The 121,896-nt window shown below is 37.3% G+C and overlaps 6 protein-coding genes across 13 annotated transcripts; 3 read left to right on the forward strand and 3 right to left on the reverse strand.

Moving 5' to 3' along the window:
- Window positions 1–71,585: 71,585 nt before the first annotated feature.
- LOC106054500 (leucine-rich repeat protein soc-2 homolog) lies at window positions 71,586–74,349 on the reverse strand. The gene has a single exon (XM_013210386.2). The coding sequence runs from the start codon at window positions 74,001–74,003 to the stop codon at window positions 73,128–73,130; it is 876 nt and encodes a 291-aa protein (XP_013065840.2). The 5' UTR covers window positions 74,004–74,349; the 3' UTR covers window positions 71,586–73,127.
- Window positions 74,350–79,385: 5,036 nt separating this feature from the next.
- Window positions 79,386–83,822, forward strand: LOC106054509 (uncharacterized). 4 transcript variants are annotated; one of them, XM_056022600.1, is made up of 3 exons: window positions 79,386–79,470; window positions 81,509–81,724; window positions 83,095–83,822. In XM_056022600.1, exons 2-3 carry the CDS (start codon window positions 81,562–81,564, stop codon window positions 83,715–83,717), a joined length of 786 nt encoding a protein of 261 aa, XP_055878575.1. In that variant the 5' UTR covers window positions 79,386–79,470; window positions 81,509–81,561; the 3' UTR covers window positions 83,718–83,822. The 4 variants fall into 4 exon arrangements, with proteins under 4 accessions (XP_055878575.1, XP_055878577.1, XP_055878576.1 ...); XM_056022602.1 differs by lacking the exon at window positions 79,386–79,470 and adding an exon at window positions 79,503–79,601 and having other exon boundaries at window positions 81,527–81,724; XM_056022601.1 differs by lacking the exon at window positions 79,386–79,470 and adding an exon at window positions 79,655–79,751.
- A 143-nt stretch (window positions 83,823–83,965) lies between these two features.
- LOC106054499 (post-GPI attachment to proteins factor 4-like) lies at window positions 83,966–92,175 on the forward strand. 2 transcript variants are annotated; one of them, XM_056022597.1, is made up of 2 exons: window positions 83,966–84,034; window positions 89,337–92,175. In XM_056022597.1, exon 2 carries the CDS (start codon window positions 89,389–89,391, stop codon window positions 90,655–90,657), a length of 1,269 nt encoding a protein of 422 aa, XP_055878572.1. In that variant the 5' UTR covers window positions 83,966–84,034; window positions 89,337–89,388; the 3' UTR covers window positions 90,658–92,175. The 2 variants fall into 2 exon arrangements, with proteins under 2 accessions (XP_055878572.1, XP_013065838.2); XM_013210384.2 differs by lacking the exon at window positions 83,966–84,034 and adding an exon at window positions 88,471–88,597.
- A 1,912-nt stretch (window positions 92,176–94,087) lies between these two features.
- Window positions 94,088–100,848, forward strand: LOC106054498 (post-GPI attachment to proteins factor 4-like). Of its 4 annotated transcripts, none has more exons than XM_056022603.1 (4): window positions 94,088–94,231; window positions 94,798–94,943; window positions 95,505–95,687; window positions 96,154–100,848. In XM_056022603.1, the coding sequence occupies exon 4, from the start codon at window positions 96,205–96,207 to the stop codon at window positions 97,480–97,482; it is 1,278 nt and encodes a 425-aa protein (XP_055878578.1). In that variant the 5' UTR covers window positions 94,088–94,231; window positions 94,798–94,943; window positions 95,505–95,687; window positions 96,154–96,204; the 3' UTR covers window positions 97,483–100,848. The 4 variants fall into 4 exon arrangements, with proteins under 4 accessions (XP_055878578.1, XP_055878580.1, XP_055878581.1 ...); XM_056022604.1 differs by lacking the exon at window positions 94,088–94,231 and adding an exon at window positions 94,238–94,387; XM_056022605.1 differs by having other exon boundaries at window positions 95,505–100,848.
- Window positions 100,309–108,708, reverse strand: LOC106054502 (uncharacterized). Its single transcript, XM_056022608.1, has 4 exons — window positions 108,483–108,708; window positions 106,842–106,991; window positions 106,065–106,116; window positions 100,309–102,997 (listed from the first exon to the last, which is right to left on the reverse strand). The coding sequence occupies exons 2-4, from the start codon at window positions 106,890–106,892 to the stop codon at window positions 102,063–102,065; spliced, it is 1,038 nt and encodes a 345-aa protein (XP_055878583.1). The 5' UTR covers window positions 106,893–106,991; window positions 108,483–108,708; the 3' UTR covers window positions 100,309–102,062.
- Window positions 108,709–115,420: 6,712 nt separating this feature from the next.
- Window positions 115,421–115,951, reverse strand: LOC106060363 (cytochrome P450 2D10-like). Its single transcript, XM_013218205.2, has one exon. It carries the CDS (start codon window positions 115,949–115,951, stop codon window positions 115,421–115,423), a length of 531 nt encoding a protein of 176 aa, XP_013073659.2.
- Between the last annotated feature and the right edge of the window lie 5,945 nt (window positions 115,952–121,896).

Below are 121,896 nucleotides of genomic sequence, written 5' to 3' on the forward strand. Positions count from 1 at the left end.
CCTTTGTTGTCAGGTCAAAGAAATAAAATGTGCGAAATTTCACCTTGGAAAAGAGACCGGATGTGGGAGAAATAACGTGTACAAACTTTTGGCCAGACAGACACACAGACAGACAGGCAGGGTGAGTTGAAATAAGCTTTGTAAAAACACATTTTATTTATTTTTTTACTAGACATTATATAGTGTTGTTTTTTTTTCTTTTCGAAAATGTGAAATAAAGAAACACTAAACACCAACTCAACAGCATAGACTATAACAGTCACTGGTTTGAAAAGCTTTGAACCTACACCGCTATCTTATTTGCCGCGCTTTAATACATATCAAATCAGCAGACGCAACCAGTAGTGGAACAGAATTGAAGAATTCAAATGCGTAAAATTACAATTTTTCAATTGTTATTAAGCGCTATAATTTTATAATGTAATTGAAATTGATATTTAAAAAAAAATTTTATTACAAAACCTATGAGAGGGGGGGGGGGCGTATTAAACCTTTAAACTGGCCGAACTTGGCACGCGGGCCATAGTTTGCCCATCGCTGATATTAAGGAGACATCAGCAAGGGGAGAGTACACTGCAGTTTGTTTGCTTTAAACAAATCTCGAGCCCAACAGTTTATGGACTAGCGGTCATGTGACAATTTTATAATAATAACTTTAAATAAAAATAGTCATAGAAGATGTTATTAATAGAAAGTGAACTTCTCAATTTAGAAGATTGAACTTTTACATTTGAATAAGAAAGACAAAACTTATGTGTTAAACCGTTTCAGTCAATTAAAGAAAACTTATAAGAAATGTGTGAGATTAAACTAGTTGTTATTGGAACTTGCTTACAAGGTCTTTAATATTTTGACCACTCTCTAATGCTTCTATGTCTGCGACTACAAGATAACAGAGCCTGTATACACAAGACTCCCCCATAGTTTGAGAATGACTGAGTACTGACAACACACCCTCTATAAAAACTTCTGTGTGTGTATGTGTCCCTGAAATGTTGGACTTTACTAGTAAATAAAGACATTGACCTTCAAAACTCCGTAGATCATGCATTTTGTTTGAGATGTAAGCCCATGTATGCGGACTTTCACGCGTCTAGGGCAGGAAAAAGGACAAGCAAATGAAAGCAAGAACTATGAACAATTTCTGAACATGTTTTGTTGTGATACCATAAAATTAGTTGTTATTTTTTTATTTTTTAAATTTTTTTTTTGCAATATATCTTTAAAAAGAAAAAGAAGGCACAAAGCAAAACCAAAAACTAATTAAAAACATATTTGCCGCCTTTAACTGATAAGGCATTTTAAAAAAATGAAACAAGTATTTTTAAAAATATAAGCGGACCACACTGACTGCCTTTTATCTCAATACTAAAGGAATAAGCTCCATTTTCTTTATTTAAAACAAAATTAGCTAACATTAATTGATTTACTAATTGGTATTTGTTTTTTATTGAGTCAGGTATTGTCATGGACTATGAATAATCATGCACAATAATCATGCACAATAATCATGCACAATTTTAACAATCCGAGAATGGAAAGTGGGTGGACACCGTACGCAAAATGTAATAAGGGAAATAGCTCCACATAAACAGCATCTCTCAATAGGTAGCATTTATTTCCCTTATTCGGCACCAAAAAAACGAATAAATTATCAATAATTAATTTAAATAATTGTATATTTTTTCATGGATATATGTTTCGTTGGGTACAATAAATAATTGTACAAAGTTTTAATGGACCTCATTCCCCAATCGTAAACAAACAACATTTAGCACGTGGTGCTCTATCTCTTCTATATTATTTACGATCTCATGTTTATTTCATGATGGTTGTCACGTGACAGTTTTTTTCCGTTGTTTTATCAATAAGATCACGTGACTAAATGTTGTTTGTTTACGATTGGTGAATGAGGCCCATTTGATTCGAGAAAGGGCGTGGAAGAGACAACGTGTGCACAACTTATACTAGACAGACAGACAGACAGACAGACTGAGTTGATATAAGCCTCGTAAATAAGATTATGTTAACTAAATACACTCATTTCTACCCTTTACATTAATGTGTTGCAGTTTTCTACTAAGTTAAAAAAACAAATGCACCCTCTTCAGACCTTGCGATCTACGGGGCAGATGATGCAAAAGGTCTTTGGGCAACTGTTAGAGAGCAGGGTGTCGTGTGGCCAGGGCAACGACCAGCCGTCTTTACTTTCCCCAACTAAATTCAGGTTACCCGTTACATTTTGGTGGACTAGGTGACGTCAATGAAGTCCCTAAATAAATAAAAAAATCCAAGTCTTCACCGAAATTCGAAACAGGGACCTCTCGATTAGGAAGCCAAGAGCCTTAACCCCACGCCACCTAACTGTTGACTAGATCCAAGTACTATTTATTTGTATGTTCATTTCATTTTTAACTTTTGAATGTGTTTACATTGATCTACAAACATGCATTATGTACATTAGTTGTTTCATGAACGTGTTTACCATCGAACGGCTAGTTTGAGCTAACTATGAATGCTGTCATAATTATTTCCGGAAGCGGGACGACTAAACTTCCGGTGTTTCTAGCTGCAGGTCAAGGATGACCCTTTACGTGGACAATAAGATTCATTAGTGTTTTTTTTTTTGCTTGTTTTTTTTTTTTTTTTTGCGGCCGTCGTTGACCAAAAAAAAGTAACCCCAGTCACATCATCTTCTTTTCAGGCAATATTAGTCTTTAGTAAACAATGTACTAGATTATAGAGCAGTATTATTAGTAAACAATGTACTAGATTATAGAGCATTATTATTAGTAAACAATGTACTAGACTATAGAGCATTATTATTAGTAAACAATGTACTAGATTATAGAGCATTATTATTAGTAAACAATGTACTAGATTATAGAACATTATTACTTTGTAGCTTCAGTCTAGTAAAAATAATATTTAACTTGTGTCAGATAACTTGTTTCCACAGAAGGCAAACTTTTTAAGGTTGCATTATTATTGTTATTATTATTATCTTAGAAATTGATTAATTTTCGTTCTCTGGCCATGCTAGGACCAAGCTTCGTTACAAAATCTGCCCTATAGACCGCATGGTCTGAAATGGTGACTTTTACTTTGAATTATAATGATTTTTTTGAAATACTTAGGGAATTTAAAGGCGGTTGGTTGTGGTGCTGGCCAGTTGAAACCCTCGTAAACCGATGACTATAGAAACAGAATACCAATACATCATCTGCCCCCTTTGATCACAAGGTCAAAAATGGGTACTTTTACCTACTTAACATGTCATTAAATGACCAATATCTGACCTGGCCTGGTCAGCTTTCATTAGAACTAAATATACTATATGTATGGTATTTCCATTTTGACCATGTTATCATTTACTAATTTATCAAAACATCTTTTAGTGATTTGGCCAAATAACTCTCCACTGACCTGAAGCATAGATCAAACTAGTGTCATTTTTGTTTTCTTTTGTAATTTAGATAATGATCTTAATGGATAGTTTTTTTTTTGTTTTTTTTTCCAGAGCAGGAAACTATTGGGGTCACCTTAGCTCTTGGTATGATAACAATACATAGGTCAGATCATTGGTTGAGCTTGCTCTTTTGATTCGCTTCGTGAAATCAATAGAGGTAACATGTTTCACTCTTGAACTTAGTCTTTGTATAGTCAACAGAGACTACTGCTAGACAATGCAAATTGTTTTTAACCACAACTGTATCAATTAATATTTTATCGCTTTGTTCTTCCTTTACCTCCCTTCTCCATTGTAAAAGTAGAAGCATTCCTATAGTATATAAATAGAAAGAAAAAAAAAAAGGAGAAAGCTGATCGATGCTGAAAACTATATCAAGGGAGATAATTTTAATATCGCTTTTTTCCCCCTTCCATTTCCTTTACATTTCTTTGTATTTTTATTATTTTTTATATTTATTAAAACCCCACGAACGCACGTTGGCTATTCAACACCATGGTCAAGCCAGTGTCCTGCCTGGGACACCTTTTGGTCAGACACACGGGAGGATCCCCGAGAACAAAAGGACAATAAATTTTAATTGCTGCCGGCCAAGTCTCGAACCTGCCTACGTAAATTTTCTTTCAGCCCTTCACGAGGGCAGCGTGAGTAGTCATATTTCATCACTCCTGACCGGGCTGGCCATTGTCCACGAGACGCGCGTGGGAGGGGCGGCAATATTTTAAGGAATATCTTTTTTCTTTAAATTTTTTTGTGTGTGTGTTTTGTCTCTTTCACTAAAGAAATCCTCAATTGATTTAAATGGTCACCTCCGTCCACTCCACTGGTCACGTTCAACTTTTTTTTTTTTTTTTTTCAACTCGGAGGGTCAATACACAGAAGATATTGTTGGGTAAAAATTAGGCCACGTTGTCTGGACGATAGCCTCTGGGGGTCATTCTTTGAACCATATGTCCTGATAGAATAGCCACGAGCCCGAAAGAAAGAAGCTGAAGTGTCCGGTCAATTGATTTAATGGGAGTGTATGTCCACTAGGGGTCATTCTCAATTTGAACTAGAATAGAACAACAGTTTAAGAAAAAAAAAAGGTATTGACGCTTTGAGCTTAGCCTTTGACTAGGCAGCTGGATAGGAAGTTTTGAACCCTAAACCACAATATTGGATTCATTCATGTTGATCAAATCAATATGTTTTTTCAAGGTCATTTTGATGATCATTATTCGTTTCTTTTTTATTTGTTTGTATTGGATTTTTTATTAGCCGCTAGTCTTTTCTTTTGTCCATCTTGCCGCAATAGTTGCGATTGTAAAAAAAAAAGGGAAGTAATTTATCTTTGTTTCATAATTGAGGTTTCACGGATTTGCATATTAAGTTTATGAAAGCTAAGACATGGTTTATACGGAGAAATGTGAAGGCAATGTAATGGAATCTAAAACAAAACTTACAATAAAGAAAAGAGGAAATAAAGATTATAAAATTAAAAAATCACACAATTAATGTCTTGGACTCAAAATTTAAAATTATACCGTTGCCAAAAAAATATGAAATTGTCAATGTTCTGTAAAAAATGTATACTCTAATATAGTGGAGCGTAACAAAATTTTATATGCTTTTTTAAAAATAGATTATCACTATTTTCCGTATTTTATACACAGGAGACTCAATTTATGAAAAGGTAAAGAAAAGTTCCATGCTTTTAGAAGACATTGTGTGTCAAGTGCAACAAACTTGGTCACGACACCAATAGGTCTTTAAACAAGATACTCCATACATTGTAACCTTTGGCGTTGCTATATTTGAGCCTGTTCCCTTTGCTTAGCCGCTCAGTGCACTGCACCTCAACCACAAATCTCCACTGAAGATTTTTTGTGTGTATAGACTATCTTTTGTGCATAGCATGCTGAGTGCACCCTGGTCCAATCTCTTTTTGTGCATAGCATGCTGAGTGCACCCCGGTCCAATCTCTTTTGTGCATAGCATGCTGAGTGCACCCTGGTCCAATCTCTTTTGTGCTCTAGCATGCTGAGTGCACCCTGGTCCAATCTCTTTTTGTGCATAGCATGCTGAGTGCACCCTGGTCCAATCTCTTTTGTGCATAGCATGCTGAGTGCACCCTGGTCCAATCTCTTTTGTGCATAGCATGCTGAGTGCACCCTGGTCCAATCTCTTTTGTGCATAGCATGCTGAGTGCACCCTGGTCCAATCTCTTTTGTGCTCTAGCATGCTGAGTGCACCCTGGTCCAATCTCTTTTGTGCATAGCATGCTGAGTGCACCCTGGTCCAATCTCTTTTGTGCATAGCATGCTGAGTGCACCCTGGTCCAATCTCTTTTGTGCATAGCATGCTGAGTGCACCCTGGTCCAATCTCTTTTGTGCATAGCATGCTGAGTGCACCCTGGTCCAATCTCTTTTGTGCATAGCATGCTGAGTGCACCCTGGTCCAATCTCTTTTGTGCTCTAGCATGCTGAGTGCACCCTGGTCCAATCTCTTTTTGTGCATAGCATGCTGAGTGCACCCCGGTCCAATCTCTTTTGTGCATAGCATGCTGAGTGCACCCTGGTCCAATCTCTTTTGTGCTCTAGCATGCTGAGTGCACCCCGGTCCAATCTCTTTTGTGCATAGCATGCTGAGTGCACCCTGGTCCAATCTCTTTTGTGCTCTAGCATGCTGAGTGCACCCTGGTCCAATCTCTTTTGTGCATAGCATGCTGAGTGCACCCTGGTCCAATCTCTTTTGTGCATAGCATGCTGAGTGCACCCTGGTCCAATCTCTTTTGTGCTCTAGCATGCTGAGTGCACCCCGGTCCAATCTCTTTTGTGCATAGCAGGCTGAGTGCACCCTGGTCCAATCTCTTTTTGTGCATAGCATGCTGAGTGCACCCCGGTCCAATCTCTTTTGTGCATAGCATGCTGAGTGCACCCTGGTCCAATCTCTTTTGTGCATAGCATGCTGAGTGCACCCTGGTCCAATCTCTTTTGTGCTCTAGCATGCTGAGTGCACCCTGGTCCAATCTCTTTTGTGCATATCATGCTGAGTGCACCCCGGTCCAATCTCTTTTGTGAACGCTTGGGGGAGGGGGAAGTTGGGTATATGGGTGAAGGCTTCCGTGCTTCCCTTAGGCGTTCATCAAACACAACTCTCCTCAAGTCGGGAATCGAACTCAAGCTACTGGATAGGTAATCAAACGGTTTATACAGCTACACTCCCCTCCACCATGTTGTTGTTCTTGCGTAGAAAGGGGACTATCCAATATGGCGAGACTTTAAATTCATATGTCATTGTCTGATAACTTAGTAAATCTCTCAGTTGTCAGCCGTGAATTTGTCATTCTCTCACCTCCCCTTGAAAAATAAAGTACCGCTTATCACAGCTTCGTTTGACTGGCCAGGTTGTATTAAATGTTGCCAGATACAAAGTGACAAAGCATGCTAAGAAAAAAAAAACAACAGAAAGCCTGATTTCAAGTTGTACTCAACAAAGAAAAGAAGAACAAACAAAAATTGGTCCTAGAAATATTGATGCTAAAATATTGATGTTGAACTATTGATGTATCTTAGCTTTCCCTCTTTAATAACACAGTCTTATCTCATTATTTGAGCCTGCAGACCCACTTCGATTGAACCATTAAATAAAGAGGACACCCGTCTCTGAGTTTCTATTGGTCTAAGCCAGTTCCACCTATTATTGAGGTCTGAAATGACTGTCATTTATCGAGCATGACTTAGATAAACACCGCAACATTATCTTGGAGGCTACGACAGACCAGCTTCGTTACATCCCTTTATGCGTTTATCTTTTTCTCATTCTGTTTTTCCGTAGACTGTCTTGCTTCGTTGCCAACGGCAATTGTAGACTAAACATTTTGAGGTTGAGTTGGGTTTTTTTTTTTGGTTTTTTTTTTACGCGAAAACTGATTTTTGTTTTTCACTTCTGCTACGTGAGTAGTCGCCCCTGACACGGGTTGTCCTCCTGACCAATTATGATATTTGTACAGACCCGGACAGACCGTCTTTGTCTAAAGGGTCGTCTGCTTCCAGTGTCTCGCTGGCGCACAAATTAAATGGATCTTGGAAATGTCAGCTAGGCATAATTGCTGTCAAGGTAAATCTATAAGACATGGCTCCCGGGACAGTTCGTGAGAGTCAGGCATCGATCTTTGATACCTTCTTGTTGGCCTACTCGGGGACATCTACGAGAAACATAAACTTAAGAAAACACACACACGCGCGCGCAAGCACTAGGCAGAGTCCATTTTTTGTGAGCTTATTGCGCATGTGGGAGCGTGCTTTTGATTATGTCGATAAATATAATGACATATTTTTTTATTTTTTTTTTGAAACGCGCTTCGCCATTGGTCGGAAAGATGAGTTCAGTGGGCGTGGGCAGTTTTAAGACTTGGGAGATTTTTGATCATTTATCGATTAGTTTGTACATACATTAAATTGAATGGAAGGGGAAAAAAATGTGGAATACGTCAAAGAGAAGAGCAGTACAAAGCACTGGATCCATCTTATGATCATGCTATTGTTTCAAGCTTACAAAAAATTGGTCACAGTTGTAGTGTCTTGTCATGACACGTCCTCTTGTTATTATTGGGTCGGTTTAGTCATGTTTGTGTCTATCTAGTCACGTCTTTGTCTAAGCAGACATGTATGTGTCTGTCTATGTAGTCAGGTCTTTGTCTATGTAGTCTTGTGTATGTCTGTACCTATCTAGTCATGTATTAGTCTGTGTAGTCTTGTGTATGTCTGTACCTATCTAGTCATGTATTAGTCTGTGTAGTCTTGTGTATGTCTGTACCTATCTAGTCATGTATTAGTCTATGTAGTCTTGTTAATGTCTGTGCATATGTAGTCATGTTTTAGTTTATGTAGTCATGTCTTTGTCTATGTAGTCGTGTTTATGTCGGTGCTTATTTAGTCATGACTGTGCCTATAAAGTCATGTCTTTTGTTTAAATAGTCTTGTTAACGTCTGTACATATCTAGTCACGTATTAGTTTATGTAGTCTTACCTGTGTCTTTGAAGTCTTTTTTCATGTCTTTGCCCATCTAGTCATGACTTTGTCTACATAGTCTTCTTTATCTCTGTGTTTATTTAAAAGATTTTACTTAAGACTTTTACTTTAGTCGACTGTGAATATTCGTTTGTGATTTATACTGCGTCCTCTCTATCTCTCTGCATCCTCCAGATCTTGCCATGTTTCATGTATCTACTAATGTGTTCCCGAAAACCAATGTTCCCACTATGTATATTGCCACACTAGTCTATGTCCCATGTCCTACTAATATGTTCCCTAAAACCAATGTTCCCACTATGTATATTGTCACACTAGTCTCTGTCCCATGTCCTACTAATGTGTTCCCTAAAACCAATGTTCCCAGTTCCCACTATGTATATTGTCACACTAGTCTCTGTCCCATGTCCTACTAATGTGTTCCCTAAAACCAATGTTCCCACTATGTATATTGTCACACTAGTCTCTGTCCCATGTCCTACTAATGTGTTCCCTAAAACCAATGTTCCCAGTTCCCACTATGTATATTGTCACACTAGTCTATGTCCCATGTCCTACTAATGTGTTCCCTAAAACCAATGTTCCCAGTTCCCACTATGTATATTGTCACACTAGTCTCTGTCCCATGTCCTACGAGTGCTAGCAGACATCGCACGGAGCGTCACTAGTCTGATCACGTGACACTGTATTGACGAGAGCACAGTTGCAGAGAACTTAGGACTAGGGATGTTGTACTGTTGAAAAAGGTTGATACATCTTGAATCAACACTTGGATGTGGATGGGGATGTTGGGGGGGGGGCGATACTTTCTTGTGATGAGTCTTCTAGTGGAGTAGGTCAATGTTGTACATTCAGGAGTGTAAGATCAATTTAAAATAGAACGAGAGAGAGAGAGAGAGAGAGGGGGGGAGGGGAGATAACATGCGGAGAAATAAAGAGAGAAAGAAGGAGTGAGAATGAATGAAAGAAAGAGTCAGAGGGAGAAAAAAATTAAAGAGAAAGAGGGAAAGTGGAGCAAAAAGGGATGAGAGAAAGAGAGAGAGAGAGGGGGGAGAGAGATAGAGAGAGAGAGAGAGAGAGAGAGGGGATGGAGAACGATAGAAAGAGAGAGAGAGAGAGGGGATGGAGAACGATAGAAAGAGAGAGAGAGAGAGGGTGGGGGAGAGAGATAAAGAGAGAGAGGAGAGAGAGAGGTGGGGGGGGGGAGAGAGAGGGGGGAGAGATAGAGAGAGAGATATAGAGAGGAGGAGAGATAGAGAGAGAGATAGCGGAGAGAGAGAGGGGGAGAGATAGAGAGAGGGAGAGAGAGAGAGAGAGAGGGTGAAGAGAGATAGAGAGGGGGAGATATATATATAGAGAGAGAGAGAGCAGAGAGAGAGGGGGAGAGATAGAGAGAGGGAGAGAGAGAGAGAGAGGGTAGAGAGAGAGATAGAGAGAGAGAGAACTTGTTGACAGTAGCAAAAGAGCATTGAAAATCCATATAGTGAGAGGCGAGGTGGCTCAGATGTAAACTTCATGACTGTCCCGACTAACGTTCCTAGTTCTAACCAGATATTTCTTTCCCCTGAGATCTAATAGGAAAGCGAAACACGCAGAGCATTGTGCTAGCCACACGATCACCCGGAAGCATAAACAATCAAACACTTGTCTTTGACAGCTTTAAGTCACAGGGGAAGACGGGGTCAGAGCCTGTTGATTACATTCTCGCCGCAGACAAAGCAAGAAAAAAAGTTTGCCATGCACGACAATTATTGGATTTTAAAACGCAGACGATCGTATTTTTCGTGCGAGTAAGTTCCCTTACTCCAGTCAATTGCGTTTAGCGAATACAATCGTCTTTGCACATAGATCTATGTTTTAAAACCTAACTCTTCTTTTCTTCTATGCACATAGATCTATGTTTTAAAACCTAACTCTTCTTTTCTTCAAGCGCAGACAATGGCAACCATAAAAGACATTTTGTCTTTTCATTGCCTTATGTAACATTATTTATTTCATTATGTCGTGAACGGTTTAGATCAAGGACCGCAGCATCTCGTGAATAAAGAGATGATTGTAACCCTTCTTGTCCACATGTGGCGACTAAACAGTTATTAGTAAGGAGGAAAGGAAGGTGTGTCTGTGTGTATGTGGGGGGGGGGGGGATCGATACCTGAACAATGATACGGCATTGCATCAAGCAGTAAGACAAATTTAAATATGCGCTCTGATTGGTTGAGAAAAGGTTCCAGGATGTCGGCAAGCAAAAATTAACGATTGTCGTCTGGTAACTAACAGGGGAGATAATCATTGGTCGTTTGGGTATTTAATGCTTTTGGCGGGTGTTATTTCAGTGTGCTTTCATTTTAAAAGTTTATGCCCTGTAGTTAGATTTTATGGATTATTCTTTATGAAGAGTTGTCTCCACAACTCCCCAGCACACACACACACACACACACACACATACACATACATATAGAAAGACAGAAAAAAAAAGGAAATAAAAAAAAAAAAAGAAAAGAATAATAATAAGAGAAAGTTTTCGACAAAGTTGACACAGAGCAAAAGTGAGAAAAAGAGAGAGAGAGAGAGAAATAGAGATAGAAGAGAAAGACAAATAAAGATAGAAGAGAGACAAATAGAGAACGAAGAGAGAGACCAATAGAGAGAAGAGAGACCAATAGATAGAAGAGAGATGGACAATTAGAGAGAGAGAGAAATAAAGAGAGAGAAGAGAGAGAGACTATGAGAGAAGAGAGACAAATAGAGAGAAAGATAGACAGAGAAAAAAATTATTGAGAGAGAAAGACAATAATGTTTATTATTGCTTGATATATATATATTGAATCAAAAAGAGAGAGAGACAGAAAGAGAGAGAGAAGGAACAAATAGTGGCCATGAAAAAAAAAAGATATCATCCTTAAGCAAGACATCAAAAAGAGATATAAAGAGAAGTAGAGACTTAAAAAGTAAATGAAACATTAAAATGTCCTCCCATTGTCACTACATTACACTAGAGAACGTCACAATTAATGTTCGGTTAAGTCCCCTGATCTCTCTTGCACACTCCAAATAATGGATTTATCACCTGTGAGCCCTCTCTGATCAACTCTTACTGCTCCCTCCCCCCCCCCCTTTTTCACTCTTCGCTCCGATCTAATAGCAATGCTCTCCCCCTGCCTGCTGCCACTCTTCACTCAAGGAATTCAGAAAACACTATTGTTTAAAAATAGAACACGATTTTTCTTTTTGCGACATTTGGTTTCTAACGTAAAATAAAGGCAATCGTAGTGTGTGTGTGTGTGTGTGTGAGAGAGAGAGAGAGAGAGAGAGAGAGAGAGAGAGAGAAGAAGAAGGGTATGTGTATGCGTGTGTCATTAAAAGATGAATTTGTATATGCCTATGTGTAAGAAATCATGCGTGTGTGAGTAAATATATATATACGTATGTTTGTGTTCGAGAATGGGTGTATAGGATGTTGCAAGTTGCGAGTCAATATCTGTTAGCGACCAAAAAAAAAATGAAATAGTTAATGAGAATGGAACCGCTGCCAAATAGATTTTTGTTCTCAAAACCGAGAAATATTTCTTTTCTTTTTTTTCATGGCAATAACAATCAGTCTATCATCCGCCTCAGCAAAGCCTCAAAGATTTTTTTGACACTGAGGCATGAAAAATGTTAGTCCGAAGTTTGAACAGGTTAAAGATAAATAAAACAAGGCATACAGTCAATGACTGTTGTGCATTTTTAACACAAGACAAATACATAGCACTAGTCATTGGCCTCGAGAGTCTGGATCTAGTTCAGTCTAACTCAAAATAAGAATCCACTACAACTTCTGACCGTTATTTGTAGGCATAATTGGCGAGAGAGTTGAGTCTTGAAATAACTCTAGACCAACGAAAGCTCCCTCCTCCGGCCTGTCAGAGAAGGGGGGGTCCAAACAGTGACCTCCGTGACCCCCTATATCGAAGGTGCCGTCTAAATTGATATCTCTGAATCACATCCCTATTATCAGTGTCTCAAAACTAAAGACGCTTAGGACTATGGACGAGGCCGAAGGCCGAGTACACCGATGACCTCCACCTTTTTCTTTTAATGTACCACACTAACAGTGAGAATGTCCTTTATTTATAAAAATTTCCCTTGAGGAACGGCGTATGGATCGTGACTAGGTTGTTGGGGCTCTTTTCAATACCTGACCAGTGAAATGAGACAATGCATAGGAGTAGTAGGAACCCCAACGGTAGTCTTTGTTTTGCTACCCTGTTTCCCTAGACGACTCCTCAAACGACGGTTTCCTCCCGTTCGCCTCGTTGCGGCTGGGTAGCGTAGACCGTCAATCCCTGGATGCAGTGACTCAATCAGTGCAATACTTTCAGAGCTATCAATAAACAAATATACCGAGGGAGGGAATATGGAGGATCTCTTTCGTTGAGGACAGATAACAAACTAACAATTAGGACAAATCTAAATGTCCACGCTCCTTGTGGTCTAGTTTGTTGTAGACTGAAATTTCACCTTACATTTTTTTATACTAGGAGACACTCACTATTGCTTTGTGTCAATCTACAGGCGATGATGTCACGTGGGGTATGCGTCAAGGTAGCCACATAAATGCATCCTCTATTTTGGATTTCTCAGCTCAAGAAAAACATAAGAAACAAAAACAGACGCTAACTAGAGACGTGGGGTTTATAACAAACGAATTTTCCCATTTGATAAGAGTAATACCATTAGTCAAATCACTAAACTCAGAGACACTTCAGGATAGAATAAAAAGTAAAGTAGCTATAATACATAAAATACTTAACAATAATTTACAAATAGAAAAAAAATATTATAAAATACTCAGAAAGACACAAAGACAGAGGCACATTCCTCGTTCCATATGCTAGGACAAATTCGTTCAAATGCTCCTTTTCCCCTAATTCTGTTAAAGCATGGAATGGGTTGCCTGAATCAGCCAGGAAAAAAAAAACGACTTAGCAGAGTAGAAGTCACTGATTAACATTCATGACTAGATTGACACATAAAATGTATAGGGCGTTATTAGCTTTTATTTCGAAGTGACGTCTGTAATTATATAAGATAAGATAAGATAAGAGTAACCGAAATATTTTGTTTCGATTTGTCATACAGTTTGTCTACAGAAAGGTGAACAATCTAAGGGGAGATAATGGTTCCCGGAAGCAGAAAAATTGGTGAACCTTGGATTTCTAACTGAACTTCTATTTATATCGAGGAAACAGAATTATATATCAAAAGTCCAGAAAAAACAGTCTATTTAGTTCAGAAGTTACAAGCTTCATGTTCAGTCGTGTGGATAGATTTTTGAATTTGCGATGATGCCGCACTCATATCTCATTCACAAGAAGGATTGCAGAGGCTTGTGAATACTCTGGCAGCTGCTTGTCAAGAGTTTAACTTTATAATAAGCCTCTCCAAGACTGAAATCCTGGCACAAGATATCGCAGAAATACCAGTGACACATTTACGGTGGTGCAGGAATTCACATATTTGGGAACAACAATGCCTGCGTTCTGAGCTCAATTTTTAATGGCGGTGAGAGCTGGGCAACTTACATGCGTCAAGAACACAGATTAAATAGCTTCCACCTACGCTGCCTGCGACGCATACTGTGCATCTCCTGGAGGGATCGTGTCACCAACCAGGAAGTTTTGACACGGGTCAACATACACAGCATCTATGCTCTCTTTCAACAGAGAAGACTACGCTGGCTTGGTCATGTCACTCGCATGCCAGATGGAAGAATCCCTTAAGACATCCCATTCGCTGAGCTTGCAGAGGGAGTCAGATCAAAGGGCAGCCCAAGACTAACCTACAGAGACGTCTGCAAGCGAGACAAGAGAGCCACGGGCATCGACCAAAGTATGTGGGAGGAGATAGCCCAAGACCGGATAGCATGGAGACAGACTGTACGTGCTGGTACGACCTTCGCCGAATGCAAGAGAAACAAAGCTGAGTCAGCCAAGAGAAAGAAAAAGATAGCTGCCCTGTCAGCTAGCACTAGGACAGATGATACATGCACGAACTGTGGCAAACTCTGCCGCTCCAGAATTGGCTTGATCAGTCACTCCTGATCCTGACCCATCTCAAGACGTAACCAAAGCCAGTGACTTGTCTGGGCGCATCCATTGTCTTCCGAGACAGAAGGAGTTATAAACCTGGTGGTGACACAGATGGTGGTAGGCTGTGTGTGTTTTTAGCCTACGCAAATCGCCCCAGACCAGCGCTAGACGAGCGGTCAACCGTGACCGGTGACATTACACGCCAGTTCGGCAACGACCTTTGTGTAAATATTACGCACGGCGATTGTAATCAACCTGAGTGGTCAAGCGACGTTCCATCCGGTTCTGGAAGGCCAGTAGAGACCCTATATAAGAGCAAGTGTGTTTGACTTAAGACACTTCACGACACTTCACGTTACTTTGCAATGTGACCAGTACGAGGTGAAGTTAGAAACAGCACGATGTGTGAAGTCAGGCGGAGCAAGGCTAGGTGTTTGGACAGTTAGTGTAATGTTGTTGCCAACTGTACAGTGTTGTAATGTATTTGAAATTAAATTGCTACTGTTACTTTGGAGCCCTGAGTTGTGAGGTTCTTTAAGTTCGTTATGTCGTGTGGTGCAGTGAGAAGAGAGCTAGGGTTATATGTGTGTGTGTGTGTGTGTGTTTATATAGTATAGTGTTTACTTTTTCACTGATTTCTGCTTGAGAAATATATATATTTTTTTTTAGTATTTCTGTCATTTCTTCATCTAAAAAAAAAAAGGGGCTTCTTGGCATACAGTCAACACTGAGTCATCAGTTCTACATTTTGAGAACACCTGGGCGTATAAACCACATGATTTATTGTAACTCTCGTCTTAGACTCGTCTATTATCATATGTACTCCTTTCAGACCTGGCCATCTATAGGGCAGATGACGCAAGCACTTTGACACTCACTCGCTAATCTTCTTTCAAAATAAATTGCCGGAATATGTCACATGACTCAAAAACAGAAATCTAAAATTTACTAATTATCACATAAAAATTGGTTTTTACATATGTGCATAAATAAATACTAGTAATGTACCTTTAAGTCATCTACAACTTTAATCGAGCAGTTTCTAATAAGTAATCAATTCCCTTCTTTTGTGAACAACTTGTAACTTAGTTTCAAGAATGGTTAATGTTACTGTCTTTCCAGAAAGATTCGATACTTCCCTTGTAAAGCCGCTGCCTTTCTAGTAAGATTCGATACTTCCCTTGTAAAGCCGCTGCCTTTCTAGTAAGATTCGATACTTCCCTTGTAAAGCCGCTGCCTTTCTAGAAAGATTCGATACTGCCCTTGTAATGCCGCTGTCTTTCTAGAAAGATTCGACACTGCCCTTTAAATGTCACTGTTATTCGCATTTAAGGCAATGAAGAAAAACTCAACAACAATAGCTACGGATATAGAATGATATAGAATAAATATAAAGGAACATTTAGTACTGCAAGGGAGGTAAGCGTGAATATCTCTGACAACTCATGGGAATTTCATCGTCTTAATTCATTCTTTTCTTAATAACTACACGCCATTGTTAGTGGTCTCTTGGCTGTCGAGTGGGACAGAGACTAGTCGTCATAGAAGGCCTGAACACTGACCTGCAACGTCACAACCTGTGGGCGGTTTAGACCAATTCGTTGCCACATCACAGCTCTGTACGACGTGGCAAATTTAGAGTTCAGGAGGGCACCTAGATTTATTGAGGTAGCTGCAATTTTTTTTTTCTGTGGAAAGGGGGAAGAGTGATACAAAAAGACAAAAAGATTAAAAAAAAAGAGAGAGAGAGAGAGCAATGGAAGAGATAAAAAAGTCTGAAATAGATAAAGAGAGATGGAATTAAAAAAGAGATCGAACGCTCAAAGAAATTAATGTTCAATTTCAGGAGTAACTGTTTCCCAAAGGACAAGACCTGAATAACTTGCCAGGAAATTATTCCAAAAACAAATTAATTATCAACTTTCTGGAAAGTCTGGCCATAATCTAGGACCGTATGCTGTTGGACTCGCGAACAAACACAAATAAAAAAAAACAACAGCAAAGAAAATGAAGAATAATTTCAGTTTTTTTTTAGTGTAAGTTATCTGTTGACGCTCTGTAGGCTATCTCTTGGCTATCTGTGGGTTATCTGTTGGCTATCTGTAGGCTATCTCTTGGCTATCTGTGGGTTATCTGTTGGCTATCTGTAGGCTATCTCTTGGCTATCTGTGGGTTATCTGTTGGCTATCTGTAGGCTATCTCTTGGCTATCTGTGGGTTATCTGTTGGCTATCTGTAGGCTATCTCTTGGCTATCTGTGGGTTATCTGTTGGCTATCTGCGTGTTATCTGTTGACGCTCTGTAGGCTATCTCTTGGCTATCTGTGGGTTATCTGTTGGCTATCTGTGGGTTATCTGTTGGCTATCTGTAGGCTATCTGTTGGCTATCTGTGTGTTATCTGTTGGCTATCTGTTGGCTATCTGTTGACTTTTTGTTGGCTATCTGTTTTTTTTGTGTGTTGGCTGTCTGTTGACTTTTTGTTGGCTATCTGTTGGTTATCTTCTGTCTATCTGTTGGCTACCTGTTGATTTTTTTGTTGGCTGTCAGTTGGCAATGGGGATACCAATTACTCTGATTTACTTTTAAAAGCAAACAAGCCAACTGAAGGTTAAAATGCAGGTGATTATACTTGTAGACCCAAGAGACTTTATCAGACGTCTATCAAGCCAAAATACAGTCTTGCAGTAGAGAAAAAAAGTTTAAGATTTGTACGGGATTCGACTTATGCCAGTCACTGGACATGCCAACTGCTCGCCAATGTACCTCACAATAATCAAAAGAATCGAAGTTTGATAACCTTTAAAAGAATGTGAATAATTCATTCTGTATATCTTTTCTTTCTACCTCCTCTTTCTCTCTCTCCCCACCCCTTCTCTCTCTCTCCCCACACACACACAGTGACACACACACACACATATATATAAGCTATAAAAATATATATATATATATATATATATATATATATATATATATATATATATATATATATATATATATATATATATATATATATATATATATATATATATATATATATATATATATATATATCACTGGCGGATCCAGGGGGGGGGCGGTAGGGGCGATCGCCCCCCCCACTCGGCCGACCCCCCCCCCCCAAGTGGGGGGGGCGGACGAATTTTAGTATAGAAGTCACACAATTTGTATACAAATTTATTACTTATGTTAATAATATATACTAATTATTTATATTTCAAACTATGTTTAGATTATTTCGCCCCCCCCCTCTAGTATGTTGGCCGATTAGGTGGGGTCGGAAGGGGGCGATAGCATCAATCCGCCCCCCCCCCCCCAACCATAAACTTTTGAGTGGGGGGGGGGCGGTCCAATTTATTTGTAGAAATCACAGCTTGCCAAAAGAATCAATTAAATATCTATATGATTAAAACTTGTTATTGGTATTTTAACCGATCTTTATATTATGTCGTTCCCCTGTTGTCCGATTGGTGTGTGTGGGAGGGGGGGGGCGAAACCTCTACTGCCCTTCCCACCCTTTGAGTGGGGGGGGGCGGTCCTACTTTTATGGAGAAATCATAGTTTGTGAGCAAGATTAGTTGCATTGATATATAAATTTGATATTATGTCGCTCTCCTTCAGGTATCTTGGCCGATTCGGTGGGGTAAAGGGGGGGGAGGGGGCGATTGCATGTACTGCCCTCCCCGCTCTAGCCCTCTGAGTGGGGGGGGGCGATCATATTTTTATGGAGGAATCATAGTTTGTGAACAAAAATAGTTGAATTTCTATATAATTGATATGTGAAACCATTTGTATATTATGACGCACCACACTCTAATCTCAAATTTTATGATTAGTAAATATAAAAGGAAAAAGGTGGAAGGGGCGATACATGCCATCTCCTTTCCCTCATCGGACGAAGCAATAATTTTTCTTTTTGTATTATAGTTTAGAAATTACAAAATGTAAAAAAAAAAAATCAGCCACTAATATAATTTATATATGCTATAAATTAAATTCTCGTATCGAGTGGCCCCACCCTTATTCTTTAATGCCAAATGCAATTATTAGCAGAAATTATAAAAAGGAGCGAGGATAAATCGTTTTCATTCTACCGCCCCTCCCATTTCCAGACAGAGTTTATGTAATTTCACATGAATTTATCATAATTATTTTAAGAAAGACTTTGCTTTGGAAAAGTTAGAATTCAAACAAAAATTTTCATTATAAGAGTCACGATTTAGATGAGTAGCCTTTTTTCCAACCTCTACTCAATCTAATATTTTTCTAGTTAAATTTGGGACTTTAACTCACAATCTATGCTTGAATTTTATTGAATATTATTTATCGAATTTTTTTTCGGCGGCGATCCTCAAAGCCTTAATCTAAATATGTGGGGTATCTGATCTTTTCAAGGAACAAATCGGTTTTATTTGCAATGTATTAAGGGCGTATACATTCAAATTAGAATATATTTCAAGTACAATATTATTCAAAAGGTCTTTTTTTTAATAGGATGAATAATGAGCTTTAGGTAAGGAGAATGTGTTTCTTCAATAAAGAATGCAAGAAAACGCTTTTAGCGTCGGGGCTTCGCCCTGAAACTCACTGATGAATAGTGAGCTGTAGTTGTCAGGAGCAGGCGTTTCTGCAGTAAAAAATGCAAGAAAACGCTATTTGGCGTCGGGGCTTCGCCCCGAACTCCACTGATTAATAATGAGCTGTAGATATCAGGAGAATGCGTTTCTTCAGTGAAGAATGCATGAAAACGCTTTATGCGTCGGGGCTACGCCCCGAAAATCAATGATGAATAGTGAGCTGTAGTTGTCAGGAGTAGGCGTTTCTGCAGTGAAAAATGAAAGAAAACGCTTTTGGCGTCGGGGCTTCGCCCCGAACTCCACTGATTGATAAAGAGCTGTAGATGTCAGAAGCAGGCGTTTCTGCAGTGAAAAATGCAAGAAAACGCTTTTTGGCGTCGGGGCTTCGCCCCGAACTCCACTGATTAATAATGAGCTGTAGATGTCAGGAAAATGCGTTTCTTCAGTGAAGAATGCATGAAAACGCTTTATGCGTCGGGGCTACGCCCCGAAACTCACTGATGAATAGTGAGCTGTAGATGTCAGGAGCAGGCGTTTCTGCAGTGAAAATCCACTGATGGATAAAGAGCTGTAGATGTCAGGAGAATGCGTTTCTGCAGTGAAGAATGCATGAAAATACTGAGAAATACTGCTTATTTATGCTTATATATATATATATATATATATATATATATATATATATATATATATATATATATATATATATGTGTGTGTGTGTGTGTGTGTGTTTGTGTGTGTGTGTGTGTGTGTGTGTGTGCTGTACGCACGTTTATGTATAGGGTTAGGGTTTACTGGGCGTTAGGGTTAGGGTTTGGAAAAAAATCGCCCCCCCCACTCCAAAGTTCTGGATCCGCTAGTGATATATATATATATATATATACATATACATATATATATATGTATATAATTTCGAGCAGCAATACAAAATCTACTAAGCCCCACATCCCAATAAGCCCAGGGAATTGAATGTGTCATAAAGCATGTCCGTAAGCATGGGACAGCCAATTGGTATTAATGTCAAATGGAACAACCTGAGACTAGGAACTGTCTCTGCGCCATAGGAGTAGCCTCGAAAAAAGAAAAATTGAAAAGACACATTCGTATCAACCATATCGCTCGTCCTGAGACCCTCTCCTGGTTTCTGTAAGCGTCCACCTCTGCAAATCTTCTGCAGCGCACTCTAGTTCCAGCTCACAATCTCGTGTTATCCCGTTGGCTCGCCCCTGACACTACTTAAGCTAATACAAGAACGAAAGACAAACCTCGCGAGGCCAGGTATTCGGAGAATTATAATGATCTTGGCACGGTGACAGGACGCGAGCCTCTTTCTGACACCAGATCTCCAGAGCTCTACGTCATCAGTTTTTACGTACTTTTCATCCGCAAAGTTCCTCAGAAAAAAAAAAAAAAAAGAAAAGAAAAGCATTTAACACTTTTTGTGTTTAGCAAAAAAGAAACAATAAATATCGGAACAATCACAACAACAAGGAAATAATGAAAAACTCGAAGTTATGTAGCGAGAATATCAAATTCTATGGAGTCTAAAAATATCGCTAGGAAAAAAAAAAAGATTTCAAGGGAGACAAAAAAAAAAGAGCATAATCCAAAACGCGGATTGATGAGAGGGTCTTCTTCCTTGTGAGCAATGTAACAGAGAATGATTTTTCCATCTTTTCTCACCTGAGTGATAGACTGATAGAGAAACGTGAGGCTTGGAGCAACGGTCATTGGCTACCACTTCTGCTCCATTCCACGTTGCTCTAAGAAATTTTCGTACCGTTATCCAAAAGTTTGTTGTTGTTTTTTTCTCATATGTTTCTCTATTAAAGTCAAAAATATGCACATGCTACACATCTACTTCTGACACCAATTTTAGTCAAAATAAAAGCGTTTTTTTTTGTTTTTTTTTACAGTTTATAGTTTCATATTGACCCCAACCAAAATTTGTTTCAATTTTTAAAAACGTGATAGTGGGATGTTATAAATAACTTGTTATGGTGTACTAATAGACATAAACACACATAACAGTTTTATTGTTTACGATATTGAGCATTGAGGGCCGAGAAAGGCGACTTATCGAAGTGTCTACTTTTAGAATATCTACCGTAAAGTGTATACTTTCTCTTACTTGATAAACGAGCCTGACATCTATAGTCTTGAATACTCGCAATATTTAATGTTTGTTCAGATTACTGTAACACATTTATTTTTTGTTGACGTAAAAGTTAAAACAAAATAATTCTTCTTCTTCGTTGTTATCATTATTATGTTAGAGCGTTCAGATGACTAGACCATTACATGAGATGAACTGGACATTGGTTTCCAAATCAGGGAGCTCTCCATATAGTTTTCTTTCTATAGGGGTGTTTTGGGGGTAGTGTCTTTTTCGGGGCTCTCGCTAAAGAATGCAGTTTTGAAGGATATGGTCAGCATTCTCTGGTGACACTACACATGAGCAGATTTTGCTAGTTCCGAATTTCAGCTTTGTCCTATTCTGTTGTGTCCGATTCTGAGGCGAAAGATTAGACGCTCGTCTTTACTTTTCCCCAACTAATACCAGGTACTCATTAGAACTGTGTGAACTTAATGGCGCCCTAAAGATCGTAGTATAGAACAGTGTTTCCCGCACTCTTTTCCGCGGAACCCTAGTGTTCTGCGACGCCGGAATAAGATTTCCATGAACTACTTGAGTAATCAACTATTAGGCCATCACGTGAAATATCTCTCTAAAAAAGAAGCAAAATGTTCCATTCAATACTCAAAATGAGAGAAGTGTTCCGTTAAGAAAACAGTTTGGGAAGCACTGTAGTATAGTATAGTGTTCAATATTTCACTGATTTTTGCTTGAGAATTGAAAAAAAGCTATTTTAATGTTTCTTTGTTTCCTTTTTTAAAAAAAAACAAAGCTTATCTAAAGGGGAAGAACTCGTCCTTAAAACTATATCTACTAATATTTATTTAAATGAACAAGTTATCTACCTTATTCGATAGCAAACAAACAAACAAAAATAATTAACAATAATGAATTGACTAATTGAGTAATTTCTGTTTATTAATTCACGTTTTGTTAGGTACAATAAATAACTGTTTAAAGTATAAACTTAATTGGAGAATTCGTGAGGGAGAAATAGCCTTCACAATTATTTCATGGGACTAAACCCAACAAATTTAGCCATTTCAGTGCAGATTTAAATATTAGTTTCCCTTGTTGGTATCAAACAAAATAATTAATTACCAATTGTCTAATAGGTTACTTTTAAAAGAAAACTGATTCATGTCTAGTCTATGCCAATGAATAATTGTGCGAAGTTTCAACTTGATCCGAGAATGGGTGTGGGAGAAATATTTTTTACCAGACAGACACATCTTGTTGTCACAACCTTGCTGCCACACACCTCGCTGTTAAAAACACCTTGCTGTCACACACCTTGCTGTCACACATCTTGTTGTCACACACCATGCTGTCAGACAATTTGTCGTCACACATCTTGACATCTTAATGTCACATGTCTTGTTGTCACACGTCTTGTTGTCACACATCTTGATATCACACATCTTGATGTCACACATCTTGATTTCACACATCTTAATGTCACATGTCTTGTTGTCACATATCTTGATATCACACGTCTTGTTATCACACGTCTTGTTGGCACACGTCTTTTTATCACACATCTTGTTGTCACACATCTTGATGTCACACGTCTTTATGCCACACATTTTGATGTCACACATTGATGTCACACGTCTTGTTATCACACATCTTAATGTCTCACGTCTTGTTATCACACATCTTGATGTCACACGTCTTATTGTCACACGTCTTGATGTCACACGTCTTATTGCCACACGTCTTGATGTCACACGTCTTGATGTCACACGTCTTGTTGTCACACGTCTTGTTGTCACACGTCTTGATGTCACACGTCTTGATGTCACACGCCTTGATGTCACATATATTGTTGTCACACGTCTTGATGTCACACGTCTTAATGTCACACGTCTTGATGTCACACGTCTTGATGCCACATAATTGTTGTCACACGTCTTGATGTCACACGTCTTGATGTCACACGTCTTGATGTCACACGTCTTGATGCCACATATCTTGTTGTCTCACGTCTTGATGTCACACGTCTTGATGTCACACGTCTTGATGTCACACGTCTTGATGCCACATATCTTGTTGTCACACGTCTTGATGTCACACGTCTTAATGTCACACGTCTTGATGCCACATATCTTGATGCCACATATCTTGTTGTCACACGTCTTGATGTCACACGTCTTGATGCCACATATCTTGTTGTCACACGTCTTGATGTCACACGTCTTATTGCCACACGTCTTGATGCCACATATCTTGTTGTCACACGTCTTAATGTCACGTCTTGTTGTCACACGTCTTGTTGTCACACGACGTTTTGTTGACACACGCCTGGTTATCACTTTAACTTTCCCACCAGCATTTATTAACCTAAACTACGACAGACCAGCTCGTGGTTTGATCAGAGGCTCTTCTAACTACTCAACCAGTGCCATCCGCTCACTTCACGATTGCAAAGGAAACTCGTACACACACCTCAAGACACTATTCCTTTCGTATTTTTAAAATCTCATTAAATTGTGTAACTTAATTTTTTTTTTCGCCCATATTAATTAGTTTTTCCTATTCTCGTTTACAGGAAATGAGATTTAAATTTTTTTAAATTTAAATTTTAATTTTTTTTATTCACTTTCCAAAATGTTACATTGAAACGAATTTCATGGTATCACAACAACAAATGTAAAAACTTTGTTCAGAAATAGTTCATAGTTCTTGCGTTCATTTGTTTGTCCTATTTTCCCGCTCTAGACACATGAAAGTCCGCATACATCCCACAAGGGCTTACACCCCACACGAAATGCATGATCTACGGAGTTTTGAAGGTCAATGTCTTTATTTACTAGTAAAGTCCAACATTTCTGGGACAATATACACACACAGAAGTTTTTATAGAGGGTGTGTTGTCAGTGCTCAGTCATTCTCAAAACTGTGGGGGAGGCTTGTGTCTACATTGCAGGCTCTGTTATCTTGTAGTCATAAAAATATTGAGGCGGACCAATGTGCGGTTGTTATCAAATACACTGTTCATTATGATATATCCGCTGGAGTTCATCAACTATAAAGTCATAGTCACAGATATAGGAGCATGAGCGAGTGGTCAAAACAAGATCAGTTTTTCATGTTCATTACAAAGAGCGAAGATCCAAAATTGTTTCATAGTTAATGATTTTGTTGGGTCGTTTACCAGCTGACAGATCAGCCTGAAGTCCTATTGGTCTGATGTTTTTATGTCCAACTCTATATACTTAAAGCTGGGCTAATCAACAATGTTCCTGGACATCATGTTCCGGAACTCCACAAGTGGACAGACCGGTACGATTTCCAGATGTTAACTTATCGTCAACCCAAGAGTGAAGCCAAACAGCAATGCAGTGAGCTCATAAGGAGTTTAGAGGACTAGATATAATCTAAGATTGATTAGTCTTTACAAATTATCAGGTCTGGCGATAGGTTTTTCCCCAACTAAGTGCCGGGTCAACTAATGTCTTGAATTAATACTTTTATTATAATTAAAATGTATTTCTGTGAAAACCATTGATGTATTTTCTAATTTCGGTGCTTATCTAGGTGTATGATTGATTGCGTGAAGGCTATATACATAATGTTAGTACTGCTTATTACGCTAGTGTATTGACGCCCAACCTTCTACAGCCCGCGAGCAAATAAATTCCCCACACACATTGTGAAAATGGAAAAAAAATAAAGCAGACGACATTTTGATTAAAAAGAAGTTGTATTCAACATTTTCTCTATAGCAACTAGTTTCAAGTTGTTTTACCGAAACCAACTTCTGAATAACGGGCTGCAATGCAAATACGCCACTATAACAGAAATACTTTATGTATGCTGTACAGAGAGTAAAAAATCTGGCCACTTTTCTTCTTAATTGTGTCCACTCAAAGCCAAATTTTTATTTTCTTCAGCAGTCCCATTTCAGCAACACTCACTCTGCTATCTAAGGAAGTCAACTAAAAATGACAAGGAGATTATTAATATTTTTTACCATATATTTTGCATTTCCATTAATTGTATTGTGGACAGTTCTGACGGGCCGGATAGACCTGCTTCGCGGGCCGGATGTGGCCCGCGGACCGTATTTTGGGCATCACTGCGCTAGTGCAAGGAGAATCTGAGATGTGATGTGTTTGTCCGGTAGTCTAGTCCTAGGTAGGTGATGCTTATCGATAACTAGGTATGACTGTTTACCAGTCTTACAGGTATGTTCCAGGCCACAGGTATGTCTTGATCTTAGAGCCAGATGGAGGGGGGGGGGCGAGGGCCGGGTGGGGGGGGGGCTGGGTAAGCGAGGGTGTCGTGGAGAGAAAGTAAAAAAACTAAATAAATAAATCAACCATCAAAGCCTCGTTCCAGTTCACTTGTTGAAATGTGCAGTGCGGGTGGGGTGGGGCCTAGGGGAGGACACCCCTGCTACACACACACACACTGCTACTCAAGCACACGTGAGTAGATTCACGTGAACACATGTGTGAGCAAATAAACGTGAGAACACGATGATGAGGTCAGTAATGCTACACGCGTTTTGGTCTTTGGGCTAATAATGGAGGGGAGGTGAAGGAGTTTGAACCTTTAAAGCCCCCACCCCCCACCCCCACCCCGCGGTCTACTGCCTCCCTTCCCACGTGTAGTAGTTAATTAATGCGCTAATATTAAAGACATATTATGAGCAATTTATTAGTAAGGATTTACTTCTTTTTCTTCACTCACAAGACTAATACAAAACTTAAGACTCTCTCTCTCTCTCCGTGTCTCTCCCTCTCTCTCTCTCTCCTATCTCTCCCCCTCTCTTCCCTTCTCTCTCTTTCCTCTCTCTATCTCTCTCCTTCCCTCTCCTCTCTCTCTCTCTCTCTCATTATCTCTCTCCCTCCCTGCATCTTTCTCTTTCTCTTTCTTTCCGTCTCTCGCCTCTCTTTCCCTCTCTCCATCGCTCTCTCTTCCTCTTTCTCCCTATCTCTCTCTCCTCTCTCTTTCTGTCTCGCGTTTTGTGTTCTCTTGATGATTCTGTATCTCTCATTTCTCTCTTTAGTTTTGTCTCTCACTTTCTCTCTCTCTCTCTGTCGCTTTCAATTTTTTCACTCATTCCCTTCTCTCTCTCACTCTCTTCATTCCCACTGTCGTTAAGACCTAAAGATCTTCTATTGCATGAATCCGTCATTTCAGGCAGTTAGAATCCTTTTGGTCAATAACAAGCCAAAATCTTTTGTAGGTTTCTTACAAAAAGCGACTTCCTAGAGAACTGTGTAAAAAATCAAGCTGCTAACAACTATTGGGCGGATCATTTAGGTTTTGGACACGTATAATTATGGAAAGGGGCATTTCGGCCCATTGTGTGGTAGACCTCCGCTGGTGAGGAAAAGCTAGATTTGATGGTGGAATTCAGTTCATAGGAAGAATTTATTTTAGTGGTAGAAATCAGATCCTTATTGGAATTCAGCGTATCGGTGGAATTAAGTTTGTTGGAATAGTTCAGTACATTGCTGATGGAGTAACATTAAATCCCAAAGTCTTAATTATGAAATCCCTGTGGTTAACACCTATGTATAAACATGTGTTTAACACCTATGTATAAACATGTGTTTAATACCTATGCATAAACATGTGTTTAACACCTATGTATAAACATGTGTTTAACACCTATGTATAAACATGTGTTTAACACCTATGTATAAGCATGTGTTTAACACCTATGTATAAGCATGTGTTTAACACCTATGTATAAGCATGTGTTTAACACCTATGTATAAGCATGTGTTTAACACCTATGTATAAGCATGTGTTTAACACCTATGTATAAGCATGTGTTTAACACCTATGCATAAGCATGTGTTTAACACCTATGTATAAGCATGTGTTTAACACCTATGTATAAGCATGTGTTTAACACCTATGTATAAGCATGTGTTTAACACCTATGTATAAGCATGTGTTTAACACCTATGTATAAGCATGTGTTTAACACCTATGTATAAGCATGTGTTTAACACCTATGTATAAGCATACAAATGCACACGACCAGCGCTTTGTAAATCGAAGACTTTTCTGTTTGTTGCGCGATTGTTTTGGTGTATTTGTAAATAAATAGGTCAGCGGTCACGCTTGATGGTCAGCCTAACTTAGACTCATTAAAACAAAGAGGCAACTACCTATCAGAGAGCGCCCACTTACCCCCCCCCCCTCCCCTTTTCCCCCACTGGCTTCACTTTCCACTTACTTCTCTCTCGGGTCAAGCAGCAGGTGCGCCGCAACACATGACGTCATCAGTCTTTGTGCCCTCTTCGAAGGGCCACAAAAGGCTAGCGAATTGTGCACAGTTTTTTTTTTTTTGTTGTTAAAGATGCAATATTCTAGTACTGGTCGCAAAAGTGTGTTTGTGTGTGTGTGTGTGAAGGAGTGCGTACTGAGACAAGGAGTATGAAATTAATTTTTCCTAAAGTTGAACACGTATCTTTTATAGCATTTTTTTTTTTTTTTTTTTTTTTTTTTTTTTTGCTTTTTTTTTTTTTTTTTTTGTTTTTTGTTTTTTGTTTTTGTTTTTTTGTTTTTTTTTTTTTTGTTGTTTTTGTTTTTCCACCCACAAAACCAGTTAATTCTTCCTCAGAAGCAGCACATGGAACAGCCCCGAGCGCTAAGCATCCAAGAATTTTGTTCATCTCTATAATACTCTCCAGACGAAATCTTCTATGGTGGGGAATAAGTTAGTATAGGAATTTTTTTTTTTTGGTCGACTTGTTTTTTTTTTTTTTTCGGTTTTGTTTGGTGCTAATAGATCAAGGCAGTTATCCCTCTTGCCATGTCGGCCAACAAAAGTTGTCAGTTGCCAAATAAGATTTCGACATTTCGTGCAACGAACTCATTGTAAGACTTGCATTACAACTTAAAAGAATTTCGCTTTATTTCATTTGCCAAATATTTTTTTTTAAATTATATTTCGCAAATTAATTTCACTTTGTGTGTGTTTAAATAAAGAATCCATCATTTAAACCTTTTGTTTTTTTTAGAACAAGTTTTTTTTTTGTGGTGGTCAAAATAAAGAAATATTAAAAGATAAAGTGTCGTGGCTGGTAGGTAATGAGATGATGAGGTATCATCGTGATGTGATGTCTTGGTCGTGGTACTATGATGTCCTGGTAATGTAATGTCCTATTGCTGTAATGTTTTGTGATACTGTGTACTGGTGATGTGATTTCGTGGTAGTATCATGTCCTGGTAATGTAATGTCCTGGTGATGTAATCTCCTAGTGCTGTAATGTTTTGTGATACTGTGTACTGGTGATGTGATTTCGTGGTAGTATCATGTGCTGGTAATGTAATGTCCTGGTGATGTAATGTCCTCGTGATGTGATGTAATGTCCTAGTGATGTAATGCACCGTTGATGTGATATCCTAATAATGCAATGTCCTGGTGATGTAATATCCTAGTGATTTGATGTCGTCGTGATATGATGTCCTGGTGAGGTAATGCCCTGGTGATGTGATGTCCTGGTCGCTTCCTTAATTTAATGATGTCTTTCTCAGAAATTAAATATGTTTGAGTACCCTTTTTTTCGATAATACTTTCCCTCTCGCTATTTCCAACTTTTATTCAATTTAAATTCACCAATTTTACAACCAACATTATACATTCTACTCTTTAAAAATTGGTCTTAAAATTCGTGTGGCCTGCGATATAAAAAAAAATTACAATCTGTTTACCTAAACGTATTACTTTATATATTTACTACTTTATTCTACTTACCCCTGACCCAACACACGCACACATATAGATGTGATAGGTCTAAAGACATTGGGCTTGTGATCTATTGTTTAAATTACTAACAAAAGTTAAAGGAAATGTTAAACAAGCAAATATGAATAATAATTATTTTTTTTTAAAAGCAAAGCTTATCTAAGGGGAAAAACTCCCAAATTTAAAATAACAATCTCTCAATACTGTAGAATGTATATCCACTAATTAATTAATTGGCTATTTTGATTTTTCTGATTGATTCGTGTTTTGCTAGGTACAGTGATTTATTATGTAACATCTCAACTTGACAATGAGAAGTGGGAGAAAAAAAAGTGTGAAACTATTGTACCAGACAGAGTAGGTGAATTGATAGTAGCTTTGTAATTAACACGACGGAGCATCAATATTATACTTAGGGGAGACTACTGCTAGAAGACGTTGGCTTATGGATTGTCCCCCTTCCCTAGTGATTCGTAGCTATTTAAAATAATGGTTTAAAAAAAAGTAAAACCACATTTTGGTTTATTTAAAAAAAAAAAACATGGAGTGTATGTATATGTGTTTCTATGGTGACAGTGGGAGGAGGTTATCTATTGGTTGTGAATGATGCAAAATTAATGGCATTGTCGTCAGCGGTCAAAGATAGGAGAGACTCCATAATGCCAGACTGAAAAGAGGTGTTTTTGTAGTGAGTTAAATTTTGTTCGGATTACAATTTTATATCATTCCTAAAGTCAACTACATTTATTTCATATGATGTCAAGCTGAGTTTGTTAATATTGTAAGTTACATATACGTTTATTAACAAACAAGTTATTCAAATTATTTGAAGTCGTTAATAGTATTCAATTTAGCTTTGTTAACAAAAAAGTTAATTCAAATTATTACAAGAAGTGGTGTTGAAGTTATAATACGCCTACAGTTGTTTAGTTGTCTACTAGCGGTTTGGTGCTACAAAAAAATTCACTATTACCAACCTTCGCCAAAACTCTTTCTACACATCAATCTATTAGCTGCCAACTTTTTCATGGTTTCAAACTGGGTGGAACATGGACGGGTATTTCCTAATCGGCAAAGAAAGTTTGACTAGAAATTTATTAGTTTTAGGGAGGGGGGGGTTAAATACTATCTAAATGGCCACACGAGGGTACGCGGTGGCTGGGTGGCTAGGTGCTTGACTTCCGAACCTGGGGTCCTGAGTTCGAATCTTGGTGAAGATTGGGATTTTGAATTTCGATTTTTTTATGACGCTCCTGAGTCCACCCAGCTCTAATGGGTAAATGACTTATGTTGGGGAAAGTAAAGGCGGTCTGTTGTTGTGCTGGCCACAAGACACCCTGCTTATTAACGGTTGGTCAGAAATGGATGACCTTAGCATTATCTGCTCTATAGATCGCATGTTCTAAATGGAGAAACTTTACTTTAAATTGGCCACACAGGGGGGGGGGGGGGGGGGGCTCTGGTCTGACAGTTATGATTTTTAAAAGTGGAATCACATTAAGATTAAGTATGGCTACTCTGAATGCGCTTTCAGCGGGTATATCCGCACTCTTCTCTTTGTATTTGGTAAAGGGTTAAATAATTTGTTTATATTTATATATCTTTAATGGAGGATCTTGGTTGTGAATGCTCACTGGGTGGTCTTCTATCAACTAAAACTGCTCCTATACAGAAAAAATAGATACAGATTCAATTCTTATAGAATAGATATTGAAATATTTTTAAGCTTTCAAAAGAACACGTGAGTGCTTAAAACTTTAAAGAAATGATAACTTTGGGCAAATATTTGTGTCATTTCATTTCAAATTAAATTTTGTCCCAACTATGGAAGCCAAACGTGTTTTGTTTTTCGTTTTTTTTTTTAAATATCGTTAAAGTTTTTGTTGTTTCTCTATCAGTGGCGTTTCGTTTTGATATAAAATGTAGCACAGTTGTTGTTTTTTTCCCCAAGTGATTGTCCGCTTGCTTGGTTGCACGGTTGTGTGAATAGCAAGGGCAGAGAACTATGTAATCTTAAAGATGTCAAGGGCCATCACTCTCTATAAGATGTTCCCCCCTTTGATAATCACCCAACTACTCACTTTTTTTTTTTCTTTTACGGACGATTTTTTTTTGTCCAGTGTGCACACAATTGGTCACGTCCCCCCCCACCCCCCTCTCTCCTGTTTCTTTTCTTTTCCATAATAACATCTTAACTGGGGGGGGGGGGGGGGAGAGGTTCACGAGGGGAGATTGGATGGAGCGGCCTTCTCAAGCTCCGCCCATTTATCTGTTTATTTGCAAAAACACCTTAAAAACGAAACGCGGACTTTTCAGTTTTCTAGATCTTCTCAAAAAAAAAAAAAAAATGTAAAAAAAATTGTCTAGTATTCAGTATCCAAGAAAAGAAAAAAAAAAAAAGATTGCAGGACACATGACATTATGGGGTCAGGCCCAGCAGAGGCCCTGTCTTTAGAATCGAGGTCACAGTAGTGAAGAGAGGGCCATGAAAGAACAACCTTTTTTTTTTATCATCTAGGTGGGGAGTTCTATTGAGAGGTGGAGTGGGGGGTCATGGTATTGCACCTTTCTCCCCCCCCCCAACCTTTTCAAGTTCTTGCATGAACCTCCCCACCCCCCTGTTCTTAGTTTTCTGATGTTTTTTTTTTCGCGTCATTGCCAAAGATAACGTAATATCTATATATAGCCTATAAGTGTACACACATAGTTTAACCCTTAAAACGCGTGGGGTAGTTTAGCCTCTAAACATCAGAATTGTGTATGCACTCATTTATAAAACAGTTCAGCACTTTAAGGGTTACGAAGTTGTGGTATCGATATAATGATGTCATCCGTCTAGGGTCTAGACTAGTCTAGAGCAGTACGCTGCAAAAGTGAACTTTAGTTAAATAATGATAGTGACTGCAGTAAATGCCTGATGGTGGCATCTAGTCGCAACGTTGGGGCTGTTCCTATAAGTACACGCCTTCGCCAACCTTCTGGTTCTTTTTTTTCAGATTTAAGTAAAATAATTCGTTTGAGGTGTGACTTACACTGGGACATATTGAAGTGGCTCCCACGTCTACCTTGATTCATTGCTCTAAATATACTTTTAATTTGTTTAGCAGGATATTCTTCATTCTATATTTATCAAGATTGAACATGTATTCAAGTTAAATAGCGATGCGACTTTTGTGTACGTAGTTTCTGAAAAATTGTTCTAAATTCATTCAAAAATGTTCTGTAACTTCTTTAAAGTTTGTATAAAAATAAAAACAAAAAGTAAAAAAAAAAAAAAAAAATATATATATATATAAATAATTTTTTTAAAAAAGCTTATATTAAGCATGATTGTATCAATTAGTTTGGATTAGTCATGTAATTAAATTTTTAACCGGTCTAGACTTAAAAAAAAGCATTTATAAAAATAAAAAAAAGGGGGAACGACCTGAATAATAAGCCGTTCATGTTAACAACTGTAGAAGTCACAAGCCTAAAGTATTTTGGTGCTTCCAAATGTAAAACTGTATGATTGCAATACAAAGCTCCAAAGATGTATTTTTACTTTTTTTCACTGTTTCATAAAAAAAAAAAAAAAAGCCAAATATAATTAAAAAAAAAAAAAAGATCTAAAGGGGATTAACTCCGCCATTTAGACTATATCTACAAATAATGTACAAGTTATTTCACTTTTTTGCTATCAAACAAAATAATTAATTGACTAATTGAGTATTATTTTTTATTGATTCATGTTTTGTTAGGTACAATAAATAAAAGTTTAAACTATCAACTTGATCGGAGAATGCGTGAGGGAGAAATAGCGATAACAATTATTTATGGGGACTAAACCCAACAAATTTAGCCATATCTGTGAATTCTGAAGAATTAGTTTCCCTTGTTGCTATTAAAAAAATAATGAATTACCAGTAATTAATTGTCCATTTGTTGTTTTTTTCTCTTTTATTGATTCGCGTAGTCTATGTCAATAAGTAATCGTGCGAAGTTTCAGCTTGATCAGAGAATGAGTGTGGGAAAAAATAACGTGTACACACTTTTTACCAGACAGACAAACAGACAGAGAGAGTTGTAAACATAACGATAGAACAATCAATGATTAAAATTTATTTCAGATAATAGCGCTGTAAAGAAAAAAAATTGGGTCAAATCTGACATAAAACTTGAAAGTTAAAAACCAAAACCAGAATTCTCAACGAAATAAGATTTTCTTGTGTGTTAATAAAAAAAAAAGGGGGGTGACGTAAATGAAACAATGGACGGGGCAGGCCGGGGGCGCAGCTGCTAACTGGGCGTTGTACACCCAAGCAACGGGTCACGTCAGGACAGACCCGTCTAAGTTCCCAAAATAAAGTCACCGGGTCGATGAGATAATATTTACACTTCACCCGACTCCTTCAGTCTGGTAATCGTGGGGACGAGCCGCCCCCCACTTCAGACGCGCTAGCCCCCATTTCTATTGTGGCCGCATTCTCGCCTGGCTGACCCCCCACCGATGTCAACATTCTGGTCCTGGCCCGTGACCGCTAGTGGGATCCTGGGAGAGTTGCGACTCTCTTAACGGTTCAACTGTCCAAACAGGTAAAGATGACCCCCATCTTGTTAGTAGAGCATCAGTTGTCTGCGGGGACAAGACGATGAGTTTCGAGTTCTGTGACCAGCCTGGGAAACACGTCCCACAATCTAGGTCAAGAAAACGATGTATTTTTTTTGTTATTATCTCCCCTTTTCTCATCTGTCTTGAGAGTAATATGAAGCGACCCTCCGACGTTGTCATAATCTTTTTTTTTTTCTTCCAACTCAAAAGAAATTAAGGAACAGAAGACACTTGTTGAATTAAATTTTTTTTTTTTTTTTTTTTTGCATTGACCATCTCGATTATTTGCTTTCTCTAGTCGGTGTATGGGTGTATGATTTAAAATACTTCAGAATTATTGCCCTTTCTTTTTATCAGGTCGATTACTTCTCTTGGTTTAAAAAAAATACATTGTTAGTTTTTTATTTGATCTTTGATATTTGATAAAAGATTATGCAAAATACATTATAATTTACCAAGAATATTATCAATAAATGTGTATACAGTTGCCCAAATAGAGGTGAGCTATATCTCAAATAGAGTTGCCCCATATATATTGACCTCTACAGAGTTACCTCATTTCAAGTGGACTTATACAGAATTTTCTCATATAGAGTGGCTTTATACGAAGTTGCACCATATTTTACCTTTACCTATCCCTTAGTCTATTGGACTGTTGGGGCACCATGCAAGACTCGTCGACCGTCTTTCTCCATTCCTCTCTGTCGTTTGCCTTCGAACTTCTTTCAATAGCAGGCCCGCCCATTCTTTTATGTTATCCTCTTATCGCTTTCTCTGTCTGCCTCCTCTTCTTTTTCCTGGTACTGTTCCCTGAAGGAAGATCATTACGAGCCCCGAAGACTTTGTAATATGCCCATAGATTTATAGGCTTGCGTTTTCTTACGATAGTTAGCAGGTCATCATGGGTTCCAATCGCTGCAGTAACCCTGTCTCTAATCTCTTGGTTTGTGATGCGGTCTCTGAATGTGATACCTAGGATTCTTCTGTAGCATCCCATATAGGTTGGCTTAATACAAAGTGGCCCTATATAGGTTGGCTTTATACAAAGTGGCCCTATATAGGTTGGCTTTATACAAAGTGGCCCTATATAGGTTGGCTTTATACAAAGTGGCCATATATAGGTTGGCTTTATACAAAGTGGCCCTATATAGGTTGGCTTTATACAAAGTGGCCCTATATAGGTTGGCTTTATACAAAGTGGCCCTATACAGGATGGCTTTATACAAAGTGGCCCTATATAGGATGGCTTTATACAAAGTGGCCCTATACAGGGTGGCTTAATACAAATTGGCCCTATACAGGATGGCTTAATCTTCCGTTAACTCCTAACCGCCATTGAATTTGATGCTCTTGTGTAAATTATGTAAACAACGATATCTGTCATTCGACATTTAACTCTTTCTCTCCGTAATTATTTACCACATTCTGGTGGAATCCACTCTGGTATCGTCAGTTAGGACAGAAAGAGTTAACTCTACTGAGTTGTGTCTCTAAGAGTGTCTGTATTCAGAGCTAAAACTTCCGTCACGTATTATCCTATCCACAAACGGGGCAAGACCAGAGCAGACCGAGCAGGTTAAAGAAACACAGAGACCAACTATAAAATAATAATGAAAAAAAAAGAAAAAGGCAAAGTATAGACGTTCAACAAATTATCAAATTATCGAAACAAACAACTTTCTAATATCAATCGCCAGATTAAGACATTCAAGAGAGAAGTCCCGAAGAGCAATCATTTTGATGCTGATGGCAAAATCGATATAACTTCCGTGGCACGATTTTTGGCCTAAAAAAAAAAAGTCTTGGTGTGACGTCATGTCATCACTTCGCCCATGCGTGTCATGTGACGAAGTCAATGTGGATGAAAGTAAGTGGGGCTATTGCGAATGGATTTGTTCCACTTGGCCTAGTGACTGAGTTCTTGTGTCTTGTGACCAGGGGGTCAGGTACGATGTTAAGGACGTGGAATGCATTAGGGCAGCCTGACCTGAATTTCACACCCTTACTCCTCCATCCCAGCCCCCTATTTCATATTATCTCTCCCCCCCCCCCCAAAATTCATAGACTTATGACGTCATCTTCAACAAGACACTGGGGTGCTAGAAGTTTGGATTACACATCTCTCATCTCTGCCTGTGGTCCCTTCAACAAGACACTGGGGTGCTAGAAGTTTGGATTACACATCTCTCATCTCTGCCTGTGGTCCCTTCAACAAGACACTGGGGTGCTAGAAGTTTGCATTACACATCTCTCATCTCTGCCTGTGGTCCCTTCAACAAGACACTGGGGTGCTAGAAGTTTGGATTACACATCTCTCATCTCTGCCTATGGTCCCTTCTGGGGCATAGGCCACCAACCAGCTTCCTCCAGGCGCCTCGGTTCTGGCCGAGTCTCTCCAACTGTCCCCACGTCTTGCCCATCTGCTTGGCATCCATGAACAGATGGTGGTTGTTGTCCTGGTAGAGATGATGGTCTTCGGCCCGTCGGCTTCCAGAAGATTCAGGCTTTCACCGACATGCGTCATTAACCCTTCAGCTAAAGGTCAATCCTCTCCCATATCCGTGACTTCTGTTGATTTACTGTGTTTCTGTAGCTATGGTTTTTTCTACATTGGGAGGGTAGCTAGGCCTCCTCCTTTATCAGCCGGGCTTGGGACCGTCCTATGACGGAGTTTTGGATTAGACATGTCAGTAGGAAATGCTTTTAGACTCCTTACTCCGGCCAAAAAAAAAAAAAAGGTTGACCATCAGTGATATAGAGTGATCACTGCTTTAAACAGCATTAGAAAATACTTAGAAAATGAAGTGTAAAGGATCGACATACAAAATTAATCTATATTAGATTTACGTGAAAATATAAGCAAAGCTTAGATAATTTATCAATAACCTTTAAGCAACTTTAAATTTAATAAACAACTCAGTTATCAGAACACAACGGCTGACTACGCTGTGTTGTTGTTTTTTTTTCACACCAATTTATAGCCAAATTTAAATTTTATTTTAATTTACCCCGTGTGGCAATCTTCTTATCTTATCTTATCTTATCTTATATAATACAGACGTTACTTCAAAAAAGAAGATGATTACGTCCTACGCGTCATGCATTTAGTCATGCATATTAACCAATGACATAAATTCTGCCAACTCACTGGTTTTCCTGGCTAGCTCAGGCAACCCATTCCATGCTCTAATAGCACTAGGGAAGAAGGAGTATTTGTACAAATTTGTCATAGCATATGGAATGAGGAATGTGCCTTTATCTTTGTGTCTTTCAGAGTATTTTATTAAATTTTGTTTTTGTATTTGAAGATTATGGTTCAGTGTTTTATGTATGATTGCTACTTTACTTTTGAGTCTTCTGTCCTGAAGGCTTTCTAAATTTAGTGATTTTACGAAAGGTGTTACTCTAGTCAAATGTGAATATTCGTTTGTTATGAATCTCACTGCTCTATTTTGTGTCTGTTCCAGTTTCTTAATGTTTTCTTGAGTTGAGGGGTCCCAAACAGAGGATGCATATTCTATTATTGACCTAACCAAGGTTAAATAACATTTTAGTTTTATGTTCTTATTTGATTTATAGAAATTTCTTTTAATAAATCCTAATGCTTTGTTTGATTTTTTTTGTAGTTTCATCAATATGTGGATTCCATGACAGTTTTTCATTTATTATAACACCTAGGTATTTTGCGTTTTTAGATAGTTTTTAGATAATGGGATAGTTCGGGATCTCTTCTCATTCACGTGGGTGTGTTGTTTACATTAATGACCTCATTGATTTCACTGTAATTTAAACATAAAATAGTCTAGATCTAGACATCTTTAAGTAATAAAAAGTATGTTACAATAATTCACTAATTTTTATGATTATTTAGTAGGTCTACTTGATCTAGGCTAGCACTAAATCTAGATCTACATCTTATCATAGGAAGATATTGCCATTATTGCCATGTATAAGACCACAGTCACGTGACTTTTTATAAAGTAGGTCAGAGATTCATTAAGTTACATCAATTGCTAAATTTCTAGGAAAATCGTTATAGCTGGAGTTTTTTTATATATATATATATCAGCGTCCAGGTACCTCCATGAAGTTGTGAGTTGAATAGAGGTATTGTATTGATTCTAAAATACCTGCATGAGTGGTAAAGCCAGGTACCGAGGTACCCGTACTTAGAAGTCCCGGGTTCGAATTTCGGTAAAGACAACGATTTTAAATTTCATGATCTAAAGGATACGCCCCTGAGTCGGCGCCTTCGACACGGAGGTCACGCTTAAGTCCACCCAACTCTAATGGGTACCTGACTTAAGTTGGGGAAAGTAAAAGCGGTTGGCCGTTGTGCTGGCCACATGGCACCCTGCTTGTGAACCGTTGGCCAAAGAAACAGATGACCTTAACATCATCTGCCCTCTAGATCTCAAAGTCTGAAAGGGAAACCTTTTTCTTCTTTTACTTTTTATAATTTTATTAATCTGGAGCATTGTTAGACATTCTAACTACATTATAGTCTCCGATAATCCGAATACTTTTTTTTTGTTATATCCGACACACTCAGTAATCCGACGGGTCTGCCTATGAATGTTGTAATGTTAAAATACATTCAAGATTCAAGGTTTCAATAATGTCAACAAACCAACGTGACTCTCTATTATAAGTATACATAGAAGTCTGTGTTTCTTGCCATTTTCTTTAATTATCCTGATACTTTTGCGAGTGTGTGTAAGTTTATTTAGAGGAATGTTAATTTAATATGATAAAAATAAAATAAAAATAAAATAAAAATTGTTTGCCTTGAATTTTAATACGTGTATGATGTTCCTATTACCATGAAAGTAATTAATCCCTATAAGAGGCTACGCGCACCATACACAAGTAATTCTATCTGTGACTGAATGCTTATTTGTATATTATATGCTTAGTACAAAGACGCTGTTTTTTATTCCGCGGTTACAGTGTTGGTGTTTACCATTAAATATCTTACTAATTTAATCTAGTTTCCTACTTTTTAAAAAATTAAAGGTCTCTAATTAGCCTTGTTATGGACTCTAGTTTATACTGTTATTAAAAACAAACAAACAACGACTTTGCAGAGATTAAGTCATTGATCAACATGCATGACCAGATTAACACATGAAATGCGAAGGACGTAATTATCTTTTTTTTTTTTTGAAGTAACGTCTGTATTATATGATAAGATAAGATATGTAAAAAAAAAAAAAAAGGATTTCTTGAATCATTATGGACGTCAAACAGTTGCCATGGCACTCCAGATCTATAGGTCAACAGTCCACATGATGGACATATCAATTAACTCCGTGACTTGATCTCTTACCTACATGCCCCCCGCCCCCACCCCCTGCTTTTGACCCTCCTCTCGCCCCGGCGCCCTGATTGTCTCCTCTCCCGAGCCTGTTGTCGCGAGCACCTCGAGAAGCACTTGACTCCAAACGAAGACGCTCAATGGCGACTCGCGCTGATTGCATTCAGCAATTTTCTGGAGCCGCGTAAGCGATGTCGTCCAGGCTGTTCGCCTCTCTACCCCCACCCCCTCCCATTCCCTCCCATCTTCATCACGTTTTTTTTTTTTCTTGCCTAGCCTCCAATTCAAAACCCTGCCCCTCGGCCATATCATAATGGCCGTGCCATTAGATAAAACCGGGGCAAATCATCGCATTGATGAATGATAATAGTAAAGACAATAAGGTGAAGGTCGGGAAAAGGGGAGGGGGTGACCCCGGGGGGGGGGGGCGCAAATGACGTGGAAATGTCATTCTTAAGTTGGCTCTGGAGTTGGATGATTAGTCGACATGTCCGGGGCTAACTGGCTAGTAATTTGTGTGTTTTTCTTATGTTTGCTGGTAGATCAGGGTCTTGGTTACCATAACAGCGGCGCGAGACTGAGGCTGGTCTGCAAGGCACGAGAATTGATTTGTGCGCATGTCCTTCTGTGTGCTGACAGTGGCGCGGTGTAAGGGAGGAGATAGTAAGGGGCGGGAATGCTCGTGGAGGGTCAGGGATTGACAAGATCAGGCTTCTTGACACCTTGTACTCACTGTGTTTTTCTGTCAAGTTGGTATCTCAAATACTCATACACCATTAACTAGTAACATAATGAAAAAAAACAACAACCTTACTGCACAACACACGTTCTATATCCAAAATAGTAGTTTCACATTCCGTAACTAAATAGAACAGATAATAGACTTGTTTATACAATACCACCTATAATCATCCCCTACCTTTCCGATAAATCTTGGTTACGCCTATGTAGATCTATAAATCTACTTAAACTATAGAAGATTCTAGTTTGGTGATATAGTTCCAGACTGGACCAGTAGAGATATAGTATTAATATTGTGAATTGATAAATGGTATACGCACTATATACATATGCAGATTTTCACGAACTAGTTCTAGCAATCCGACATATTATTTTTACATAAAACGTGCGCCAAATGTACATAAGGCTCAATTTATTTATTTAACTCTTTACTGAATACAAAGAAACATTTGAGTCGAGTGCGGGAATTCCCGCTGAAGTGTTTAAAATAGAAACAGACATATGAAGTAAGTGAGACAATTCCCATTGAAGGGTGTTCCAAATCTATCAATTGTACTTTTTTTAGTTTATAGTTTGAAAAATCTATCTATTTATCTATCTATCTATCTATCTATCTATCTATCTATCTATCTATCTATCTATCTATCTATCTATCTATCTATCTATCTATCTATCTATCTATCTATCTATCTATCTATCTATCTATCTATTTATCTATCTATCTATCTATCTATCTATCTATCTATCTATCTATCTATCTATCGATCTATCTATCTATCTATTTATCTATCTATCTATCTATCTATCTATCTATCTATCTATCTATCTATCTATCTATCTATCTAATAATACTAATAAAAATAGGCCTATTAATAATAATAATAATAAGAAGAAGAATGACTACTCGTTCATTTCTAACATAATAATAATAATAGTCGCAACTTTTCTTCAATTCGTAAGATTAAGGATAAATTTAGTTTCTCACAAGACTCCGTAAACCTAGTTGCGACCTGCATATCTTTCAACATCTGATGCAGACAAAGGCGAGGTCTATTAAAGTTTTCATTAAATCTTCTACGTCTGTTTTCTTTGGGGGTCTGAAATGTGCAGTGGCGTAGCTAGGGTGCGGGATAAGCGGCCCGAACCAGCGCAGAAGTCGAATGGTAAGTCGTTCTTTTATACTGTCCTCCGGGCTCCAGCAGAACATGGTTATTTCTAAAGTAGTCTTACCAGCGTACGTCTTTTATAGAGCGAAGACACCTTTGGTGGATGCGTTCGAGGAGCTTTCCGTGCCTTCGAATGAGCACCCAAGGCTCAGAGCCACACAAAAACGTGATGAGAACCACTTCTTTTATAAGCATTGATTTTTTTCTTGGTAGGTGAAGAAACCTGTTCCAAAAGTGCTGCTGGCCTTAGCCAGACGATTTCCTATTTCTCCAGGCACTGTGCTGCCCAGGGTCGGTAAAGTGGTCCACTAGATTAAGAAAGTGGCTATTCACATTGATTTGTGGAGCTGAGTTAGTTCCGTTTGGGGACTATAAAAGCATGACCTCCGTTTTTACAAAGCTTAGATTAACTTACTCTGTCTGTTTGTCTGCAGAAGTTATTTCCCTTTTTTCGATATCAAACATAAGAATTAATTACGAATAGTTAATTAACTAATCTGTTAATTTGTAAATTGATTGATGTTTTGTTAGGTACAATAAATAATTGTTTATGGTTTCTAATTGATCCAAGAATGGGTGTGGGAGAAATAGCCAGTTCAAAATATTTACTAGACAGACAGACAGACAGACAGAGTGAGTTGATAAAAAAATAAATGTGCTACGGGTGAATGAAGTCAACAACATGAATGTCGGTCGCCATTGTTTTTTTTTGTTTTTTTTTTTATTCTTTTTTTTAAATTTCATTTCTCTTTATTAGCTCGCAAATATTTCATGGGTGGACCCTGGATGGACACTGGATGGACACTGGATTAAAAATGTTTTCCGAGTTTCGGATGTTCCTTCAGAGTGGAAAATAATTTACTTCCTAGTCCAAACGACGGGGGGATTGGAGCGGGCAGGGTTTGAACCCGGGACTATTGATAAGTCCGAACGACAGTCAAGCGCGCAAACCGCAAGACCAGGCAGCCATCCTGGATGGATGCTGGATGGACACTGGATGCACACTGGATGGATACTTAATGAATACAAGGATGGACACTGAATGGACACTGGGTGGACACTGGTTTGGACACTGGATGGATACAGGATGGACACTGGATGGATGCTAGATGGACACTGGGTGGACACTGGATGGACACTGAATGGACACTGGATAAACACTGGATGGATGCTAGATGGACACTGGATGGACACTGAATGGATGCTAGATGGACACTGGATGGATACAGGATAAACACTGGATGCATACAGGATGGACACTGGATGAACACTAGATGGACACTGGATGGACACTAGATGGACACTGAATGGACACTGGGTGGATGGGGTATTTGAAAAACCTCTCTAATGAGTTTCCCAGTCCACATGCCCTATTAAAATTGTGAGCTGGACGTTGAATAAAAGAAACTTGCTTGTTCAAACTCAAAGCTCACTGAAAAGTCTCCTAGTGACAGTGAACAATACAATATATAGAATAGAATGAGTAATTATAGACCATCAACAAATTCCTAAAGGAGAATTGATTTGTAAGACAGATTTTCTCGTTGGTAATAAAGAATTGTATTATTATTAGTAGTAGTATTAGTACCAGTAGTAGTAGTAATAGTGGTAGTAGTATTTTCCTTAAATCGCTGTTTAGTTTTGAATACAGAACTGTGAGTTGTTGATTAATTCCATAATTATTAATTATCAAATCATCCCATAGATTATCAAGTCCCATATCACTTTTGTTTTCTGACCATAGTTGTAGTCTGTACCAGGGCCTCGTCCGCTTTTGTAAACACTTGAAATAGATACAGAAAACTAAACGAGTTCATTTCTATGTGAATTTTCAATACATAGACAGATCAATAGAAAAATTTATCGATCTGTATTTTTATTATGTGGTGCAAGTTCAGTAGGTCATTAGTTGGTCACGATAACCCCCTCCCCCTTTTTTTTTTCTTGTTGCTCTTAGTGATGGTAACAAAGCACCTCTCTCTCTCTCTCTCTCTCTCTTTCACACACACACACACACACTCACACACAATTTAAAAAAAAAGTGTTGAAAAAAAAAGTTTTTTGTTTTATATATTTTTTTTTTTGGAAGACAAAGGTCTCTGCCCTTGCTTGTGTCCCAGGACCTTAATAGTCGCCGCCAATGTAGTCACCCCAAACCTTGACACAGTCTCTCCTTTATTCTCAGTCCAGTACTTGTCCTTTGCTGCCCCTGGGGTCCATTCAAAGGGTTCGTGGGTCCTCCCACGTGACGTCACGTCTCTGTTGCGTGCATAATTTCTTGACTCGTGTGCACCACACAAGGGGGGACTTGGGTGTCCACGCCCCATAACTTCTCCCCCCCCCCATCTCTTTTACCCTACACTCAAGACTTGCGTTCCATTGTGAAGTAAAATGAGGGGGGGGGGGGGGCAGGTGCTGGACGTGACGAGTGACAGGAGAGAGAGAGAGAAGAGAGAGAGAGAGAAAGAGAGAGAGATAGAGAAAAGAGAGAAGCGAGAGAGAGAGAAGAAAGAGAAGAGAGAGAGAAGAAAGACAAGAGAGAGAGAGAGAAAAGAGAGAGAGAGAGAGAAGAGAGAGAGAAAGAGAGAGAAAGAAAGAGAGAGAAGAGAGAGAAGAGAGAGAAGAGAGAGAGAAGAGAGAGAGAGGAGAGAGAGAGAAAGAGAGAGAGATAGAGAAAAGAGAGAAGCGAGAGAGAGAAGAAAGACAAGAGAGAGAGAGAGAAGAGAGAGAGAGAAGAAAGACAAGAGAGAGAGAGAGAAAAGAGAGAGAGAGAGAAGAGAGAGAGAGAGAGAGAGAGAAAGAGAGAGAGGAAAGAGAGAAGAGAGAGAGAAGAGAGAGAGAAAGAGAGAGAAAGAAAGAGAGAGAAGAGAGAGAAGAGAGAGAAGAGAGAGAGAAGAGAGAGAGAGGAGAGAGAGAGAAAGAGAGAGAGATAGAGAAAAGAGAGAAGCGAGAGAGAGAAGAAAGACAAGAGAGAGAGAGAGAGAGAGAAGAGAGAGAGAGAAGAAAGACAAGAGAGAGAGAGAAAAGAGAGAGAGAGAGAAGAGAGAGAGAGAGAGAGAGAGAGAAAGAGAGAGAGGAAAGAGAGAAGAGAGAGAGAAGAGAGAGAGAAGAAAGACAAGAGAGAGAGAGAGAGAAAAGAGAGAGAGAGAAAAGAGAAAGAGAAAAGAGAGAGAGAAAGAGAGAGAGAAAAGAGAGAAGAGAGAGAAGAAAGACAAGAGAGAGAGAGAAGAAAGACCAGAGAGAGAGAGAAGAGAGAAGAGAGAGAGAAGAAAGACAAGAGAGAGAGAAAAGTCTATAATTTCAGAAACATTAATTACTCTCTCTTGACCATAAGATAATTTACCTGGGTCGTGCACTTCCTAGCAGACATGAATCGAAAGTCCCGATTCAACGGTCATGTAAACTGTTACTTATCTGGGCGCATCATTCCGACACAGAAGGAACTTTATATGTAAAAATTATTTTAAAGATGTGTCAATTATTTTGTCAATTATTTATTATTATCGACCCACGAAAGGGTAAAAGACGATATTAGTTTTGTCTCATCTGTCTGTCGGTCTGTTACGTTTAAATCGAAAGAACGCTAATGAAAAGCTTATTCCTCCTTTTTATTAAAAAAAAAAAAAAAACAATAAGTATAATATTATAACATTGTATATAATATTATATAATATTATTATAACATAATATTTCATCAAATAATTTTCTTTTTTTTTAAAAGGGAAAAGCAATGCCTTGTGATTCTTTAAAATTTTATTACCTTAGACAATCAAAACAAATCTATGGTTTGAATATTCCGACTCTATAGGCAGATATAGAGGGGGCCGCCTCTGAGTTTGCATGATAACACAAACTCACTTTGTAATCTTGTTATCATTTATGTTTTAGGGCTAAATGGTTGAACAGTTGGGATACATATTATCACAAATAAAATTCGTAAGCCAACGTCCAACTGTTATTTTTACCGCTACCCGCGGGTCTTGATTTGCGTATCACTGTCGATATAGTCACTGAGAGTGTTTTGGAAACAATTAAACGAAATAATAATATTATAAGACAGCGAATGCGTGAATGTAAAAATAGTATGAATAGATCTCTTTAAAATAAAGCTAATCGACCTAAATCCATTTTTAAAAAAATAAAAACATTTGCTTGTAGGCCTACATATATTTAGATCTAGATCTAGAGTCTAGATACTATTATAATTGATGTAGACTTACTATTATAAGAGTGGATTCAAGGGCTTAAGAAGCTTATTAATTATTGTATGTTAGTATAGTTCATATCGCCCATATAGAGCCTCATGTGGCCTGTCCAATCATAGTGTGTTTACATCGGGAGGAGGGTTAGAGAGTCAGCGTGCGAGCGTGGTGTCCCGCATGGTTGGGCGACGTAGAGAATTATATACAGATAATAATACTACTAATAATAATGATAATAATAATAATAATAATAACGTTTATCATAAAATTCTATTTTTGGCTTCCCTCTAAACTGTCACCACTACTTCACTCACTGTGGTATGAAACAAGTAACACGAAATAATGCTTCACCATAGCAACAAGGGCAGATGACTCCTCGTCATTTTAGCCCCTGACAAAAGAAAGTTAGCCTACAGAGATTGAATAGATTTCATAGTCCATGTGTGTGTGTGTGTGTGTGTGTGTGTGTGTGTGTGTGTGTGTGTGTGTGTGTGTGTGTGTGTGTGTGTGTGTGTGTGTGTGTGTGTGTGTGTGTGTGTGTGTGTGTGTGTGTGTGTGTGTGTGTGTGTGTGTGTGTGTGTGTGTGTGTGTGTGTGTGTGTGTGTGTGTGTGTGTGTTTTTTTCGTCAATTTGTTTGCGTGTGTATTATTATAGAAAGAGGAGGGGAGTGAGGAGTTAAAGTACTATGTGTATTGTGTAGACTCTATAAGGGTAAAGGTGAGGAGTTAAAGTACTATGTGTAGACTCTATAAGGGGAAAGGTAAGGAGTTATAGTACTATGTGTAGACTCTATAAGCAGAAAGGTGACGGGTTAAAGTACTATGTGTAGACTCTATAAGCAGAAAGGTGACGGGTTAAAGTACTATGTGTAGACTCTATAAGCAGGAAGGTGAGGAGTTAAAGTACTATGTGTAGACTCTATAAGGTGAAAGGTGAGGAGTTAAAGTACTTTGTGTAGACTCTATACCGTGAAAGGTGACTGGTTAAAGTACTATGTGTAGACTCTATAAGGAGAAAGGTGAGGAGTTAAAGTACTATGTGTAGACTCTATTAGGGGAAATAGTAAAGAGGAGGAGGGGGGGGGAAGGACAGCATTTAAAATTCATTGAGGCGTGGGCATTGTTAGTCCAACCTCACCCTCTCTCTCTCTTTTTTTTTTTTAAATCCTAACCAATCCAGGGTCCTTTTTTTTTAAACAAAAATAAATTGTCGTGCGAAATCTAAGCCCTGTCTGGCTATTTCATCTGCCCGGCATCGAGGAACCAAACTCACCATTCTAACAAATTACCACCTTAGTGAATAGTACATCTCCACCATCATGCCCCCCCCCCCAACCCTCCATCCACCTTGCTACCGAGGTAACTTGATGATTTGTCCTTAGCCAGGGTTCTCCCCCACGCCTATTTCCCCTCCCCCCCCCAACACTTCACGCCCCCCCCCCCAACTATTTATCCAAGACGACAAATTCAACAAACTTTTTTTTTTCTTCCCGCCCTCTTTTCATCCCGACATCAAGAAAGAAAGAAAAAAATAACTCTCGACCTTCTTCGCTCGCGGTTGCTTCCCTTCCACTCGTCAAAATTCGTAATAATATTTCAATATGGGGGGCGATTCTGAGACCAATTGAATGTAGCCTACCAAATTTTTTGTTTGAGTCCTAGATCTCAGAAGTCATAGTCCACAATGGTGAATGGACAAAAAGTGTCAAGACTTAAGAACACAACCAAGCGGCGCTAAAAGAAGAAAGAGGTCACCCTGGACGTATACAGACCAATGGGTCGTGACTCTTTTAAAAATAAAAAAAAATCTCCCGTTTCGTCTTTTGCACGCGAGAGACAGTAATTTATTATAATTATATGCACGTGTACAGAAATGAGGGCAATAAAATAAAAAAAAGATGGGGGGTAATCGGGGGCTATCTAGGTTATATAATCAATGGAATTGTCTCCCCTTGAACCTGGTCAAATAATCGCTTTCGGATGATAATGTTTGTATTACACCACTGACCAATCAAATGAGCTTTAAGTTTTACCGAACAATCAAATGTCAAACATTTGCGATATTATAAAAACTATTGCCGGGATTAAGTTTTATCCAGAAATGATCATTGGTTGCATCTCTGCGAGGCTCCGAAGAGGACGTAACCCAATAATGAGGACAAACAATATTTTAAACCTATATAATATAGTTAGCTCCCTTGCCGCGGTGCCGCGCAGTTATCTCATACTTGTCGCAAAGGAAAGGCGACTGCAGCCACAATACGTGCCAGCAATTATGCAACCAATTAACAATTACTCGTAGAGCATTCGCAGACGAGAGTTAAGGGGGGGGGGGGAAACTCTTGTCACGTGTTTGAGATCATCTGTGCAATAATCATGAAGTATTTGATTGTCAACAAGACGACATTAGCTTTATGCTTGTCCCGGTTGTTAGAACGAGGCTCGCGTGCAACAACAAAGGATTACAAATAAACAAATTTTAAAAAAAGCTCTTTATCAGGGAAAAAAAAACAAGGTAACAAAAAAAAAAAACAACAACAGTTTTTGTGAAAACATAAACTCACAATCGTCCACCAAAGTTTTTCCCTCAGGCAGTTAAAAAGGCAGGTTTCAATATTTTGTTCAATGGACTGATTGTTGAGAAGATTTGTTTCGGAGACTTCCCTGACTACTGTTTTTAAATGATTATCTAATAGATGGATGTGTAAAGAGTTGGTCTCTCATTCCAAGTCTTAAGAAAGAAGCATTTCCCTTTAGTAAATTGTTTATCTTTTCTAGTTTATGCGACCTGAGCGGGACGGACGGACGGACGGACACACCACACAAAACTAAAAACGGCTATATCCCTTTCGAGAACGCTAAAAATGAGTTTAGTGAGTAAGTAAACAAAATCTTGTTGTGCTGTAAAATGAAAACGTATCGCCTCTGTGCCAACCTCTAGCAATCCTGTTTCATCCCTCGCTCCGCCATTCACCATCAGAACTTGTGATCTGAGAGAGCTTTTAGTACACGGACCAAAGGTTTTGAACCCGATCCATATTAAAGCTTAGACAATCTACTTGTTCCACTACTCAACAACATCGAAAAAAAAAAACAGAAAAAAAACACAACAATTTACATCTACCTACACATAATTTATTTAGATTAGTTTGCCTTTTTATAACTAGCATGTTCTCAGCAGATAATGATCCTACATTCTGTTTGTTAACAGCGCATTAGATTCATCAAATTCTTCTTTTACTAGTGCTCTTATTATTAATAGGAAAGAAAAATCTAATGTTTTTGTCGAGACATCCAATGGAAATTTTTCAAATTAAAGTTTCACTATTTTCCTAAACGAAATATTTTAACTTTTTTTTTTAATCCTTAGCATTTAAGCTTTTTCATCATTGGATTTGGGCATTATGCCTCTTTTAGATGGGCTTTTTTTTCTTTTGCCTCTTTTCGTGGGCTTTTTTGCCTCTTTTTGTTAAATAAAAGGTACGTGGTGAGTGCTTAAGTATTTACAGAGATAGTGAGGAGTACAGTGGTTAGGGTAATTACAACGGGCAGTATTACAAGAAAAACATCCATGTTTGTGGTGCGTAGATAAAAAGGCATAATAGAAACAAAGTTATTTTTTTTTATATAAAAAGGACAATAATGATAAATAATAGTAATAATATTAGCATGATATGGTATATGAGGTGGCGCGGTGGTTGAGTGGGTCCCGGGTTCGAATCCTGGGATTTTATTTCGGGATCCCTGGGCGCCTCTGAGTCCACCCAGCTCTAATGGGGTACCTGACGTTAGTTAGGGAAAAGTAAAGGCGGTTGGTCGTTGTGATGGCCACATGACACCCTCGTTAACCGTAGGCCACAGAATCAGATAACCTTTACATCATCTGCCCTATAGACCACATGGTCTGAATGGGAAACTATGTTATATATACGTTTCCTAGTTTCGAATGTCCTTAAAAAACTTTTAAAGTGGTATAAAGGGACGAAAAACACGTAACCTTGTTAAGCTTCTTTCATTTTGTTTTCAGTTATTGGATTTTTGGCAGCTAGGAATTATTTGTTTTGCATGACCGAGTTCAGTAAAAAATTAACAGGAAGGATAATAGTATTTAAAAAAAAGAGAGAGAGAGAGAGAGAAGCGACTTCCCAGTTGTTAAAAGGACACACTTGATTGTTTGATTCATGCTTCAACATTTTTAAATTACAGATTAAAGACAATTTAGAAGAATTCAAAGCAAGACAAAGCAAGACAAGGCAAAGTTTGTTTTTTTTTTTGAAATGCTGTCCAAATTGTTAAATAAGTTATCTCCCTTAGAAATCCAAACACCAACAAGCATGTATTGCGTCCCTTGCATATTACACGTTGTTGAACCGTACAAACTAATGTCTTCAAGGGTTAAGAAAGACATAGGGGCTTTCCTATTATGCTTGGACGGTAAAATGGCTATTCTGAAATAGACGTGTCTTGTCAGTCTTGCCTTTGGTCTCAATGGTAAAAAACAAACAAAAAAACAACAACTGGACGTTTAGCCATAAAGATGAGCCTCAAAGTAGTATTGAGATATATGGCTGTAAACCTGTAGTTATTCCCACAGTTAAGCTTTGTTTTGTTTTTTTCTAAAACAAAAAAGTATTTTTAAAAAAATATTTTGTTTGTTTACGATTCATTTCCTAAAACAACACACAACAAATGAAATAACCATTAATGTGGACTAGCTTGATACGGCACGGGGAAATCCCGTTCAATGTGGAAACTACAACGATAAGAGAAAAAAATACCCTTACGGTTTTCGCCGTTCGGTAAAATAGCAAGTTACTATTTATTTAAAAGCCGACATACTAACCACTTTTCTGGTGAGGTGATTATGAAATGGAAGAATGTACAGTTATCTATTGTTTGTTTCAAACTTACTTTGAAGTGGCGACGTATAAAGGGGACTAATTCAACTTACACAATCATTTCAGTCAAGTACATTTTCTTTCCCTTGTTCGAGATACCTAACAGAATAATTGATTACCAATAGTTAATTAACTAATTGGTTATTTTTTAAAATTTATTCTTGTATTGTCAGGTAAAATACATAATTTTGCCAAAATTTCAAACTTAATTTAAAGCGGCGACCTAAAAAGGTGACTAATTTAGCTTATACCACCACTTCAGTCAAGTACAATTTCTTTCCGTTCTTTGAGATACCAAACAAAATAATTAGTTACCAATAGTTAACAAACTAACTGTTTTTTTTTTTTAAATTGATTCTTGTGTTGTCAGGTAAAAGAAATAATTGAGAAAAATTTCAGCTTGATCCGAGATTGGGTGTCGGAGAAAAAGCGTGTACAAACGTTTTATCAGACAGAGTGAGTTGATATAATCTTTTGTAAATAAAAAAAAATCTGGGTTAACATCATTTAATTATTATTGTGTCGTCATCTTTCTTGACGGGCTGATAGACCAGGCCCTTAGCTCGTGATGGCTCTCAAAACTTTTCTTTGCTGTGGACGGACAGACAAGGTGACGGGATAATCGCTGACGGTAAGACCGTGTGACGCGGACCTTACTCACGGCACGTTGAAAGGTTCTCACCATCTTCAACAAAAGTTAGATCTATTAAGAATGACATGGGGCAGCAATTAACAAAGCCGGATGGGGGGAGAACCGCTTTCTCCACAGAATGGTGGGGCCCGGCTCGCTTCAACACCTCGGTCGCCATTCGCTCATGGGATTAAAAAGCAGATCTACCACAAAAACACGCACACATACACACGTATAATACAAGCATGTCATTGTTGGTGAGGATTTGGGCTAGCAGGGTGTGAAGGGTTGAAAGGGCGAAGTGTGTGTGTGTGTGGGGGGGGGGGATGGGTAGGGGATAAAGGTCAATGTCTATGACATGTCGTTAGTCGCGACCTTGAGTCGCGAAACACGGAGAGAGCGATGGCGGACAAAGAATGTGTCCCCGGAGCTGTGGTGGCAGACGATTGTCGTAGATTTCGCCGTAAGAAGAGGAAGATCTCTAACCAGTGAGGGAGGGGTGAGAGAGGCGGCTGTCAGTTTGAGTACTACCTATCTTTTATAGCACTCCACCCCACTATCTCATCCCCCCAACACCGTTCACAGATGACCCTCTTCACGCTTTTGTGTTCAATTATATGTCTCACTCTTTTACTCAACACCGTGACCTCGTAGATCAACGACCTTCACCCCATTCTTTCGAGTGCCCCCCTTCTCCCTCCCCTAGTCCAGTGTCAATGCATCAAGGCTATTCTACGTAGGAGCAGACGAGAAAGTCACAATAATGGCGCGCTAATTTTTATACAACAAAGGGGGACAACACAGTTTAGAAAAATGTGGACCATAATAGTCGTTATTAGAAACCGTTTTATATACGTTTTTTTAAAAAATTATTATTCGTTAAACCTTTTTGACAAATAAATGTTGGCATATGTTGGCTGGGAAAGTTTTTGATATGATATTAATGTTGCATTATTTAGATTGCTATTGCTATTTAGGTTGCAATATTGTTTAAATTCAAATTTTTGTCACACTAATTAAAAATAAAATGGCGCAAAAGGGACCATAATGCAATATAAACGTAATTGGATACAGAAAGCAATGCGCATGCTCCCTCCAAAACATCTAAAGAAATGTTATTGTAATCTATCTTAATTTCACAGTGTTATTTTTAAAAAATACATTAACTCACTCTGTCTGTCTGGGTGGAATCTTTTACACGTTATTTCTCCCACTTCCCATTCTCGGATCAAGTTGAAACTTCGCACAATTATTCCTTGTCGCTGACAACCCCGAATCAATAAAAAAAAAAACCCAGCTAATTATTTAATCAATTAGTCGTAATTTATTAATTTTGTTTTACATGAAAAGTGAACTAAGTAAAGGTTGGATAAGCCTTATGTATAGAATTAGGTCTATAACACCTATTTTTATAAGTACTTGAATGGCTCAGTGGCTAGCACGTCACTCTTTCATCATGGAGGTTTGAGACATCGAGTTCGAATTTAGACTCGAGCAACTTTTTCAAAAAAGAAATCGCTATTGAAATGACAGCATGGAAACCTTCTCCCAGATACCCTCTCGCCCCCTCCCATCTGGTCCACAAAAGTGATTGGGGCATAGCGCACTGAGCCATCTATAAATTGGAAAGTTGCGCTAAGCGACAAAAAAAAAAAACAACAATATACACATTTCCAATCACACTAATTAAAAATAAAATGGCGCAAAAGGGACCATAATGCAATATAAACGTAATTGGATACAGAAAGCAATGCGCATGCTCCCTCCAAAACATCTAAAGAAATGTTATTGTAATCTATCTTAATCTTACAGTGTTATTTAAAAAAAAATACATTAACTCACTCCGTCTGTCTGGGTGGAATCTTTTACACGTTATTTCTCCCACTTCCCATTCTCGGATCAAGTTGAAACTTCGCACAATTATTCCTTGTCGCTGACAACACACGAATCAATAAAAAAAACCCAGCTAATTATTTAATCAATTAGTCGTAATTTATTAATTTTGTTTTACATGAAAAGTGTAGAGTTAGGTGACATCTATTTTTATAAGCACTTGAATGGCTCAGTGGCTAGCATGTCGCCTTTTCATCATGGAGACATCGAGTTCGAATTCAGACCCGAGCAACTTTTTAAAAAAGAAATCGCTATTGAAAAGACAGCATGGAAACCTTCTCCCAGATACCCTCTCGCCCCCCCCCCCTCCCATCTGGTCCACAAAAGTGATTGGGGCACAGCGCACTCAGCATGCTATAAATAGGAAAGTTGCGCTAAGCGAAAAAAAAATATATACACATTTCCAATCACTAAAATGTATTACTGTTAGTCTAGATCTATTAAAATTTAAGTACATGATTGATTAAAAATAATTGGCAAAGGTGAAGGTGAGGTCATTGATGGTCAGTATTTAACACCAATGAGTGCCAGACTTATCGACTAATTAAGCCAAGGCTACTTACTACTAATCTGAGCCTCGGGTAATTCCATTCTTCGGATTTATTGTTTCTAAAATCGGGTTCTCGCACTAATCCGACTACATCGCCTTTTCAATTTAATTAGTCTTTGTCAGTGACATGTCAGTGACATGTCTGACATGTATGGATGATATTGACGGTGGCACTGACAAACAAAAGAAAGATTTTTGTTTAAATTCACTTTCTACCATCTTTCTTTCTGTCTCTCTTTCTTTCCCTCTAAATCTTTGATTGACCTAAATACATTCACAGTTGTAATAGTTTAATACTTTTGTTCGAAGCGTTAATATTCTATTGTCACTCTTTCTTTCATTTTTTTTCTTCTAGTTTCGGGAGAGAGAGAGGAGAGAGAAAGAGGACAGACCAGGCCTAGAGTGCACAAAAGGAAGTCGGTTGTAAGAAGATCGGATTCCGCGCCCTCCATTGATTTCATCAAGTCCCTATTCTAATCGAACTCCGCGGCAATTATCTCCGGGAAGGTACGCCCCCGGGCTAGTTTGTAAAACTTAACGACAGAAATTTAAAAGTTTAAAGATTTGAAGAATTTAAAAAAAAATAATTCTAGAAATCTAGTAATGTATTATCGTGTATTGGTTACGGGGATATGATGTATCTCAGAGCAGTGTTTCCAAAACTGTGTTCCGCGGAATCCCGGTGTTCCGCGAGGCCTTAATAGGTATTCCACAAACTACTGGAATATTAATTAGTTAGCCAACACGTGAACTAATCTCTCTAAAAAAAAATAAGCAGAGTTTTGCAAAATACTCAGAATGTGCAATGTGTTCCATTAAAGAAGAAGCTTTGGGAAACTGTGTGACTTAGAGCACTCAGAGAGAGTATTTGGACATTCTCAGAACCAAATTAAAACTCTCCAAAACCTGCAAACACTATTGTAATAGTAAAATGCTATATCAGTGATAAATGCATTCTAAAAATTGAATGATTATTTCTTAGTATCCTGAATGAGAAAAAAATATTTATAAATGAAACAAGAAAATATTTTCTTAAATCAAAGGGGAATAATCCAGACAATGTTTTAAAGATTGTATGTATGTTATTTTTTTTTTCTTTCTATGTTAAATTACTGAAATAATGGAAAATGAGTAAAGAAGAAATTATACATAAAACACTGAACCATAATCTTGAAATACAAAAACAAAATTTAATAAAATACTCAGAAGGACACAAAGATGGACTATCTTTATAAATTTAATGTGCTAGGAAAATAATGTGTACAAATGCTCCTTCTTTCATAGTTCTATCAGGGCAGCGGTTCTCAACCCTTTATGCTCTGCGACCCCTTTTTACAATCCCCCACTCTGCCGCGACCCCCCTCCACACACACACACATATACAGCAATAGAAGAGTAGACAATAACAATCCACATTTTCGATGGTCTTAGGCGACCCCTGGACCACAGGTTGAGAACCCCCGTATTAGGGCATGGAATGGGTTGCCTGAGTCAGCCAGGAAAACCAATGACTTGGCAGAATTTAAGTCATTGATTAACATGCATGACTTGATGCATGACGCGTAGGACTTATCATCTTCTTTTTTTTGAAGTAAAGTTTGTATTATATAAGATAAGATGAATGCAAGATTATATAAGATAAGATGAATGTAAATTAGTCACAAGTTTTAAAGAGAAAAGATCGTCTCTCGAGACGTACAATGCTAAGAGACACACTAGCTTAATGATTATTATTAAGTCATATAATTTTGGAAAAGAAATTTCTAAGAGAGGGGACCATATATACTCGTAGAAGGTATAGCATGTACTGTGTCTTTATTTGTAGACGATAGTTAAAAGTCACACTAATTTAATGATTATTATTAAGTGATATAATTTTGGAAAGGAAATTGATGAGAGGGGGCCATATTTACTCGTAGAATGTATGGCGTGTACTGTGTCTTTGTAAGCGAACGATAGTTGAAAAGATGACGCTAGAATGTTTATAACTTTTTCACTCGTATAAATGTATGGTTGAATGAAAAGAAAATTAAATTTGACTCTCCAAGCATTGTAATTTTGAAACAAATGTTTAAATGTTTAAAAAAAATTACTTTTATAAAAAATAGAACACAAAAAATACAAATATTTACCAGAATGATAAAATAATTAATGGGAAATTAAAAAAGAAAAAAGTGAAATGTAATCGGAGACTAACGGTGAACCAGTTTTATTACAGTTCAATAAATCTCAATGGGATGTAACTCTGGCTAATGGGATCAATAAAAATAATAAGATGACAAAAGGAATTGCCTGCCCTTGAAACCACTGGAAACCCGAAGCGGTACAATTGACTTGTATAAAAGAGTGAGCGTAAAGGGAAGGAGGCGGGGAGGAATGAGAGGGGCCCCCTTGTTGTCTGCCCTTTGATGTAGGTGAGTGAAGTACTTAAAGGGAAGCTAGTGGAAGAGAAAGAAAATGAAGGGGAGATAATTTATAGATGTTTTTGTGTGGGAGAGTGACAGGTCATTAAATGGACGGGACATACACAATATTTTAATACGTGTGCAAGGAAAAAAAAAAGTGTTTTGTGTCTATAAATAGTTGATCTGTGAGAAATAGACTTGAGACATAGAATACAGACACACATCTTGACCGAAACAGACACACACACACACAGTTACCATCATGCGGACTTTCTATCTCTCGGACCCTAATGTCCTATTTACTATAACACTTCCACAATCCCTTTATAGTCTTTCTCTCTCTTCTATCTTTCTCTCTCTGTCTCTCTTTTTTTGTCACTTCCTCGCCTCTCTCTCTCTCTCTCTCTCTTTCTATCTTTCTCTCATTCTCTCGTCTTTCTTTCTCTATTTCTTTCTATCTTTATTTCTCTGTCTCTCATTCTCTCTCTCTTTCTCTTTTTCTCAGTCTCTCATCACTACCTCTCTGTCTCTCATCTTTCTTTCTCTATTTCTGTCTCTCTCTTTTTTCTGTCCTTCATTATCTCTCTCTCTCTCTCTCTCTCTCTCCCGTTCTCTCTGTCTCTCCATTTATCACACATATACAGATCGAGATCGACAAGATTCTTACGAAGAAAAAAAATTACTTAATACAAGGATAAAGTCTTTCACTTCTGCTAGCATCACTTCAAGCACAATATCGTCTGCTAAACCTTCCCGCTAGAAGCGGTATATGGCTCCTTCTGCCTCGGAAGACAATGGGATGCGCCCAGATCGGTCACTGGTTTTTGGTTTCGTCTTGAGTGGACTGATCAAGCCTATTCCGGAGCGGCAGAGTTTGCCACAGTTCCTGCATGTATCTACATCTATCCTAGGGCTAGCTGGCAGGGCAGCTTTCTTCTTCTTTCTCTTGGCTGATGCAGCTTCGTTTCTTTTGCTCCTGTACCAGCAAGCACAGTCTGTCTCCATGTGCTCCCATCTTGGGCTATTTCCTCCCAAATACTTTCATTGATGCCTGTAGTTCTCATGTCCCGCTTGCAATAATCTCTGTAGGTTGGTCTTGGGCGGCCCTTGGGTCTGACTCCCTCCCCAAGTCTTTAGGGATTCTTCCATCTGGTATGCTGGAGCTAGGAAAGTAAAAGAAGTATAAGATGTTTATCATTAGTGATCACATTAGTTAGCTTGATGGTCTGAGGCTCAAATCTTGCTTTAAACGATATCCTGAAGACCGGTCTCTCTCTCTCTGTCCTAGCATACGGGACGAGGAATGTGCCTTTATCTTTGTGTCTGAATATGTTATTAGATTTTGTTTTGTATTTGAAGAGTATGGTTCAGTGTTTTATGTATAATTGCTACTTTACTTTTGAGTCTTCTGTCCTGAAGGCTTTCTAAATTTAGTGATTTTACTAAAGGTGTTACTCTAGTCAAATGTTTGTTTGTTATGAATCGCACTGCTCTATTTTGTTTTTGTTCCAGTTTCTTAATGTTATCTTGAGTTGAGGGGTCCCAAACAGAGGATGCATAGTCTATTATTCTCCTAACCAAGGTTAAATAACATTTTAGCTTTATGTTCTTGTTTGATTTATAGAAACTTCTTTTAATAAACCCTAATGCTTTGTTGGATTTTTAAAAATAGTTTCAACAATATGGGGATTCTATGACAGATTTTCATTTATTATAACACCTAGGTATTTTGTGTTTTTAGTCTTTAGTCTCTCTCTCTCTCTCCCTCTCTGTCTCTCTCCCTCTCTCTCTCCCCCTCTCTCTCTCTCTCCCTCTCTCTCCCTCTCCCTCTCTCTCTCCCTCTCTCTCTCTCTCTCTCTCTCTCTCTCTCCCTCTCTCTCTTTCTCTCTTTCCTACAAATATGACTAAATATCAACACAAAAAAAACATAGCAATAAGTAAAATAAATAAATAAAAAAAAAACATGAAAAAATAACAACTCAACACTAACAATAATTAATGAAGAAAAAAAGTTATGTGACCTACGGTAAGTATCAATCCGCCATCTTTTGTTTCGGACGTCAGTGCACACTTTTTCAAAATATAATCCCTCAAAATCCCCCATCTATATCGAGGCATAAACAAGCTCAGGACAACATTTAAAAAAAAAAAGTGTTGCTTTTTTAAAAGTAATAGACACTTCCATTTTATGTTTACAGAGCGAATGTATCCATTCATTGAGCTAGTACAAAGTAGATTTTGGGTAGGCCTAGAAGTGGCATCAATGTCAGAATGGTATGATTCAGATTATGCCATATTTTTCCCCCAACTATTAATTTCCCCTCCAAGACATATCTCTATTTTCAAGCATGAGAATCTAAAAGGTCAAATCAGGAATAATGGCGACATATTAGATCATTTTACTATAGAGAATGGTTTAAACCAAGTGTGTGTACTCTGGCTCCTTTGCAAAATTCTTTGGAGTTATGCTAAATACAGTAAAAAAAAAATAAAAAAAAGGAAGAAATTGAGCTTTAACAAATATGAATGTCACATTATGAAATGGGGGAAAAGTGGCTGATTCGTTAAGCTCTTGACTTCCAAACATGGGATCCTGGGTTCGAATCTCGGTGAGGACTGATTTTTTTTCTTCTTCATCGTTCTCATTGTTATGTTGGAGTGTTCATATGACTAGACCAATACATGAGATGAACTGCGCAGTGGTTTCCAAATCAGGGAGCTCTCCATATAGTTTTCTTTCTATTGGGGTGATTTGGGGCCAATGTCTATCTTATACGGGCCTCTTGGTAGAGAGAGCAGTTTTGGAGGACGTGGTCGGCATTTTCTGGTGATACTCCACATGGGCAGATTTCACTGGTTCCAATTTTGAGCTTCCGGAACATGTGTTGTCGCATTCTGTTGTGTCCGGTCCTGAGTCGAAAGATTAGACGTTGGTCTTGTCGGGATAGCTTATAGTAAGCATCATCTTTCTTATGATTTGGATGGGAGCTCGTCCATTTCTCATTTATTTTATCTACAATTAATTTCTTCATTTCTTCTGGATAGAGAGCAGAGTTTACTGGTGAGTTTGTTCTCCCACTCTTGGCGAGTGTGTCAGCCTTCTCATTTCCTGCTAGTTGTATGTGAGGACTGATTTTTAATTTTCGGGATCTTTGGGGACTCTGGGTCCACCCAGCTCTAATGGGTTCCTGGCTTTTGTAGGGAAAAGTATAGGCGGTTGTTTGTTGTGCTGGCCACATGAATCCTTTATCGGTAACCGTTGGCCAAAGAAACAGATAATCTTAAAATCTGTGCCGGACTTAGGCCACTGCAACCTATGCTGTCGCAGTAGGCCCCCAAACTTTCATACGCCCCTCGATAATTCTAGGTGTAAATGATTAAATTAAACAAATATAACTTAAATATAATAACAGGATTTCCACGGCCTCCTGATTTTTCTGGGCCTCCTGGAAATCTGCTGTAACTGCAAAATATATATTTTAAAAAGTCCTGGATATCTGAAATTATTAAAATCTCTTGAAAACTCATGAAAATCTCATGAAAAATCTCATGAAAAATCTCATAAAAAATCTCATGAAAAATCTCATGAAAAATCTCATGAAAAATAGACAAAGCTGTCATTTTGGGGTGTCAATCCTACGCGCAATAAAAAAAAAGGCATTTTCAGCTTTCATTTAATAACAATTTTTTTGCAAATACAAATTTATTTTCTAATACAAAATCTTAATCTTGGCATTATGCTTATCCCTACCCAGACTGGGCCCCGCGCAATCCGTTTCGCATACGGCCCAGCAATTGTTAGGACCGGCCCTGCTTAACATCATCTGCCTTATAGATGATTAGGTCTGAAAGGGCAATTTTTAATGCTAAATAAAATGAGTTGGCGTCTGCATGAAGGCATCTACATCACGTCCGCATCCATGGCAACGTATACATTTATAGCGCTTACTCTCCCATACTAAAAGTAAAGAAATGATTGCAATGGAACGTTTTTATGCAGATGACCTTTTTGCACACAACGAGCTGAAGCTTCAACTTGCCGTCAATGTTGAGGCTTATCTTATATAATACAGACGTTACTTCAAAAAAGAAGATGATTACGTCCTACGCGTCATGCATTCAGTCATGCATATTAACCAATGACTTAAATTCTGCCAAGTCACTGGTTTTCCTGCCTGGCTCAGGCAACCCATTCAATGCTCTAATAGCACTAGGGAAGAAGGAGTATTTGTACAAATTTGTCAAAGCATATGGGATGAGGAGTGTGCTTTTATTTTTGTGTCTTTCTGAGTATTTTATTCGATTTTGTTTTTGTATTTGAAGATTATGGTTCAGTGTTTTATGTATAATTGCTACTTTACTTTTGAGTCTTCTGTCCTGAAGGCTTTCTAAATTTAGTTATTTCAATAAAGGTGTTACTCTAGTCAAATGTGAATATTCGTTTGTTATGAATCTCACTGCTCTATTTTGTGTCTGTTCCAGTTTCTTTTAATGTTTTCTTGAGTTGGAGGGTCCCAAACAGAGGATGCATATTCTATTATTGGCCTAACCAAGGTTAATGGCTGCTGCTGCCTTGTTTGGTTTGTCTATTAATCTAACATAGACAGATAAAACAATCAAAACGCAGTAATTTGACATGAAATAGATTATTTATAAAATATGGAATAGTTAAATACGAAACGTCAAAATCCCGTGCGATGTGATAGCTACAGTGACAATAGTAAAACTTGTCCAATTTTTTTCTTCGTACGGTGAAAGCCGTTCATTGTGTAAGCAGCTTAATGGTCCACGCGAGATTTAAATAACTAAGCTTGCGCTCAAGAGTTTTCTCCTTTACTCTCCCCCTCTCCCCCAAACTTATAGTAACTCGCGGCCCACAAGCTAACGATGGTCACTGCTTTCAGTGGTAATCTAATCCCTGCATTGTACTTGTCTCCCTGCGCGTGGTACCGTGAATTAGGGTCACGGTATTGCCTCGTCCAATATATATGTAGAATTAATAGCTGTAATGCCCCTCCCCCCCCCCCTTTTTTTTTTCTTCTTAAGTCTCGTCCCTGGCCAACATGCGAAGGAAAAAAAACAACAACCAGACAACAGAGTCGCGAGCGTCAACCTCCTAAGAGGTATTATTGAGGGTTCCACACGTGCCCTCCACACCCCCCCTTTTTTTTTTGTCAATAGGTTACTTTTTGTCCAGAGCATTCTTCATCTTTTGCAACTGGGGTTGTGACACTGTTTGACCTCTTAGTTTCGAATAAAGTTATGAATATTTTTTTTTTTCAAACCAAACAATAAAGAAAGGCGCGATAAGTCAAGATGGTGTTTTGGCTTGGAGTTGTTTCACTCATAACAAGTTTCAGTCATATAAATCACAAACAAGAAAGGGAAGCAACATAGTAAAAATATGGGAGTTTGGAGGTTAAGGCCAAGCTTTTTTTTTTCCAATTTAAAATAGAAAACAATTTTGGTCTAGCTTTTCGTGGCCAGATGTTCCTATTTATCTTGATGCCTGGTTGGTTCAATGTTACGTACTGGTCCGACGATTTATTTTTCTCGTGTCCATAACGAGGCCGGCAGACGACAAAAAAAGAAGCCAATAAGATCTATGACGCTTGCTTCTAATGGGACTGTACGTTGGGGGGAAATGATGCGGAAAAAAAAAAAGGTTTGGGCACAACTTGTGAAAGGACCGTAAAGATTTCGCAGTGACCATAAAATCTGTTGCTTTAGTTTCTAGTCCATTAAAAAAATCCTCACTTCTGTGTTAATTCAAGCCACCATTACAAAATGCTAGAAGTGTGTTAACATTACTGTAAGGGCAATCATTTATTCATGAGTCAATTTTGGTCTTCAGTAAAATATGCTCGCTACAACTGGGCAGATGTTTGATCATAACTATGCAATTGCAATTATTTGTATGTAATTGGATGGGCGTAGCCGGGGAAAGTGGGGGCAGTTCAAGAGGGTGGGGGAATTAGGTGATAGTAGTTTTGCTTTACTTTTTTTATGGGACGAAAATGTGGCGGGGGTGGGGGGATGAGGTTACTTGTTAGCTTGCAAACTTTTCATGTGTGGATGGATACTGGGTGGACATGAATTTCGAAAATGGCTCTAAAGATTTTCCTAAAAAAAAATACAGGTGAAGTCCAGGAGTAGACTAGCTATACGTGACCTCCGTGAAGGCGCCGAGCTATATGGGCATTCAGGTAAATGCCCGGTGGGCCGGTACCCAAATGGGCCGGTAGGACCACAATAATCATCTTCTTTCTTTAAATCACGTCTGTATATTATAAGATAAAGGCGGCTTGGATGTCACTAAGGCACGTATTAAATTGTTAAAGGTTTTATACTATTCTCTTACACAAGGCGCCCTCTGGGAGACGTATGCATGTGTACAGCTAGCGATACATTATGAAACTTAATAGAATGATTTTGAGGACAGGTAGATCTAGAATCGGATGTCCATCATAAATGTAGGCATACAATTTATGGCCGAATGAAATAGAAATGCCCCGGCCGATTTTAACTCCCAGATCGCCCCTGGTGAAGTCCAATCTACGACTCGAAAAGCTGACCAGAAAAAAAGCACGGTGAGGTTAGGTCTATTACAGTGATGTCTGCATTTGATAATGCTTTTTTTTTTATTAATCTTAGTTTTTTTGTTGATGGCGGTCTTATTTGCCTTTTAGGGTGAAAGACCGACACTCATGTCTCCACACTATGAGGATCAAGTCAGGGCCACTCAGAGGCTAACATTTCCAAGTCATGAGTGTTGGTTTCACATTCCTTTATTCGGACTACATGACCAGCCCATCGTAGTTGGGATCTTTTTGCTGTGGCGTGGATACTGTGACATCTGTACGATTTCCCAGTCTATTATTTGGTCAAACTAATTCAACTGGCGAATTTTCCTCAGACAGGGAAGATGGAAGGAGTTCAGCCTTTTGGTGTGGCGGGAATATAATGTCCAGAATCCAGGCATTTAAAAGTAATGGGAGAACTAATACTGAGACAATGCGTTATAGAATGCCTCGACACTGACCTGCAACGTCACAACCTGTGGATAGTTTAGACCAATAGCTTGTGGTCTAAACTGCCCACAGGTTGTGACGTTGCAGGTCAGTGTTGAGGCCTTCTAAAACGACTGGTCTCCCTACAGCCACGTAGACTCTTCAATACTGCTGATGTGCTGCTATCGCTCAGTGACCATGCTTGCTCTTCGAAGCAGGGCGTTTTGACTGAGTCGTTTGGCGCCAAATGTTTTAGTCACTTTCTCTGTGGCATTTTACGTCTCGAGAGACGATCTTTTCCCTTTGCAACTTCTTGTGTGACTAAAGAGGCCAATCCTTGATACACAGCTGCGATCGCAGGTTGGGCATATGTAATCACCAGGCGCCTTTGCATTTTCACCCTTCTTTCTGCTTCTGTTGTGTATGACATCTGCAATCTGTGACCCTTCCTTTATGCTCTCTCTCCATGTGGATCTATCCAGTGCCACCTCTTCCCAGTTGCCAGTTCTTATTATAGTATGTCTTTGAAAAGTACGAAAAAAGTCTGTTTTCTATGCATTCAAATATATTTTTTTTAATGTAAAAAACAAGATTATTTTTTAGCGGCTCCATTTTCGTGTCTATTTTATTAGGAGGAGGTTGATGCAGAACTTATCGTCTTTTACCTAGACCAAAATTTTTGCAAGCCTTAGCGTTTTTTTTTTTTTTTGTTCAAGATCAGCCTTCTTCCAGTAGGTATCTTCTAGCATGGCAGTGAACATAAAGCTGAGCGGTGTTGTAGTCAGACTTGGTGAACAGCTTCCTGAATGGAAATGTTTAAAATATTCGCCTTGGTCTTGGACTCTTGCTGGCATGATTTCATGGAATTGACGCACCATTGTTATGAACTGGTTTAAAAACCCTTACGGCTGACTTAATCAAATGCTTTAGGGAAGTTTATAAATGTGGTGTATAAACGTGATTAGTGTTCTCTACATTTTTTTTAACTGTAGTGGGCGGAATGATAAATTCACGCCTACCAACCTGCATGAAGCCATATTGACTTTCCAGAAGAAGGTCAGCCTCAAATGCTGCGTCTGTTAAGAGTTTGACCAGCGATTTATATGAAAAATATGCAGTGAGGATAATAGCGGAAGTTTTTCCCTAGACTAAGGATGTACTAACTATACAGCTTTTTAAAATTAGTTATTACAAAGCTTATATTAGCTCTTTCTGTCTGTCTGTCTGGGGACATTCTTTTTCCCGTTTCTTCTCCTTATTCCCATTCTCGGATCAAGTTGAAAATTCGCATATTTACGTAAAGTCGATGACAAAACACGAATCAGTAAAAAAAAAAATAATTAACCAATTAATCAGTCAAGTAGTGATAATTAATCAATTTTATTTTAGAAGAGAGATATAAGCCTTGAAGTATTGAGAGATTTTACAGTCGTTTTGCGGTGCTTTCCCTAACATAAACTTTTTAAAAATATTTTTTTTAGAGGAGAGATATAAGCCTTGAAGTATTGAGAGATTTCGCAGTGGTTTTGCGGTGCTTTCCCTAACATAAACTTTTTAAAAATATTTTTTTTTAGAGGAGAGATAACCAGTGAAATCTGCCCATGTGGAATATCACCAGAAAATGCCGACCACGTCCTCCAAAACTGCTCTCTTTACCAAGAAGCCCGTATAAGACATTGGCCCCAAATCACCCCAATAGAAAGAAAACTATATGGAGAGCTCCCTGATTTGGAAACCACTGCGCAGTTCATCTCATGTATTGGTCTAGTCATATGAACACTCCAACATAACAATGAGAACGATGAAGAAGAAGAAGAAGAAGAAGAAGAGGAGAGATATAACCCTTGAAGTATTGAGAGATTTCGCAGTGGTTTTGCGGTGCTTCCCCTAACATAAGCGTTTTTGTAAGTTTTTTTTTTTTTTAATTTTGCTTGTTTCTAGTGTGCTTAATGTTATTGCAGTGATAATTATATTTTCATCCCACTATTAAATACATATGTTTTTTTTATCTCTCCTTAAATGTTCAGCTGGGTCTTCACGTTTATGATAGACATATGTGCCTACCTGTTGATTCCTTAACTCTTTCTCTCCTAGCTGACGATATCGACGTTGATTCCACCAGAATGTGGTAAATAATTACGGAGAGAAAGAGTTCATTCCTGCTTTGGGAGTCCACCATAGCAACATTTCTTTGGTAAATTAATCAAAATTATCAAATCAAATTAAATATCTTACAGTGCAAATAATCAATTGGCCTTAGCAGACGATGTGATGACACCAGACGAATAAAACCTGGCCAACTTTATAAAGAGGAAAACGAGTATGTTTATAGATTTAACATTTACATGTTGTGTCATGCTGAATCCCGGGGGCGGGGGGGGGGCTATGGTTAATGTAACTCCGCCTATTAAAAAAAAAATGACACAATTATCGGCTCTTGTTCTGAATATATATTAGTTTGTAATTTTTTTTTTCCTTGAGCTGGGTAAGATCATTTAAGTTCAGCCAGCAGAAAGCAACAACCACATACCACAACCACTAACTCCACGCCTGCTGCTGACCGTGACGGACGACCTGATTCACATACGCAACAGACTTTGTGCGCCCCCTCCCTCACCCCACCTCCTTTAATGGTGAGTGGAGTGTGTCTTGTACGTGAAGGGGGGGATAAGAGTTAAAAGTGAGGAGGGAGAAGTGAGGCGCATGCGGGCGCCGGCACTGCATATGTTGAAACTTCTCTGTCCTGATCACTACCCCACACCTGCACGAATGTAGCCCTCCCACAACCCCCCCCCGCCCTTGTCTTTCTCCTCCCTTAACTCATCTATTCATCTATTCAACAGACCCGCGGCCGGCTGTATGACCTATATTGACCCAAAGGGGTCATTCACCTTTGACTCTCACAAAAAAGTGATGAAAAAAAAATACAGAAAGGGAAGGGGGGATAAGAACACTTAAACCCAGTAAGTAAAAAAACATTTCCAAAAAAGTAATTCAAGGGAGGTTACTGTCCATTGAAAACTTTCTATGGTCACTTCAGTTACCTGCCCTTGATCACCAGCAGCAGACGTGAAACTTACCATCTTCCATTTATTCTTTTTGCGTCCATTCTTTGGAGTCTCAATGTTTTATTTTCAAAGACTTGAATTCTTTGGGGTATTATTTTGTACGTTTACTTTTGGTCTAGTTCTCACACATTCTTTCTCTAGCCCCCCCCCCCCCCCACCACCTTCTCAATGTCTCCAGTGTATTTGTCTTTAATAAAAATGGAATATTAACAATTTGGATTTGTTTTTACAAAGCGTATTCCAACTCACTCTGTCTGTCTGTCTGTCTGGTTAAAAGTTTGAGCATGTTTGTTTTCTTTCTTTCCCATTCTTGGATCAAGTTGAAATCTTGCACAATTATCCAATGTGCCTGACAAGACATGAATCAATAAAAAAAAACAAAAAACAACTAGTTAATTAATTATTGGTGATAAATTATTTTGCTTGATATCGGAATAAGGGGGGAGTAAATGCTACTTAATGAGAGATGTGGATGTATATATGGATTTAACCCCTTTATTACGTTTTGACACGTATCAATCCAACATTTTTTTTTAAATTGTTATTCAATTAGTACTAATTAATTAATTTTGTTTTATATAGCAGAGCTAAACCTTGCCATTTTTTAGATAAATGAAAATAATTAGCGGTTATTTCCCTTACATAAGCTTTGTTTTTTAAAAAAGAATCTTTGTTTCTTCTGTCGCTTGCCTAATTTAATAAACAGCAAATTGTAAGTATTTTTGTATGTTATGTAATTTACAAAAATCCTCACCAGTTTGACCACGTGACGAGACTTGTTGTGAATATTAAATTTAGAGCGTTGCAGAGACCCTGTCATAAAAGAACGATTAGCTAGGGATTTTTTACCCCAGAGATATACATAAGCTCACATCACATTTTAATGAAAATCTTTAGAGCTGTGTTCGAAATAATATTTATAAATATAAATTACAAATAGACATGCAAGAATATATTTACTTATCCACCGACATCACGACGCGGCGCGATAGCTGAGTGGTTAAGTGCTTGGCTACCGGACCCGAGGTCCTGGGTTCGAATCTCAATGAAGACTGGGATTTTTAGTTTTGGGATTCACAGGGTGACCCTAAATCTACCCAACTCTAACGGCTTTATGGTTACCTGACTTGAGTTGGGGAAAGTAAAGGCAGTAGGCCGTTGTGCTGGTCACATGACACTCTGGCCCCCCCCCAAAAAAAAAGATGACCTCAACATCATCTGCCGTACAGATCGCATAGCCTGAAAAGAGAACTATAATACCCATAACGAGGCTATAGTAATGACGTAATAAACAACGATAATGACAAGTTCATGTTTGCGATGAGGCTCTTTGAGGAAGCATGTTCTGTTTCTCCAGCGTGACTTCAGAGTTGAAGATTATTACGATCTAGTCAATCCCCCCAGCAGGACCTCAAGTGGTGGCGAGTAAAGACCGTGCACCACACGACCAGACAGTCATCCTTTTCTTAGCGTTACCAATTTGGCACCACGCCTCACGGGGGGACTGAGGCGTGAGGCGAATTCTCAAAATAAAATAGCAAGAGACAAAAATAAAACAAAGAGAAAGGTCCTACAAAGAACTGGGTGCCAGGACATCCGCGGTGATATCAGCAGTTGGCGACTAACGTGTGCACCGAATGCCACATGGTTGACTCCCACAAGATGTGGTGCTCTAGAGAGCATCAGGTCGTCCATATCTGATGTAGGCAAGCACGACATGAAGCTCTTCAGTCTTGACAACAGCAGCCTTTCACGGTATTAGCTCGACACTGCTCTGTAGCAGGGGCGGACTGGCTATATGGGCATTTGGGCAAATGCCCGGTGGGCCGGTACTCAAATGGGCCTAAAAGGTCTCATGAATGCCACTATGGCACGCATTAATTTTTTAAAGGTTTTATAATATTCTCATATATAAGGGGCTATATGAGCGTCATGTTAAAAACATCTTTTACAGACTACAGTGTAATACTAATTTAATCTAACACATTTTCAAAAATAATATAATAGCCTACATCCGTAGACAATACTATTAGTAGGCTTCAATCTTTTAGGGCCTACAAACATAGCGATTAAAAAGCAACATAAGGCCTATATTTCTTATAAAGATATATAGCATACATACAGTTATCGGTACATTATTTAAAAAAAATAACATAATGATTTTGTGAACAGATAGGCCTATAATTGGAGGCCCATCATATGATATACAATTTATGGGCTGTAGTGTATAGAAATGCCTGGGCCGATTTAGACATCCAGTCCGCCCCTGCTCTGTAGCATTTCGATAGTGTCTGTGATGAACAGTTTACGATGGGGCCAGCACGACGAGTGATTAGTCTCGCTTTATTCAACATTGTCCAGCACACATTTCACCGTATAAAGGATCTACAAGACCAGCAAAATTGTATTCCAGCCTATCGGTTCTCCATTACAACAAGTACAGGTAATAATCAGTAACAGTTGTTTTCACCGCTATTTGAAAATAAATTTTAAAAAATCCAAGTATTCATCGACACCTTTCCCAGGAAGATTCTTATGATTCACTGACTAGACAGGATCACAAATGAGGAACAAAGCAGCGGCCCAATTGAAGAAGATATATTTCAAAGACGCTGGAGTGGGGTAGGTCACACCCTTCACAAGCCTGCCTTCAAGTTACAACATCACATGGCAAGCCCTGTGACAAGAGGGACAATAAGGATAGCTACTTTTATTTTAAGCAAGAGTTAGTCCCCTTTAGTACTTGATTTAAGTCCCTGTTAACTGTTTGCAATTGCCACTTGGCACCACAAATGAAAGAGGAAGAGGGAACATGGCAGATACATGGCACCGAGATTTGGTAGCATATACCAAGCAGTTAGGCAAGACGCGGGGATAGTTGGAGAGATTCGCCCAGAACCGAGACGCCTGGAGAAAGTTGGTCTGTGGCCATATCTCCAGAAGGTACCGCAGGCAGAGATGATAAGATAGTGCTATGGGAAGCGTGGTCGAGAGGCCAAGTGCTTGAGGCTTGAACTTGGCTTGGTTTGGCTACCTAGAAGGGGGCTCGAGGTTCGACACCCTACTCGGGCAGAGTTGTTTTTACTGAGCGCCTAAAGGCGCCTAGATACCCCCTCTCCCTACCCCCCCCCCCACCGGTCCACAAATGAGATTGGACCAAAAGATATGCATGAAAGTAGCGCTATATAAAAGCTATAATAATAATAGTGATATAAGCCTACTCAGCAGAGTGTATTATTTATTCTGAATACTGATAAATGTATAGTGTCTCTCTAGATTTAATGTATCTCTTTAATTGTGTCTCATTAAACCTATACTAGGACGTTTAAACTTTATTAATTTTTATTTGATTTCTTTTGAGCCAGCCATCCAATGAGTGTGTATGCCACTTAGTCACGCCACTTGTCAAATATTCACAGAATAGTTTCAGCTATGTATTAGTTTCGAAATCTTGTATTAACATTTAAAGTATACTAACCCAAAATTTAAAGACTCTACAATAATTTGAGCAATAAAAACATAAAAAGATAAATGTAATTTATAATGTTACACACAAAAGTAATTAGTTATAAACCATAGTAAGCATTCCAAACATTATCAACAATAACGCGTTGAATACAAAAGAGTTGTCCAACATATTGTAGAAATTTAACTCTAGATTGTCCTCTTTTTGTTAAAAGCATCATATTGTAAAATGATATAATTATAAACATTAGTATCTTATTTATTGTTGAAATGGGATCCCCCTCCATTCTCCAAAGATCCACATCCCTCTCACTGATGGCCCACTATCTGGGCGACGCTTTATTCACCTGTCAAAATTTAACCAGATAAAGAGTCTTTAATCAGTGGATAAGTTGACATTGATCAAATCAGTGAGATGAAAAAGGTGACAAACTATAAATAGCAGAGATAACACTTGTTTACATGATCCCAATAGATGCAACAAAGTGACTGAACATTTGATTACGTCCGAACGAGTTACATGTTACATTGTTACACAGTTACAGTGAGACGCTCAGTTAAAATGTAACACACTCGCTTGTAATAATGAATACAGAAGTTACTTTCGTTCCTGCCCCCTATCCCCCCCCCCTTTTTTTTTTTACAATGCCTCCATGCAAGTCAGAACTTCATGGAAAGTGGAGGCTGTGTCCTGGACGCTGATTTTCAATGTAAAAATAAAAAGAAATTTATTGTAATTTGGCTATAAATTTAAGTAAAAAAAAAACGGAGTAGTCAGACCTAGTATAACATAATTGATTGGTTTACTTAATAAAAAGTAAACTTTATTGATACATTATCTAAGCTTTGCGGATATTCTTACGTGAATGTAACATAGATTACACCTAGATCTAGAAAAAAGATCTAGATCCAGACTAGATCTCATGAGTTCTAAATCAGAAGTCTAGATCTAGCTCGTGATTTGTATAAAAATGAAAACACTAATAACTAATTATTAAATTATACAATGCCCGCTGGCCTAATGGGGTAGCATTGTCGGTACAAGAAGATTTTTTAAATTATTTTAAAAACATTTTTAAAATTTTGAGCGGTATAATGGAAGTATTGTTTTTGTTTTTTTAAAATGTATTTTAAATGTTTTTCTTATTTTTTTATGTAACTATAGCATAAATTTCGTGAGTTTTTTCCCCCCGTTTCAACTAAATAGTTTTAGTTTGTGAGCTTCGAGTCGTGACACCAATATTAAGGTGTGCTATGTTAGTTTGAATTAGATTTATACTAATCTTGTGAATGCACTATTGATATTTATTCAGTATTTTGGTCTCATTATATCATTAATTTATTAACTCTTTCTCTTCGTAATTATTTACCACATTCTGGTGGAATCAACGCTGGTATCGTCAGTTAGGAGAGAAGGAGTTAAACCTTTGTTTGCCATATGAAACCTGGTTATCAAATAGTATACTCTGCTATTGCTGTAGATGCTATTGATACTCATTTAACAAATTACTTGTTATAATGTTAGGGGTGCCAAGGCAGACGAGCCACGGCTAAATTACAACCCAGGCAGAAAGTTAGTAACCAACATTCAGGTGGGGACCCGGCATACCCTAGACCCGATAATACACAATGAATATGTATTAAAGGTAGTTCGTCTATTATTTTGTACATAATATTCAAGTCTTCTGTAAGCTAGACAATATTCTCCTACATTCAATTAAATTCAAGGCGAAATATTAATACTCTCGCAGTATAAAGTGTTTGTTTCTATGGTGACGGTGGGAAGATGCTAGCGATTGGTTGTGAATGATGAAAGACAGGTGGCATTGTCGTCACTTGGTCTTAGTTAGGACAGACGACTCCAGAACGTGAGACTGAAAGGTTGTGTTATTGTAGTGAGTTAATTTTATTTTTTTCTTAAATATTATAACTAAAGTGTACTAAATTTATTTTATTTCATATCAACTTGATTCTGTCTATATTATAGTCAAACTTATATTTAGTTTTGTTCACAGGGAAGTGACTCAAAGTCATTCAAGCTTACAGCAGTTGAGTTGTCTAACTTGTCTACCTGCAGTTTGGTGCTACAAGTCAACGGCCGTCAGCAACAGCTTCTATCCCCCACTGTCTTATGGTTGCAGACATTTTAGATGGACCACTAACAAATTAGCAGTATTGGGCAGAACTGCACATTAGCAGCGCCGTATTTAGAATTGAAAAGGCCCAAAGCTATATGAGATGTGAGAGCCTTTTGGTGGCCCTTTACAATTCCAGATATTATAGAGCAGTGCTAAATATTTCTTGAGGGCCCCAAGCTAGAGCTTATGTTCCCTATAGACCAATCCGGTCCTGTCCAGGAGTATTTGTTCTTACTTTAGTAACAATAGAGGCCAGGAGAATGCACATAAGGCGGGAAATCAGGAATATTCCATCGTCTGGTGGCCAAGGGGGCTTGACCATTTTGGGGGCCCCTGCATAATATTTAATCTTTAATGTAAAAAGAACACTCATTTGGGGGATCCCCTCAAGTGGGGGGCTCGGGGGGGGGATTATCAATTTCTCCATCCTCCTCACCCACCCTAGCTACGCCACTGCAGGAGATGAGAAGGACCGGAAATAGTTGATAGCAGCCTGTTAGCCTAATGATATAATACTCAAAAAAAATAGATGTACATTATTGGACTCCAGTTTATTTAACACATTCAACCAATGAAGAATGTATATTTGGTTAACAACTGTAGCAGACGACAAAGAAATAACAAACATTGATAATACAAATAACATCAAAATGTCAACCAAATCAATAGGACACAGAAATAATAACAATAACAAAACATGTAGGCCTACAAACATTACAAATGTAGCTTTATGAATTGTGTAACTGAATGTTATTTAGACCAGAAACATTTTCGTACAACTGAATCTGACGTAAATACGGTAAGATTGCATTTTAAATTATTTGTAAATGAAGATTAAAGGATATTACTTGTTAAATTTGCATGCATTTTCATAGTCATGAATTGTATTTAAAACAAATAATTCAATGCATTGACTAGTCACTTCAGGTTCATCAATCATTAAAATACAATCTTTAAAGATTGAACTTCTTAGACTGAACATTAAAAATGTAAATCTGTCCAAATTAATGTTCTAACCAATTGACTTTTTTTGTTCAAATGACTGTTTTGTCCAAATGACTGTTTTGTTCAAATGACTGTTCTGTCCAAATGACTGTTTTGTCCAAATGACTGTTCTGTCCAAATGACTGTTTTGTCCAAATGACTGTTTTGTCCAAATGACTGTTCTGTCCAAATGACTGTTTTGTCCAAATGACTGTTCTGTCCAAATGACTGTTTTGTCCAAATGACTGTTCTGTCCAAATGACTGTTTTGTCCAAAAGACTGTTTTGTCCAAATGACTGTTTTGTCCAAATGACTGTTTTGTCCAAATGACTGTTTTGTCCAAATGACTGTTTTGTCCAAATGACTGTTTTGTCGAAATGACTGTTCTGTCCAAATGACTGTTTTGTCCAAATGACTGTTCGTTGTTGAGAATTAAGCAAATGATATTACAATCCACTTAGTAATTTCACAGTCCACTTAGTAATTTCACAGTCCACTTAGTAATTTCACAGTCCACTTAGTATAAAAACTACAAACTACCAAAAGACTTTAAAATTCTTTATTAGTATCACAATTCACAAATAAAATCATGTCCAGTGATTGCTATTACAATCCACCAACACCATTCCAATCCACCAATACTTTTACAATCCATTAAGTGAAGTATAATTATAGTCTACTAATAAATGTCACACTCCACTGAGTAAAATATAAAAAAATCTAGCAAGAGATATACAATCCATCAAATAGCTTATATAGGCTTTTTTTTCAAATTTTTTGAATTTATTATATTTTAATTGTATTTACCTGCTAATTAACTTAATGATTCAGTCAAAGACAATTGTCTACACTGTAGCATCACATTGAGATTACATTAAATCTTTTGACACCATGACAATTGTTTTTTTTTAGAACAACGAATGTATCCATCATAATAAATGAAAAAAAAAAATTCTTTGCCGAGAAAGAGTTGGTAAGATCTTCATACTTATATCCAAAGCATTGCCGTTATAGGGGCTTTATTGTCATACGAATGCAAATACTTATGTCTATAATCCTGTTTAAATGTTCCAAAGAATGTATCCAAGCTATCTAGCCACAATGTAATCACAATGATCCACTGACTGCTGCCTTGCCTCTTTGCACACGTGACTCTCAAAGGCGGTGGCATTAGAGAAGAAAGCGTGGCAGGTGCTGCACTTCGCCACACTCAGCGATTTCCTCTTCTCTTCGAGCTTCTCCTGGAGAATCTGGTTCAAATCCGAGGGAACTAGCGCAGGGAGCATGAAGTCCTGCCCAGACTGATGGATGATGTTGATGCAGAGCGTCACCAGCGTTGGTATTTCTTCGCCTCCGTTGGCCGCGGAGTCTGTGGCATCGTAGAACATCTTGGAGTTGGCCCACATGTTCTTTCTGGAGCTTCTCATGGACAGGTTTTTCATCACGGCTTCTATGCCCTGCATGCAAACGCTGTAGGACGGCCCCATCAAATTATCATTCTTAGCAAGGTTCAATGTTTTTAGGTTGGTCAGTTCTATCAGAGAGGTGGGCAAGACGATCAGTTTATTGCCTTCCAAGTTTAAATGTTCCAGGCTGGACAAGCTGCCAAAGTAATTAGGCAGGGTCATCAGTCTGTTGTATGATAAGTCCAAATTGACCAGAGACTTGAGATAAATGATTGACCATGGTAAACTGGTCAGCCCGCAACCAGAAATAGTGAAAGAATAGAGATTGACAAATCGACCGATGTTCACAGGTAGCTGAAGCGACTCTCCAGTCAAAAGAGATAAGGTAAATAACTCCACCTTGATGGAGGTCACTTTTTCAGCATCCTCCTTGTTCTGGGAGTTGATAAAACTGAGGAAGCCCTCATATGAGCCAACTTGGCTCGTGTACTGGACCCCAACTCGGGTGTTGGCGCGACCACGCACTATTCTGGTAAATCTGTCCCTTACAAATGACATCTTCAATCAACCACAATCAATGCTACCTGACCGTAAATCTTGCTATCCGCCAGACATTCCACTGCTACAACAGCAAATTAAATAATTCACTCGAAACAATCTTTCTTTGATAGAAATATTCCAGAATAGATACTATCTTTGTTTTCTATCTTTGTTTTCCACACATGAAATAAACCTCCGCTTCACAATGTGTAGCGCTCTATCTAGTAAGCTTAGTATATGATATATATGCCAGAAAGCACTTCAAAACGTGTATGTAGGCCTACAAAGACACTAATCAAATTAAACCAATATGGCCAGATAACAACTTATCTGTGTTGAACTTTTTCCAGTTTTGTTTTTTTAATTTTTATTTACCAATTATTACTGAACTGCTAGGTGAAAGCTGACATTTTTAAAGTACTATGTCAGTAGCCAGAGAGAGATACTGTTATTCAGCAGTGAATCTCAATTTGGTGGTTGAAGACCAGTCACGGGGTAGTAGAATTTTTGTCGGTCTTATCATCGCTGTAAAATAAAGAAGATATGTTTAAAAAATAAGACTAGATTCTGCTACTGCTCTCTTGCGCACGCTCCATTGGCTTCCCGTGAGAGCGAGAATCGACTACAAGGTGGCCACACTTTGTCATCAGTGTATCTATAACAGAGAAATGCCCTTGTACCTTAGCGAACTGATCACTCCATATGTCCCTCAGAGAGTCCTGCCCTCTATGGACTCAGCGCTTCTAATGGTACCACATTTCTCCCTCAAAGGCTACGGTCTGCGGGCTTTTCAGTACACGGACCAAAGGTTTGGAACTCACTCCCCATTGATCTCAGACAGACTACATGCTACACTACTTTCAAGAAGAGCATTTAAAACTGTTTTAGATTAGTTTGTCATTTTAACTCTCATGTTTGTGTTTGTAATGTTATTACAGCACCTTGAGCCTACATTTTGTTGGTTAACAGCGCTATAGAATTAAATTAGACAGAAACAAAATTCATTGTAGTCTCCCTTTAACATTGTTCACTGGGAAATTTTCTGGTGAGGTGGCAGATCTGCAACACTATGACAGGCAACGAGAATCTTCTTAGGGATTTTAAGGGATGAAACCAAAGCGAATGAAAACCGACCATAGTTTTCGGCAGCCATTATTATTGTTATTATTATAATTATTATCTCAAAGATGCTCTCCTCTGGAAACTGCTCTTTTTTTTTAAAAGAGAAAACTTATGGCTACTTCAACCTGACATCTAGATGTCAACTGAAACGATGCTGGCAGAAACGCACCTGAAGATAGATCACTTGTGTTTGGTACTGAATACCCTGGTTATCACGTTATTTATGTCATTAACTCTTTCCCTCCTAACAGACGATACCAACGTTGATTCCACCAGAATGTGGTAAATAATTACGGAGAGAAAGAGTAAAAATTATTTATGTCATTAAAAGTTGTCTCTGGTTTCCCTTAGTGGAGGGAATGTCTCTTACAGTAAGGAGTCTTTGTAACACCAAGTTCGTATTTTAATTATTTAGCTGAAGACGTTCCATATTTTTTCCTCTTTAAAGTTAATAAGTTAACTCTTTCTCTCCGTAATTATTTTAATTTAATGAGTTCAAATCAGCGTTGGTATAGTGCATTAGGAGAGAAAGAGTTAAATCTCTAACCATTCTCTAAAGACAGTCGGGACTTGTTTAAATCTCTAACTCATTTCTAAAGACAGTCGAGACTTGTTTAATCTCTAACTCATTTCAAAAGACTGTCGATGCGTGTGTTGTAAATGTACACAGGGCCGGCCTTAGGCATAGGCAAATTAGGCAGCCGCCAAGGGCCTCCTATGGGTGGGGGCCTCGCTCAGGACTAAAACATTGCGAAACTTGTATCTATCAAATCTCAAATACAGCAGAGCACTAGGCCCTACGTCTACTAGCCTAGCCCTAAGTCTCTACTATGATTTAATGTTTATTGACCAATGGTTACATCTACTTGTTGGACTGCTTATGTGAGAAGACCCTTCTTGATTCTTTATGAATTGCGTAATTTTATTTTTCGACGTTTATTTTTATTTTTGCTATTTCCTTTGAGGGCCGCCAAACTCACTTTGCCTAGGGCCTCCAATTACCTAAGACCGACCCTGAAGTAGGCCTACACATGAAAACTTCTGTTAACAAATCAACACAAAGACAGGAAGCGGAGGACTTCCATATGCATAAGGATGAAGTCACGTGACCTTAAAATGCAGCTCTTACACTAATGGCAACTGTTTTAAATCACGTAGCTTCGGTATGTCGGCGCATATACCCCGCACACGGATATACCCCGCACACATGACAAAATAAGTGAAAACAAAATTGTACAACCCGCACACTCATATACTCCTCATGTGCAAATTGTGACTTGCCGTAAATTACAGGTACTTAAAGTTGTTGCTCATCAGACGTCTGCCCCTCGAGACCCAATCGTGTTCCAGCAAGCGATACATAGAGTGCAAAACGCGTGTGAAATACGAACCTATAGTATCTGTACACTGCGAACTATAGTTAGTATAAAGACCCACCAGTACGTCTATAGTTTCCATTATGTTATGTTTATGAGTAAAATAATTTTAAAACCCCCGCATTTATATATATATATACCCCGCACAGATGGCATTCACTTGTAAAAACTTGTATAACCCGCAGTACGGTAATTTTATTGCTCTATTCAGTTACGTCATTAGGAAGAGGGTACGGGAAGAGAAGACCGCACCAGGTGTCGCCGACCCTAGTGACTGGTTGTATACTGTGTATCAGGGAATACATTTACAAATTAATTTCTCGCCTGCTGCAATCAGTAAGTATAGAATGTGGTCCATTCCAAACGACATCTCGTTTCAGTGTAACCATCAGTCATCACTTAACAGTTCTAAAATGAGTTTTATTTGTATGCATAATTTAAACTGGCTTCAAAGTAGTCTTGAAATCTAGATCTATATAGAAGGTACGCAAATAACTATACACGTCATGCAACCATGTTGACTGTTTGGAACGGTCAACAGCCTTTAATTTTTTAAAATCAGAAATCATTAGGTCATGTCTTGGGCTCTCAACGTAGATCTAAACATAATGAAATTTCTGGCGAGTCATAGTAATTTTTTAAATTTTAAATATACAGAAATTTTGTATTAGCTTTAATGATATTAAAAGGTCGGCCCTATTCATAATTCCTAAACTTGTCATCCTTCACATATGTCAGTGAATTTAAACTCTTAAAATGAGACAAATTAATATCAGATAAATTTTGTTAAATAAAATAGTGTCGTTGGTTGAAACCTTTAAGGTGGCTCCAGATACTCTGCATTTTAGAGTTCAAATGTTTTACAAACACGCAGAGTGAAATATAGAAATAATAAACACCATTTTAACAGTTTGAATAACAATTTAAAGTACATCGACATTTTGTTAACTGCGTTTTTTTTTTTTTGCGAATTTCAAATGAGCAAACGCAACAGAAGTGAAACGTACAAATATGAATTCGCAATAATATTCCTTCAATATTTCCACTCGCATCAATTTGTATCACTGTGTGTGAAATTGTTATTACAAAGCATTTGGCTGGCCATATTTAACCCTTTCAGCGGGTCAGAGTTGGCACACAGGCCTTAGTTGCCAATCAAATATACGATTACAATAGAGGCATTGTACAGTACAAAAAAAAAAAAAAAAAAGGGTTCCCTAGAATGTGAAAGGGTTCAGAACCGCTTGGCAAAGCGACCAAAGCGTTATCTATCTGATCGGAAGTGTTATCACAGTGGAATAATAGCCTACTCAAAGTGTGTAACTTGATTGTAGCTTCGACAAAATGACATATTTGGGTGGTCCAAATTTCTGTATTTAGTTTTATTTACTTATATGAAACATAAGCTAAAGTTTAGGGCCCCTCATTAATTGAGGGCCCCCAAAATGGTTCTCAATCATTTTTAAGAAAGAGCAAACTTAAAATTACATTTATTGAATACATGGGGCCCCAAAGCATATTTCGGAGAGCTTAAGGTGTTACAGAGTCTAGATCCGGCCCTGATAACCCGTCAATTTTTTTATTTCAGTTAGGTAGAAAAAAAAAGGGGAATAAGGGGATAGGCTTATAGATTGTTTAAATTGACTTTTCTTTTCAAAATTTCTTTATTGTAGCCGTCTTGCCTTAACTAAAGTGATCATCATTAAACATAGTGGTCTATTCCTGGCATCGAGATGCTGGTTTGGAATTGAAATATGAATTCACTTATTTGCTTCTGACCGCTAAAGCCCATTTCAGTCTTTAAAAAATCGGCTTTTAGTGAAGCGAAAAATTATAAAGAATAAATAAATGAAAATTTTTAAAGAAAAGCTAAACTAAATTATTTTTTCTTTCTTCAGACAAATAGGCCTGTTTATCTGGGGAGTGTCGACCTATTACACTTAAACCTGTTATAAGAAGTGACTGTACAGCTGTACACAGCATGGTGGAAACATAACATACGTGTGCCACATGAAAATTAAATTGACATGCAAAATAATGTAAACGTTAATAAGTGTAGGCCTATATGAAATTTCATCCGAGTTTGTACAGCAGTTGCTGAGATCTCTTGATACATAAAGAAATTAAGCAGTATTGAGTTAATTTCATTTTAGAGATACAAGCGCCAGCTTGAATAACCTGCCCAGTGTGCAGCCAAACATTCCGGCCTCACATAGGTCTCACCAGCCACATGAGGAGGCACAGAACCCCTGTGCAGATCCCTCAGCCCTTTAGGAGAGACGGGTGGTGATCATCAAACCACGATAGAGAAATATAGATTGCTGTAATCGAAGCGCAAGTAGCATATGTTGGGGTGAAAAAAAAAATAAAAGCATTTTTTTCCATTTGTGAAAATATTTTTTTTTTAGCCCTACCTCAATGATTATATTATCTTTTGGTCTCAGTCCGTCGTGAAGCAACTTAGTATAAGGGAAACAACTAAACAATTATTTGAGTAATTATAAAATAGATAGTACCTCCCTTGTATTAATGTTCTTTTTGCAATTGAAATCTTCAAATATTCTGTCGCAACTTTGCAAGACACCACATCTCAAGAAGAAATCAGCATTCTCTATTTCTGACGATAGATCCATGGAAATCTAAATCGTTTTACATCATTTTTATTTGTTTGATATTCTCCCCACCTATGCATGCTAATAGTAATTCACTTCGGCTACCAAAACAACCTATTCATCGAGATATGTATTTTCTTTTGAATATAAAATATACAAAATAAAGTATGAAGCATACAACAGCTTTATGTTGTGTGGTTACATTAGCTGCGTTCAACAAAAAAAAAATGTTTTTAGATTGAAAATAATGTTTTTCATTTTAAATCTAAAAAGTACACAAGACAAAAACCTGACCAGGAAGTGTAACGTTCAGACTGTATCACAGACCTATATAGATCTAGATCTCCCTCTGTTGATAGACTCATAAACTATTTAGTAAATAAACTAAGTCTTAAACTATGATTATAATGATCTAGACTCAACATCTCAAGAAGAAATTACCATTCTCAATTACTGATTCTAGATCTATAAAATTTACTGACTGGACTGTAGCTGTAGCAGATTCTGTAGACTTTTTTAGTCATTTGCCTTAGGCCTTGACTGAGTCGCCTTGACTTGGTCATTTTAATTTTAGAGGGTGTCTACGACTAGTCACTAGTGACTCTAAGAGTCTAAGTCTAAGTGACTAGTCTACTCACAACTCAGACTACTCACTGGTAACTCACTAACTGACTCGTGACTGTCAGTGAGTCAGTGTCACTTAGAGTTAGATCTACTACTCTGCTCTAGTTAGACTTAGTTGACTTAGGCTTAGGACTTAAACTTATTATGACTTATACTTATACTGACTTAGGCTTAGGCTTACAGATCATCAAAGTTCTGACAACTTCTGAATGGGAATCTTATTCTAACACTCTTTAAATGTCTATAAATGTCCTATCATAGCCTATGAGTATGAATACTCTAACTCTAGTCTCTAGTAATACTATAGTATTACTAAGGTCTAAGCTAGTCAGTCTAAACTGTCTAAAGTCGACTCATACTCATAAGGTGATAGAACATACTAAATCTACATAGACTTCATGATATTGAGAGAGAGTGTTAGAATAAGATTCCCATTCAGAACTTTGATGATCTGTAATCCTAAATCTAGACCTACTGATCTATATCTATAATCTATGTTTTATTGTTTATTATTTATATTTACTACATTTTCATTGCTACATCTCTCTCTCTATTATATATCTATAGATTACTTAGACGACTTAGTCTTAACATATCTAGTCAGTCTAGACTCTCTATCTATGTCTTTTGATCTAAATCTAAGACGACTAAGATTTAAATCTAGAATCTATAGATTCTATATAAATTTATTATATAGACAAGACACACAGAAAGTCTCTGGTCATCCACTGCACCCTAACTCATCCCCGGACGTCTTGACCAAATCTTGCTTCTGGGAAATGATGGGCTTTAGGGCGAGAGACTGAGGTCGATGTGTTGCGCGAATCCTCCTCACTTAAATCCGAATTCCAGCGCAAGTCACTATTATATAGACTAGAATCGAGAAATATATCGAGACATAGAGTATAGTAGATTTATAATTTATAATAAATATATATAGTATTACTTTTAGTACTAATACTAGTCTAGATCTATCATTCTATCTGTTAGTCTATTATATTATATATCTAGAGCCTAGATCTACTGTAGTTCTATATTCTATAATCACTATAGATTATATATCTATTAATATTATATTATACGTAGTTACAATAACTATAATTTATTAATTAGGCTTCATCTCCTATTTTGTAATTGTGCTGTATTTCACATGGCCATACAAACTCTTTTGCGCCATGCATATTTTCCCACATCTAGTACAAACAAAGCCGTTTTTCGCAGAGGGTCTAGTCAGATTTTCTTTATGTCATCTGGCCCTTCCTTGGGTCTCAAATGTGTGTACTTTTTGGAGAGCTGTCTCTTTCAGAAGCCATCTATTGCCAGCTGCTTTCTTCTTTGCCAATGAAGGCAAAAAGACACCTGATTGGATCTTTATAGTTCTACCTGGGGGATGGCTGCCTGGTCGTGCGGTTTGCGCGCTAGACTGTCGTTCGGATTTATCGACGGTCGAGGGTTCAAACCCTGCCCGCTCCCATCCCCCGTCGTCCTGCGGGAGGTTTGGACTAGGAAGTAAACTATCTTCAACTCTGAAGGAACATCCGAAATATGTAAAACATTTTACAAACAAACATTTTACATCTTTTACAGATTATGGGCACGACATGGCCTAAATTGTGCCGATGTGCCAAAAACTCAAACTCACATCTTTTACACCCTCCTACTTTAATCTCGTCAAAAAGATACTTATGAATCTGTACTACAAATACAATAATATAAATATATTAAGAAATTTGATCTTGTCATTATGTTGTTTTATTATATGGTAATAGACCTTTTTTTTTCTCTCCAGCTATAATTGTTGAATAAGATGAGTTAGTATAGTCAGCTGATTTCTGAGTTAACATGAAAACTATGGAGGGACAGAAACGTAACAATGACCCATGGGCTCCTTTACCAGAAGTGGCAAGCCAACCAAATCCAGTAGAATGCAATTTTTCTCTTGGATTTTCTTTTGAAGATCCATTACATCAAAAGTTAGACTCTGAAAGATATATCAAATCACTTGGTAAGTTGAAACCCACATTTTTTCTGTTGTTGTTACTGTAGTTACGCTGAGGTGGTCAATTGTAGTTACACTGAGTTTCCATTTGATTGGATGAATAAAAATGATAAATTTTAAAAGCACAAATCTATCCTGGAAATAAACAACCTAAAAAGTCTTGATATTCTAGAATTTCTTTATATCATTTAATTTAATAAATTACAGGTATCTTCGAATTTTGAAGAGTTATGGCAATCTTGTTAAAGTAAAAGCTCTTAAAATAGTGTATGTGCTCCTCCTGGTTAATACTAAATGCATAAAAGTATTCGATTTTTAAACATTTTATTTGACCAAATGATTGTTGTAATGTTATTTTTTTTCATCCTAAAGAAATTTTTTTTTCAAATTTTATTATTTTTTTTTTATAAAGTACTTTTGTTAAGTAAAGAAATTTTTTTTTAAAACCTAATTTCTTTTTCACAATTTCCTAGCATAGAATTTAATTTGTTCATAATCCAATGCAAAAATCTGATGACGAGCCAGCAATATCAGTTTCCTTAGACATTGCTTGTGGTAGCAGAGGGGTAATGTATACGACTGCTAATCCAAGGGGGTTAAGCTAAAAACTGTGTTGTTTAAATTTTAAAATGTCCTGAGATCACTTATTTATAAGGAGTAATGTGATATTTGTTGGGTTAAGTAAAATTTTACGAGGTCATATAGCTGTCTGAACTAAGACAAATAATAATTTAAATTATAGAGCGCTGGTAACAAACATGATGTAGGCTCAAGGCACTGTTATAACATTACAAACATAATATTGACAGCTAAACTGACAAACTAATCTAAAAAAGTTTTTGAACCGATAGGTCTAAATGTTCTTGAATGTTGTGAAGTCTGTCCGACTGTAGAAACAGGTGATCAGGACAAAGACTTTAATCTTTCCCCTATGCATCTTAAGAATCCATGTAAAACAACTACTGCAGAGCTTGTTACACTCATTTGTTTTCCTCCCTAGCTTGGTAGCCAACTAAAACAAAGGGATCCTATTGCTTTAGTAAGGGATAAATGATGCTTAGGCTTCATTACAAATATCTATTATGTGCTAAGACCCCAATTCTGTAGACCTATAAGTAAATGTTTTACATGCTAGGGGTGTTATTTCTGAGTTGAAGATAATTTACTTCCTAATCTAAGCCTCCTGCAGGACGATAGGGGAAGGCAGCGGATAGGGTATGAACCCTGAACCATCAAGACAACCGAACAACAGTCCAGCACTCTTACCGCATGACCAGGCTTATTAAACTGGACTCTTTGTAAATTGGACTAATAGTTACATTTTACATCTATTAATGCTTGTTTAATAGAATTTGTACTTTTTTCTTCCTTTTCAGAATCCAAATTGCAAAAATTAACAAGGGTGAAAAATAAAGATCCCTCTTCTAAAGACATCATATCTTCTTTGACGTTGTTTCATGATGATCAGATGAAACGTTACGTGGATGATTCTGCAGCGGGACTAAGTAGTCCATTGACTATGAATGCAATTTCTGAAGAGTCTCTTAATCCACTGAGCTATTTACAAAGAAAACTCTATCCTGAAAGACAGCCTTTAAGTGCTGAAGAGTTGCTGCAACTTTTACAGGAAGATGTTTTGGGGAAAATCTTTGAAGATTTGTCTAGTAGCTGTGAATCTTCTAATTCAAAAAAACAAAATGTTTCTTTGGACTCTCTGCCACCACAAAACTGTCAAGAGACTTTGTGCAATATTCCGCAGGGCGTAAATGTTGTGAAGGATCAGCAGCAAGACTCAGTGTCTAGTTTGCCTGAACAAGAATCAGTGTCTAGTTTACCTGAGCAAGAATCAGTGTCTAGCTTACCTGAACAAGAATCAGTGTCTAGCTTACCTGAACAAGAATCAGTGTCTAGCTTACCTGAACAAGAATCAGGTGAAAACTGGGCTAACTTTGAAGACATGAATTCACAGTCGTCTAGCAGCAATACTTGTGTTTCTTGACTGACGGGGCCTTTAAGTCCTAGTGACATTATTTGTGTTTTGGACAACTGATATGAAATAATGCTATTTGAATGATTCTCTTTAAACTTCTTGCAGGTCTTTGAATTTTGAAAAGAAACAGAATATCTATAAAAAAATAATTTTTGTGTGTTTTGTGGCTTATAGACAAGGGCTTTGCTGTCAAAGTGATGTATTCAATGCTAGAGATGCCATTTGTGTTTGATTGTTTAAATAACCATAAAAAAATATATGAGGTCAAATCCATTTGATGAGCCATTGAATAACCAGCCCAGCTCCTATTTCAGCCTAAACCTAAGGTACTGAAACATATATCCTACCATAATATGGAATCCATTGGAACATACATACATAACTATTTTTGTGTGTACATAATTCAGATTTAGAATTTAGTGATCCAACATGTTAAAATGTTCAGGCATTATAAGTTTATAATTTTAAATTCAATCAATAAACTTTCCAGAAGGAAAAAAAGAAATAAGCAATAGAAAAAAAGGATACTTTAAAAAAACAAAGCTTATTTTAGGGAAAGAACTGCTAATTACAGTTATCTATCTGAAAGTTACAGGGTTAAGCCTAACCCTTTCTGCTATATAAAACAAAATTAATTAATTAGTACTTAATGATTAACTAATTGGTTAATTTTTGGATTGATTCGTGTATTGAAATCAAGTATGAATAATTATGCAAAATTTCCACTTGATCTGAGAATGGGAAGTGGGAGAAAAAAAGTGTCAAAATGTAGTAAGGGGATTAAGTCCATATATAAAACACATCTCTCATTAAGTAGCATTTATTACCCTCATTTTGATATCAAACTAGATTATTAATCACCAACAACTAATTGGTTAATTTTGTTTTATTGATTCATGTCTTGTCAGGTTCAATGACAGTTGTGCAAAGTCTTAGCTTGATCCGAGGATGGGAGAAAAACATGTTCAAACTTTTTACCAGAGTGAGTTGATAGAAGTTTTGTAAACAAAAAAAATAAAAAAATACTAGTCATGTGATGTCATCTGTTTCTATGGCTGAGTGTTAACAAGGATGTCATGGGTCCAGCACAACAGCTAACCACCTTTTCTTTACCCAACTGATGTCAGGTACCCTTTAGAACTGTGTATAATTCCAGTACTTGAGGTTGAGGCCCTCGGTTTGGATGCCAAGCATTGTACCACTCATCCACCACTCTCCATTATAGAAGGTAGATGTGGATAAAATATTTCAAATAGAGTATATGAAGTCCTTTATTGTTGCATTTATGGTTAGAAATAAAACTTTTCATTTTTTTTTAACTTGGAAAAAAAACAACAAAGCATATTAATAAATATAAAGCTTTATTCTAAAATACCGGTACTATACGATATTAATGTTTTAAAAACTACAATGCTATTAATATTTGTTCATGCTGACACCAGCTATCATTCTGTCTGGTATCCACAGTCTAAAAATAAATAAAAGGTTTAAACATTCTATTCATGCTTCCAAAATTAAAGCTTTATCATTTATCACATTGGCTAATCCACAGCAAGTAAAATTGACACCATTAAATTTGAAACAGAAAAGGAAAAATTATTAATTTTTGTTATAATTCTAACTTCTAAACTTACTAATACGGAATGGGTTGCCATAAAATAACCAAGGAAATCAAATTAATTTATCTTTTTTTTATTAACTAGTATGACTTAAAACAAAAAAAAGGCATAATTGTATTCATGGAAATCAAAAGTTATCTAATTTAAAAAGAATTTTTTTTTTCAGATTTTTTTTTAGTGCAGTGGGGTTGAATATGTTTATGACAGAATAGTTCTTTTTTTGACATTTGTACATTCTACCCTGTTATGGTAAAACTTCAATAACATTTTTGTTTGTAATCAGAAAACCTTACTTTTGGTATAGAATTATAGGAGAATGCAAGCTCTTTTCACAAAACACAAAAATAAAGTTAAAAACAAAAATTGATTGAATTTAATGGGGTTAAATCAACGATGGTATCGTTAGTTAGGAGAGAAAGAGTGAAGCATACTTATCTGAATCTCATGATAACTTTCATGAGGAAACATTCCCAACTCCATTTCCTCCTCCACTAACTCAGTGTCCACTTAAAACCAAATTTCTTTTTGTTAAATGTTAACCCTTTCCCTGCATATACACGAGCGCCTTCAACTTCTTTGAATAATTTAGTGTCTCTCTATGCCATCACCCAACAGTGACGTGGTGTCTTCAAACGATAATGCTATTAGACGTTGACTTACTGAAGTTGGCATTAACAATTGACGTAACGAAATGATGGAGTAGAACTATGACTCGTGGAATGTAAAGACGATGGCTACTGTGGAGATGGTAGCAAAGAGTTATGTCTTGTAATTACTCTCCCAGTATGTATTAATGAATTGAAAAGGGGAGACGGGGTTGAAATCATCAGCTAGACCTTTTGAGTTAGTGTTAATGCTGTAAGATTCATAAACAGCTTGAGAAATAACGTTTCTACACGTTTCTGCCATAGAAATACATACCGGTATCAAGAATGTGCTAAAAGGTATCACGGAACATTAACACTTGAAGTGTTTCACATTGAAGGCGGACGGTAAAGCCATTCAGAAGAAATTGATTTGCACACAAGTGTAAACGATCTGTGAGTAGTTCGTTGATGAGGGATTTCTCTTGTTCCGTGAATGTGGATACATTTAACGTCAAATTTAAGAATGTGGATACCGTACATCAAGAATCTTCCATGATAGCCTACTTCCTTGTCAAATATATATATATTTTTTTTTTTGTTTTACATATTTTGGGTGTTAGGCCTATTTCAAAATAGCCCAAACCATAGACTTATATATAATATATAGACCCTATATAAGTTTATGGCCCAAACATTCCAAATGACGTCCGGGTGGCGGAGGAGTGAGCGGGGGGGGGGGGGCAAAGTTCGAACCCGGGACCATCAAGATGACACTCCAGACAGGGGCGGACTGGGTGTCAAAATCGGCCCGGGCATTTCTATAAAATTCGACCCACAAATTCTCTATCATGTGATGGGCATCCATTTCTAGGTGTATCGGTCCTTAAAAATCATTGTTAAGTTTGATAATGTATCGATATGCATGCATACAGTGAACTCTATATCTTTATAAGCAATATAGAGTCTTTTTAAATCAGCAATTATGTAGGCCCTAAAAAGATGAAGCCTACTAGTAACACTGTCTACATTCTACATTTTATTTTCGGGAAATGTGTTAGATTAAAAGAGTATTACACTGCAATGTCTGTGAAAGATTTTTGTTTAAACACGATGCTCAGAGGACCTTTTATACAAATAATAATATAATAAGAATATTATAAAACCTTCAACAACTTGATATGTGCCATAGTGACTTCGATCAGGCCTTTTCGGTGGCCCTATCGGCCCATTTGGGTACCGGCCCACCGGGCATTTGCCCAAACGCCCATATAGCCAGTCCGCCCCTGACTCCAGAGCACATAAGACATGATCAGGCAGCCATCAAGTGTTACACTTTAAGGCCTACTCTTGTAGTTAAATGAAAATAATGTAATGAACTAATTCTATTGAAAGATGTGTAGCTCAAATAAAACCCCTGTTTGCAGGGGCGGACAGCGTGTCAAAATCGGCCAGGGCATTACAATACGATTCGGCCCACAACTTGATTGCATGTGATATGCATAAAACTGAACGCATGAGAGCAAAGTTGAGTTTACTTAAAGTAGGCCTAATTGTAGGCCTATTTCTACATCTCTATGGCCTAAATAAACATTAAGGCTATACGAAACGTCATTTTGTAATAAAAAATATATTAAGTCGCAATCTTAATACACAACACACAAAAGGTGCAGTGAGAAGACAAGTAAGCTGTAAATGTAAATTCAAACGTGAAGCTAAGTCCAGCGCTAGGGCATGTGACTTGTTGCTAGGAGGAGTTGTATCGGAGGACCACTGGTTCGTGCCCAGGTCAGTTAAGTTCCCCTTTCAGACCTTGTGATCTATAGGGCAGATGATGTAAGGGTAATCTGTTTCTGTGGTCGACGGTTAACTAGGGTGCCATGTGGCGAGCACAACGACCAACCACTTTTACTTTCCCCCCAATAAATGTCAGGTAGGCCTACCCGTATTAGAGCTGGATGGACTCAGAGGCACCCAAAGATCCCGAAATTAAAAATCTCATAATACGAATCTGGGTCCCCCGGTTCGGAAGCCAAGCGCTTATCGCTCATCCACCGCGCCTCCATCCTGGTCAGTGAAGTCCCTTATTCCGTTATATTTAATTCATAATTGTCTCCCTAGTGCTGCCTTTATATATGTAATATGTATGCAGCATTCATCTTTCAGATCTCAGCTTCACTTTTGTATTTATTCATGCATGAGATTATTAAGAGACAAGGGTGAAGAAAAAATGGCGAAACATAGTCAGGTCCAGACGGAATTTATAGATCTGCATAATTTGTTTCAGCAGTAGAAGCTTCAAACTCCATTTATATTTCGGCAGGAAATGGTAGCGGGCTTTCGTTCGTATCTGGGTCATTGTGACGACATTCCAAAGCGCAGCTTTTCAACCACAACAATGCTAATATTTTCTATCGTTTTTGGACTGAGAATAGGCGTCCGTACTAGATCTATTCTCAGCCAACAGGAAAAGCCCGATCTTCATTTATTGGAGATAAAATTTTACCATCTAATGTAAAGTATTTTTTGTATTCGAATTGGTTCTGCTTAGATTCTATGTTATTGAAATGTAGACTTAGACGTTTGTTGTTTTGTTTCAGATTTTAAGATTATTAATCCTATATCCTAACTAGATCTAGATATACATCATAGCCCAAACCTCCCACAGCTGGCAGGTTAGAAATGGGTAATACGGTAATTAGATCTAGAATGACTGTCTAAAACACGTCAACAGATTGAATAGTAGTACACGGGCTACCTAATAACCTAGCCTATATTGACTGAGTCTCAGCTATTCTGTCGTAAATGATTGTAACATAGAGAACTAGGTCTAGGGAGTGAGTAGATAATGTTAAAGATCTAGATCAGTGATGCCCAACCTTTTTCGGCCGGCGGGCCATTTTAATTTCCGACACTCGTGTCGCGGGCCACATCATGATCATCGTATAGATAAAAGAAATGGAAAAGATAATTAACGATTTTAAAAAGTTTTATTAGAAACCCGTAGCACTATCAGGCCAACGTACACACTTAAGACGATTACGTAAGATCGGTTTCATCCGTTTTATCCATAATTTGAGCAACTCTGTAGCTTGCCCTTACGGAGGACTCATTTTCTTGTCTCTTTTTTTTTTTCTCGTCAGTTGCTCAACTCACTCATCATCATCATCATCATCATCATTCCTTTGGGTTCAAATCTTGGTGAAGACTGGGATTTTTGAATTTCTGGATTTTAGGGCACCCAGCTTTAATGAGTACCTGACACCCTACTTGTTTACTGTTGGCAAAAGAAAAAGATGTTCTCTATATATCATTTCCCTTACAAATCGAAAGGGGAAACTTTACGTTACATGTAACACATACTTTTTTTCCATTTAATGTGTCTTCTTTGTTCTCTTATTTCTTTTTGTTTGATTTTCTTTCAGAAAATTCTCATTTTGAAGTGTGAAACAGACTTTTTCCCTTCTTGGATTAGTTATGAATGAAAGAAAATTGATGAAACAAATTGCTTTCTTCAGTGATGGGCTGAACAAAAATTTATGGAAGTGGCTGATGTCTGTGTGCATATACTTCGCTGTGCTTTGCTTTTTGTGCTTTTTCTTGCCCTTTTCCAAGATTTTCACCGTAGTTCACAGCTATGAGTCTCTCTTTGACCAAGTTGAAGCAGCAACAGATGGACGACTCAGAGCAGCCAAACAATATTTTCAGACTCAAAACCCAGAATTGTCTTCCAGAATTTACTCAAATAGAATCAGCCAGGTTAACATTTTGTTTGCTGTAGGCATTATCACCATAAAGCGGACTAAAGAAACTAATTTTCTTGAAAGCTTGGGTTATCTTCCTCCGTCTGTAGCACATATGGATAGCATTTTAAAAAGCCATCGTTTTTTTAACACCAGTTTTCTTTTTATTTGTAACGTTGATGCCTTTCCAAGTACACATTTTGATGCTGTAGATCTCTATAAGTTTGTCCCTTACACAGAACGATTTGGAAAAAATTCTCTTAATATCCCAACATTGACCATACCAAAGACCAACACCGGATTTATTGATCTCACCACACATAGTACAAAATACAGGAAGGAGTCGTTTGACTATGCTTTTTGTTTGTTATCTGCTGCTGCTTTGAATCCACGCTTTATTCTGCTATTGGAGGAAGATACAATACCCCATAAAGATTTCCCATCTGTTATAGAGCATCTAATAACTTTTAGACTAAATTTACCTTTTAACCAGAAACATGAATTTGGATTTTTAAAACTTTACTTTCCTTCAAAGTGGCAAGGATTCGGTTTTGAGTTCACTAAAATACTAGATCTCTTGTGTTGTTGCATTCTTGTCACAGCTGTAGCTGGTGTATACCATTATCTTCATTCATTCCGATCAGCTACTTTGCCAGGCTTGAACAGTGTATTACTCTCAGCATTTTTGGTGACGCTACTGACCTGTCTGCTAGTTGGCCGCCAAAATATCAACGAGTTAAGGCGACTATCAAAACATTTCTACAGGCTGCAGAGTTCTGAAGGTTGCTGCACACAAGCAATGGTTTATCAGCCTTCCATCGTCAGCTCTATGGCTGAGTATCTTGTGAATCCGCTCAGTAATGAACATACAGATCTTGCCATCTGGGATTTCTCTTACCGTAATTCCATCAGGACTTTACAAGTGGAGCCCAATCTTTTCTTTCACACAGGTTTGTATACAACATTAAATCAGGTCCAAAAACATCCTGAAGAATTCATTTAATAAATTTGTATTTAAATATACTACTTGTTATGTATATTGTTATCTACTAGTCTTTAAGCTCTGTGTACCAATATTTAATCTAACTGAATAGTTTTTAAAAAACAAAATGTAAATGTTTACTATGTTTTATGATAAAACATTTACTTGTATTGCTTTATAAATATAAATGTAGAACTTAAGAACTACAATGCTATTAACACTAGGTCATGCATACACTAGATCATGCAGATTCTGTTATTCAGACATTTAAAAAATGTCTTTGTTGTTTTTTCCTTATGCCACTTTAATGCTCTTTTGTTGATATGTGAGAGTATATTATATCTGGGAGAAGATTTCTGTGCCAGGATTAGAATTCAAGCCCCTTTGATAGGTAGCCAAGCAGTTAATGCCACTTAGATCACATTGCCTTGAATAATCTCAGCAGGCCACATAAGTTTAATCTATATTTTTACATTTCTTCAGGATGACCTTACAATTTGACTTATTGTCTGTTTATTGATCAATTCCAACATGCAGTCACATTTTGTTTTGACTTATGTCATATTTTATTATTTAGATCTTCCCAGTTTGTTGAAGTAAAGGTATATACATTGGTTGTGAAGAGGATATGGTGTATCATATTTTGGCTTCTTGGAAATTGAGTTTTGGGATTGTTTACTATGATAGTAAATACATTGTTTTCATACTATTATGAAGTGTATTTTCCATGGCTATTTTTTTATTGAGCCTTTTTGGATTGACTACTATTTCTAAACATTGAATTATATTTAGGTTGAAAAATGTTTCTTTTTTTTTTTGGTTCATATATGTAATCTTCATTGTTACTTGGTTCTTACCCGGTCAGACTATATCAACATCAGCCCTTGATCAGGAAACATGAAAAGGACCAGGAGCTGGGTGGACTCAGAATGGCCCAAAGATCTCGAAATTAAAAATCCCAGTCTTCACAGAGGTTCAAACCTGCGACCCCCGGTTCAGAAGCCAAGCGCTTTACCGCTTAACCGCCGCGCCTCCTGGTCTTAGTTTATTGATTTGAGGTAATATGGTGTGTGATATGAGTTGTAGACAGAACATCTAAGTACTAATCTGTACTATTATTTAGAACTTAGTCCTTTAGTCACAAACCATGTCTGTTTATTGTTAAGGTTGGGCTAAATTTTGGAGTTTTTACCTTACTCCAGTTGTAAGGCAGTTCACCCTGAGGGGGTGAGATCCTGGAAAATAAGTTCACTGGGGTAGTATGGGAGATAAATGAATTTTGATGTAATTAAGAGAATTTTGATTTAGTTAAGTGAATTTTGATATAGTTAAGTGAATTTTGATTTAATTAAGTGAATTTGAACGTAGTTAAGTTAATTTTAAGTTAGCTGAATTTGAGGCGATGGAGTGCAGAGCGTGTTCGGAAGTTCAAGGTTGGACGTGTTGGTAGTTTACTTTGTGATTAGTTTTGTTGTTTTATTGATCCGAGGATCGACCTTATTTATTATGTATTAAAGTTATACAATGTTATTATTGTTATTCAAGATTTGTTTCCCTTCTTTAAGAGAGAGAGGGGGAGAGTGCTGTGAGAGTATAGTATAGATGCTTTTGTCTTTCTGTTGGCAATGGACTGAACTGGGGCTTGGAACAGCTCGTCAGCAATCCACCCAAGTCAAAACCTATATATAAGCGGTTTTGTAGCACAAGTTATGCGTGGCCTAGAAAGAAGAATATCTTGGCTCATCATGCCTTGAACAATCCACCAGGGATTCAAACTCCATAGCCCTCCCAATCTTTTTCTAATCTGCTTTTGGAATTTTAAAGAGGCATGATGGTTGATCACAGCATATCCAGTATATATATATATTTTTTTACAGATTAAAGTTATAAAATAATAATATAAATATAAGCCAAAAGATTACAGTTTTGATGATAATTAGATTTTTATGCGTCTCTGCTTAGAGAATAACTAATAAATAAGAGGACGCCTCCAACTAAAATCAGGCCTATCAAATGGCTACAAGATTGTTTAAAGTCAAGTAAGCACAGCTAACTAGTCAGGTGATTAATAACATGATGTTAACTGATGAGATAAATTTCTTCTTCCAGGCATAAAAAGAATCCACCTTGATCTGTTCACTTTTTGTGGCGGCAGTGACTGTGTCCTTAATTGTCGTAAATAAACAACATAACAAAATAATGTTTCATTTTAGCATATGTTTTCTTGATCTCTTTGAAAACAAGCGAAATAAGGAAAAGAAAAAAAAAACTTATAGTGATCGAAGGGAGACAATCATTTAATTACTGCAATATCTCAATAGTGCATGTTTATCTCCCCTTTGTATATATTGTGAATAACTGTAAAAATTTCAACTTGATCCGAGAGTGGGAAGTCGGGGAGAAACAAGTGCAAAAGAATCCACCCAGACAGACAGACAGATGTTGTGAGGAAATATAAGCTTTGTAAATATGCACAGTAGGCCCACTAGAAGGGTGAAAATGCAACGGTGCACAAGAAGTTGCTAAGGGAAAAGATCGTCCCTCGAGACAAAGGCCTGCTATGCCACAGAAACAGACTTGAAGTAAAACAATAGCTATTTTTAGCTCCTCGTGTAGCCTATCTTTCAAAACATGATGAACTGAGACGGGCCTATCTCCCTATCTTCATCCTCACCAGATCACCTAACTGTTTCTGTTTGGTTCCAAAGTTTATTCTATCATTAGGATGCAATAACACTAAGCATATTTACAAAGCTTATATTTTCTCACTAAATCTCTCTCATGCTTTCTGTTAGATCACCATGCAGAATGTCTTGTGGAAGTCGACCTTCTGGCATTCTTTGACGCTGGCCAAGCCAATTTACTACAAGTAGGCCTAGATTCATCAAAATAATCAGGAAAAATCATCATTTGTTAATATTAATATATGGTCGCTTCAGTTATCATGGTAAATTAGTGAATAAGTTTTTTAAAAAGTAAGACTAATTTTATTTTTCACTTAAAAAAATTCTTTATTGTTAAAATAGAAGCTGCTTATCAAGTTGATCTTTTTAGTACGCATCAGTTTGCATACTAGGGCCGGATTTAGACACGATAAAGCCTCCAAACTATTTGACAATCAACATAACATCATTTATTCCTTTGCTTTTTATTTAAAACAATATGTGGGTGGGGGGGGGGGGCTCAGATCAGGCAAGTGGGGGCCCTAAGCTATAGCTTATGTTGCCTATAGGTAAATTCAGCACTGTCTTTCACACGTTATAGGCCTATAGCTACGGTGACCGCTAAAAAAAAAAACAGCTTGACTGTCTTTAATTTAGCCTACATAACATATATATGCGCATGTGTCCTCTTTGTAGCTCCCTTTTGTTCTCTTGTGAGTTGTGGGTAGACTAGATCTAACTGGTAACCATAAATCACCAAGATCTATTTTATTTTTATAGATTGTTTTAGAACTGAGAATCGGTCTCCGTTCTATTTCCAGCCAAAATGAAAATTTTAAAAAAGTTTGATCTTTTTCATTGGAGTTAAAATTATCTGTTTGTTGTGTTTTTGTATTGGTTCCGCAAAGGAAGGCGTCTACAGTCTACGTCTAGTACGGTGTAGTCATAGACATATGAATATGATGTAGAATCTAAGTAGATCTAGATCAAGTCATTACATTATACTATTTATACTTCTATACTAGGATCTCAATGCGGAAATAACCTAATTATAGTCTATAACTATATATATAATATATTTAATAAGAGTAAGTATCACTATCTATTTTAGTTCAATAGTCAATATTTGACAATAGTTCTGCCTAGCTAGTCTAGACTAGTCAATCTAAAATCTAAATATAATAAATCTTAGTCTAGACTAGTTTAGTTACTTATAACTTACTAACTATAATCTTAGTTTGTAGTAATGTAAGATCTAGATTTAAATGTAAGATCTAGAATAATCTAGATCTATTGAATCTTATCTAGACTAGATCTGATCTAGTTATACAGTTATAGATTAGTAGTTAAAAAATTTAAGTTTATTTTAAGTAGTTATTAAGTTAATTAATATAGATCTATATGACTAAAGTCTAACTCTAAACTCATAGTTACCATAGTAATGAGTCATAGTCAGTAACTAAGTAAGTTTGTTTGTAAAATGTTTTACATGTTTCAGATGTTCCTTCAGAGTTGAAGATACTTTACTTCCTAGTCCAAACCTCCCGCAGGACGACGGGGGATGGGAGCAGGCAGGATTTGAACCATAGTCATAGATAAATCAGAACGACTGTCCAGCGCGCAAACCGCACGACCAGGCAGTCAGTAAGTGCCCTTAAGTGGCATAGAGTCTACCTTAGTTTAAGTCTAAGGTTATTAGAGTATTAGGCTATAATTGAATTAGTTCAATAGATTGAATAGGTAGGCTATCTGAGTATCTCACTATCTGGTCTGATCTAACCTATTACCGTTAATTTTTTATGGAGGAATCGATGGCAAAATAGATCCATTTCTCCGAAAATTATGAGAGAAATTTGATGACCTGAGTCACAGACATTTGAGGAAGTTGAAACTGCAATTTTTAAACTCACCACAAAGCACCTAGAGGCTAAATCGACCACCGAAAGACAGTGTTACATCTGTGCTGGATGTGGCACAGCTAGGACTGTGTAGCCACATGAAATATTGGACTCCGCATTAATCTAAGACAAGCCTTACTTACATATACATCTATTCTAGGTTTAGAATTCTTGATCTATTAGTAGTATCATCTATGCTTATAACTATATAGTTACTATATAGATCTAGATCTAGTGTATTTATTTGGCCTATAGATGTTATATGAAATAATATGATATCTCATAGTTCATTGTGTTTATATTTCAGACCTTGGCTTATTATTAACTTAAGTCAAGTATGGACCAGCCTCTTGATATCCTACTAAGAACAGCAGCTGACTAAGAAAAGTGGAGGGATTATTTACGCAAACTGTCACTGCACCCCTGCAATGAAAGTCAACAGACAGATGACAATAATAATGAGAGAATAATTATCTGTGTCATTTTTACTGTAACACTTATTTTCCTTATATTTCTCAACCAAAAAAATAAAAATAAACAAGTAGACTGTATATCAGATATAACAAAAAAAAAAAAAATCATTTCTTCTTTATGATGAAATGATGAAGTATATGAAACTTTCATATTTTGTTAGCCATAAAATAAATAAACAGAAAAACAAATTTGCCAGCTTAGAGACCTAGCCCACCACATTCCTGTAATTAACACGATGCTCTAACATTTTAGCTTACCACAAAACATCAAATACATAACTATAAATAAATATATAGATCTAGATCTATTTAAGTAACATATAGATTATTGGTACTTGAAAATAAAATGGCTTCCCATTTTTAGATTCTATCCACTAAATCTAAAAAAAATTGTTTGAATTAATTAAATAATTAAAGAAATGAATATTTTATGCTTGATGTAATTTGTTTACTTGGTTTTCCTATTTCATTCTTTCATTTCAGAAACTTCCCACCCCAGAAGTATGAAGACAGGAGTTTTGTCTTGGTTCAGTTATGAATGAAAGAAAATCGATGAAACAAATTGCTTTCTTCAGTGATGGGCTGAACAAAAATTTATGGAAGTGGTTGATGTCTGTGTGCATTTACTTCACTGTGCTTTGCTTTTTGTGCTTATTCTTGCCCTTTTCCAAGATTTTCACCGTAGTTCACAGCTATGAGTCTCTCTTTGACCAAGTTGAAGCAGCAACAGATGGACGACTCAGAGCAGCCAAACAATATTTTCAGACTCAAAACCCAGAATTGTCTTCCAGAATTTACTCAGATAGACTCAGCCAGGGTAACATTTTGTTTGCCATAGGTATTATTACCATAAAGCGCACTAAAGAAACAGAGTCTCATGAAAGCTTGGGTTATCTCCCTCCTTCCGTAGCACATATGGACAGCATTTTGAAAAGCCATCGTTTTTTTAACACCAGCTTGCCTTTTATCTGTAACGTTGATGCCTTTCCAAGCACGCATTTTGATGCTGTAGATCTCTATAAGTTTGTGCCTTACACAGAACGATTTGGAAACAACTCTCTTGGTATCCCAGCATTGACCATACCAAAGACCAACACCAGATTTATTGATCTCACCACACATAGTTCAAAATACAGCAAGGAGTCGTTTGACTACGCTTTTTGTTTGTTATCTGCTGCCACTTTGAATCCACGCTTTATTCTGCTATTGGAGGAAGATACAATACCCCATAAAGATTTCCCATCTGTTATAGAGCACCTAATAACTTTTAGACTAAATTTACCTTTAGATCATAAACATGACTTTGGATTTTTAAAACTTTACTTTCCTTCAAAGTGGCAAGGATTCGGTTTTGAGTTCATTAAAATATTAGATCTCTTGTGTTGTTGTATTCTTGTCACAGCTGTAACTGGTGTATACCATTATCTTCGTTCATTCCGATCAGCTACTTTGCCAGGCTTGAATAGTGTATTACTCTCAGCATTTTTGGTGACGTTACTGACCTGCCTGCTAGTTGGCCGTCAAAATATCAACGAGTTAAGGCGACTATCAAAACATTTCTACAGGCTGCAGAGTTCCGAAGGTTGTTGCACACAAGCAATGGTTTACCAACCTTCCATCGTCAGCTCTATGGCTGAGTATCTTGTGAATCCGCTTAGTAACAAACATACAGATCTTGCCATCTGGGATTTCTCTTACCGTAATTCCATCAGGACTTTACAAGTGGAGCCCAATCTTTTCTTTCATACAGGTTTGTATACAACTTTAGATCAGGTCCAAAAGCATCCTGAAGAATTCATATTCCATCAATAACTTTTTTTTCAAATTTATCATTTGTTATGTATAATGGCTTGTTTCTACTAGTCTTTTACATTAATTATTTTACTTTAATTTGTGTACCCATATTTAATATTATCTTTTATCATTTTTTTTTATTTGGTCACATTTTTGTCACATCTACAATGTTTTATGATTTGACTTTTGAAGTCACAATAGGGCTAAGGTGGCTGGTAGATCCTATTAATTGTGATATGTAAATAATGAGGATGAGAAACTAATCATGTATACAAAATTGCTGCTGTGACAACATTACATGAAAAGTTTAGGTTTCTATATTTTTACTAGAATCTATCTAGATCCACTGTATTTTGTTACAATTCTGTCACTTTTTTTTTTTGCTTTGTAAAATTAATGTTTTGCACATTTTGTGTTTTGGTCAATTATTAGTTGTTATTAATTTGTATTGTATTCTTTACTACAAACTTCCAGAGCCATTTCCTTTCATTAATTTTCTTTTCTTTTAGAGCATGGATTCACAGTGTAAAAAATTCACACATTTGACATTTCTGAATAATTTAACAGTTAAAGAAAATAAACTCGATGCTTTGAATAGCAGAGTTACCCTTCTTGAACTCATTCACAAGTAGTGAATTAAATTGTCACGAGTAATGCTTTGAATAGCAGAGTTACCCTTCTTGAACTCATTTACAAGTAGTGAATTAAATTGTCACTAGTAATACTTTGAATAGCAGAGTTACCCTTCTTGAACTGATTCACAAGTAGTGAATTAAATTGTCACTAGTAATACTTTGAATAGCAGAGTTACCCTTCTTGAACTGATTCACAAGTAGTGAATTAAATTGTCACTAGTAATACTTTGAATAGCAGAGTTACCCTTCTTGAACTCATTCACAAGTAGTGAATTAAATTGTCACTAGTAATGCTTTGAATAGCAGAGTTACCCTTCTTGAACTCATTCACAAGTAGTGAATTAAATTGTCACTAGTAATGCTTTGAATAGCAGAGTTACCCTTCTTGAACTCATTCACAAGTAGTGAATTAAATTGTCACTAGTAATGCTTTGAATAGCAGAGTTACCCTTCTTGAACTCATTCACAAGTAGTGAATTAAATTGTCACTAGTAATGCTTTGAATAGCAGAGTTACCCTTCTTGAACTCATTCACAAGTAGTGAATTAAATTGTCACTAGTAATGATTTAGGAGAAAAACACAGAAACTACTCATATGTTAAATTTATTTATTCTCTTTCTGAATTAGAATATATTATATCACCTATGCCGTACAAATATTTGTAAAATCAGAAACATACCACCACAAATATGCCCACTTAAAACTATGTTGAAGATTAGAATCACAAGAAACAAACAACAGATTAATAATATTCAAGATAGTTTACACTATCACTTTTACTTTTGGGTTTGCATTCAGCTGGTAACAACAATGCAACACAAACTTTTCCCATCAACATTTCTCCATGAACATACAGATCAAACATTTCATTCTGTGTTGATTTGTTATCAGGAATATTGCGCATTTAGATGTTGAAGCTGTAATTATTATTATTTGTTGTTGTTTTTTTTCCCACTGTTTATTGAATATTTTTTTTTTATCTTATGATTGTGATTATTTATCTACATTGTTGGTAAACTGTTGTTTTTTTTTAAATTGAGCAAATAACTTAGACCAAAGACTTTTTGTTTTACTGAATACATGTTATACACTTCATTTTTGGTTTGTTTTGTTTTTGTAAACTCTGTCGACGCAAGAGGGTTGAATATTTTTCTATGAATGTACACATTGTTTCTATTATGTCATTTTTACCAATTTAAGTTCTTCTTTTTTACTATTCCTCTTCTCTGTGCAAATTCTTCCTCACGTCACAAATAAGTTGGGAAACAAAATCCTGGACGCAGTTCTCAGAAAAGGGCTGTATCAGTTTTTCTATAAATTTTTTATCTTTTGCAAAAGAATTACTAATTGGCCACACTGGGGAAACTCGTAGTTTGACCATTAACATTTTTCAAAAATATTATATTCAAAAATTAATTTGGTCTAGACCAGCGGTTCTCAACCTTTTATGCTCGGCGACCCTTTTTACAATCCCCACCTCTGCCGCAACCCCCCCCCCCCCCCCCCCACACACACACCACACACATACAGCAATAGAAGAATAGACAATAACAATCCATATTTTATATGCTCTTAGGCGACCCCCAGGTTGAGAACACCTGGTCTAGATAATCTTTATCTTGAACAGACATATTCCCACTGTCTTTCACTTAAGAGTTAAAAGAAATAAATAAACTTTCAGGAAAATCTTCCTCACCATCTTCTAAGCCTGGATCTACAGGCCTATCATTAGAATTTTATAAACTCTTGAGTAGATTTATACATTTGCTTAAAGCATGATATTTTTCCCTGGTTGGGATGGGGGGATGGGGTGGGGTAAAAAAAATGTTCAGTTTTTTTAAATCAAAGGTTGGTCTGCTGTATAAAGGAGTAATAGTCTTTTAAAAAAAAACACAACCTTTTTCTATGTTACTTGTAGCTTAAATATCAACTCACTCTGTCTGTCTGTCTGGTAAACAGTTTGTACTCTTTATTTCTCCCGCACCCAATTTCGGATTAATGCACAATTATTTCTTTTACCTGACAACACAAGAATAAATCAAAAGAATTAACCAATTACTTAATTAACTATTGGTAATTAATTATTTTGTTTGGTATCTTGAACAAAGGAAAGAAATTGTACTTGACAGATGTGGTATATAGTTAAATTAGTCCTCTTGAGCCTTGAGTAAACGTTTTTTTTATGCATTTAAAAAATTATCATGTAAGCATTCACTGAGATACCCCCTTCTTCCCTCCCCCTTTCACAACTGGTCCAGACAAGTGATAGGATCATAAGACATTGAGAAAGCTGAAAAAAAAAAATTGGTAAAAAATTTTCTATCAACAAATGTAAAAGTCTAGGTCAATCATACATAAAATAATTACATGACTGATCCAAACTAATTGATGCAATTGCACGTAATAGAAACTTTTGTGTTTTTTTTTAAAGTATTTTTTATGTTTTTCTTCCCTATGCAACCAACACCTGACAATTTTATCTTTTGGTGAATGCTGTCCAACAATAGTTGGTTTTACTTTGTTCTTTATGGCTGATGTCATGTGACACGTTTATCTTTTGGCGAATGCTATCAAACAGTTTTTGTTTTACTTTGTGCTTACTGGATGATGTCATATGTTTTCAATTACATTGGTTGCTCGTTTTATGAATTTATTTCACAGAGGTAATATATTTTTATTCTCATAAGAAACATTATTACACACCTCTATACCTGTATACATTTATACAATAAACCTTTTTCTCATTGCTACCAGTTTAAATCATTGTTATTTATACTTATGCATTGTCATTTTAAATCAGACATTTAACTTGAAAATTTTTAAAAAGTATTCCCCCCTCCCTTTCCAATCCTTTTAAACCAGGGGTTCTCAACCTGTGGGTCTCGACCCCCTTAGGGGTCGATTGACAATTTGCCAGGGGTCGCCTAAGACCATCGAAAATATGGATGGTTTTTGGGGGTCGCCGCAGAGTGGGAAATGTAAAAAGGGTCGCCGAGCTTAAAAGGTTGGGAACTGCTGTTTTAGACATTGATATATACCGGAGAGGGCCGATGATGTAAAAGTCATCTGTTTCTTTGGTTGATGAGGGTGTCGTGTGACCACCACATGACTAACCACCTTTACTTCCCTATACTCATGTCAGGTACCCACTAGAGTTGGGTGGAGTCAGGGGCGTCCCAAAAACCCAATTTCAAAATCACAGTTCTCACCAGGGTTGGAACCTGAGAAATCTCAATTTGGAAGCCAAGCACTTTACCACTCAGCCACCTAACCCAATATTTTTAAAGAAGTCTTCTTTAAAGCCAGAAGTATTGGCTCAGATAAATGTCAAAGCTCTTCAAAGAGGAATAAAGATAATGAATGTGAGATTAGGGCTCGCATATGGTGAAACATATCATTTGACTTGAAGTTTATCTGGTAATGTCACTACCATCAGGCCGAGGGAACATTGATGATAAAAATGATTGGCATGGGGAACATTGATGATAAAAATGATTGGTCCAGGGAACATTGATGATAAAAATGATTGGTCCAGGGGGCATTGATGGTAAAAAATGATTAGCCCAGAGAACATTGATGGTCAAAAATGATTGGCACAGGGAACACTGAAGATAAAAAAAATGATTGGCCCAGGAAACATTGAAGATAAAAATGATTGGTCCAGGGAACATTGATGATAAAAATGATTGGTCCAGGGGGCATTGATGGTAAAAAACCATTCTCCTAAATCTAATATCGGGTAGGTCGCTATCACACCAAAGCATGGTATCTTTTCTCGTTACATAGCCATGGTTGTGCTAATATAAACAAGTATAATAGAAATAATATGAAACATTCATTATACCTTGGTATTGTAAAGCTTGATCTCATAGCAAAATGTTGGACTTGAGATTAAGTATTTGATAGGACTGCGTGTCTTTTGATATTTACATTTCAAAGTCGTCATTTAAGAGTCGATGAGGTTAAAAGCTGAAGTTGATCTCCTTTCCAAAGGCCCCGCTGTGCGCACGTTCATTAAATTGAAACCCATAAGAAACATTACTGTTAAATGTAAAGCCTGCAAAGTAAACTGGGGCGCCACTACTGCCTGGACACGTGCAAGCTGTGTAGGTGTGTTTGAACACATTTCCCCCTTCACCTTTGACCTTCTCAAGCCACTGGCCCAGACTGATCTGCTTCGAGCATCCGTGTGGATGGGAGACCACCACGGCCATCTTCTGCGCATCTTTTTTGTGCCGGTAGAAGGCAGTCCATCGGAGCTGCTCCCACTTGTTGAGCGCGGCACCCAACTTGTCTGCAAGCTCCTCATTGCAGGTTATGCACTTCATAGAGCTTTTGTCCGTCGCGATTCCATAACTCTTCATGATCATGTTGTCCAGGCGATAACCGGGGCTCTCCTGGCTGTCAAAGAAAAAGTCACAGGTCGTATTTTCAGCCTCAACACTATCGAAGATGACATGCGTGGCTGTTATAATGTCAATCTCCCACCATACATTGCTTGGGGTTTGCGACATCCTACAGCGTCCGCAAACACACTTGGTATTCTTTCCCCAGCCATGCGTGTCGCCTTCTTCCACCCTGATGATCTGATACACTTTCCCAGTTCCGGTTCTCAGCACATTTTTGTAGCGCGTGCCGGAAAAGGGGTATGGGATACTTGTGCCTGGCCACGTGGTTGGCCGTTGAGGGCTGGCCACATTGACGCTAAGTTTGACGGTCAGACTGGCGATGGATTTAATGACTTCGTAGAGGACTTCATCGCGATAACCCTCAGGTAGGTGCTCCAAGCTGAATGAATTAACAGGGATGAAGTTTGGATGGCCAGGATTCTTTTTGCAGGCCTTTAGGTGAAGCTGTAAGCTATCTCCAGGTTCCGGTAAATCAAGTTCATGGACAGCTGTAAGAAAAAAAAAAACATAAAAAAAAACTTGTTATTTTTTTCAATAAAGATAACAAAAAAATAGACATAACTGTTTCATATTTATATTCACATACATTAAACAAATTATGTCTATCAGTGATGACAAGCGGGCCAGGTCCGGCCCGTGGAAAGGCTTTATTGGGCCCCTAGAGATTTTGTAATAATTTTAGAATAACAACTTCCATCACAAAGTTGGAAATATTGTTTTGATATGAGTTGAACCATTGGGGTAGAATTGCGAATCATCATGATTCATTACTGGTTGCGTCTGCTGTCTATCAGTGATGAGCAAACTATGGCCCGTCTAAAGGCTTGATTCAGCCCGCCACATGTTTTGTGATAATAATTTTAGGATAGCGATTTCAACCACAATGTTAAAAATATTGCTTTGATACAAGTTGAGCTATTGGGGCAGCATTGCGAATTGATATGATTCATTACTGGCTGCGTTTGCTGATTTGAAATTCGAAAAAGCGCGGTAAATAAAATAGTGGTGTACGCACAAAGTTTTTCAAACAAGTGATTAAGAAGCTATTGTTTATTGTTTCTTAAATTCACTGTGCATTTTCTTAAACAAAAAATCAATTAAATAAAAGAAGAATAATTGATTTAAAAATGTTGTGTTTTTAAAGATATTATTAATTGTTAAGCGGTAGGCTATAAGATTTAAGTTTGCAAAGATTTAGATCTATGTCCGGACAAGAAAAAGGATTTTGAAACTGTAAAATGATTTCGATACTAAAGTAAGAAGTCTTATTGCAGGGCACTTCTTCGAGGCTATAAGATTTAAGGTTGCAAAGATTTAGATCTATGTCCGGACAAGAAAAAGGATTTTGAAACTGTAAAATGATTTCGATACTAAAGTAAGAAGTCTTATTGCAGGGCACTTCTTCGAGCGAGTTTGAGAAACAATTAATGTCTTTCTTCCATGAGGAATAAGATAAGATAAGATAACTTTATTGATCCAAACAAATGGAAATTCAGTTTGAATATTTAAAAGACTCAGCGTGACTTTTGGATTTGTGACATATTTTTTCTGTCCCATGAACAATTGAAATGTTAAGATGAAGACAAAATTCAATTTATTTTATGAGGCTACCCTCAAAGTTTCAAACAACACAATGGTCATCTTGCCAATCAGAAAGCTAAACACAAGCAAAATATTAAAAAAAAAACCTATTTTAAAACACAAAGCTTATCTAAGGAGAACTCCGCACTTACAATGATATAACTCAAGAATGTAGAAGATATTTCCTTTTTTTTTCGATATCAAACAAAATAATTTATAACCAATAATTAATTATTACTTTAAAATTTTTTTTCATATTTGGTTTGGTACAATAAATAATTGTTTAAAGTTTCAACTTGATCCAAGAATGTGGGTGTGGCAGAAATAATGTGTACAATTAATAAAGGGGACAAAACCGGATATATTCAAGCATATTTGTGAATACTGAAGGATGAATTTCCCTTGTTGGTATCAAACGAAATAATTAATAATCAGTTTTAATTGACTAATTGGTTACTGTTTTAAAAATGATTCATGTCTTGTCTATGCCAATGAATAATTGTGCAAAGTTTCAATGTGATCCGAGAATGCGTTTGGGAGAAATAACGTGTTCAAACTTTTACCAGACAGACAGACAGACAGTGTGAGTTGATATATAAGCTTTGTAAAATGACTTATCGCTTTTCACGAGGTCAAATTCGCATTAAAAAAAAGAAGCAAGAAAAGTTCAAGAATATCAATACCTAGGTACAACCATCAACAACAAACTGAAATGGAGTGAACACTGTCAAAACCTTTACACTAAAATTCACCAAATTCTTATATTTTAGAAAGCTAAGGGAGTTTAACATCGACTAAACAATAATTAAACTTTTTTTATACAGCAACCATCAGCAGTCTAATTAACTTTGCCATCACCTGCTGGTATGGTAATACTTCACTGGCATAAAGACCTAAACTAAATAGACTAATTAAAAAAAGCATCGTATATCACTCGAACACAGCTACCATCTCTTGAAAAGCTTTTTCATGAAAGATGCCTTTCCAAAACACTCACTATTCTTAAAGATAACCTGCACCCATTAAACCTCTGTTACATAAGATCTGAACGAAGTGATCGTCTCCTTTCCATTAGGACTAAAACAGAAAGATTTAAAAACTCCTTTATCCCACTTTCGATAAGAGTGTTACAAGATCAGCTGTCGTCATCGAAAGGTTCATAGAAGTCTAATTCATAAAGGTTGTGAGTGTGTATGTGTGAATGTTGTTCGTATTTGCAACTATATTGTTATTCTACAGTAGTTACCCCGAGGTTGTCAATTGATTGGATCAATAAAAATTATCTTATCTTATCTAAGCTTAGGAATTTTGAATATCTTATTCCTCTTCTTCGTTCTCATTGTTATGTTGGAGCGTTCAGATGACTTGAGTCACTACTACACTAGACCAATATACAAGATGGACTGCGCAGTGGTTTCCTAATCTGGCAGCTCTCCATATAGTTTTCTTTCTATAGGGGTGTTTAGGGGCTAGTGTCTTATTGCCTCTTAATAAAGAATGCAGTTTTCAAGATAACTTAAGACATCTTTAGGCGAATTCTAATATTTCATAAGTTCAGTGCTATAGAAAACATTGAGACATATTCAATACGGTTTTTAACGTGGATCGTGTAGTGTTAAGCTAGTGATTTTGTATTTGAAATGTAAATTCATCAGAAACAAATATTTCTAAATAGGCCTATTCCAAAATTTGAGTTCTAAAACAGCTTGTCGAAATTCGGTTATAAAAATTTAATATCTTATGCAATGAGAATCTGTGCAATTCCCGCTCCTAAAAAACTTTTGCATTGCCCATCACAAGGACTTTACTCAAAGCACTTATTTGCATAATGGCCGTTTGATTAAAAAAATTCTATTTATAGTTTGTGTCTAGTCACGTCAACAAAACAGCTTAAAATTAAAGTGACGCTAACATGTGCATGTATATACACACATACACACTAGCACAGCAGCGAAACAAATATCTCTTGTTTACCTAATCCATCCATGTCTCCAATGATGTCACTTGGTGTCAGTTTTAAAAATTTCTGAAACACAAACAATCAAATTAAAGCAAAATATGTCATGTGTTTGCTTAGGCCTATACTCTACTATGTAGTAGGCCAGGGGTGGGCAACCTTTTTCTCTCGAGGGCCGCAATAAAAAAAAAAGATTCGGAATGAAGGGTCGCATATATATATATAAAATATGTACTTGCAAGTTAGAAAAATAACCTAGCTGACTGTGTATAATGTCTGTTATATCCATTTATATTTATTTATATCAATATCATACATTTACCAATCATTTTTTACATTCCGAATTGAGGAATTAGAACAAGAGTTAGCAATTTCTGAATCTAATTTTACGAATATTTCTTTCAATTCCCTTATTTGTTACATTTCTTCACGAATGTACAGTTTGTCTCTATGTGAAATAATAAACTGTTTACACTTTTGCATTATGCTCCGGAATTATGGAACTAGTTTACTAGTTGTTATCCTTGTGACTGCTGTCAAATTAGTCAGCATCGACCTTTTGTTACACTTTTGTATTTTGAAACAAAAGAAAAACGCTTATTCACAGGTGTCTGTGCGCCTGTGGACCCAAATAATGTAAAAATTAAGCAGCAATTTTTTTTATAGTATGGAAATACAGCTTCTGGTATCCATAAAACTCACGCGGAAGAACTGACTGGGGAAAAAAAAAGGAAAGGAAATAAATGCTCATCGAGGTTTTAGCGGGAGATCACTCTGATAGAATTAAGGCTTACTTCTGTTTCATCCATCGTCTCGTTCTGAATCTTGGTTCCTTCATTCCCCATGCTGTGAACTCTTCAAGACTTCTAACAATCAATCAGCATTTAAACAGTCTTTATTTCCTAAGTTTTTCTACTTAGATATCAAGATTCTTTCGTTACTACCTAATAAATGTAAATGAATAAATTATTGAAAAATAATTTTTAAAAACTTCTATCGATAAGCAAGACATATAGTAAAAACTTCGACAATAAATGTGTTTATAGCCAGTTGCGTCACTGGGGGTTGGGGACCGCATGAGATGACAACCATCGGGGAAGGGGTTACAACCAAGTGCAAAAAAATATTTGGCAAAAGCAATTGATGGTCCAGACTGAAGTGAAAAGAAGATCCAGAATGAAGTCAAATGAAGATCAAAACTGAAGCCAGATAAAGATAAAGAATGCTCTTGTCACGAGTCGAGTCTGTGACCTATTTCGACCAGTTTCTAGAAGCTCGAGTTCAAACCAGTGCAAGTGTCCAGCGTAAACAAGTTAATTTTAGGTATCCAATCAAAGAAAGAGGTTAAGGGAAAAAATAGCACACGTCAGCTTCTAGAAGGTCAAAGTTACTAAAATAATTAGGGGAGAAGTTTCCATGATTCTGGAAAGTACGATTGAGAAATGTATAAATTGAGGGAAAGTCAGTTAGACGGGGTCCTCGCTCAGTTCTCGATTAGTAAAACGTTTTGTGATATTAGCGGGTCCTTTAAGTAAAGTTTTAGTAGTTGAAGTTATACTAAGTGAAGTTTTATGTATCTTTAAGTTTTATTTATGAAGTGTCAAGTTGTTATTGAATTAAGAAGTTAATTTGATGTGAAAGTTGACGAAGTATTATTAAAGAAGTTTGAAGAAAATACAGAGACATGTTTCTTTCTTCATTTCATTGAATTGTCAAGTTTGAGAATATAATCCCCAGCAAGTGTGATCGTCACAGCTCTAACCGATTAAATGTTTTACTCATTGCCCCAAAAGTAACATAGTCCTAGAATTAAGGATCTAGATCACACAAAAGTCAAAATCAGCTATAATGATTGAAACGTCAGTTATCATAACTATATTCTATATAATAAGTCTCGATTACTTTGAAGTAACTTAACTTTGGAGTTTTTAAATCCTGGCAAGCCCTATAGTTTAGAGCAGGGGTTCTCAACCTGTGGGTCTAGAACTCCTTGGGGGTCGATTGACGATTTGCCAGGGGTTGCCTAAGACCATCGAAAATATGGATTGTTATTGTCTACTATTCTATTTCTGTGTGTGTGTGTGTGGGGGGGGGTCGTGGCAGAGTGGTGGATTGTAAAAAGGGGTCGCCGAGCTTAAAAGGTTGAGAACCGCTGGTTTAGAGGGTATTTGATTGTAATACCGACATTATAATTAGGTGGCATCAGTTTTATTTATATCAACACATGGAGTCGGTGCTATGGAATTAATGTATAAAAGCATTGCATTAAACAAACCTTTACTTTTATAAATTATTTTCTAAACCCAATAATTATTAGTCAGCAGACTCTCCTGGTGTACAGTAATTCAGACCAAAATGAAAGAATTAATTAACGAATTAAAATCTGATTAAAAATGTGCAGATATAAAAGGTTGAAACGAAACTTTTCTGCTTACCTGCAGTTGTAACCAAGGTTTACAATTAAGACCTAGAATCTAGATCTAAAAGTAAATTTTAATCCAGAATAGTTCTCTAACTAGTTTAAAGTCTCAGATTATGTAAACATATCACTCAGATTTGTAAGGATACCACTACCGTTTCAAGCTTTCCCTAAGCATCCTAAAATATAAAATCTAGGTCAAGTTCCCGGACCTACGTTTGATATTGCGTGTTTTTCAGTGTGACACTTCTGGTGTGTTGCTGTCAGTGTTGTCAGTGTGCTGTACTCATTTCCGTCTCGACTTTTATGTCATATTGCGTGTTGGTCGAGTTGATGAGCATTAGGCTGTTCAGCCAGAGGTCCTGGAATCGAATCTTTGCAGTGAAAAAAAAATTAGGCGTGCGCGTGTTTGTGTGCGTTTGTTATTTGGGAGAGGGGGGATCTGGATTATTTGATGTGTGTTTTATACAGCTTGTATTTTTCTGTTTTGTATTATTATAATAAGGTTTGTATTCGAGTCTAAAAATTAATGAGGAGTGCAGTATTTCCCGTGGCTACGCATCTCCAGCTACGACCTACATATTTTGCTACATCCAGCGCAGGCATAGCCATTGTCCGCCGGTGGTCGATATAGATTTTCTTTCCGCCGTCTACCACTGTTCTCGGCAGCGGATTTTCTTTTGGTCTCAAATGTGTATCCCGCTGCATTTGTAAGTGACCTTTAGCTGTCTCAATCTGAAGCCGCCGGCAACCAGGTGCTCTCGTCTATGTCAGTTAAAGCAAGTTGTCGCTTAAGCTGATCTTTGAAGCGTTTCCGTGGGGCACCTCTCTTGCGCCGACCACATTTCAACTTACAAAAGGACTGCTTTTGGCATGCGTTCGTCCCCCATAAGGGACACGTGCCCTGCCCAGCGTAACTGTCGGACCATCAAGTCTTTTAAAAACATACGCCCATGTTTAGCGTTTGTAGAAGCTATGTTGTATTTAGCTTTTGTAGAGGCTATGTTGTATTTAGCTTTTGTAGAGGCTATGTTGTATTTAGCTTTTGGAGAGGCTATGTTGTATTTAGCTTTTGTAGAGGCTATGTTGTATTTAGCTTTTGTAGAGGCTATGTTGTATTTAGCTTTTGTAGAGGCTATGTTGTATTTAGCTTTTGTAGAGGCTATGTTGTATTTAGCTTTTTTAGAGGCTATGTTGTATTTAGCTTTTGTAGAGGCTATGTTGTATTTAGCTTTTGTAGAGGCTATGTTGTATTTAGCTTTTGTAGAGGCTATGTTGTATTTAGCTTTTGTAGAGGCTATGTTGTATTTAGCTTTTGTAGAGGCTATGTTGTATTTAGCTTTTGTAGAGGCTATGTTGTATTTAGCTTTTGTAGAGGCTATGTTGTATTTAGCTTTTGTAGAGGCTATGTTGTATTTAGCTTTTGTAGAGGCTATGTTGTATTTAGCTTTTGTAGAGGCTATGTTGTATTTAGCTTTTGTAGAGGCTATGTTGTATTTAGCTTTTGTAGAGGCTATGTTGTATTTAGCTTTTGTAGAGGCTATGTTGTATTTAGCTTTTGGAGAGGCTATGTTGTATTTAGCTTTTGTAGAGGATATGTTGTATTTAGCTTTTGTAGAGGCTATGTTGTATTTAGCTTTTGTAGAGGCTATGTTGTATTTAGCTTTTGTAGAGGCTATGTTGTATTTAGCTTTTTTAGAGGCTATGTTGTATTTAGCTTTTGTAGAGGCTATGTTGTATTTAGCTTTTGTAGAGGCTATGTTGTATTTAGCTTTTGTAGAGGCTATGTTGTATTTAGCTTTTGTAGAGGCTATGTTGTATTTAGCTTTTGTAGAGGCTATGTTGTATTTAGCTTTTGTAGAGGCTATGTTGTATTTAGCTTTTTTAGAGGCTATGTTGTATTTAGCTTTTGTAGAGGCTATGTTGTATTTAGCTTTTGTAGAGGCTATGTTGTATTTAGCTTTTGTAGAGGCTATGTTGTACAATAAACTAAAAGAAAGCTTTGTTTTACTTTGCAAAATACAGCGAGTTTGGAATGCACAGATTGCGTTACGAATAAGTTGGTGATCTGCTACTTCGCGGCAGTCTCACCGTTACGGTCGTAGCGCAGCATGGTGTGCATGAATAAAGGTGCGAATTAGTGTAATGAATGGAAGGGATGTAAAAAAGAGGAAGCCGGGAGAAAGTGACAGGAAGAGAGATGAAATGCTGATGTTTACATAAATTGTTATAATATTAAAGTATTACTAGAATAAGACCTGAGAGTGTATTATTATTTTGAAGAGTCTTGTGTCCTAACAATTACGGTTAATTCATATGAACTGTGGATGAAGAACTAGATTCTAATTGTCTCCCCTACTCTACTTCCCACTCAGCATCCTTAGCTGTGGTGGACAGGAAAATAATTGTTTTAAGTTAAAAATAAAGTTTCTCACGGTTTGGTGGGAAAAACTCAAATGAACTTTTGCATGCAAGTTTCGTATCGTCACAATGTTAATCAGTGATCTAGATTCTGCTATGTCGTTTGTTTTCCTGGCTGATTCTGGCAACCCATTCCATTCTCTAATGGCACTAAGGAAGAAGGAGCACTTGCACAAGTTTGTTCTAGTTTATGGAACAAGAAATGTACTTCTTTGTGTCTTTCTGAGTATTTCATAAGGTTTTGTTTTTCTGTTTGTAAATTACGGTTTAGTGTTTTATGTATTATAGCTAGTTTTTTTCCATCTATCCTTAAGTTTATGTGCAATAGAGTTAAGAACACTTTTTTTTTATTCAGTACTGAAGAGATGACATTGCCAACAACACATAAGACACTAACATAAGTTTACGGTTTACACAACAGTTCACGTTAAAATTGGTCATAAACTGTCCAAACTTTTTTTTTTTTAAGGAAACCTCAGAATTTGCGCTATTCAATTTTAGCTTTATCATCATAGGAATCCTTGGGCCATAGGCCTCTTTTCTTTGCCTCTTTTTTGGGCTTTATGTGCCTCTTTTATGGGCCATCTTGCCTCTTTTGTGGGCTTTTTTTTTTAGTTTAAAAAAAAATAGGTTTTTATTTGTAAGCTCTCATAATTCACAAGTATTAAATCATAAACAATTGAAAAGTGATTAACCTAAAAATATAATAATAGTAATAGAAATATTATTTCATATCAAGGACATGCTACCTAACCATTGAAACCACAAGAGACAGAAAAATGATACAGGTATTCTCTACCCCAGAACGATCAACACAATATCAAATATCCCTGACCCCCAACACCCCATTTCTGGAATACTACTTGAGTATTGTACAAGTATATGAAAATCAAACCAGACAATTCCCTACCCTAAAATCCATTATTTTCCTAAATGTCAATTCTAAGTGATTAGGATCAAACACCTTGATATTACTTTTAGCAAGTCAAGAACCCTAGAAGACTCTCGTAATAAGAAATTATATTCTAATTATGTGTGTAAAAATATTGGTTAAGTCCTATCTATTTACTTTAATTTAAACTATTTTTAGACATGCCCTATATAGTTTGCCAGCATCAAACTTATGACAACTATGACTCAACTTATGGTGTATTATTGTAGATATAAATATCTAATCTTGGAGAGGCTTTCTCTGTGAAAGTAGAACCTTAATGTGCATTGGAAGGGTCAATCTTTTTTCAAGTCTTACTATAGTAGGGCCGGCCTTAGGTATTAGGAGGCCCAAGGTGGAGAGAATTCGGTGGCCCCAAATGATATAGAAAATATATAAACGCCCAAAAATACGCTAATTACGCAATTTAAAAAAAATAAACTAGATCCATAGAGATCTGCTATGTTTCAGATTTGATTCAAGTTTTGTATTTTTTGTTATAATAGGAATTTGTTTTTAATTTCTCTGCAAGGCCCCCATCAAGTGGAGGCCCCAGGCGGCTACCTAGTTTGCCTATGTCTAATGCCGAGGCTGCTATTAGCTAACACTTTTGTTATATTTGAAAGGTAAAAAAAAAAAACCCACAAAAAACACACACGTAGATTTGAATCAATTCTTTTGAAAAAATTTCATATCAGATCCGACCATATTTAACAACGGAGTCAACAAAAACGCTAGCTGTGGCATTCATACTCTCCCGCCTTGACTACTGTAACGCCGTGCTAGCAGGTATACCTGATGACAAAATAGCCAAACTGCAACGTATACAGAACAACGCCGCACGAATAGTACTTAGAAAAACAAGACAAGATTCTGCTACTACGCTCTTGCGCATGCTCCATTGGCTTCCCGTGAAAGCGAGAATCGATTACAAGGTCGCCACACTTTCTCCCTCAAAAGCTACGGTCTGCGGGCCTTTTCAGTGCACGGACCAAAGGTTTGGAACTCACTCCCCATTGATCTCAGACAGACAACATGCTATACCACTTTTAAGAAGAACATTAAGACCTACTTGTTTAAAACTTTTTTAGATTAGTTATTTTCTTACTATTGTCGTGTTTGTGTTTGTAATGTTATTACAGCGCCTTGAGCCTATATTTTGTTTGTTAACAGCGCTTTATAAATAAAATTATTATTATTATTATTATTATCTTATCGCGCTGAAGTTTCGCACATAAACTCGTGACGCGAATGTCGTTGGTTCAATCCCCATACAGACTATTTTTGTCTCTTTTTTTTTTCTCTAAAATATTTGAACATAAGTTAGGAACTGATTTTTTTTTTCTAAACACTACATCTATAGAACAAGTAAAGGCATATAAATATCTAGGCGTTATCATCAACAACAAGCTTTCATGGGAAGACCACCTTGGAACTCTGACAAAGAAAACAGCCCAGCGACTCTTTTTTCTATACAAACTCAACAGTTTTAAATTAAACAAGAAGATCCTTGAGACATTTTACGGCGCAACTGTACAAAATCTGCTAACATACGGAATAAGTTGTTGGCAAGGCGACGCCTCATCTAAACTGTTGCAACGTCTAGAAAACATCATTAAAAAAGCATCAAAAATTACACTCACAACATTACCACATTTAAAGGAACTTTTTGAACAAACGTGCCTAAGAAAAATCGAAAAAATCTTGGAAGACAACGGCCACCCGCTCCATCAGAACTACGCCAGGTCGTCGCGAAGTGGGCGACTGCTGTCAATCAAAACAAGAACGGAGCGGTACAAAAACTCGTTCGTACCTCACTCGGTCAGACTCTATCACCGCCACTCATTGATCAGGGAACATGGAATGCACCAAGATACCTGTGTGTAGTCGCTGAATGAACTCTTTACGTTGTGTCTGTTGTATTTATGTGTATGTTTCTGTTGTGTTGTCTTTATATGAGAAACGAGTCCTTGTAATCACAACAAATTTCCGTAAGGATCAATAAAGCAGTCTTAGTCTTAGTCTTAATTACATAACTTTATTTATACCTCCAACAAGCAAAATACACAAAATACTTGTTTAAAAAAAGCTTATAGTAAGTGTAGTTGTATCAAATAGCTTGGATCAATCAAGTAATTTAAATTTGTAATAGATTTAGACTAACAATGACAAATCTGTGCATTTAGAAATATTTTTACCTATTCTTTTATTTAGCGCAATTTCATGCTTCTAGCGTTCTCAAAGCGTTATAATCCAATCGATTGTCTTGACAAGTTCACTTTCATTTAGTTGGCAACTAGGGAGCTCAGTTTAGCGACCTTGACATTGGTAAGTCTATCGTGTAACTCTTCAATAGATAAGAATCATTTCACAACTCCAAAACGTAGTGAAGAGGAACAAGAAATAGAAGTGTTCAGCCCCCCCCCCCCCACACACACACACAAAGTACAAGATACACACATGCACTTTATATTGCATCTACAGGCCAAGAGTTAACTCGAGACTAGTAGAGTGTCCTAGAATTGAAGAGTTAACTCGAGACTAGTAGAGTGTCCTAGAATTGAAGAGTTAACTCGAAACTAGTAGAGTGTCCTAGAATTGAAGAGTTAACTCGAAACTACTAGAGTGTCCTAGAATTGAAGAGTTAACTCGAAACTAGAAGAGTGTCCGAGAATTGAAGAGTTAACTCGAAACTAGTAGAGTGTCCGAGAATTGAATAGTTAACTCGAAACTACTAGAGTGTCATAGAATTCAAGAGTTAACTCGAAACTAGTAGAGTGTCCTAGAATTGAAGAGTTAACTCGAAACTAGTAGAGTGACCTAGAATGGAAATATTTTCTTTTCACACCATATAAATCTATTTCTTAAAGTCACAAGCAGCGGCGTAGTGGCAGAGTGGTAAGCCTTGGCTTTCCAAACCGAGGTCCATGGTTCGAATCTAGGACTGGAACTTTGACATTTGGGATTTTTAGGACGCCTCTGAGTCCATACAATAGATACCTGACGTTTGCTGGGAAAAGAAAAAGGGGTTGTTTGTTGCAGTAGCCGCATAACACCCTCATGAAGCGACAACCCTGACATCACCTGCCCAAAAGATCTGATAAAGGCAACCTTTTAAACGCCTCAAGCACTTTTTTCCTTTTTTTTTTTTTTTTGCTTGGTTGTAGCTAGGCTCCGTGACAGAGTAATTTCTCAATTTAGTCATAAGTCAATATGTCACACTATAAACACTAGGAACATAATCATGGTCTTTAATTATTTGTTAACACCTAGTTAATACAACGTTGATTATTAAAGTAAATACTGAAAAAAAAAACCCACTGAACAGTGATTTCCTTATGGACATCCTGTTATAATATCTCAAGCAAAATATGTACATGTCCACTCTTCATCTTTAAATGTTTACTGACATAAACACATTGTGAACAGAGTTGCAGCGCTTTGTAATTTGAACTCGGGCTTCATGATATCCATTAAGTTCAGGAGATAGAACAGCTCAAATTGACCTGGCAATTATTTTGACTTGATAACGTTCAGGAGACAGAATAAAGCCAGAAATATGTTTCAAAGGCGGAGGCTGACATAAGACAGCTGGTTGAAATTCAAACTTTTGAATCATGTTTGATTTGTAAAGAAACAAACTCGTTTTGGCCATATTCACGCCAAAGACAAGTTCTATTTCCAACAGAGAATGGAATAAATTCTTTAGGAATCTGCAATTTTCCATCTTGGCTAATGAATCGTTCTGGGTTAAATGCCATGACGTCATGTCCCCATATTTGTGAATCATGTAAGACAGAGTCCAGGCAAGGCAGGATGAAGGTATCTTTAGGGATGGTGTAGCCCCTAACTTGCATATCACTGTGACATGTGCGAGGCAAAAAATTGGGGGCTATACTGGCCAGTCTCTGGGTCTCCATGATAGCTGCGTTCAAGTACGTCAGACTCTGTTTGTCTTGCATGTTAGGTACTCTCTCTGTTCCAACATGCTCATTAATTTCATCAAATATTTTCTTCTGGACATCTGGATGATGTAACATGTACAGTACAAACCAGTAGATTGTCGTGAAAGTAGTTTCCGACCCAGCAGCAAATAAATCAAAGAAAATCATTTTTAGATTTCTTTCATCCATGGTCGTAGTTACGCCGCTTTGTTCCCTCTTCTTCTGTTCTTTTACATACTCAGTTAAAAAAACATTCCAAACGCTCGCTGCTCAGACATTTCTCGATGCACACATCAAAAAGTTGGAATATCTCTTTGACTCCTCGTTCAGTTTTCTTTGATACGAAACAAATCGCCAGGTAGATACCTCAGTATGGGTACGAACACTACGCAACTATTCAAATTAAAATTTTGGCCGAGGGTCGATATATTGGATAAAACCTCATGCCTAACAAGATTGAGCAAATGTTATTTGAAATACTGACATTAGTCATTGGGAATATGTCAATTGGTTTTCCAGTAATGACAGACAGAGCACGAAGAAAGGGACCTTTTTTTTTTAAAATGCTATTTTAGAGATTCCATTCCCTTGGTCTGCTTGGCACGCCCAAAAGGTAAGTAGCCACAGATATATAAAACAAAGTGAAGTACGAGTTTTTAATAAACACTCACCAAATCCATAGCAGTGACTGGCCTGTCTGTGAAGTCCCTGGCCCGGTGGACGAGTATCTCTTTAATGAGCACATAGCCGTAGAGTAAAACAATGACCTTTGAACCTATTCGCAGACTGAAAGAAAAAAAAAGAAATATTGCAATAATAATAAAATATTTAATAGTCTTCAATTTTAATAGCTCACAACAAAAGGTAGTACTTATGGGTGACCTCAATAAGACAATACAATAATGCAGCCACTACAAAACATTAAGACAATACAATAATGCAGTGACTACAAAACATTAAGACAATACAATAATGCAGCCACTACAAAACATTAAGACAATACAATAATGCAGCCACTACAAAACATTAAGACAATACAATAATGCAGTGACTACAAAACATTAAGACAATACAATAATGCAGCCACTACAAAACATTAAGACAATACAATAATGCAGCCACTACAAAACATTAAGACAATACAATAATGCAGCGATCTTAAAACATTTAGACAATACAATAATGCAGCCACTACAAAACATTAAGACAATACAATAATGCAGCCACTACAAAACATTAAGACAATACAATAATGCAGCCACTACAAAACATTAAGACAATACAATAATGCAGCCACTACAAAACATTAAGACAATACAATAATGCAGCCACTACAAAACATTAAGACAACACAATAATGCAGCCACTACAAAACATTAAGACAACACAATAATGCAGCCACTACAAAACATTAAGACAATACAATAATGCAGCCACTACAAAACAGTGCCCTTATAAAGAGGAGAAACAAAGTAGATTTTATGTAAATTAATTTTACCATTAAGATGACATTAATAACACAAACACCACATTTCTTTTTTTTTTTTTTTTTACCGTGACCACAAAATTCACACAATGATGGTCGATAGTTGTAAATGTAAATACCAGCCGATTAATCCCCGGTCACTCAATCGCCGTCATTTAATCCCTGGTCATTTATTCCCGTCACTCAATCCCCGGTTATTTAATCTCAGGTCAATGAATTCCCGTCACTCCATCCCCGGTTATTTAATCTCAGGTCAATGAATTCCCGTCACTCCATCCCCGGTTATTTAATCTCAGGTCAATGAATTCCCGTCACTCAATCCCCGGTTATTTAATCTCAGGTCAATGAATTCCCGTCAATTAATCCCAAGGTCATTTAATTCTCCTTAAAAAAAGTAATATTTCATAAGTCATTGGATGATTGTGCTTTTAACACTTTGACCTTTGATTTGATCTTATAATCTTATATTATCTGTTATATATGTTATATATTTATACTAGCAATACACACTGGCTACGCTCGTCGATTTGTTTCCAGGCGTTTAATTATGGACGGACACCCCCCCCTCTTTCCCCCCTTTCTTTTAAATCTTAATAAACAGGCTATACTATGGATACCAGCCCATGAGCCCATATAGCAGGAAATGAGAAGGCTGACACACTCGCCAAGAGTGGGAGAACTAACTCACAAATAAACTCTGCACTCTATCCAGAAGAAATGAAGAAATTAATTGTAAACAGAATAAATGAGAAATGGACGAGCTCCCATCCAAATCACAAGAAAGATGACGCTTACTATAAGCTATCCCGACAAGACCAACGTCTAATCTTTCGACTCAGGACCGGACAGAACAGAATGCGACAACACATGTACCGGAAGCTCAAAACTGGAACCAGTGAAATCTGCCCATGTGGAGTATCACCAGAGAATGCCGACCACGTCCTCCAAAACTGCTCTCTCTACCAAGAGGCCCGTATAAGACATTGGCCCCAAATCACCCCAATAGAAAGAAAACTATATGGAGAGCTCCCTGATTTTGAAACCACTGCGCAGTTCATCTCATGTATTGGTCTAGTCATCTGAACACTCCAACATAACAATGAGAACGATAAAGAAGAAGAAAAAGGCTATACTATAACCTAACATACTTTTTTTTTTAGCCCGTGAATTAAAGTTAACTGTTACAATGAAATTTCATGGCCCACTCTCTCTTTCCTTCTCTCTCTCTCTTTTTCGCACTCTGGAACCCGCCATTTTTTTTAAAAACCTGCGTATCATAATTTCTCCTACATAGATTTTCGAGTTGGTTTGGAAAGACCCTCCCCTCTCCCCCTTTACACTCATATTTTGGGCCCATCAATTCTCTTTACACTGGTACTTATCCTCCCTCCCCAGCCCCCCCCCTAAAAAACACAAAGTTAGTCCTTGTACAATCTGTGTCTATTCTTCGGCTTCTCAATTAAATCTATATTATATTTTGGTTGATATAAGTTGATAGATAAAGTGATTATAAACTCACGGTACAATGATGGCCCTAGAAGCATTTACACTAAAACGGAATATAAGTCTTTAGCTATAAAGAGATTGCAGATGGAATAACTTACCTGGTGATGTCCCCGCATCGCTCACGCCACTGATCTCCTCTTCGGCCTCATGTCTGAAAGCAATTCCCGCACATTTCCAAAGAGGGAAAGTGGACTGACTGGACACGGAGGCAGACGTCGAACTTGTCTGTTGAGCCAATTGTAGAAGAAATAAAAAGACTCTGCACCTAGAAGTAACGACACCTCAAAGGTAGATAACTCCATCGTTTGTTCTCAATGTTTCTGTTGTTATCTTTCTTAGTGAAATAAATAGATACAACAAAGTCCTTGCAGATCTAATATTGGGATTATCAGCCTGCGAATCGCGACCCCCCTTGGGGGTTCGATTGACGATTTGTCAGGGGTCGCCTAAGGCCAACAAAACTATGAATTTAAAAAAAATTATAACGTCTAAACCTTAAGATTCTACAAAGTTTGTTTTCAATTAGAAGTTACTTTTTTTTTTTACAAAGCTAATATAATCTCAATCTGAACAGTTTAAATTAATGTAAATTAATGCATAACACAACGTTACGCCCTTGCACTGCACAATTAATTGTCTTCCGTTTGGAGTACAAAATATTATCATTATGGAAGACGTAGATCTCTTAGTTTCGTGCTATAACTGTGACGCCTCTGATAACATATTTAAAAAAGTAATAATCAACTAGATTTCAAGTAAAACTAAAGCTGTACTCTTCCTTAGTGGTCTCTATACTTCTATCTGGTTGTGAAAGCAGGACACTGAACGTTGAGGGTGAAATAAAAATTGTAACCTCTGAGAGTAAATGCTACAGAAAAATGCAAGGTATCAGAAACCAAGAAAAGAAGACAAATGATTTAGTACTAGTACAAGTCATCACACTGTCGGATGTTAGTGCAACATTTGCACAGGGTAGATACAAAAGCTGAGCTGGTTCGGTCATACTGTAAGACATGACTAGCTGTCAAAAGTCGTCCTTCAAGGCACAGTGGAGGGAGCAAGAGTCGTCGAAAGAAAAGTTGGCTGGAAAACATGAAAGAGTGGACCAACCTCTCTCTTGATATCCTACTAAAAATAACTGTTGACCGGGAAAATAGTGTGTGTGTTGGGGGGGGGGCTGGTTACGGGAAATGTTACATCCCCCATACGAGTTAAGTCAAGGGACCGATGAGATGAGACGTTACTAGCTAGTAGTAATAAGTTGAACCAAAAATCAACGTATTCTATTGATCTGTTTAGTTTGCAGCATTGTAAGTCATTGAAATGAATTCTTTCATCAATATGTGTCAAAATCTCTTGGAGTCTTAATTTTATTTTTAAAATATTCTTACCTTTCTCCGTAGTTCTCATATAAAAAGGCAATGCCTATTGCCTGGCAGTGTGCACCCCTTTTTTTGGCGTCCCAAAATAGGTCCCAAGAGAAAGGGGAAGGGTTTGGCGTAGAGCTAGCGACCCCAACCTGTAAAACCCCATTTGATACAGAAACGGTGAAGGGAGAATCTAAGTCCAAGCCAAGTAGAACAGTAAGACAATGGTACCCCTCCCCTCCCAAATTCAGCCATCTTTTCTGAAAAGACAAATACAAATCTCTTACGAAGACCATGACACATACATCTTCACTCGAACCTTGATGAAAAACATCCAAATATGAGAGACACAGACGGCGAAATAATATATAGAATAGTCTCCCCTTTCTCGCAGACCACGATTTCGAAGATTAAAAATGAATGCAGCATTTCACACGACAGATTTAGATATTATTTCTAAATTTTCATTTGCAGAAACAAAATTGGAACCAGTGAAATCTGCCCATGTGGAGTATCACCAGAGAATGCCGACCACGTCCTCCAAAACTGCTCTCTTTACCAAGAGGCCCGTATAAGACATTGGCCCCAAAACACCCCAATAGAAAGAAAACTATATGGAGAGCTCCCTGATTTTGGAAACCACTGCCCAGTTCATCACATATATTGGTCTAGTCGTATGAACACTCCAACATAACAATGAGAACGAAGAAGAAGAAGAAATTTGCAAAAAAAAAAAAAACAAATCTCCTGGAATCAACGTATGAAGCGAACAAAGCAAACATTTAATTTAAAAAACAAATACAAACTATCACAACAAAGCTCACAATTTTTGATTGAAGTTGTGAATCAAAAAAACTCAAACTTTATGCTGCAGTTATGAACGAAACAATATTCTAATTATATCTTTTCTCAGAATGAGGCTAATGTTTGACATGGTAAACAATCACTACAACTGTAACAAACAAAAGTACAAAAGAAGATAATAAATGTAATGGCTCTTAGGTCTTCACCTTGGTCTGTATAGAAGTTGAAAATAAGATACAACTTTGATGTCCTTGTTAAACTTACATGTTACTGGTGATTGGTGGAGAGTAAATAAAGAGATAAAGGGAGAGAGAGAGGGGAAGAAGGTGAAAGAGATAAAGATAAAGAGTAAGAGAGAGAAAGAGAGAGAGAGAGAAAGAGAGAGTTTAGTGGGTGAATGATAGACCAAGTGCCTGGAACTTAAAAAAAAACTGACACCAGTGTCAGGGTTCGAATCCATCCTTACTAACTTCCAGGGGCAGACCTTGCACTCTGTAGGGAAGATAATGATGTTAAGGTTATCTGTTTCTTTGGCCGACGAGCAGGCTGTTACGTGGCCAGCACAACGACCAACCACCTTTTCTTTTCCCAAATAAAGTCAGGTACCCAATAGAGTGGACTAAGAGACGCCCTGAAAATCCCAAAATTCAAAATCACAGTCTTCATCGAGATTCGAACCCTGGACCCCTGTATTTGAGGCCAAGCGCTTTACCAATCAGCCACCGCGCCCCATTTCATAATTAGACATTCATATTTGTTTAAGTTCAATGGACCTCATTCACCAATCGTAAACAAACAGCATTTAGTCACGTGATCTTATTGATAAATCAATGAAAAAAACTGTCACGTGACAGCCATCATGAATTAAACATGAGATCGTAAATTATATAGAAGAGATAGAGCACCACGTGGCTAAATGTTGTTTGTTTACGATTGGTGAATGAGGTCCATTTCTCTTTAAATTTTCTTTA

Source organism: Biomphalaria glabrata, chromosome 3, assembly GCF_947242115.1.
Source record: "Biomphalaria glabrata chromosome 3, xgBioGlab47.1, whole genome shotgun sequence".
NCBI classification, from domain to species: domain Eukaryota; kingdom Metazoa; phylum Mollusca; class Gastropoda; family Planorbidae; genus Biomphalaria; species Biomphalaria glabrata.

Bases quoted from the DNA above. Each gene is read 5' to 3' on its own strand.
- LOC106054502 (XM_056022608.1), bottom strand. From the start codon at position 106,892: ATGGGGAATGAAGGAACCAAGATTCAGAACGAGACGATGGATGAAACA. The intron at 106,117-106,841 runs GTAAGCCTTAAT...TTTGTGTTTCAG, and splicing joins AGACGATGGATGAAACAGAA to AAATTTTTAAAACTGACACC. The intron at 102,998-106,064 runs GTAAACAAGAGA...TTTTTCTTACAG, and splicing joins TGGAGACATGGATGGATTAG to CTGTCCATGAACTTGATTTA.
- LOC106054509 (XM_056022600.1), top strand. From the start codon at position 81,562: ATGAAAACTATGGAGGGACAGAAACGTAACAATGACCCATGGGCTCCT. The intron at 81,725-83,094 runs GTAAGTTGAAAC...CTTCCTTTTCAG, and splicing joins AAGATATATCAAATCACTTG to AATCCAAATTGCAAAAATTA.
- LOC106054498 (XM_056022605.1), top strand. From the start codon at position 96,205: ATGAATGAAAGAAAATCGATGAAACAAATTGCTTTCTTCAGTGATGGG.
- LOC106054499 (XM_056022597.1), top strand. From the start codon at position 89,389: ATGAATGAAAGAAAATTGATGAAACAAATTGCTTTCTTCAGTGATGGG.
- LOC106060363 (XM_013218205.2), bottom strand. From the start codon at position 115,951: ATGGATGAAAGAAATCTAAAAATGATTTTCTTTGATTTATTTGCTGCT.
- LOC106054500 (XM_013210386.2), bottom strand. From the start codon at position 74,003: ATGTCATTTGTAAGGGACAGATTTACCAGAATAGTGCGTGGTCGCGCC.